Here is a 135,297-nt window from a genome sequence, read left to right on the forward strand (position 1 = left end):
TAATGATAAATATTTAGTTAAAGTAGAATTCCAGCTAAAGCTTTTTTGGTGTGGGTTGGACAGTGCATGGGGCAGTAAGACCCTTTATTAGGTTTGTTTTGCTCTTCCTTTCTCCATTACAGAGATTCTCTGCATTTCCTGTTAGCATAACAGGAAGTGGGTGAATCTCTCCAATGGTAACATAGACACTGCACGTGTTCCCATTCATAGTGAAGCTCAGTACATACAGTATACCATAAAAACAGGGAACACCAAGAGCCCCAATAGTGCAACCACTGTAAAGGGAGGTGGGGAGATTGTCCTGACCCCACTCAGGATTAAGAAGTCGCTCTCTGTAGACAGGAAGAAAAGGTAGCAACCCTCCACCAAGGGTGGACTCAAAATTGTATACAATGAACAGAGGCGCCAAAAGTATAAGATTAGATTAAATGAGCTTAAAAACCAACTTAAATGGCAAAATTGAAGGAGGAAGTGGTGGTCTTACCTCCCTCAAGCAGACACGACAACGACTGCGATTCAGACAGTCAAACACATTTATTAGGAACTCCAAAAAGAAATGCAAACGCATTTCGCAGGTTCAACCCCGCTTCATCAGGCAATATAGGGAGGAGTATCAAACAATCTGCACAAGGATTCAAATTAAGCGCCTCTTTGAATCCTTGTGCAGGTTGTTTGATACTCCTCCCTATATTGCCTGATGAAGCGGGGTTGAACCTGCGAAACGCGTTTGCATTTCTTTTTGGAGTTCCTAATAAATGTGTTTGACTGTCTGAATCACAGTCGTTGTCGTGTCTGCTTGAGGGAGGTAAGACCACCACTTCTTCCTTCAATTTTGCCATTTAAGTTGGTTTTTAAGCTCATTTAATCTAATCTTATACTTTTGGCGCCTCTGTTCATTGTATACAGTATACCATGATTCATGTGCAAGTAAAGGGAACAGAATTCCTGATGGCATCCTTAGGGCAGCACGGTGGCGTAGTGGTTAGCTCTCTCGCCTTGCAGCGCTGGGTCCCTGGTTCGAATCCCAGCCAGGGCACTATCTGCAAAGAGTTTGTATGTTCTCTCCGTGTCTGCACGGGTTTCCTCCGGGCACTCCGGTTTCCTCCCACAATCCAAAAACATACGGATAAGTTAATTGGCTTCCCCTAAAATTGGCCCTAGACTACAGTACTTACACTACATAATATAGACATATGGCAATAGTAGGGATTAGATTGTGAGCTCCTTTGAGGGACAGTTAGTGACAAGATATATATATACACTGTACAGCGCTACGTAATATGTTGGCGCTATATAAATACTAAATAATAATAATAATAATAATAATGGCATTACAGTGAAAAAAATACAATACTTGTCATTCTGGGCAGTGTGCTACCAGCCTGTGTTTGTGTGTCCCGTGTACCGACCAGGGGCTTGCTAGAAAATAGTGGAGGTGTGTTTGTCACATTTTAGTGCGGTGGCACTGAGATGCTTTGTGAGGTGTTTTTTTTGCTGCCAGATAACCGCACCATTGGGTTGATTCACTATACTGGAGTTAAAAAACAACGTGCGCCCGTTATGCATGCTACACGCAGTCGTGCTGCATAGCATGCCTTCCTTGGTTATGCACACTGTTACATATCAACGCACGCTCCTTTAAATGTCGGGTGCTGCTGTGAAGTATCACGACCGCGATACTTTACTAGTGCGGCCGCTACTATGTTAATTAACATAGAAGCAGCCATGATACTTCACAGCAGGACCCGGCTTGTATAGGAGCGCCCGTTGCTATGTAAGCAGTGCATAGAGTGCATAGCGGGCGCACACAGTTTTTTTATCTCACGCTGCTGCATTTGTGAGATTACAAATGCAGCCATTCAGCTGTATTAAATTGCAGCTGGAAGGTACTTGGGGGCAAACAGATGGGAGGCTGAATATCCCAGATCAGGGGTCTTTTGTGGGTTTAGGAAGTAAGGCAGAGCTGTTGGAATTACCTGGGTTTTGCTGCACTACTGTGAACGTGCACCGCATGACCCGCTCAAAATTGGGAAATTTCGAATTCTATCGTATTTAGCTACAAACTGGAAAAACACAAATGACAAGGAAGAATCGAACGTGAAAAACGAGATTGTAAACGTGATCACAGAGTGACAGAAAAGTAATCCCGCATTGATATCGCAGGGACAAGTGTGTGCCCTGTCTAACTCTCACATTCATATTGGAAGCTGAGATAGGTGAATCTATACCAGCAGCAACAATGATGAGAATGAATTGAAGAGCCTGGCTCAGTCTCTTCCCAAATCTTATGGCCCATTCTCACGGGCAACTTTTTTGGCCTGTCGCCAGCACACGTGAGCGTGTGCGCGACAGGCCGGCGACATCTCGTCGCCAGGTCCCTCCGCGTACACACGCGGAAGAGGGACCAGCGGTGCGACGGAAGCTGTCGCCGACGTTCCTCCTCCCCCCACCTTTATGAAGGTTGCTGTCGCTAGTCTGCGTGCTCACGCAGACTAGCGACAGTTGCGGTGGAGTTGCGGCGGCAACTGTCGCCAGGCGATTGAGCGGTTCAATCGCCTGGCGACATCAGCGATGAGCGACAGTTCGGGTGCGCGCCTGTGCAACGCCTCATACTCACGAGCGACCTACAATTGTAGCCCGTGAGTATAGGCCATTAGGAATGCTTGAAACATTCCCAAAATCCCAGTGTTCACATCATTCAGTATGGCTACTGGCATATGGCCCACTGTAGTATCCAAATGAAAGAACCCTTGTGTGAATTGGTGGAATGTGAGTAATACATTGACTGAAATGGTTCAATAATAGTGACCAGTTAGAATTCTAGACATTGTTTCACAGTTGCACCAGGTTTGCTTTAATGCTCCTTGCAATGATTTTGATAAATCTGCCCCTAAGCTACCCAGTCCCCCCTGCCCCTCAAAAATTAGAAAACTCCTAGACTCACCTACTCTGTGGCTGCTGATTGGAGGATGAGAGCAGGATGGGATAGCCCAACAAGTATGATGTTTGGTTTTGTCAGAACCATATTCAAACTGTTAAAATTTACCTTTGACCTTAATCTGAACAGCGACATGAGCTGAATAGCAACACAAATGCAATGGTACATTACAGTTGTCCGAACAGCTGATAAATACCACTTTGGGGGACGATCTGTGGCCTTTTTAATGTGTGAAGCATCCAGCATGTTGGATGCTTAACAACCCTAAGCATGCCCAATCACAATGTGATTTTCACTTCCCCTGACCATGGAATGCTGCTCCATTGTGCGCTAATCATCGTCACCCCCCCCCTCCCCCCTCAGCAACAGAACGCATTGCTATCCTGAATTTGTCACCTGAGGGATCATTTCCCTTTCTCGATGGGCGACAATAATCACAAGTGTGTTACTCCTCAGCTTCTACAGATCCCAGGAACTCTCTGACCAGAAGAGTGCAATGTTTGGAACAGACAAGAGCATATCTGTGTAATATAGCACAGATGGAAAACACTAAAATTGTGCCCCACCCAGTCCGACCCCCATGCCCCATAACAGCTTCTCTTCTTGCATATATTTTTTATCAACTGTGTTTTTATGTGGGATTTTGTAGAAGTTACTTGTGTTGTCTTTAGATACCAGAATTAAGCAGTTGGGTTACTCGAATACCAGAATTTATTATGTCCCGGAGATGCATAACATGAGTAGCCATGATCCTCTAGCTATTAGAATTAAGTACCTTAATATTAAAGAAATAAATGGTCACATGCTTCCAAATAAAAAAAATCAAGTAGTCAAATGTCCCCCAATAGTCACAAACATCCAGGTAAAATAATTAAGTAGTCACACACTGCCAGATTAAATGATAAAGTAGCCACTTGCCTCAAGATAAAAATGTAGAACCTCCCAGTATAGGTAATGAGAGGTGTCCTTCAGTATAACTTATAAGTAGCCCTCTCAGTATAGGGGGTGTCCCCCATTATATGTTTTCCCAGTATAGGTGGTGAGAGGTGTCCCCTCATTATAGGTAGTGGTAGGTAGTGTCCTCCAAAAGTAGTCCACCCCCCGTATAATTAGCCCCTCAGTATATGTAGTGAGAGATATCCTCTGTTATAAGTAGCCCCCCCCCCCCCCCCAGTATAGGTGGTAAGAGGTGTTCCCCCAGTATAAATGATCCCCCAGTATAGGTAGTGAGGTATCTCCCAGTACGGTGATGCAGCATGAGGGATGAGGGAGCAGGCATGGCGCCCATGGTACTGTGGTACCCATGGCACGAGCTATGCCTGTACCCCGCTAGATACACCACTGTGAACAGCTGAAATACTGTGATGAACCATCAAGCTCCCAGGCCTCTGGTAAAAGGACTTGGGATTGAGGAATACATACACATGGGTGTGAAGGGAGGAAAGAATTTTAAGCTGTCTTATTTTATAAGTACGTTACCTGTATGATTTGTTACTATTCTGGATATCATCACTGGCAAGCAAAATATATTGTCAAAGATAAAACAAAACAGAACAAATACGAGCAGAGAGTGATTAAGATTTTACAGTGTTTGCGATATAATGATTAAAAAAACTTCTCTGCTTGGAAAGTAGGCTGCGTCATACACAATCATTAATGCAATCTGTAATCTTGTGAACTACAAAATATTTCTTATTCAGCCAGATTCATGCTCCATTAGCTACTAAAGTGAATCAAAAAGACAGACTGTACTTTTCCTAAAATTGCCTTCAAAGGAATTCATTAGATTGTACTTAACATGACCGTGAAAGCAACATAGAAAACAAAGGGAACTACTTCTTATTAGTGTATTCAGGCCATGACTATATAGTTGTCATCCATGGTTTGGCTAGTGTCACATGCTGACATAATCATAGTCTTATCCAATATAAAATCTGAAAGGCCAGATTCTCCTACAAGAAGAATCCCTTGTTTACCATCTGCAGACTTTACGGACCACAAACTTCTTGACAGAGGAGGAAATGAGAAGTTGGGAGTGTTGGCATCGAGTTAAAGCAAACCTGACTGTGCAAAGAAAAAATGTCAGCTTAACAGTAAGACTGTGTTTCCAGCAGCCTTACCTCTAACTGCGTACGTATTGTCGTGCCGCCGGTGAGGCGGGTGAAGGGTGAGCTGAATGACGACTCACCTTGCTGCCGCTCAAACCTCCGGCGGTGTTAAATACTATTCGCCCTGCAATTTGTAGCAGCATTGCGGAAGATGTCATTCGGGGACTGAACCCCGAAATACCCTTGTGTGGGGTGCGTAGCATAGCACTAGTGCTATGATGGTACCCAGCTTCGGTGGTCATCGCTGAGCGCCAGGCACCAAAATGACCTGCTTTGCTCTCACTTGTTTAAAGAGAAACCATGACCAAGGATTGAACTTCATCCCAATCAGTAGCTGATACCCTCTTTCCCATGGGAAATGTTTTCCTTTTCACAAATGGATCATCAGAGGATGCTGTTTAGCTGATATTGTGTTGAAATCCCTCCCCAGCATGATGTCAGGACCATGGTGCTGACATCACAATGTAGAGGCCTTGTTGCATTGTGGGAAATAACAGCTGTTTCCAACTGCTAAAAAAACAAGCAGGATCTCCTTTCACTTACGTCACCTGCCAGCAGTAAAAATGTAACCATGTCATAAATTGTCAGAATCTAAATCAGGGAGAGGAAAGATTTTACAATTGGCAACCATTGACTAAATCATTTATATATAATTATTGTAAAAATTAAGCACTTTTGTTCAGTACATTATTTTCACTATAGTTCCTCTTTAAGGTCCTAAAATGATGTTTTCCTCTTGAGCCCACAAGCAAGTGGTTTTCCACGCAAAAACCATATCAGCTTTTAGATATGCATATTCACGTTTTTTCACACTGCACTGCATTTTTGGAAGTTCAACATGCTGCATCCTTGGGGAAATGTTGCACTTTAATCAGAGGCGTAGCTGGAGATTATGCTGAATTTTGATGGGGCCATGAGATGTAGGCACTCACTTTTGCGCAATGCCACTTGCCCCTACCCAATGGAATTTGAGTTGACTGGGCAATGTACATTCCTATGCCATGAACACTGCAAAGAGTCTATGGGCTATGAGATAAAGTCAGAGGGTGGAGAAACAAGTAAACTTATTACTGAACACATCAATTACAACTTGGGCCCCCTCTGCTTTAGAGCCCCATAGCACTTGCTATGGCTGCTATGCTTATTGCTATGGCCCTGGTTTCAACGTTAACGATAGCAGAGAACCATGCAAATATATGCAAACATGCAAACCGATGCAGGTTCAAAACCGCATGCTTTCAGGCCAATGTACATTGTAGTGTGAAAAGGCCCTTACTATCCATTGCCTGTAACTCAGACTGCTAGAGCAAGATCCTCAGCTCTGTCCATGCCACTACCCGCTTCCAGTTTAAACTGTCAAAGGATGCTGTGACAAGCAGCCCCACTCACAAAGCCTGATGTTACAGCCTTATGGCCACACACCACACAAAGCTTTTGAATATCTTTTCAATTCAAGAATAGCAATGAATTTTTCAGACTGATTGTAATAATTCAAAAATCTTACCAATGTACCACACACATATGTTCAATTTTTCCCCAGTCATGAGTAAAATAAATGAAAGCTCAGAAAAAATTGATTGGAACTGTACATCAAGTAATTGACGATCCATCACACACCATACAATTCTTGATAAAGTTGGTCTAAAATTTCCAACATATCCAATCTTCAAAAAAAAAAAAAAAAAACAGGAAATCCAGATTTATCGATCGAAAACAAAGAAACGCTTTTGATTTTTTTGGGGGCAACCGATTGAAATTATCGAATTGGTGAAAAATTGGATTTTTTTTCTCTTTCTTTTTTCTGATTAGCTCACAATCTAGCCACAGTTTATGAAGGCCCAAAAATTGGATCTTTTAATTGTATAGTGTGTTGCCACCTTTACTCTCTTCAAAACCTTCACCTCAGTTTGGATTGGTGCAAGGAAGGTAAAAAAAACTCTATCAGGTTTTTATTGCTATTTAGACCTATACTGGTAAAAATTTCCCCATTTCCCTACATAAAGTAAATAAAGGCAGATTTTCACAGCAGGCACACAGATAGTATTATGGAAACTTTTTTCCCCTTTACTGTGGGGAAGGGCTAAAATATTTGTCAGGTTTTTATTTCTGTCAATGTGATGGAGAAATTTCTCTCACTTCCTGTTACTCTCACATATGTCACAAAAGACAAGGGGCTTGATTCACAAAAGCGTGCTAAAGCTAAAGCATAGAACGACGGTGCTATGTGCTTAGCACGCAATGTGACGCGCTTAAAGGTTTGCACGCGCACAGATTTATGTACGCTCTCTAACGCGGCAAAGTACGCGCGACAATCTTCATTAGAGCGCGCACGTAAAGATGTGAAAGGAACTGTCTCAAAAATGGGAAAAAAATAGCAATAACAAATTGACAGTGGTCTACAACATCCACCCCTCTATGTAACACTAAAAAATACTGTAATTTGGTAGTCTGGGGGTTTCAACTCCTTCAACTAGGCTTCTTCAGGTTAAAGAAGCATCATTTGCTACAAGGAGTAATATGTGGGCATTCTGCCTAGAAAGCTATCAGAATGCAGATTTATATTTGTGGTTGGAATTGGGTTTTGATCATTCCTGCATCGTAAATTGCATTGACAAAACAGTGTTGTGTTGGCTTAATGTACAGTATAAAACCTTGCTTGCCTTTTTTTATGAGCATAAAAATCATAATTTGTAGGGATACTTGTTCAAAAATGTATAAAACAGTCCAAATGCCAATGTTTTAGAGCACAGAGCTGAGATTGTGTTTTCATATTGCTCTGTAATTTGTGCATGAGGTTTTTAAGTACTTATAATTACACGCAAAAAGGAAATACAAACGCTTATAGTTCATTGCCAATGAAATATGCTTTTCTTTAAAGTGGATCTAAACTCAAAACTTCATCTCTGCTCTAACAGGTTAGCCACAGCATGATAACCTTTACAGGGGAAAAAATGTCATTACAATTTATGGAAATCCTAAAAAACCCTGAGGTTTTAACTTGGATTTACATTCCAGGGAGCACAGAAAGAGTTAAGCCTCAGTGTTTACCTAATAGCAGAGAGCCATGGATCTCCAGTCAGAGCTACTCTATGGTCTGTTACAGCTACTGATAAGACAGGTTGAGCTGACTATACAAACCAAGAAACACAGAGCAGTGGGAGGGTTTTCCGCAACTCTATGTGCAATAAGATTTTTTATTGTGTGCTGTGCAGGAGTCTGAGTCCACTTTAAATCTGACTCTAGTGAGCAATCCAAACATTTTTGGGGAATAAATATACCATACCACACCATACCATACCCTTCAATAACATACCACTCCTTACATACTATGCTATGCCATACTTTCCATTACCATACCATTCATTACATAACATGCTGTACCATACTCCCCAATACCATACCATATCCTCCAGTTTCATACCATGCCATACCTTTCAATACCATACTGTGCAATACCCTTCAGTAACATACCATTCCTTACCACATATTTTAATACCATACCATTCCTTACCACACCATGCCATGCTCTCTAATACCATACCATTCCTTACCATGTCCTCCAGTATCATATCATTCCTTATCATTCCATGCCATACCATATTATGTCATACCCTCCCATATCATACCATACCATTCCTTACCATGCCATACACTACCATACCATAGCATACCATTCCATTCCAACTCCTACCATGCTATTCCATTTCATACTAATTCCATACCACACCATACCATTTTATGTCATACAATACTACTGCATACCATGCCATATCAAACCCTATTATACCATTCCATGCCATGCCATACCCTACTCTACCATAAATGCCATGCCATACAACAGGACTTCTCAACTCAGTCCTCAAGTACCCCCATCAGTGCATGTGTTTCCAGAAAACCACAAACATTCAGAAATGGGGTAATTAGCATCTCAGCAGAGCTCATTAACTACCTCTGTGGAATTCTACAAAGCATGCACTGTTGGGGGTACTTGAGGACTGAGTTGATAAACTCTGCCATACAATCCATACAATACTCTGCCATGGCTTTCCATGCCATACCAAACAATACCATACCATGCCATGTCATACTGTACTATACTATACCCTTCCATGTAATACCATTCCATACCCTTTCTTACCAGATCATACCATTCCATACCATTCTGTACCATACTATGCTAAAATTATAACTGTTGCAATGTATAGTTTTCATGTATCTTCAGGCCCAGATTTACATCACAGGAGCCTATAGGCTCAGATGCCCTGGCACCCTACACTTCGCACTTTATGAACCTACAACCCCCACCGAACCGCACCGCAAATGTGCTGGCTGGCCCCGCTGTCACTTTTACCTAACTTCCCCTGCTCAGTGTAGGTAGCCACAGGTGTCCCTTAATACTGAGTGTACCTCTGGCTGCCTAATATTAAGTAGCTAGACTGAAGGGAGATCTTGTCAGTGGAATGCTGAAAGCTGGGTGAGTAATCTCTCATTTATGCTCCACTTGGGATTCTGCAAAGGGAGGGAGGTACTCAAAATTGAGCCGCCTTTTCATCATCAGGCGCCTGTAGGCACGTGTCTACAGTGCCTTATGGTAAATCCGGCCCTGTGTATCTTTAATCCATTTGAAAATCAAAGCTCCCTATCAAGCACAAATCTAAACATACCATGGTAAAGTAGTAAGTAAATACCATATTATATTTTGTGTTTCACCTTCAATTAGGCTTCTGGAGCTACATATTTTATTTCAAAAGTATGGCTGAATGCAGAGAAGTTAACAGTAGAGTGATTGGGATGGGCTCCTACGTCCTTTTCTCAGTGTCATCACACTCTTGGTACCGCATGTGAATAGAGTAGAGACCAAGCTGAGATGATTGGGGCTGCTGACCAAGTTCTATAAAAGTAATGTAACTGACATCAGGGCAGCTTCTAGACTAAATTGCACCCAGGGGGCGAAAGTGTAAAATTTGTGACATCCCCCCCACCCCATGGAGCCAGGTATAGGTGCAAGCAGGATAGGTTAGCCAGGTCTAGTTGCCCCAAGTATAGTTCGCCAGCTATAGGTCCCCCAGTATAGGTAGCCAGGCATAGTTTCCTCCAGTATAGGTTAGTTAGGTAGGTGCCTCCATTATAGGGTAGCCCATATAGTTGCCACCAGTATAGGTTAGATAGGTAGGTGTCCAAGTATAGGTTAAATAGGTAGGTGCCCCCAGTAAAGGTTAAATAGGTAGGTGCCGGCCAGTAAAGGTTAGATAGGTAGATTCCCCCAGTATAGGTTAGATAGGTAGGTTCCCCCTGTATAAGTTAGATAGGTAGCTGCCCCCAGTGTAGGTTAGATAGGTAGGTGGCCCAAGTATAGGTTAGATAGGTAGGTGCCCATAGTATAGGTTAGATAGGGAGGTGCCCCTAGTATAGGTTAGATATGTAGGTGCCCCGAGTGTAGGTTAGATAGGTAGCGGCGGGGGGAGCGGGCATAGCGGCAGGGGGAACAGACATAGCTTAGTTACTACCAGGTTCTAGACTTTTTGCTGCCTGATGCAAACTTGTGAAGATGCTCCCCACCCCCTGATTTGGAATGATTGCACAGCGCCCGACAATTTACACAGCTTCATTTTATGTTCTCACATGACATGCTGCAGCTCAACACAATAACACACTGGCTTGCTGTGAGTCTATGACAAACAAACTGATCGCCGTCAGCCAGTCCATTCCTCCTCAGGAAGGTACACACAGTCAGGGCCGGATTTACCATAAGGCACAGTAGGCACATGCCTACAGGCGCCTGATGTTGAAAAGGCGGCTCACTCCCCTCTTCATATGCCTCCCTCCTGCCTTACTTATGAAAAGTCCTGAGCGGAGTATAAATGAGAGGTTACTCACCTGGCTCTCTGCATTCCACTGACCAGATCCCCCTTCAGTTAGGGGCACCTCTAGCTACCTAATACTTAGGGGCACCTCTAGCTATTTAATACTGAGCATAGCTCTGGCTACCTAATACTAAGAGGCACCTGTAGCTACCTATGATGGGCAAGGGAATTGAGGGAGAAGTGACAGCAGTTCTAGTGGGAAAAATTAACCCGGAGTCCCCCGACAGACATCCTCCTCCCCACAAGACCAAAAAGGGGCATAAGGGCCCTTTGTTTCAGCCCAATTCCTCCCTAGGGTCCCTGAGCCAACTGCTAGACGACCCCCCCCCCCCCCCCGATCACCCCCACACACACTTAACTGTGCTTCCAGAGGCCCATGCAATGTCTTTGGCAGAGTAGTTACTCACCAGTCCTCACACTCCTCGGTCAGTCCGTGGCTTTGTGCTCTCCGTCTTCTTCCATCTTCTTCCACCACTGGCTGCATCTTCTCTGTGACCCGTGGGATATTATTAGGTAATAACTTGCGCCAGGTCACGGAGGAGAGGCACCCCTGTGAGGATGAAGACAGGAGTGCATGGAGCTGTGGACTGACAGAGAAATGTGCCCGCCGGGACAGGTGATATGCTACTTTGCCGTAGAGGGGCCCTTGGGAGCAATATTAAGTTGTGGGTAGGTGACCCCGGGGAGGAGGCAGCCACCTCGGTGCCCTAGGACAATTGCCAAGGTTGCCCATTGGTAGTGCCGTCTCTGAGTTTCTGAGTGTACCAATTATTGTTCTTTAAATCCACGCATTTGTCCTATTTGTGGTAAAATAATGCCACAGCTTTGCACTGTGGAGTTAGCGAAGAAAAGCAAGGAAATATTTTGAATGTACATCCTCAGCCTGAAAAGTTTTGGTCCAGTTGTCGTGTGCAGTTATCAACACATGAATTGTCTAAATATCATGGATAGAATTATTAACGTGCAATGTATAAACACCTCCAGTTTAGTATGCTGCTTAGGTTGATAAAGATAATGAGTAGATAATGGATGGCAGCCTAACGTATGCGGAAGGATGGCATCACTTATTTGTGCAGACACACTTTATATGGTAGCACTCATGCTGTCATGGAGAACAAGATCTCCCTTTGTCAGATGTGATCTGAGGGTAGAATTGTTTCCTTCAAAACATTATTGTGCTGCCAGATGTGTCTGCACAAATAACTTATTTCTCAAACTGACTATCTATAAAGAAGCCTCTCTGTTCTATGAAGTCATGATGGCAAAGTCCAGTCTGTACCTATTGTGCAAACTGAAATAAATAACACAAAACTCAAATGATGACTAGGAAAAATGCAATATCCTGCAGAAAGCAGTTCAGAAAGAAATGACTGTATAGTTGTATTTCTTGTCAGAAGTCATGACTGCATGGAAAAGGTGGCATACAGTCTCGGCATGCCAGTAAGTAGATCAGATATAAGACGACTATAGAATAATTTTGAAAACATTGCTTTACTGGGCGTTTGTCTTTCGAAGTTTATTTTTCTGTGAATGGATACCAACAAAAATTATATGCGAGTCTATTTTAAAATTACAAATCTAGGGGGCAATCATAGTCCTTATTTAAAGAGGTACTGTAATGACTGTAGAACTTAACAAATTATTTAGGATATCCATTCTTACAATAATTATCCAGGTTTAAGCATCAGAAACACTTCTAATATCTATATATTGCTGTATATTGTTATATTGATGGTGAAGTAGATGCAAAGAACTTTGAGATGATGCAAATTTATGCAAATTATTATGCACATTTATGCAGCTTGAAAATCAACCAATCAAATCCTGCTGAGGTAAAATTCGATTGGTTCATTTTCAAGCTGCATAAATGTGCATACAAATTTGCATACATTTGCATCAACTCGAAGTTATTTGCATCTACTTGACCATCACTATATTGTTATATTAACTAACCCACCCATTAATGTTTAGCCTAGACTGTCATGCAGCCTTCTCCCCTAAACCACTCTAGAAACGAGCCATTTTCTGCAAAGGCACAGAGCTATGCACCGGAACCCAGCTGATACAGGGTTCCAGTGAATCTTATTAAACAGACAATGTGTTCAGAAATTCTTAACTTTTAGGGCTCTTGTACACTTAATGTGTTGCATTAAGTGTAAAAAGGCTTTTAAGCATCAGCGTACCTCTGTTATTTTTATGTACATCAGGGATGCATTTTAACTAAACGTAGGATATAGTGTAGCTGTAGAGTAGCTGTTATTTAGAAATCAAAACTAGTCCTATGTAAGAATACTTGTATAGGGTAATCGAGAAGGTAGTTGCAGGTTGGCACTGCAGTACAATCACAAGAGTAGTGAGCTGTGCACTGGTGGAATTTCAATATAGACTCCTCCTTTTCAACTCCACTAGCGTGCTCTAGCAGTCAGCAAGAGGCATAAGGTGGATAGAATAGATGTAAAGCTGGCACTGCTGTAAATGCTGATTTATTGGTACAAAATTCACAAAAAGAATGGTGGTACACATACCAATTGTGAGAGGAGGCACAGTGGTGATGGTGGGTGCTGGGTACAGGATGCCTGATGGCCGTTTCATGCACTGCTGCGCTTCTACAAAGGTTACCATAGAAGAGCAGCATTGCACGAAACGACCGTCAGGCATCCTGTACCCAGCACCCACCATCACCACTGTGCCTCCTCTCACCATTGGTATGTGTATCACCATTTTTTTTTGAATACTGCAATTTGCTCTTGTGAATTTTATACTTTTGTACTAATAAATCAGGATTCACAGCAGTGCCAGCTTTACATCTCTTCTGTCCACCTTGTACTTGTATAGGGTACAGACAGAAACAAAGAACATGGATCAGGCCCTAGGCAGTCTAACTGTAGGTACAGATAATAGTGATGTGCAGGTACTCTGCAGGAGAATGAGAGGATTATTGCTGTATTGCCAGGTCGTCATGCACCATCTGAAGCAGCTTTACAGGTGATAGGCAACACCTCTGCGATCAGTGTGCACAACATTCTCAGTGGATTCACAACAGCCCTCCAGGAAGTGAATTTGTAGAGTATAGTACTACGTATATAGTGCATATGTAGAGTATAGTAGTCACCAACCCCAAATTTAACAATGTATCAAATTAATTGAATTCATGAGCAAAGGAATTGCATAAAGGTGCATACAAAATTTGCATAAACCTCTGTCAACGCAGAATTATTTGCATGTCATTAAACATCCCTACTAGTGACACAATTACACATCAGGCTTTATTTGTACAGCAGAGATGTTATCTTACCTAATAAATTGGCAGGTGTCTGCATCCACCTGCACCCGTGTGTGCCGCCTGGATGTAGTGAGCATGTGCGGGACAATGCCTTGCATGGGAGTGTGGGTAGCCAGGCACACGGGGTACAGGATGCCTGACGGCCGTTTCACGCACTGCTGCGCAGTATGGTGGGAGGTTGTCTAGCGCCTATTAATGGAACAGGCTAAATTACTGGCTTATTATATATAGAAGATTCCTGTGTATGCATTAATGCAAGGTGGAGGGAATATGAGCAGTTGCAAATGGAATAAGTAGGAGGCTTCCACTTTAATTCCCTTATAAACAATGACAGTTGCCTGGCTTTCATGCTGAGCTTTTGGCTTTATTTTGAGTCACATACTTGTAACGAGCATACAGCAAGTGGACTCAGGCCACAGTCAAAGCATCTGCATGCTCCTTCTGGGTCAGTGATTTAAAGTATTAGCAGCAGAGCATGAGCACAAAAGTCAGGCAGCTGGCATTGTTTATCAGAAAATGAAGATGGTAGCCCCTGTATTCCTCGCTCTTCAGGTTACCTTTAAGTATAGTTTAAACACAGACTGCTGTATGTTTACTATTTTTAAACTAGGAAAAGGAGTGTGGCACTTCCCCTATGGAGCTTGATTGTGCTGGTGTGGGAGAAAGTTGACTGTGTTACAATCTGGCAACGCACCCAGCAACCTTGCAGCCTCTTGTCTGCTAACTGGCGTGTGCTCCGCTATATAAGTATGACTGAAGAAAGTCCACATCGATATTGGTACAGAAAGAGAAGAAGTGGGCACCTTTCGTCAGAAACTCAGATACATTTATTATTCCAAGTTGTGCAGCAGTGGAAATAAACAGAGGTTACATTGCATCATCCACTAGCGTTCCACTAGCGTGACCAAGCGTCCGTGTTGACGCGAAACGGCCGTCGCTAGGCCCACCGTTATCCCCACTCCCACCTCCTGCACCAGCAACCGGCACCACAGTTAACGAGGTACCCCTCTCTATGTGATGATGCAATGTAACCTCTGTTTATTTCCACTGCTGCACAACTTGGAATAATAAATGTATCTGAGTTTCTGACGGAAGGTGCCCGCTTCTTCTCTTTCTGTACCAATATGTATGTTAACCATTGACTTGTTCAAATACAAAGGAAATAATATATACTGTGGGCATCTATACCTGGATACCTACCTACCTATACTGAGTCTGGAGCATTTTTTGTGAGGGGGTGTGTGTACCGCAGCTATTACACACGGTGCAAATTGTCGCGCTGTGTGTCCATTCCAAATCGGGAGGGTCCTACCAGTCGCACTGATTGTTTTTATTCATATTTCTGAAAGGTTCTAGACTTCATTTTAACCCTCCTGGCGGTTTGTCAAAATCCGCCAGGGGGCAGCAAATACGTTTTTTAAAAAATAATTTTTTTTTCTTTCATGTAGCGAGACGAGGTCTTGCTACATGATAGCCGCTGCTCAGCGGCATTCCCCCAGCCCCTCCGATCGCCGCCGGCGATCGGAGATCAGGAGATCCCGTTCAAAGTACGGGATCTCCTGGAGGGCTTCCCCCGTCGCCATGGCGACGGGGCGGGATGACGTAACCGACGTCATCGACGTCGTGACGTCAAAGGGGACTTCGATCCACCCCACAGCGCTGCCTGGCACTGATTGGCCAGGCAGCGCACGGGGTCTGGGGGGGGGCAGCTGCGGCGACGCGTATAGCGGTGGATCGGCGGGTAGCGGCGGCGATCGGGCACTGCACGCAGCTAGCAAAGTGCTAGCTGCGTGCAGCAAAAAAAAATTATGCAAATCGGCCCAGCGGGGCCTGAGCGGTGCCTCCCGGCGGCATAGCCCGTGCTCAGCACGGGCTTACCGCCAGGGAGGTTAATGTGTATTCAGGATAATGCATTCTTTCCATCCATTTCATGGTTATTATTAGTCATTATACATATGTGGTATGTCACGGAGATCTGCGCATTTGGAGTGAAGTGTTACGACTTCAAAAAGGCTGGGAACCACTATCCTAGTACATACATGTCAAATTTTAGCCCATGGGCAACATCTGGCATGCAGAGCCATCACATTTGGCCCGCAAGTGGTTCCCCACTTTTGCATTATGTTTGGCCCTTACCAGATCACCAGGGAAGTCATAAGAGGGAGAGAGGGGAAAGCACTAGATACCAGGGAACTGTTTAGGGGTTGGAGGGAAACCAGTAGACACAAGGGAACTGAATAGGGCAGGGAGGAGGGCTACTAGACCTCAGGGATTTGAGCACAAATTTACATCTTTTCCCCCACTATCCATGGCGGCCTCAGTAATTAATGCTGCTGGGAGCAGGGTTAGCCATTTATCGGCTTTCCCCTACGCTGAAATCTCCCAGCAGCTATGTAATAGGTACGCTCCGAGGAGACATATGACATGATGACGTAGACATGTGGATGTACAGTTCCAAGCACACAAATAACTATGCTGTGTTCCTTTTTCTTTTATCTGCCTAAAAGAGTTAAAAATCAGGTATGCACAGATAATTTCTGTCCAGGTGGGGACCAGGTCGGACCATAGCGTGACCCTCACTGATAAGGAATTACAGCCTTAAAACACTTTCCTAGCAGAAAATGGATGAGAGCAGGTAATAGATAAAAATGGTCAATGGTTTATAGATTTTAGCTCTGGCATACTTCAATGAATGTGTCATGGAGCAGAGACACTGAAACAGTAAAACTTAAAAAGTAGATTTAAATATAAAATAAAACTGTGGGATGTAAAAAAAAATGTATTTTTAAGGGAAGGAGGATATATACAATTATTTATCTCATCAGTTTATCACCTCAGATGTCCTCTGCCTAATACGGTACTGGTCTTCTTTCAGTCCTGTCCCAAAAAGCAGGTCCCATAAAAAAACGAGAACACAACTCATAATTACAGCATAAAAAGTTATTTATTTAAAGCACAATTATTTATTGCTTGTTTTTTTTTCAAAATATTTATATAATCTTTACTGTGGGGTATGACAACTGCAAATGGTGAAAACATTATTCATTTTCTTTTTTTATTTGATAAGGCCGGCACAGATGAATGACCCACTAAAATCCCCCGCAACACATCAGGCATCTGTAATGTAGCATTAAATGTAAAGTCTACACAATCCATCTCTAGATATTTGTGTAGGTTCATTTGTTCTCGAGAATAAAATGCATCTAGGCTGAAATTAATGAGGCAGCACTTTACAGGTTTAAAAAAAGTCTGCTATGTGATAGGCAGAAAAAATAATATATACTTTGAATAATTATTTTTACCTCTTAAATGATTAGATATAAACAGTGAATCAAGAAAAAAAAATCTATAAAAAAAAATAAGAATATGTCGATTGATGTTGGGTAATTTTATCGATCAAAGATCTGTCATGTGCCGTACTTATGTTGTGGCATTGTGGTGTTTCTCCATAGACTGTAAGAAAAGTGGATTTTAATGTCACAATTTTAGCTACCAGTAAATCTGTAAAATATTTTCAAAAAATGTAAAGTACCTTGGTAAAAATGTAATGTAAGGGACTAAAACGTGTACAAAAACTCTCTTCTAAAAGTGGCAAAGTACCATATATTTTATGAAGGTCATCAGGTGCGTAACTACAATTCAAGCAAAACTTTGATGGGGTCTCCAATGTTCACTCCCTTTCCCTTGCCTACCCCTAGTGACCCTCACAGCCTGGAGGCCCATTCTGGAAGGGACATACAACAAATGAGGCCATCAGGATCTTCACACCCATAACAAGTGTAGCCACAAAAACACCTGCTTTGAAGGATGGGCCCCTATAAAGGTTAGTAGTTTGGGCCATCCACAGCTCTGGGCCCCCATGCGGTTGTAGAGGCTTCTTCACTATAGTTACACCCCTGAAGGTCATACAGTACTTTGCAAACCCTTTAAAAATACACTGATGCCTTCTAAAGGCCCCAATAGTTTCCGTGATCTATTGTTGCACTGAAGGGTAAGCTTGAAATGATGGTTTTAACTTTGCAAACATGTACTCTCTAATTTAGAACAATTTTAGTTATGTCGTTTTCTCTGTGCTTCTTGTAAGATTATTGTACAAATAAATTATGCGATATGAAAATGTAACAAAACCTACGCTAGTCTTCATTGTAGTGAAGAATGAACTATGATAGCTAAACTGGATCATGGACAAGTATCAACCTAGCATAAACTGTAACCAATACAAACTCACGTCACTAAAAAAAGAACTGGAAATTTCATGGCACATTGAAAGCTGCCCTTTATAATAAGACAGAGGTAGACAGGTAAACTTGGAGAGCTGATGTTCTGATCACCGTGCAGTCCTGGGCTATTTTTTGTATGATTCTTCAAAGTTTGTGTAACATTTTAAAATGTTTAAATTCAGCTGAAGCAAAAAAAAAAGTTTTAATGTGATTTTTGTTTTACTTTGTTTTTGTGATTTTAAATAAAGTAATGTTGTAAACCCATCTGACTTCAGATAGGCTTGATATTGAAAGCGGGTAATTCTATAAAAGCTACTAATTAATATTCATTTTCTTTACAGATTGAGGTGCCAAAAAGCTCATTATTCTTTGTTTCCAGCTTTTTAATAACTGAAATAGGACTGCAGGGTTCCACGGCGGCGAACATCACAGGTCCAGCAATGGAAGCCACCTCCTAAGGAATTCGCATGGCGAATACTCACTTTAACAGTGGAGATGCCTGTTGGTATTGAAAAAAAGATTAATAATCAATGGAGCATATCAGTAACATCTTACTCAAGTAATATGTGCTGCCTGGATAGGTGACTTTTCAAATGTAATCATTATACACTGTAGCATTGCATATGGGCTACAAAAGTGCCTTGCTATTCAGCCCCATACACATGATGGACTAGATGGAACTCAGGTGACGAGGCTGACAACACACCTCTGGCAAGAATCCAGCACGTGTACGTCGGCCCCCATCACCTCTCGGACGCTCGCTCAGTGATCCACCTGGAGGGGTCGCTATGGATGAGAGCATTGTTCTCCCCACTCAACCATCACCCACATTATGCTCTGATGACCTACCCCCCTTCCCCCCACATAACAACAGAACATGTCGCTAGTGTGTGTACAGCAGCCTTTGATGCCTCAGCCAGCGATCAGCCTGGCAGATCACTTCAGCCGAAAGCATTGTTCTCTGCACTTACCCCACCGGTGATGTCCCACCCATGCGGCCCCATCTGCCTTACTCCCACCTCCGCATAGCAACAGAATATATTGCTAGCCTGCAAGATAGTAAGCCGCTGTAATGCACTGGCCCTGCAATGTTACCCAAGGGATTGGATCTGGATACCCGCAGGGTGACATGCCTCATATGTGTGTACAAGGTTTAAGATCCTCATCAAAGCCCAATTTCAGGAAACAGTTTGCTTTTAGTATATGTTAATGTGACCTGAAGCAGCCCTACTTATAGAATAACTACTGCCAAAACTTATTTTGTTCTGTGTTAGACTGGAAACTGGAGAACCTGGGGAAATTCACTTGCTGGCCAAGCAGCAGTAATCAGGTGTTTCTGGTCACAGTGAAGACTTGCTGCAGGATTCTACTGGGAGTGATAACACAGGGTTACTGCTTACTTGGCCAGCAGGTGGATTTCCTCAGTTTTTCCACCTCCCAATCCAACACTGGGAGATACTGGGAGACACTGATAAGAAGAGTATGTATTGTAAAGTTGCTTGTTTGCACGGGCACTGGTAGTAATAATCGGTAATGCTCTATTACTGATATTATACTATGAGGCATGCCTATACAATATCTAACTCAGCTATGTAAAAGCTGAACACTGGCTCTCAGCTATACAATAGTTGAGTACCAGTGCCCAATATAACCATTTACCCGATAAACTGTAGCCAAAACTTGGCTATGATGGAATGCCAGCTCTCAGCTGCCCTCCTACTAATATGCCTAATACTAACCAGTAACCTAACCTCCCCTACTCAATCCCCTCACCCTAACTCATCCTAACTCTACAAACACTTACCCTTATACCGATATGCCTAACACTAGCCCTCCTACCAATATGCATAACACTAACCCTCCTACTGATATACCTAACATTAACCTAACCTACACTATAGCCGAGTTTCGGCTGCACTGTAGCTGAAAATATATTATGTAAATGTATCTCTCAGCTATTGTATAACTGAGCTCCAGCAACCAGTTTAACTACTTGACTATAATGCCCCCCCCCCCCCCACCACCACCATTCATGGTTTTATGGAATGTCTCTGGATGTCCCGATCTGCTCCTACATGCCAGAAAACGAGTATTACATGAATTTGGCTTGCCTCAAAATTGGACCTTAAATGTAGTAGGGGGACATTATACTAAGCCCCTATCAGACATGTTAAAAGATTTACTCAGTGTTCTTCATAATGCATTATAGAAAGTGATTGTGCCATATAATTCTGTACGATAGGTATATTTGACATACTATAAGGCTTACTTACCCAACTTCTCAAACATCTTGTGAATGGAAGTCTCGTTGGCATCCACCATCACACGTTTCTCATCCAGCATTAAGACATTCATAGAGAGCCATTTTGAGGACATCCAAAGAGGATGATCTAATGAAAATATAATTATATATGTGTAGCAGACAAGAGGCACAAAACACAACTTCTAGCAGTGGAGATGAGGATATTGAGGAAAACTGAGGGAGGACAAGAAGTCCCAGGATAAGGAATCAGGGACTAGGTGAAAACTTATAAAGCTGTTTCTCAGAGGCATTGAAAAACAACAGTTGAACTGAGACCCAAACGATGCCCAAGAAAAAAGTAAGTTAGAGTAAATCAAAGACTAAATAAAAAATAAATGGGAATGGATATAGGAAGAGTCAGGATCCAGGGCTGGTTTCGAAGGAAGAAGCATGGGTTTGCTGGTGTTATAACACGTTCATGAATGTGCTAGGTACCAGTTTAACCCCCTATAAATCCTTGTGTTAGTTTCCATAAGCCCATTAGTCTCTGGGACTATGACAGGCATCTGTACAGAATGATGAATAGTGTTGATGTTCAAATTCGGCACCATGTGGTTCAGAACCCAAACGCATGCATTCAGCACCATTTCAGCACAGAACAGGCGGACAGAGTGCGTTTCATTTAACCCTGATACTTCCTCCTTGCAAGATTCCAAGGTAAATGAAACACACCCGTCTTGCTGTTCCTTGCTGAAATGGTACTGAATGGATCTGAGTTCTGGACCACGTGGTGCTGAATTTGAACACCAACACTAATGATGATGATGACACTGCTGGTAGGACTAATAGGGAAATAATGTGCTGATGATAGCAATGGCGGTAGGACAAAGGTCTCCTCCTCTTATAGTCTCTCAGGTAAGAAACGGGAGTGGGGTGGGTTGGTTTATACTCAAATTAGTTAATATTTCAGTATACATATATATGGCATTTCTACGGTATTTAAAGCAGATATCTAATTTAATAAGCTCAATGTTAGTCACAACCTCATTATTCACTTTCAAATACATCATTGCATTGTGAAATGTATGTATGTAATTTATGCCTACCATCTGGGATGAGTGGAGTGGGGGGTGTGGCCACAGTCCAGCCAGCCTTCTTGAACAGGTCAATCTAGTGACAAAAGATAGGAAAGTATATTTCAATACATGAAACCTTTACAACTACAAAAAAGTTTTTTTTTTCAAATAATAGACAATTTAAAACACCTCCTACCTGATGACATGGGCGATCTGGGTTAGAAAGGACGAGACCTGGTCCAATAATATTGAAGGTGGCATCAATATGCATAGGATTTGGGTCCTTAAATGAGATGACATGTACTTTGTACTCTGGTGCCAGATGTCTCCTCATCCATTCAATTCCAAGATAATTTGTCACCTGGAGATACAAAATCACCACGTCAGTGCATAATCAGGTAATATTTACAACAGAAAAATAATTACAAAATATACATTTTATTATTAAATAAACCATATTTTAGTCCCTGTATTTCAGCAGTTGCCGTTATTAAAGTATAATTTACAAAAGCAAAGTTGTTGTTTTTTTTTTTTTTTACATTTTTAGTTGCAGCAATAGGGGGTGCAGTGGTGGTGACCGCACCAGGGCCCCTGGACCAGTAATGTCCTATATTACACTAAAAGGGGCTGATTTATAAAGACAGCTGTAGCTAAAGTTTAACAGCTGCTCAAGACAATTCAAGCGCTGATACCCGAGTGATTGTTCTGAGCAACCACTCCACATTTGCTCCAGTGTTTTGTTCATCTATAAGGCCAACATTCAGAAGAATTATACCTGGCTTCTTTGTGCAAAGATATCTCTGCCCGCTCTCATGAAGTCAGCAGCATCAAAACAAGGCTCATGTTCTGTAGTAACAAATTTTCCCTGAGCGGCCAGCTTGTGTCGGTCTTCTACAGTACGGATGGGGTATTCCTAAAAGGCAAATATTAGAAAGTTGAGTCGTCTTAAACATCTACTGGATTTCCATTGCTGTTTGTGATGTCTTACAGAGGAATAACATATGCCACATATTAGTGCCATCATGTCAGAGTTATATGGATTCATTAGATGTTAGCCAAGAAGCATTTGGACTCTAAATTAAACAACCATTACTGTTACAAAAACAGCATAAGTGTTCTACAACTAGATAAGAGGTATGCACAGATCAGTGGCATAGGAACCATAAAAAAGACTGCTATTAGGCCTGGTGTCTTTAATCACCATTTCTAGGGCCCATATTTCTTCACCTTCTCAACCTCATCATTTTGACCCTGCCATTACTGGTCTAACCTCTCAGGAGCTGAGGCGAGAACACTGTGGATGTTAAAAGAGACCAAAGGCAAACAAAAATACTTTAGCAGGTAAGGGGGTACAGAAGCTGAGGGGAGAGCATGGGAACATGGTGGAAGGGAAAGGGGACCAGAAAGTGAGGGGAGAATACAGTAGAAGGGAAAGACATCCAGGAGCTGAAGGAATAATTCTGCAGAAGGGAAGAGCGGCCAGAAAAAGAGAAGTGAGTACTGCATGAGTTAAGGGGACCAGGAGCTAAGGTGAGGACACTGTAGGAGGTCGGTGACAACTCCACATCATCTAGAAGTGGTCCTGGCTGATGGGTCTCTCTTGGCCTGTTTGATTGTGGGGTTGGATAATAATAATAATGAGGCCTGGATGTATGTGGTTTAGTATTCAAAGTGGGAGTAGGGGCGTGTACAACATGAGTGATACCTGGTGGAGAAGAGGATTTATAATGTGAGAGGGTGAAGAGGGCTAGGGGGCTATCATGGGATGTATATTATTATTAGGTTATTTTATTCAAAAGGGGGGGTATACATCAAGTGTGGGGGGGATTCAAAGTGTTGCTATCACTAGTCATGTAGTCAATATAACTTAAAGAAGAACTGTAATGTAAACAAAATGTGTTTCTATATTTCCCAATAGCAGGAAGGATTTTGTCAAAGCTTATGAAGCTTATGTATTTTTCAGATAGGGGGGCCCTTAGGGGGAGAAGCCTGAGGGGGGGAGGGCTGGCATTGGGGCCCTCCCGAGTAATTTTTAGGGGAAGGAGGGGGTGCAGCGCAGGAAGGGGGAGAAACAGGCACAAACAGCAGTGGGGAGGGCGGACCCGACTCCCCCCCCCCCCCTCACCTCAGGCTACCATCAGCGCTCTCCCCTGTAGCAATGACAGCTGGGGGGGGGGGGCATCCAAAGTTTTGCAGGGGGGCCCAGTGATTCCTAGTTACACCCCTGATGGCAGCTGAACTGGAAGAATAGCCATGCAGGTATTTTGTTTAATTCTACCACATGTGAATTGCTAAACTATAGGTACACAATAAGCAATTTAACATGTTATATTTAGGAAGTTACAGACGTTCTCCTTTAAGTAGTCCATGTATAATGCTTGTGGTATGCAGCCCAGAAGCTACATAACATCTTAAAGAGGAACTCCAGTGAAAATAATGTAATAAAAAAGTGCTTCATTTTTACAATAATTATGTATAAATGATTTAGTCAGTGTTTGCTCATTGTAAAATCTTTCCTGTCCCAGATTCACATTCTGACATGTATTACATGGTGACATTGTTACTCTGGGCAGGTTATGTAGCTGTTTCTAGCTGTTCTGGCTGTTACAGACAGCTGTAAACAGCCATTTCCTGTCTGTGAACATTGTTACATTGTGGCAGTTTGCCCAGAGTACCGCGGTCCCAGAGCTTCTTGTGGGAGGGGTTTCACCACAATATCAGTCATACAGCGCCCCCTGATGGTCTGTTTGTGAAATGCAATAGATTTGTCATGTAAAAGGGGGTATCAGCTACTGATTGGGATAAAGTTAAATTCTTGGTCGGAGTTTCTCTTTAAGATCATATTGTTTTATTGTGTACATACTTTGTAAATATGGGCTTATAGCAAGGAACAAACACAAAACAATTATGTTACAAATATTGTATAGCAATTAGTAAGTTTAAAAAAAAAAGTGTCGTTCTCCAAACACAACAAAAGATGTTTATTTTAACTGTGTTCAAATAACTAGGTTTTAAAGTAAATACATACTAAAGTTTTAAAGTAAAAACATACATTAAAAAATCAAGCAAAATAAATTTTTAAAAAAGTGTTTCTGTTCTCTGGAATGGTAATAATTACAGAAACTAGATGTAAATTATAACAGTTAGTTGAGGTTATACATTCTGTGCTAACTTTAGAACTAAATTGCACCACAGTGCCCTCTTGTGGACAAAAGTTGAGGACACATCTTTTTAGCTTTAGTATATCTAATGCCATTCTACGGTTGAGGATAGTGTAATGTTCATTGATATAAATGTTTTTATATAGACAAGGAAGAAGTCTGTCTGAAATCTGCTATGCATTGACTTCACAATGTTAAATGTTTTCCTTTTAGCTGCACATTAGCTCCAAGTTTCTTATACTTATATTTTCTAAAAGGTAAGTACAGCAAGTTGGGTTGCTGTGTAAATTGTAAATAAACACAGAAAGCAATGATTAGCAAATGGTGTAATCTATGTATTTAACATAGCAAAAATTGAAACCAATAATAAATAGTATTGTTTAAACCTGAAAGCTAATTTGCAGGGGTCCTCCTGTAAGGCAAAGTTATACTGTAATTACCTGTGAATCTGAGATTTTGTCTCCCAAAGTTGTCCCTGAATCGGCCGGCTTCTGGCATGTAGCCTCTCCCCCCACGAAAACCCCGCCCCCCACCATTTTGTTTTCTCTATCTCGACAGAGAAAACCGAATGGCGTTTTTTTCAGGGCTATGCGCTGGAAGCCAGCTGATTCGGGGGGTTTGGGGATGACTTTCTATAATTTTTTACCAGAAGGGGATCCATGTAATGTATAATTGTAGCTGTATAGTCTCTTTAAGAGGAAGCATGGGGCTACACTTGTAATAAGGGGAGCCATGGGGGGCACATTTCTTATAAAGGGGTAGCATGGGGGCATTTGCTATGGTGTCTTTGTACTATTTTCAATTAAATATGTGGTTTCAATGATTTGCAGATCATCACATTTTACACAGCATCCAACTTTTTTTTTCTTTTAAACAAGGTTGTGCAGCACTTACTGTAATGTAAATTTTTTTTTTTTATATTTAGTATCTTGCTATTGGTCAGTTATATAAAAATATTGAGGGTAAACTATAAAACATGTCCTGCTCCATGCCCAATACCCAATCAGTTTCTTAAAAAAGATGTCTGTTTCATAATTATATAGCTTACTTTTGGTAAGACAAAATAACAAGCTGGAACTTACGGACTCAGTGAAAGTAACTATGAGTGCCTTGATAAAGATGACAGTTTTGTGAAGTGATAACATTTTATGTATTATGTTTGTATACAGATATTATCATTAGAGTTGGGCCGAACCTCCGATTTTAGGTTCGCGAACCGGGTTCGCGAACTTTCGCGGAAGGTTCGGTTCGCGTTAAAGTTCGCGAACCGCAATAGACTTCAATGGGGATGCGAACTTTGAAAAAAAAAAAAATTATGCTGGCCACAAAAGTGATGGAAAAGATGTTTCAAGGGGTCTAACACCTGGAGGGGGGCATGGCGGAGTGGGATACACGCCAAAAGTCACCGGGAAAAATCTGGATTTGACGCAAAGCAGCGTTTTAAGGGCAGAAATCACATTGAATGCTAAATGACAGGCCTAAAGTGCTTTAAAACATCTTGCATGTGTATACATCAATCAGGGAGTGTAATTAAGGTACTGCTTCACACTGACACACCAAACTCCACTGAACAGAACAGGTATGCAGTGGCGGGTTCACTGAACAGAACAGGTATGCAGTGGCGGGTCCACTGAACAGGTATACAGTGGCGGGTCCACTGAACAGAACAGGTATGCAGTGGCGGGTTCACTAAACAGGTATACAGTGGCGGGTCCACTGAACAGAACAGGTATGCAGTGGCGGGTTCACTAAACAGGTATACAGTGGCGGGTCCACTGAACAGAACAGGTATGCAGTGGCGGGTTCACTGAACAGAACAGGTATGCAGTGGCGGGTCCACTGAACAGGTATACAGTGGCGGGTCCACTGAACAGAACAGGTATGCAGTGGCGGGTTCACTAAACAGGTATACAGTGGCGGGTCCACTGAACAGAACAGGTATGCAGTGGTGGGTTCACAGAACAGGTATGCAGTGGCAGGATCAATGAACAGGTATGCAGTGGCAGGATCACTGAACAGGTATGCAGTGGCAGGATCAATGAACAGGTATGCAGTGGCAGGATCAATGAACAGGTATGCAGTGGCAGGATCAATGAACAGGTATGCAGTGGCAGGATCAATGAACAGGTATGCAGTGGCAGGATCACTGAACAGGTATGCAGTGGCAGGATCAATGAACAGGTATGCAGTGGCAGGATCAATGAACAGGTATGCAGTGGCAGGATCAATGAACAGGTATGCAGTGGCAGGATCACTGAACAGGTATGCAGTGGCAGGATCAATGAACAGGTATGCAGTGGCAGGATCAATGAACAGGTATGCAGTGGCAGGATCAATGAACAGGTATGCAGTGGCAGGATCAATGAACAGGTATGCAGTGGCAGGATCAATGAACAGGTATGCAGTGGCAGGATCAATGAACAGGTATGCAGTGGCAGGATCACTGAACAGGTATGCAGTGGCAGGATCAATGAACAGGTATGCAGTGGCAGGATCAATGAACAGGTATGCAGTGGCAGGATCAATGAACAGGTATGCAGTGGCAGGATCAATGAACAGGTATGCAGCCAGGGACAAGCTAAGGCTAACTAATCTTTCCCTATGAGAGACTGCAGTAGCTCGCCCTACTCTAACTAATGCAGGCACACGAGTGGCCACGGCCGCCGCTGCCTGCCTATATAAGGGGGGGTGGGGCTCCAGGGGCTAGTGTAGCCTAATTGGCTACACTGGGCCTGCTGACTGTGATGTAGAGGGTCAAAGTTGACCCTCAGTGCATTATGGGGCGAACCGCAATGGGGCGAACTTTTCCGCAATAAAGTTCGCGTGCGGTACCCGCACGCGAACCACCTAGGTTCGCGCGAACCAGGTTCGCCGGCGAACCGTTCGGCCCAACTCTAATTATCATGACTCATGCAGCATAGACACCAACACCAGACAACACATAAAGTATATCAGCACACACAAAACACACCTTCCATAATGCTGCAGAGTGGAGCCAGGGCCCTGCAAGAAGCCTCGGCCTATGCTCTTCAGCACCCTCTGGTGGATGGAGACTACAGAGAACTGCACCCTGCCAGCATCTCCACTCCTTTAACCATTTTGTCCTGCCACCAACGATACATGAGAGATATGGCAATGGGGGAGTAAAAGCACATTAGCCCTTTTCTAAATCTATAATTTCAGCAAATGATAAAATAATAAAGTATCCTTCATGTCTATCTGCAGTCTAATTGTCACCCACAGAGCACTGTCTTATTGAATGACTTGTATGTGTAGTACAGCTAAGAAATAGAACATTAGTAGCACAGATATGAGTCGCATATTGTTTCCATACATACAATACAGGAAGAGTTAAGAAACTTCACTTGTTGTCTCTCTGAGCTCTCTGGCTAAATTTAGTCAGAGACCAATGCTATTTTCTGAAGCACTTATATAGTGGCGTAGGAATCACCATAGCATCCATAGCAGCTGCTATGGGGCCCGTAGCCACAAGGAGGCCCACTGATTTGTGTAATGACTTTTGTGTATGTGTGCACTATTCATGGGCCCACGGGCCTGGCCATGATCGCCACTACCTCCCCATACATTGCAGAGAGGCATGTAAGAAGACAAAAAATAAACAACGGGAGCCCCCAATAGTGTATTATTGATGATTATGGGTGACAATGTCGTAAGAAAATAGAGATATACTCACAAACACGGGTTGCCGAGATACAGGCAATATTTTGCCTGAGGAAGCGGGCTTGAGACCCGCGAAACGCGTTGCAATTGTTTTTACCTGGAGTACAGATTAAATGTTTTTGCATACTAAAACACAGCTGTTGTGTGTGGAATTTGGGGAGGTAAGTCCACCCTTACCCCCTTGTTTTTATTGTTTTAAACGGTTCTCTTTTTATTCTGTTGGCGCCTCTGTAATTACTGTACATTGCAGAGAGGCAGGCAGGTGAAATGGAACTATTTTTCTCTACGCATTGATATAGCCAAACACCGGGCCTGGCCCGGAACAGAGAAGAGGAGAGCAGTGCTGGTTTAGTTTGTTTGTTGGACGTTTCAAATGACTTATCTAACTTGTGTATAAGGCTTAGTAATGTTTTCTAAGGAGAAGGAACACACGTGGTTGCCCTAATACCGCTTGGGGAGGCTGGGGGGCATGCGGTTACGCTATCACGGGGCTGTGACTCTGATGATACTTTGGGGGGCCCAACCGAAATTTTGCAATGGGGCCAAGTGATTTCTAGCTATGGCCTGCACTTATACATCAAAGAAACAATGAAAGACAACTTCAGATAAGATTTTACTGCAGGGAAGTTCAAAGGGTCATTAGTTCTGCTCTGTTTTATAGTTCAAAGGGCAACTGAAGTGAGAGAGCTGTGGAGGCTGCCATATTTATTTACTTTTAAGCAATACCAGTTGCCTGTCAGCCCTGCTGATCCTCTGCCGCTAATACTTTTAGCCATAGCCCCTGAACAAGCATGCAGCAGATCATGTGTTTCTGACATTATAGTCAGATCTGACAAGATTTGCTGCATGCTTGTTTCTGGTGCGATTCAGACACTATTGTTGACAAATAGATCAGCAGGACAGCTAGGCAACTGGTATTGTTTAAAAGGAGACAAATATGGCACCAACCATATCACTCTCACTTCAGTTCCCCTTTAAAACGCAGAGTTTAGTTTGTAAACTGCAAATATCAGGTATTGATGCAATGTTATATAAAAAAGCTATATAACTGAAAACAAAAATATGAGACTCTTTTTTTGCTACTAATGTTCTATTAATTATCCCTACTACACATACAATTCATTATATCATAAGGTGTTTTTTTTTCGCTTCAGTGTCACTTTAATGTCTTCTGTAAACCTGGAGAAGATAATTCTGTAATGTGTGGATATGAAACACTACGGCACCCTCTGGCATTTATATCCCAACAGTATTATTGTGAAGTGTATAGTAGGCTCTGGATTTCACAACCCCCTTAATATGACCAGAACATCTCATTCATTTTTAGGCAGTTCAAACTTTTATATATCCTACCTAATAAAACCTTAGTGTCTCTGGGTCCCATGTCCGTGTGTGTGTCCCTGCGTTTGCGCTACTGCGCATGTGCCGCAGGGACAGCCGTTGTTGGGACAGGAGCAGGACAGCCAGGGGGCTGGCCGGGCGTGTGTGCATGCGCGCTGACAGGTGGTGATGGTGGTGACAGACCTAGAGCCCGTTATTAAACGGGCTAAGGTCACTAGTATATTATAATGGTCTTACAATCAAATAATAATTATGCATTTTTTAAGATGTGCTAAAGAAATGTGAACAGTTTTAACTGTTATAATGTACATTATCAGTCATGGAAAACAGAATTCTGCCTTCTTTAACCACTTTACCCCCCGCGGTACGAATTTCTCCGTCCCTTTTTTCCCCCGTAAAAAACCAAGGGACGAAGAAATCCGTACCTTCCGTGCTACCGCCGCTGTCCGCGCTCCCGCCACTCGTGCACGCCACCGCCCGCTCGCCCGGAGATCAACGAACGGGAAAATCCATTCCTGTTCGATGATCTAAGCCCCCGCAATGATCTGCTGCTTCTTTGAGAAACAGCGCGATCATTGTGATTTTCCCAGCCTCGTAGTGCTTCCTGTAAGCGTCCTTCCGTAAACAAACTCACTGTGGCCATCTTGTGGCCAAATACTAAAACTACACCCTAAAGCATATACAAATACATTAGTTTTACACAATAAATTAACTCATTACCTCCCACACTCCCCAATTGTAATTTTTTTTCGTAATTAAAAAAAAAATACAATAAAAAAAACATAAATAGTTACCTTAGGGACTGAACTTTTTAAATATTTATGTCAAGAGGGTATAACACTGTTACTTTATAAACTACGGGCTTGTAATTAGGGATGGATGCAAAACTAAAAAAAATGCACCTTTATTTCCAAATAAAATATTGGTGCCAAACATTGTGATAGGGACATAATTTAAACGGTTTTCTAACAAATGGGCAAATACATTTCATGGGTTTTAATTACAGTAGCATGCATTATTTAAAAACTATAAAGGCCGAAAACTGAAAAATAATATTTTTTTTGCCACATTTTTTCCTATTTTCCCATTAAAACACATTTAAAATAAAATAATTCTTGGCATAATGTCCCACCTAAAGAAAGCCTAATTGGTGGCGAAAAAAACAAGATATAGTTCATTTCATTGTGATAAGTAATAATAAAGTTATAGACGAATGAATGGAAGGAGCGCTGAAAGGTGAAAATTGCTCTGGTGTTCAAGGGGTAAAACCAGGGGTCGAGTCCTGCGTGAATGCGGGGGGGCGGCATCCACTCACTTTTTTTAGACAGTGGACGCCGCCCCCCCTAGCACCCTGGAGGGGAGCAGCGCAGCAGAGAGGAGCATTGTGCGCAGCGTGGGGAAGGGCGGACGTTTCCCCCCTTCCCTCACCTTGGGGCTCCTCTCCCTGGCTCTCCCCTCCATAAAGATTGCGGCGGCGGTGGCTGGCGGCGGTGACTGGCAGCGGCATCAGTGGGCGGGACTTACCTCCTCCAGTGTTCCGGGTTGACGCTGTGCGTGCCGCTGCTCTGGTCTTCACTAGACCAGACTAGCTGCACGAACAGCGTCCACTTGCCGGAACACTGGAGGAGGTAAGTCCCGCCCACTGATGCCGCTGCCAGTCACCGCCGCCAGCCACCGCCGCCGCAATCTTTATGGAGGGGAGAGCCAGGGAGAGGAGCCCCAAGGTGAGGGAAGGAGGGGGAAACGTCCGCCCTTCCCCACGCTGCGCACAATGCTCCTCTCCACTGCGCTGCTCCCCTCCAGCTGGGGGGACACCTGGCTAAATATACTGGGGACACCTATACACCTGGCTACATATACTGGGGCCACTATACACCTGGCTACATATACTGGGCACATATACACCTGGCTACATATACTGGGCACATATACACCTGGCTACATATACTGGGCACATATACCCCTGGCTACATATACTGGGTACATATACCCCTGGCTACATATACTGGGCACATATACCCCTGGCTACATATACTGGGCACATATACACCTGGCTACATATACTGGGCACATATACCCCTGGCTACATATACTGGGCACATATACCCCTGGCTACATATACTGGGCACATATACCCCTAACTACATATTCCAAACAAAAGCAAAAAACGTTCTTGCGCTCCTTTCTGGAGGCTGCAGACACACATACACAGTTGCGGATCTTCTTTGCTTTTAAGGATAATGTACTGTGCCGCTCCAGACAGTAGGGCAAAAGGAAGAATCTATGAAAGAAATGGAGCACACTATAGTGCATTACCTATGTTGTTTTTATTAATAAATTAAATGTTGTACTCACAAGAGTTCGATATTAAAACGCTTCTCAGCGGTAAAGCCAACACACCTGGCTACATATACTGGGCACATATACCCCTGACTACATACACTGGGCACAAATACCCCTGACTACATATACTGGGCCCATATACCCCTGACTACATACACTGGGCACATATACCCCTGACTAAATACACTGGGCACATATACCCCTGACTACATACACTGGGCATATATACCCCTGGCTACATATACTGGGCACATATACCCCTGGCTACATATACTGGGCACATATACCCCTGGCTACATATACTGGGCACATATACACCTGGCTACATATAATGGGCACATATACACCTGGCTACATATACCGGGGCCACTATACACCTGGCTACATATACTGGGCACATATACACCTGGCTACATATACTGGGGACACCTATACACCTGGCTACATATACTGGGCACATATACACCTGGCTACATATACTGGGCACATATACACCTGGCTACATATACTGGGGACACCTATACACCTGGCTACATATACTGGGGACATATATACCTGGCTACATATACTGCGGACACCTATACACCTGGCTATACTGGGGACACCTATACACCTGGCTACATATACTGGGGACACCTATACACCTGGCTATACTGGGGGCACCTATAAACCTGGCTACATATACTGGGGACACCTATACACCTGGCTATACTGGGGGCACCTATACACCTGGCTATACTGGGGGCACCTATACACTTGGCTAAACCGGGGACACCTGAACACCTGGCTACATATACTGGGCACATATACCCCTGACTACATACACTGGGCACATATACCCCTGACTACATATACTGGGTACATATACCCCTGACTACATACACTGGGCACATATACCCCTGACTAAATACACTGGGCACATAAACCCCTGACTACATACACTGGGCACATATACCCCTGGCTACATATACTGGGCACATATACCCCTGGCTACATATACTGGGCACATATACCCCTGGCTACATATACTGGGCACATATACACCTGGCTACATATACTGGGCACATATACACCTGGCTACATATACCGGGGCCTCTATACACCTGGCTACATATACTGGGCACATATACACCTGGCTACATATACTGGGGACACCTATACACCTGGCTACATATACTGGGCACATATACACCTGGCTACATATACTGGGCACATATACACCTGGCTACATATACTGGGGACACCTATACACCTGGCTACATATATTGGGGACATATACACCTGGCTACATATACTGCGGACACTTATACACCTGGCTATACTGGGGACACCTATACACCTGGCTACATATACTGGGGACACCTATACTCCTGGCTATACTGGGGGCACCTATAAACCTGGCTACATATACTGGGGACACCTATACACCTGGCTATACTGGGGTCACCTATACACCTGGCTATACTGGGGACACCTGAACACCTGGTTACAAATACTGGGGACACCTGGCTATACTGGGGACACCTATAGACCTGGCTACCTATTCTGGGGACATCTATACACTTGGCCACCTATTCTGGGAATATCTATACACCTGACCACCTATTCTAAGGACATCTATACACCTGGCTACCTATTCTGGTGACATCTCTACATCTGGCCACCTATTCTGGGGACAACGATACACATGGCTACTTATACTGGGGACACCTATAGACCTGGCTAGCTATACCTATTTTGGAAGAACTGCTGTCAGATCTGTATTTGGGGAACCGCTGATACCAGATTACGTGTATGTTGGGGAACCGCTGCCAGATTGTGTATGTTGGGGGACCCCCACTGCCAGATTACATGTATTTTGGGTGTTACGTGTATTTTGGTGATCCGCTGCCAGGTTTTGCGTATTTTGGGGAACTGCTTCCAGATTATGTGTATGTTGGGGGAACTGCTGCTGCCAGATTGTCTATTTTGGGGGAACCACTGCCATATTATCTGTACTTTGGAGGAACCTCTGCCAGATTATGTGTATTTTTGGTGAAATGCTGTCAGATTACATCTACTTTTTGGGGATACACTACGACAGAGCTCAAACTTCCCCTGGCAGACCTTTTACACCATTGCTAAGGCCATGTATACTTGGCCCCACCCATGACCACGCCCATGCTATGCTTAACCACGCCCATTTTTGGGCGCTTTTAGGGTGAGTCCACTCACTTCGTTTCCAGGACTAGACCCCTGGGTAAAACCCCTCAGTGGTGAAGTGGTTAAACAGAAGGTATTTGCGATTATTCAGGTTGGAGTGAGCTCTGAGGTGTCCCACAGTGCATCACTGCTGAATATGCAAATCATCCCTTTGTTGTCCCCGATAGCTCAAAGCACCTCCAGAACTGTTGGAATGCAATGATGAGTCAGCTTGTTAATATTACAGAGCCAAACTAATCCAACATGCATACACACTGTTTTGGACTTGTTGATCCTCATCAGTGCATGGCATGGATTAATATAGCTCTATGGTGTAGGACTTCAAACACCCAGAGTTACAGATTGCCCGGCAAGCTCAGGGTGAACCAGAACTCCTAGGGGTGTGTAAGTAATCCCATGCACTGATGAGGATCAACCAGTCTGAAACAGTCTGTACGCATGTTGGATTAGTTTGGCTATGTAATATTAACCAGCTCACACATTAATGCATTCCAGCGGTTCTGGAGGTGTGTTTAGCTTTCAGGGACAACAAAGGGATGATTTGCATATTCAGCAGTTGTGTATTGTGGGAGACATCATATGCCCACTCCAAACTGAATAATCACAATTACCGTCTGTTCTAAGAAGGCAAAATTCTGTTTTACATGGCATTTTTTTTTTTAGTAAGGAGTCTTTTTGGTCCTTTTCAGACCCTTACACATTCCTCTGATTTACCATGAGCTTGCTGAGCTATCTGTAACATTATCAGTTAACCCTCTGCATACTACTGTTCACTTCAGCACACCTTGCTAATGTAGTGTTAAATCTAAAAATTGTAGATAAAACCAAGGGAAACACCATGGTCTCACCAGTAGTAGCCTTGTTGAGTGCCAGTTATGTGTAGACCTAGATTTTAAATAGTATATAATCTTACAAAGTACAGCTACAATTCTGCTAAGTACCGTATTTTTCGGACTATAAGACGCACTTTTTCTCCCCCAAAAATAGGGAGAAAAAGTCCCTGCGTCTTATAGTCCAAAGGCAGGGAGTCCCCGACTTAATGATCGCCCGCCGATATGAACCGTGGACTTGCTGCGATGTCGGGGGCTCCCTGCACTCCCTGGGGGCTTCCTGAACTTTCCCTGCATAAATGTAATTAGCGGCAGTGGCAGCCGCTGTCACTCACCTCATCGCTGGAGCCCGCGGTGATGAGCTTCTGGCCCCCTCCAGTCCTCGGTGTTGTCCTCTGAGTGTCCGGCGTCCTGATTGATTGCCCCCTCTGTGAAGAAAACAAGCAGCGGCAGATGCAGACATCACTCACCTCACCGCTGGAGCCCGCGGTGATGAGCTTCTTGTCTCCTCCCGTCGGCGGTGTTGTCTTCCGTGTGTCCAGTGATGGATTCCCCCTCTGAAGATTACAATCAGCGGCAGCCCCGGACAGCACATACCTCATCCTTTGAGCCCGCGCGGTCAGCCGCTCTATCACACGCCTTCACTCAAGTGCCGGTCGCGTCTGTAATGACGCATACAGACGCGACCAGGAAGTACCGGCACTTGAGTGAAGGCGTGTGATAGAGCGGCTGACCGCGCGGGCTCAAAGGATGAGGTATGTGCTGTCCGGGGCTGCCGCTGATTGTAATCTTCAGAGGGGGAATCCATCACTGGACACACGGAAGACAACACTGCCGACGGGAGGAGACAAGAAGCTCATCACCGCGGGCTCCAGCGGTGAGGTGAGTGATGTCTGCATCTGCCGCTGCTTGTTTTCTTCACAGAGGGGGCAATCAATCAGGACGCCGGACACTCAGAGGACAACACCGAGGACTGGAGGGGGCCAGAAGCTCATCACCGCGGGCTCCAGCGATGAGGTGAGTGACAGCGGCTGCCACTGCCGCTAATTACATTTATGCAGTAGGACATAAGGCAGAGGGGGACACCAGGAAGGGGTGGGGGGTAATCGAAAGGATACAGGGGGGAAATATGGAGGACATAAAGAGAGACATGTGGAGGACACAAAGAGGGGGCATATATAGAATACACACAGTATATATTATATATAGATAGATATGCCATAAAGTGGAACATATGGAGAACACAAAGAGGGGGCATATTGATGCTATAAAGGGGGACATATGGAGAACACAAAGGGGGACATAAAGGGGACATTAGAAGGACACCAAGGGGACAGGAGGAGGGCACCAAAGGAAGAACATCTACAAGACGCCCTTGAACTATAGACGCAGCAGGTTTAGTTTTTTTCTTTTTTTCCTGGTTTTTGCCCTCTAAACCTGGGTGCGTCTTATAGTCCGGAGCGTCTTATAGTCCGAAAAATACGGTAATCTAAATATATTCCCTACATTTTACACTCCCGAGTACTGTGAGCACCAACCGAGGCAATTATTGGTGATGCGTACTGTATATGTAAATACTTCTCTGTATAGTGCTTTGTATTTCTGTGAATTGCTTCTTAACTGTCTCAAGGTTCATTACATTTTTATATCTGTTTTATACTACAAGATTTAGGAAAGGATAAAGGAACACAAAACATCAGGGTAAAATGTACCTGGTCATAGAGCTCATCAGCCATTGTTGGTTTGGGTGCAGTGGTCCATTTTGCCCCACGGCGGAAATAATCCTTAATTAAGGGGCGGTAGGCCCTATATTCAAAGAAGCGGGATCTCCAAGCCATGGGGGCTTCAATGATCTCATTACCAACAACCAGCAGGATGTCTCTTGGCATAGCAGCATACAAACCTGCACAATAACAAACAGAAACTGTGACTCCTGAAACGTAACACAGCATTCATTCTATGCAAGCAGAGGGAGCTTAAAAATAAATGTTAGTCCTTAAATAGATGACCTCTAATTAATCATGTGAGGTACATTTTGTGTATATATATATATATACATATATATATATATATATATATATATATATATATATATATATATATATGTGTGTGTGTGTATATATATATATATATATATATACACATATATATGTGTGTGTATATATATATATATATATATATACACACATATATTTATCAGTAAAATTATATAGACTTCTACATACAGTTGTTTGGTTAAAATGGAACACTGAGTATTGGGGATACGTACAGCAAGGATACAGCTCACTCTAATGGAGCAGGGAACAGCACAGAGAGGTTGACAGTCATTTTGCACTGTTGAGCAGGTAACCTGTAGTCCTGAAGAAGCACTGCTTGACAGTGAGAAATGGCTGTTGACCTCTCTGTGGTGTTCCCTGCTCCACCATAGTAAGTTTTAGCTTAGTATCCTTTTTGCAACAAAAATTAAGAATTTTTGAATAAATTGCTGAATTTTACTATTGGAAAACCCCTGGAGGTTGCATTGCATTGTTTTTTGTGACTTGATGCCTGTTTAACCTTCCTGGCGGTAAGCCCGAGCTGAGCTCGGGCTATGCCGCGCAGGAAGATATCTCAGCCCCTGATGGAGCGATTTGCTCCATTTAAAATGCTGTACGCGCAGCTAGCACTTTGCTAGCCGCGCGTACAGCTTGATCGCCGCCGCTCTGCGGCGATCGCCCGTACGCAGCGGCGCAAGAGGGCCCCCCCCCCCGCCAGAGCCCTGCGCTGCCCGGACCAATGAGTTCCGGGCAGCGCTATGGGCTGGATCGGAGGTGTCTGACGTCAGGACGTCGGCTGACGTCCATGACGTCATTCCGATCGTCGCCATGGCGACAGGAGAAGCCAAACAGGGGAGCGCGTTATATACGCGTTCCCCTGTTTGCTATTGATGCCGGCGACGATCGCACTAGAGGGACACATGCGCCCTCTAGTGGTGTTTCATGTAGCTACCACTCTGGTAGCTTTACATGAAACACAAAAAAAAAAATTTAAAAAAAAAGGATTTTTGCCATTTTGGCAAAAAAAATTAACCGCCAGGAGGGTTAATAGACAGTCCACTCTTTACCTGCTTGCCAAGTTGCTCCATTCCGCACTACTCTGTCATCCCTCCTCTCCCTCCACAGCAACACAACTCATGGCAATGGCCTAGCAACTCATATTTACAGCCCTGAACTGTTGCCAAGGGATCGAGTCTTGACTGTAAACTCAAACTTGCTCTTTTTTGTAAGTATGGAATCTCTACTGGTTGGATAGTGTACTGGTAAAGGGCTCTGTCTCTCATACAGGAGACCAGGTTTTAAATCTCGTCTCTTCCTGTTCAGTAAGCCAGTACCTATTCAGTAAGGAGACATTGGGCAAGACTCCCTAATGCAGCCACTGCCTATACAGCGCATCCTAGTGGTTGCAGCTCTGGTGCTTTGAGTCTGCATAGAGAAAAGTGTGATATAAAAGTTGTCTGTATTGTCTACCGTACTCTGTTTGCTGTACAGACTGCTCATCTTACTACTGGAGTAATTATCTGCACAGTAAATGTAGAGTGTTTCTCATTATCTGACACACCTGACTTAATCAAGTCACTGGCAGCAAACCTTGGCACGCCTATCTGGCAGTTTCTATTAGGAACGGTAGGGACCAGCTGAAACGTACATGCACTAAGCACAAGCAAAATTACATTGTTTTTACATTTCAATCTATAGAACTTGAATGAGGGGGTTGGTTTTTTTCTGTGAAAAATTGAATTTCACTGCAGAGCTATAAATGAATGGCTCATAGTCTCTCCTGGTAACAGCAGTTATGAGACAAATGTGTTGCAGGGTATGTCCTGTCACCTGGCAGAGGAGTGGTTAATCTGTTCTATGGGTGTTACGTCAGGAAGCAGAAATTCCCTCAATGGTTAGTGCAAACCCACGCATATTGTGGAACTGGTGATTATGGTTGAAAGCCATTTGCTGTCATGACAACACACACTGGCATGAGAATCCCAGCAACAAAGCTTCTACTCATAAGCTCTGAGTGGATGCCTCAATGAATGCCCTTTTCATCTGCTTTGCTGTGCAAAGATAAGTACCCCTTACTGTTCTTTTGCCACCTCAACAAGATGTGACCAATGTTGCCTGGGGCTTGCCTATGCTAATTTTAATTGGCAGGCTTCAAAACAAAATAACAAGGGGTTGGTTTATATAATTTAACCTGATTAAACAAGAAAAAAAATGAAAGCTACTGCTACGAATGTTTTCCTCCAGAGTATTACAGCATGAGCGAGTTTATTCAGACTTATCAGCCTGCTGTGATTTTCCCAAGCTAAAGAAAACGATTAGTCACTGACCTCTTCTACGCTAGCGTCATATTACACGGGGCAAAGTCCATGCAGGTCATTCATTAAAAAGTGACAATTTAATCTACTGTGTATCCTGCAGAATATTCTGGGGCAACGGTTAACCCCAGGATTAACCATCCTTTATCTACAGCTAATACTGTTTCTCTTTCTAAATAGCTGTGTGAAGTGTGTTGATAGAAGTGCATTTATGCCTTTCTAGGAGAGGCAAAGGGGACACCAACTTCATACTAGCTGTTAGTTTTCTGTCAGAGATGGGAGGCCAGAACTGAAAAAGGAAATGATCTTCTTCAGTGCTGCACATAGCGTTCATCAATACAGCAGTGTGTGGTCCCATTACACATAGCAAACTAAAAGCTGGTTGGCTGGAGTCAAGAGTCATGTCAGCAAATCATGGAACAGGCTGCCCTGTAGCTTCTTCAGGAAAGGAGTTTGTGGGAGTCACTCTCTGCAATCCGTACAGCGGTGTGTGCAGTTTCCCAGGGCCAGGGCCAGCGCCTGAGAATCAGCATGCAACACAGACAGACAACCTTGCCAGAGGGCACCCAGATGACTCCATGCCAGTGCTATGAAATGATCAATGTACAAGGTCTGCTGACTGAAAATCACATTTCTGCTTCCAACCATGAGTGCCCTGCAGGTGAAGAAAACTTGCTAATAAAAATTGCAAGGCTATCTCTGTACTCTCCCCAGAATAGCCATTTTATTTAAAAGGCTGTGCCTGGTTCTCCAATGATTAAAGAGTCCAGAAAATCTTAAAATTTAAAACACATACAAATAAGAAGCACATTTCTGCTAGAGTAAAATGAGTCATAAATTATTTTTCTCCTGTGTTGCTGTCACTTACAGTAGGTAGTAGAAATCTGACATTACCGACAGGTTTTGGGCTAGCCCATCTTCTCATAGGGAGGTTCTCAGAGTTTTCTTTATTTTTAAAAGCACTTAGTGAATGGCAGTTGCTCCGTCCAACTGCCAAAATAGCGTGCGGCAAACAGGGAGGCTAGCCAGCATCATTGTATTAATAATTTTCAGGGAAAGTCTCTATAAAGAATAAAGGCCATGCTGAGAATCCCCTATAGAGAAATGGACTAGCCCAAAATCTGTCGGTAATGTCAGATTTCTACTACCTACTGTAAGTGACAGCAATGTAGGAGAAAAGTAATTTATGGCTCATTTTACTCTGGGAGAAATGTACTTATTATTTGTACAGTATGTGTTTTAAATTTTAAGATGTTCGCGATGGTTCCTCTTTAATCTTTAAAGAGACTCTGAAGCGAGAATAAATCTCGCTTCAGAGCACATAGTTAGCAGGGGCACGTGTGCCCCTGCTAAACCGCCGCATACGCGCGGCTAAACGGGGGTCCCTTCACCCCCAAACACCCCACTGCGACACTTGGTCGCAGGCTTGGTCGCTCCTGGAGGCAAGGCTAATGGCTGCAGCCCTGCCTCCATTCGCGTCTATCATCCGCGCATCGCCGCCTCTCCCCCGCCCCTCTCAGTGAAGGAAGACTGAGAGGGTCAGGGGAGAGGCGGAGATACGCGCTGACAGACGCGCATGGGGCAGGGCTGCGGCGGTTAGCCCTGCCCCAACCAGGAAGCGCTCCCCTGCATTACAGAGGGGATTTGGGGAGACAGGGACCCTCGTTAAGCCGCGGGATAGCGGCGGTTTAGCAGAGGCACAAGTGCCCCTGCTATATATGAGGTCTGAAGCGAGATTTATTCTCGCTTCAGACTCTCTTTAAGAGGCACTGTAGTGACATACAGTAGAATGCAGTAAATTATTCAGGATACCCATTTTTACAATAACTTTCTGTTTCAGCACCATATACACTTCCTATATCTCTATATTGCTGTATATTGTATGTAATCCCTCTCTCCCATTGATGATCATCCTAGCCTGTTTAGCTATGCGGAATTCTCTACCCAGAGCATTCTGGGAGATCAGGTATATTTTCTACTGGCTTTAGAACTCTCAGTTAACAACCATTTTTGTTTACTGCTGCACCTGTCTGGACTAAAGATGTTTCCACCTGTGGTAAATTTCAGAATGTAAATCGGGATGAGGAAAGATTTTATAATGGGCAAACACTGACTAAATAATTTATAAATGGATATTGTAAAAAAAAAAGGAAAAAAAAAACAATTTTAATCATTTCGTCATTTCCACAAAAGTTCCTCTTGAACTACAATTATTTGCATCAACCCTTGTTACATCTCTACAGGCAAGCCAACATGATGGACACATTAATGAAAGGAAATGAAAATATCTAAATTTTGTTGTTTTGTTACTCCAGACTTGAAGAGCCCGTAAAGGGCTATATGTGCAAAGATGTCTGAAGGCTCATACACACGTACTAACAATCTGTCCAACTACCGTATCTTCCAAACGTGTCTGTTGGAAGTTAAGTTTGGTGTGTATACGGTTGGCAAACATCCAGATGACCAACTGGTCAGGTTGTTTGCCAGATCCAACCGGTGGATCAACCTGAAAAACTATCATGCAGGTTGGAACGTTTGTACAAGTCTTTCCAACAACGTTGATGTTTTTGAATGCGGACACGTTGTGCAGTTTGTTGTTTAGCTTGCACGCTTAAAGGGACTCCGAGCAGTGCAGAAACTATGGAAAGATAGATATCATTTTAAAGCTCTCTTTCTCCTCTTTCCAATGATATATAAACCGCTGCCCTACGCCTTTTAGTTTTCGCTATTATGTATATCATACACACCTTGTTTAACAGACATTCATCTGCAGATCAGATCCACCAGGATGGATTTTCAGATCTGCAGATGATTGTCTGATCTGCAGATGAATGTCAGTTAAATAAGGTATGTATGATGATCTGCAGATCTCATAGACTGTGAATGCAATTTGCAGGAACGGATCTTTGGCAGGAACAAATTTTTTGCAGGTACTGATCTTTTGTGTCTGTACAGCATCTTTGTGTGCAGCATCTTGCAAAGATTTTTTTTCTGATGGGGAGTTCAGCTCCATAGAAAAGACTGGGAAGGTATGGCTCTCATACTACATGAAGGGTGGTAATATTGGCCTGTGATCTATTATTTTCCAAAGACTATAGTCTGATGTGTGTATAAGCCTTTAGTGTTTAGGTAAGCTGGTTGCTTAGTTGTTTGGCGTGTGTGTATGTACTTGTTAGGTAAACAACTTGTGTGGTTGGTGATGTTGTGCGGTTGGTTGTGCATTGAGTTGGATGTGTGTATGAACCTTTACCAAGAAAAGATCCCACAGACGAGTGCAAGCTATTGATAGGCCCAGGGATTGTCAAGCAGGAAGCTTTGTATATCTCCAGGCAAATCACAACCATCCTGTACTAGGATCAGCTGTGACCTGGCTGATGGAGGGGAGCCATACAAACACAGTTAGGTAATCTTTCACAGCTCAGTAAAAAAGGATCAGCTTGGTCTTAAACGGATTATCCAGTAGGCTGGAAAATATGTGCTTGATATAGTGATGTAGCTGCCAGGGTCGGATTTGTACTTTTTACCGCCCTAGGCCCACTGTCACCAGCCGCCCCCCCCCCCCCCTCCAAACATATCAATACACAAATGCAAAACACAACAACCCCCCTCTTATATCCCACCATTTAGCACTGGGTCCCTCTCTGATCGAATAGGTTACTTTATTGTGCAAGCGTGGCTGAGGACAAGTATGTCCACACTGGGAATGTGTAAGCGAGTTTGGTGCATGTCCAGTAGAACTAAGGCACGTAGCTGTTTTCCTCCATGCATTTCATTTTACTGGGCATGTGCGGACCTTATTTGCACATGCCCAGTACAGATACGGTCACGCTTGTGTACTGAAGATACCTATTCGTCCAGAGAGGGATACAGCACTAGAATAGTGGGGTATAGGGAGATATGGCTCTAGAGAATGTCCAGAGGCTCCCCACTACTAAGGGGAGTTTACAGGGAAGATGTCTGCCAGGGTAGGGTAAGAATAAATGGTCTAGCCAGGGTCAGTGTCTCCATAGGGGCAAACTGCAAACAGCCCCCAGCATGCCCCCTCTATAGAGACACTTTAGCTTTCAGCATGTCCCCTCCTCTATAGAGGTACCACAACTCCCAGCATGCCCCTACCCCTCCATAAAGGCATTACAGTTCTCATCATATGCCTCCCCTCCACATAGGCACCACAGCTCCCAGCATGCAACTCCCCTTCCAGAGGCACCACAGTTCCTAGCATGCCTCTCCGTCTCCCTATAGTATTGGGTTGTCCCCCGGGCCCCAGAGCTGGCTGACAGGCCTCCTCCAATATGAAAAGTGGTCCGCCGGGGGAGATTAGGGGGTTACGCCAGTCAGCCCTAGGGGACAACCCAATACTACATGGAGGAGGAGCATGCTTGGAACTGCAGTACCTCTATTGGGGAGGAAGCACAGTGGTGCCTCTATGGAGTGGAGGGTAAAGCATGATGGGAGCAGTGGTACCTCTGGAGAGGAGAAGCATGCTGGGAGCAAGGGTACTTCTGGGGGGGGGGGGGGGGGGCATGCCGGGAGTAGTGGTGCCTTTATGGAGTGGGGGAAGCATGCTGGAAGCAGTGGTGCCTCTGGAGTGGGGGAGGCATGCTGGGAGCAGTGGTGCCTCTGGAGTGGGGGGGGGCATGCTGGGAGCAGTGGTGCCTCTGGAGTGGGGGAGGCATGCTGGGGGCAGTGGTGCCTCTATGGAGTAAGGGGAGCATGCTGGGAGCTGTGGAGTGGGGGGGGGAGCATGCTGGGAGCAGTGGTGCCTCTATGGAGTGGGGGGGGGGGGGAAGCATGCTGGGAGGTGTGGTGCCTTTGTGGAGTGTGGGGGGCTTTCTGGGAGCAGTAATGCCTCTATGGAGTGGGGGCATACTGGAATCACTGGTGCCTCTATGGAGTGGGGGGCATGCTGGGAGCAGTGGTGCCTCTATGGAGTGGGGGGCATGCTGGGAGCAGTGGTGCCTCTATGGAGTGGGGGGCATGCTGGGAGCAGTGGTGCCTCTATGGAATGGGGGGCATGCTGGGAGCAGTGGGGCCTCTATGGAGTGGGGGGCATGCTGGGAGCAGTGGTGCCTCTATGGAATGGGGGGCATGCTGGGAGCAGTGGGGCCTCTGTGGAGTGGGAAAGGGGGGCATGCTGGAAGCAGTGGGGCCTCTGTGGAGTGGGAAAGGGGGGCATGCTGGGAGCAGTGGGGCCTCTGGAGTGGGGGGGACATGCTGGGAGCTGTGGTGCCTCTATGGAGTGGGGTGGGCATGATGGGAGCACTGGTGCCTCTGTGGGGGGGGGGGGCATGCTGGGAGCAGTGGTGCTTCTTTAGAGGGGTATGGGACAAGCATGCAGCCAGTCACAGCAGCTACTTACAAACAGGAACTCACAAGCTGGCAGCTGCTGCAGTCACAGGATGCAGAAGTATTCCCAGCCAGAAATCCGATCCTCCAGCTTCCTGCACTGAGGTGCCTCTTCTCTGTGTACGGGAAAGCTGCACCCAGAGCCATGCTTCTCTGCCTCGGCTCTTCCCACCATGTGAGCTGCACTCACAACTTCCGAGCAGCTGAGCACGGTCTTCCTCCCCACTGCTTTCCTGTCGGGACTCGGAAGGGAGAGGTGAGAAGGGACAAACAGCTGCTGTGTGGCCCTGCTGATTTGTGCACGGAGATCTCTCTGCCTGAGCTCTGGGGGTTTCCGACTTGCTATCTGTGTAGCCCCAGCGGCGTGAGAGACCTCCGTGCAGGGGGCGCAGCTGTTGTCCCTCCATGCGGTCTGGCCACTGTAATGCCGCTGCCACTCTTGTCCCCAGACTCCTCTCTGTAGCCGCCCGCTGGCTGCAAACACTCATGACAGGCAGCAGTGTGCAAAGCGGGCGGCTGAGGATGGAACTACGGACGGTCTTTTGCAACGTGGGGATAGGAAATGGCACAGGCGGCTCCCCACCCGCCCCAAACATTCTGGCGCCCTAGGAACCTGCCTTGGGGGCCTTTCCCTAAATCCGGCCCTGGTAGCTGCAGAGCCATAAGTCCCCGCACAAATTTTACACTGGGTCTCTCAGCGCAGCGTGGGTGACACTTACAGGATAGTGAGTCCCAAAACCTGCTTTGCAAGGACAGTCACAGTCTGTGAGACAGGTGAGCTAGCCACTAAGCACAATTATAGCTGATTATAACTGCTATAACATCAATGGAGAGCTAATTCAGCAGCTGAAGGAGGGCACTAGTTGGGCGCCCTGGGTGCCTGGTGTGTACACAATCTCTGCATCTCCTGTTGCTATATCACTTGCTTTTTAACAAGGATTAAAACTTCTCTGCATGCTGGACTTAATGGGAACCATGCACACCTTTTTTCCTAATAGCTAATAGTTTCTAATAGCTATAGTAGCTGCCATGTTCCCCATCCCCTTCTAGCTGCCTATTATTTATACAGGAGAAGGTGTGAAGATAGCATCTGTGACTTCTCTAAACTCTTTCAAGCAAGGTGTCCTATGCCTCCACACAGCCAGCTGATGAAAGCTTTTGTTTGCTCTCTTCTTATGTGTTCAATAAAATAATTACATCACTCAAAAGTAGGGTACAAAGCCTCTGCTAAACTATTAAATGTAAACAGATGTAAAATTGAAGGTTTTTTTTTGTAATGAGCCACATTATTGGCATGTATTTTAATGTGCTATTGAGATGCTCTGGGTGCTAAAATGGTGCTCAGTTCACTTAAGGTTATATACAGACACTAGATTCCTGTTTCACATGATGATTGTTTAGGATTGTCTTGGCAAAAAAACAGTACAGGTTATCTCCCGAAATTGTTTAGCAATAGGCCATGCTTGATCACTAAACAACCAACATGATGGATCACTCTTGTTCTGTTTCATGATAGTCTTCCATGTACCATACCCTCTCCCCTCTCTGTAGTACTGGTGGTTGGAGCCCCATGTCTATAAAACAATGTTCCTGTCACTTCAGGGGCCTCTGATGCGGATCAGTGAATAATGGCGCACAGCGCCTATGCATAAAAATGGCGCTGCGTTACAAAGGTACGCTTATCTATCGCTATTATTTATCGTTAGTACTGCATAATAATGGCGCACAGGGAAAAAAGAAGAAAAATGGCATACAGTAACGTTATTTATCAATAGCACCGTTCATATGCCAAACAGCAGACGTTATTGCGCACAGTAACGTTATTTATCAATAGCGCCCTACATAAGCCAAACTGCAGACGCTATTTAACTGCAAAACGGTGAATGGATTTAATGTAACACTGTCAAGGTTAGGGTTAGGCACCACCAGGGGAAATTTAGGGTTAGGCACAACCAGGGAGGTCTTAGGGTTAGGCAACACCAGGGGGGGGGGGTGCTTAGGGTTAGGCACCACCAGGGGGGTGCTTAGGGTTAGGCACCACCAGGGGGGTCTTTGAGTTAGGCACCACCAGGGGGGTCTTAGGGTTAGGCACCGCCAGGGGGTCTTAGGGTCTAGGGTTAGGCACCACCAGGAGGGTCTTAGGGTTAGGCACCACCAGGGGGTCTTAGGGTCTAGGGTTAGGCACCACCAGGGGGGTCTTAGGGTTAGGCACCACCAGGGGGTCTTAGGGTCTAGGGTTAGGCACCACCCGGGGGGTCTTAGGGCTAGGCACCACCAGGGGGGAGGTTAGGGTTAGGCACCACCAGGTGGGTAGTTAGGGTTAGGCACCACCAGGGGGGTGGTTAGGGTTAGGCACCACCAGGGGGGGTCTAGGGGTTAGGGATAGGTACAGAGAGGGTTCTGTGTGTTAACACTAATTTTCAATAAAATAAACAGAGCTAAATAACGATAAGGCTTTAACATTAAATAGTGATAAGCGACAAACAGATTAGCGGCAACACCGTGCGCCATTATTCACAGGCGCCATTTTCAGATGGATCCCTCTGATGTGTTACTCATATTTAGAAATGATATGCCTCACATGCTACTTATCTCCAAGTACCGTATCTTGGTATTGGCAGCTGCTGTTCCCCTTGTGTAGGGCAGAACATTCTTTATTTTTGATAAGGGAAGTGTCAGGTTTACTTTAACCAGTTTCCTACCGCGTCACGCCGATGGGCGTGGCCGCGGCGGCAGCCCCGGGACTGCCTAACGCCAATTGGCGTAAAGTCCTGGGACTGTAATTTGCATGAGATCGTGCGCACTCTGCGCGCGCATCTCATGCTCGGAGGGCGGAGCTCCGCCCCCTCTTCAGTCTCCGAGCGGCTATTGCCGCTCGGGAGACTGTTAGACGGCGTGATCGCCATCTATTTACACTGTGCAGCGCTGCGAGCAGCAGCAGCGCTGCACTGGGGACAGCCGTGTGACACGGCTGTCCCCCTAGGGGACAAGAGAGCGATCGGCTCTCATAGGCAGAAGCCTATGACAGCCGATCGCCGTAATTGGCTGGCTGTGGGGAGGGAGGGAGAGAAGGGTTTTAAAGACACAGTTTAAAAAAAAAAAAAAAAAAAAGCAGGAACAATAATATTTATTATTAAAAAAATAAACATAGGGGGAGCGATCAGACCCCACCAACAGAGAGCTCTGTTGGTGGGGAGAAAAGGGGGGGGGATCACTTCTGTGCTGTGTTGTGCGGCCCTGCAGCTTAAAGCTGCAGTGGCCAATTTTACCAAAAATGGCCTGGTCACTAGGGGGGTTTAGCCCTGCAGTCCTCAAGAGGTTAAATAACAAAGTACATAAGTTGTTTTTGACTTACCTGAAGATTGGAAGTCGGGAGTTGTGTACTGAACTGACCAATCTATTATTTCAGGCCTTTGTACAATAACACCTTCATGTCGTAAAATATTGCACATTTCCTCAATTTCCTGTACAGCTTTCTTCACATGTTCCTGGGGAAAACCCTGCCCTCCATGCTTCTGGTAGAAAGGCCAGTACTTTTCATACGTGTTTGCCTAATATGGGAAAGAAGAAAACCTGCATTATATGGCAGAGAATAACACTTGCCTCAGTTTCTCATGGAAGCTACTATTTTAAGGCTGGCAATGTGATCTGTCACATTAGAACACTGTAACCTGTCTATCAGGAGACATCTGTCACTACCATCTCCACCCCCCTGACTTCTCTCTCATAGCGTATCGTAGAGAAGCAGTGCTTGCTGTATGCTGTACAGTCATTTCTGCTTCTCTTTTACCTTACTTTCTGACAAAAATATCTAAATAGTTGCAGCTCTGGATGTCATGGACAGCTGTCTCCTGATGCTCCCTAATGACTTTCCCAGACCAGCCCTGCCACTATTATGTTTCTCTGATGACGACTTCACTTTAACCCTTGCTCTCATGTGGCTGGTATCCAAAAGGCTTCCGAAAAACAGTGTTTACTATAGAGCAGACCATTAATATATAAACCTGTGGTACATGGTCATACTGTTGCTGCGAATTAAACCATTTGCACCTTTTTTGTATGGAGAGGAATTGCAAAATGTATTGCACTGGTCTGCACTCAATGCTTGGAACTGTCATCATTTTACAGGCGTATGGAAAGACTGGCTGATAAGAATATAATATACCCCTTTGTGCAGGAATTTGGGAAGCCATTTTAATTGGTGGAGCAATCGCGGTATTACAGTAGCAAGAGAAACTGTGTACGAAGCCATGTGGCTCAATATACTTCTAGTACACAAGGCACTGGGAACCCAGCACATAGCATGGCTTAAGGAGTTTCAGATGTATGTTGAGCATGTTTTTATCTAATCCATACCGATAAAAGTGCTGCCTTCTGGTTCTGTGACTGTGGCTCAGTGAATGAAAGTTGAGGGTCACTGCTCTGATACCAGTTAGGCACTACATAAGTCCACAAATTGCTGCCACCACACTGGTGTGTAACTGGGGGGAGCAACCCCTGCGACTGGGGGGCCCAGTCAGGTGTGGGGGGGGGGGGAGGGGGCAACTACTAACTGTTAGGATTCCTCCTGTGGCGTGTTCTGTCCATTGCAGGTGGAGCCGTAAATGGACAGTTCCAGCTTGTCAGTCTGCATTCGGTTGTGCATTTGCAGTGAGTCACATTGTCATTTTAGCCATGGATTTCCTGCATGCATGTTGTTGCATAGGACTGCATGCATTGGTACAGATAGGGATCGATTCACAAAGCGGTGCTAACCCAGTTAGAGACTTTAGGCGTGATAACCATTGCACCACGCTGGTGAAAAGCCAGTATAGACGTGATAAGTTTAGATAAGTTTAGATTGTGCGCAAAGTCCCATACGCAAAGCAGCGCCATTAAACTCTATGCGAAGTGCACCAGACTTTGCTAGCGCAAAACTTTTGATCAGCTGTGCACTGCGGTGCTGCTAACCCAGTTGGTGCTATAGTTATCACGCCTAAACTTATCACGCCTAAACTTATAACACCTAAACTTATCACGCCTAAACCTATCACACCTAAACTTATCACGCCTAAACTGAGTTTAGGCGTGATAAAGGGCTTTTCATCAGCGTGCTAACTGTTAGCACCACTTTGTGTATCAAGCCCTAAGTCTTTCAGCTAGCAAATGGTAACCAAGCCAGCTCAGGATGGAGTGATTACCATTCAGCTGTGTGGAGATTTGCATACTTGCATCCATTGGCTGATGCCAGCATAAAAGCTTGCCTCTCCTGGTAGACCCCTTGATATTGTAAAATATATTCCTTGTCTTAGTTCAGTTATCCTGTGGAGTTACGATTATATATTTCCCACGGGGACATACAGTATATACGTACTCCTTCTAGTATAGAGATTTTGTATTGCCTAGCCTTGTTCGCTGTATTGCTCCAGACCCTAGTCAGTGTTCCTTGCTTATGTTATATATTGGTTCATCGCCGATATATACATGTGTTAGTCAGTCGTTTGTAGTTTCATTGATAGCTGTAAATGGTAATACGCTAGGAAATCATATATATTGTATATTTGTCTGTGTATTTACCTTTGCCTGCTTTTTGACTCTGCTATTCTCTGACGATTCTGTCCTATCCTTGCGAGGTAACCATTGCTGCGGTTGCTATTGGTTACCTCACTCCAGTCTGCCTTGTATCTGTCTGAATGTTTGCTGTTGCAAGAGCAGCGCAACATCGCACTGCGCTGTCATTGCGTCTTGTCAGAAGCCCAGAGCTGCAGTTGCTCTGGGCAGCCTGTGTAGCCTCTTTCCATTATCCATCTCTTAGCCTTGCTGTGCTGGATGGTCAGAAAGTATGAACCCCCAGCATGACACTAACCTTCCTTTTCTCTGATACTCCAGATCAGGTGTTTCTGTGGCTACATGTCTAATGGGTGTGAAGATCCTGATGGCCACACTTGTTTTATGAGCCTTGTAAGGATGGGTCACTAGGGGCAGGCAAAGGAAGGGTTGTGAAGGGCCCCATCAAAGTGTTCCTCGGGGGCCCCATGATTTTTAATTACGCCCATGCTGCCACAAGATTCTAGTCACACATTTTATTTTTGTAACCGATTTCCATTACAGCCCTACTTCAGCCTCCCATTTTAATGCATATGATTAGTATTTCACTGGTGGTTGTTCCCATTTGCTCCTGAGTCCTGACCATTTGCCAATTCCCTTCTGCCCAACAATGTCTCTAGCTTTCTTACAGCCGCAGTCCATAGAAGGCCACACAGAGAAGCATGCAGGCTTACCTCTCCCCAGTTTTGACTCCTGCTGTATATGCTGCCATCTCCTTTCACACTGACCCAGCAATCAGGGCTGTGTGCTTTCCCCACTGCTCTACTCAGTTTACACCAATGACTGCATCTCCACAGATCCATCTCTGCTAAGGTTCTGAAGTTTGCAGATGACACAACAGTAGTTGGTCTCATACAAAACGGGGACGAGCCTGCATGTCACTATTGTCAAGAAAGCGCAACAGAGGATGTACCATCTACGGCAGCTGAGAAAGTTTGGCCTACCTCAAAATCTAATGGTGCAGTTCTACACTGCATTCATCGAATCCACCATGACATCATCTATGACTGTATGGTTCGGCTCCTGCTCAGCATTAGAAAAGAGGAGGCTGCAGCGCATCATCCGAACAGCGGAAAGCATAATTGGCTGTAGCTTTTCTTCCCTGCAGGACTTTTATGCTAGCAGGTGCAGAGAGAGAGCAACAAAAATTGCCTCTGACCCCTCTCACCCTGCTCACTCCATCTTCCAGCTCTTGCCTTCAGTAGTAAGATTCCGGTCAATTGCTACCAAAACCTCCAGACACAGGAACAGCTTTTTTCCTCAAGCGGTAGCCATACTTAATGCTGAACCACGTTAGAGCTGCTAGGACTTGAAAGTAATCAGCACAGAACTGAAAAATTCTCACATTGCTTACTGCCACTATACTTTCATCATGTCCTTGACTTGTAATATACACACTGTCTGTCCTTGTATTGTTTTTGTTTGTGTTTGTTGAGCAACTGCCAAGACAAATTCCTTGTAGGTGCAAACCTACTTGGCGAAAATAAATTGATTCTGATTCGGATGTGACTGTCTGTCTATTGCTTGTATGATCACTTTGGTCAATGTGATGGAAGAGTGTAGCACATTCAGCAAGATTAGGGAAGGGTGTAGCACTAACAGAGCACAGTATAATTAGGAACGTGTATAATGATAGAATAATGGAGGACACAATAATGACAGAGCCACTGATTAGGGGAACTGTAAAATTTCTTTTCTTGTCAATACCCAACCCCCCTCCCCAACACACACACACACACACACACACACACACACACACACACCACACACACACACACACACACACACACACCACACACCACACACACCACACACACACACACACACACACACACACACACCACACACACCACACACACACACACACACACACACACACCACACACACACACACACACACACACACCACACACACGCACACACACACACACACACACCACACACCACACACACCACACACACACACACACACACACACCACACACACCACACACACACACACACACACACACACACACCACACACACACACCACACACACACACACACACACCACACACACCACACACACACACACACACACACACACACCACACACACACACACACACACACACACACACACACACACACACACACACACACACACACACACCACACACACACACACACACCACACACACACACACACACACACACCACACACACACACCACACACACCACACACACACACACACACACACACCACACACACACACACACACACACCACACACACACACACACACACACACACACACACACACACCACACACACACACCACACACACCACACACACACACACACACACACCACACACACACACACACACACCACACACACACACACACCACACACACACACACACACACACACACACACACACACACACCACACACACACACACCACACACACACACACACACACACACACACACACACACACACACACACACACACACAGAAAAACTATGGTCCTCCCTCCTAGAGCCCCGCACTTAGCATTGCCAGTATGCCCCTGATCGGAGCCCTGGTAATACAGTTTAAAGGGAACCTAAACTGAGAAGGATATGGATTTTTCCTTTTTAAACAATACCAGTTGCCTGACTCTCCTGCTGATCCCGTGTCTCTAATACTTTTAGCCACAGCCCCTGAACAAGCATGCAGATCAGGTGCTCTGACTGAAGTCAGACTAGATTAGCTGCATGCTTGTTTCAGGTCTGTGATTCAGCTACTACTGCAGCTAAAAAGATCAGCAGGACTGCCAGGCAACTGGTATTGTTTAAAAAGAAAAATCCATATCCATCTCAGTTTAGGTTCCCTTTAATAAAGTACAAAATCTAAAAGAGTGAAAGAGGAAAGCAGCAGGGATGCTGAAGTAATGCTTTGTCCATATAAGCTCATGGGATTTGCTTCACCCTCTGTAGCTATGCTGTATTAGAAGAGAAGGAAGCTCAGTAATCTATTTTTTGAAGCACGTCACATTGTGTCCCATTCAGAAACCACTGTGTGTTTTGCAAGGAAGGGTCCCCTGGGAAACCTGGCTTGTACAGTTCTCTGCTCCCATCTCTCCATGATTGGATCTGCAGCCAAACAAATGTACCAGCTGTCCCCCTGTCACATGCTTCTAATGTAATGCTTGTCACATTCCTCCCATGTACACTTGTGTGCAGCAGAATTGGACACTGTCTGTGTCACAGCCAACAGCATTATATAATAGTACGTCTGATGGATGTCAGGAGTATTACAGTCCAAAAAGAATTACAGCACAATAACAGCCAGATATATGACAATGACAGCCAGATAGATGTGATATTAAATATCTCACAGTATGTATGATACAAAATACACCATTGTATGATTGGATAACTTTCTCAACATAAAATAACACAGTTTGAATGTATTGTGACTGAATATACAGTGAATATGGGTAGATCAGTAGACCTATGTCCCTGACTTCTTTGACATTGCTAATTTTCTATGTGGTAAATGAGACTTCAATACAAGAGTAGAATGGTTTACAGAGCAAATACAAGCTCTCTCTTTACAGGTTGGTGAGTTTGTGACAACTGTTGGGGACATTCTGATATTATGAAGATTTTTCTTTTGTAACATTCAACTAGCCCTCCCCATTCTCCAAATTGTTAAGAAAAGTATGTTTTAACTATTTTAAAAAAAAATTCCTGTATACTAAAAAAAACACTTTATGATTGCCATTACAAAACAATAGACTGTTGTACTGTTAGCCATCAGTAAAAGCAAGAAGTTTTGAATCAGGATGATACCATTTATTGGCTAACTTAAAAGAAAAAGAGTAAAGATATCCATACATCTACTGATTTGCGGCCGATCGACCATCTGATTCGATAATTATTAATGAATCGGATGTAAATCGGTGCCACCAAAAGCATGCCCAATCGACAACTCAACCTATTTCAGACCGAAGTTGGTTGAATGTATCGTTTAGACATGCTGCAAAATGTTGAGCCAACATGTTCAATCAGATGCGCGGTGGTACCGACATGTGATAATGATCGCATGAGGAAGTACATTTACACTAGGGAGGACAGCAGGCGGGGCAGTGAGGTGACTTCACAAGGCCGATTGCCGAAAGATTTCATGCGATAAGCCGTCGAGAATCGGCCGGCGGGTAAAGGCGGCCAACAGATCTATCTCCGAACAGATTTAATCAGAGAGAGCTGTCAATTGGTCGATCAGCCGCCAAAATCACTAGATGAATTGACGCCTTATGCTTTCGGCTAATCAATCTTCTTCAAACTCAATTCCTGTATGCTAAAAAGATGGTAGAACAGACAGCTTATATACGTAGCAATAGGGTATTGTACCACAGCTTATATACATTAGACCGGAACAGTAATGTGGGTGCCTGGGGCTAATAGACTATTTGGGCACCCTAAAGACACTAATGTAAAATATCAGCTATTGGGCACCAAAAGAATAAATTATGGAGCTGGATAAATTGCGGGCACCAGACCTGTCCAACCAAAATGTTTCATTTTCACAATTAGTGTTTTGATAAATACCATTTTCAAATTTGTTTTGAGAATTACAATATTGTAAATGATCCTTTTGAACTTCATTATCTTACAGATTTATCGCTTTTTGTATCAACGTTAGTTTCCAAGAAGAAATGTGGGCGTCCGTTAAATAGCATCTGCAAGAACCGTCCCAACAACATTTTTTGTTTTGAGATTTATAATATTTTAAATTATCGTTTTGAACTTTAATATCTTAGAAATGTATCACTTTTTGTTTTAACGTTATATCGAGAGGAAAAAGGGAGTTTTAGAGTTAGGCGTCAGGAAGGGGGTTTTAGTGTTAGGGGTGAAGATGGGGGGGAAGGGGGTTTAGTGTTAGGCACCACCGGGGAAGGGGGGGTCTAAGGGTTAGGCAACACCAGGGGGATCTAAGGGTTAGGCACCACCAGGGAGGTTTTAGGGATAGGCACCACCAGGGGGTCTTAGAGTTAGGCACCACTATGGGGATCTTAGGGTTAGGCACCACCAGGGGGAGTCTTAGGGTTAGGCCCCACCAGGGGGGTCTTAGAGTTAGGCACCACCAGGGGGAGTCTTAGAGTTAGGCACCACCAGGGAGGTCTTAGGGTTAGACACCACCAGGGGGGTTCTTAGGGTTAGTTATTTTAACATATTTATTATTCTATGTTAGATAAAGAGGAAGAAATGAAAAACATTATTGATGTAGACCTTATCTTCAAATTTGGGCTACACCCCTTGCCTTTTTTTTCCAGGCGCCCTTATTTGATGTACAGTATGCACATTAGACATCCCTTCCTACTCGTAGTAACACTTATGACCACAAGGTGGTACAAATGTCTATGTTTTTAAACTAAAGGGCAGATGGCTGTGAAGCTAGCAGCCCCTACAATCAGTACAAATAAAAATTCCATCATGTTTGGTTAGTGCTACATTTGTGCCCATTTGTGCTGCAAAAATTAAGATTTGTGCTGCTTTCATTTTGAAGATAATAGCACTTATTTGGGTGGATAGTGCTGTGCATGTGCTCAATTGTGCTGCAAAAATCATCTTTTTATCTTTTATAGTTTTAGAAATATTCACATTTTTATAAAGGTCAAAAGTTCACTCAGCCCCCCTACAACATTGCAGTGAGCCTGAGTGAACTTTTGGCCTTTATAAAAACGTGAATATCTCAAAAACTATAAAAGATCGAAAGATGATTTTTGTAGCACATGCACAGCACTACCCACCCATACAAGTTTCATGTCTATAGGTGATTGTATGGGGGCTGGGTGATGGTATTGTTTTCAAAATAATACGTGCCATTACTTCCAAAATGAAAGCAGTACAAATCTTAATTTTTGCTGCACAAATGGGCACAAATGTAGCACTAACCAAACTTGATGGAATTTTATTTATGATGATTGTAGGGGGGTCAGCTTCATGGAGCTAGGGCGGCTATATAAAGCCATGGAGTCTGCTTTGCATAGATTTAAAAATAAATACGGTATATATTTATTTACTTATTGTCGAGTAGCTGTAAAGATATTGAATGTAAATATTTCATATATACTATTTTTGGCCAGCAGTTGAAACTCTAGACTGGGTTAATCAAGTTGAGGCTGACTGGTTACCATGCCTAAGAGTGGTAGGTATGTGTGACTGCTATGCCGACTCACAGTGCACAGTTCTTCTAGACACACAGTGATTTGAATTCCTATATTCAGTTTAGTAATAATGAACAGGAAGATATGGATATTAAAGAGAACCAGAGACGAAGCACCCTCATGTATTTTATTACATTTATCAGTGGGAACATGACAGTAAACACCTACCATGCTTTTAGTTTTATTGTTCTCTGCCTAATCTGTCTGTTATCAGCTGTGATAAGAATCCCTGACTGAGCATTCAGTCTAGGTTTGACCTGGAATCATTACAGCTGAGTCAGTCTTCTGTGGAGTCTTTTCAAGCCCAAGCCTGCCCCCTCCTGGCTCAGCTTTCCTGCTTTGGGGGGGGGGGGCTTTGCCTTGAGTTTACTTTAAATATCCTTTTTTTACTATAAAGTTAGGTGCCAACCCTTACTGCATTGTGGACTATTGGAGTGCTAGGTAGTGGGTTGTGGGTCTTGGCACACACATTGTTACTCTCTAATCTTGTGAGTGGTCCTTCTTTCCTGTGTCACTGTGAATAAAGCATGACATGGCAGACGGAGTACTACAAATAGAGGCAGCACATGTAACATGGGGATTTCTGTACATGGAAGAGTGAAAAAGCTGTACAAGGAAGTAGAGGAATGCTGTACATGGAAGAGGAGGACTTCTGTGTATGGAAGGGGGGCTGCTGTACATGGAAGAGTAGGACTGCTGTACATGGAAGAGGGGGGTTGTTGTACATGTAAGAAAGTAGATGCAGATGGAAGAGGACAATTGCTGTACATGGAAAAGTAGGACTGTTGTACATGGAAGTGTAGGATTGCTGTACATGGAAGAGTAGGACTGCTGTACATGGAAGAGGGGGGCCGTTGTACATGGAAGAGGGGGATTGCTGTATATGGAAGAGGGGGATTGCTGTTCGTGGAAGAGGGAGATTGCTGTATATGGAAGAGGGGGATTGCTGCACATGGAACAGGGGGATTGCTGTACATGGGAGAGGGGGGGGGCTGCTGTACATGGAAGAATGGGGCTACTGTACATGGAAGAGGGGGACTGCTGTACATGGAAGAGGAGGATTGCTGTACATGGAAGAGGGGTATTGCTGTACATGGAAGAGGAGGATTGCTGTACATGGAAGAGGGGGATTGCTGCACATGGAAGAGGGGGATTGCTGTACATGGAAGAGGGGGATTGCTGTATATGGAAGAGGAGGATTGCTGTACATGGAAGAGGGGGGCTGCTTTACATGGAGGAGGGGGGCTGCTGTACATGGAAGAGGGGGACTGCTGTACATGGAAGAGGAGGATTGCTGTACATGGAGGAGGGGGGCTGCTGTACATGGAAGAGGGGGACTGCTGTACATGGAAGAGGAGGATTACTGTACATGGAGGAGGGGGGCTGCTGTACATGGAAGAGGGGGGCTGCTTTACATGGAGGAGGGGGGCTGCTGTACATGGAAGAGGGGGACTGCTGTACATGGAAGAGGGGGGCTGCTTTACATGGAGGAGGGGGGCTGCTGTACATGGAAGAGGGGGACTGCTGTACATGGAAGAGGGGGGCTGCTGTACATGGAAGAGGAGGATTACTGTACATGGAGGAGGGGGGCTGCTGTACATGGAAGAGGGGGGCTGCTGTACGTGGAAGCGGTGGGCTGCTAGCTAAGAACTCCTGGGTAGCTTCCGCAACTGGTACCAGCACACAGTCACATTGTTGGCAATGTATCTTTATTCTGGGAAATGTGTTAAGTGGGTTAATGAATGTGAGACTATAGCTGCTGCAGTATAGTGTGTTTGTTTACCACAACCTTGCATGTATGACCCCCCACAGACATAACACTCTTGCAAATAGCTTACCTTGACTTCCACAGTAAATGGCGGAACATTAGCATTCTCTGGTCTCCCCACAATGACTTCCTCCAGTGGGTCCCACTCATTGTAAGAACAGACAGGACTGTCTTGGTGTACGGTTTCGTCAGCAGTGCAGGTTTTCTGGGCGGCTGCAGCTGCCTGGGTGCTCTGGAATGTTCGCTGCACCCATCCGACGAGACCCTTACTCAGCTGAAATTGGAAGAGATTCTCAGTGAAACAATCTGTACAAACTGCACAGCAGTATATTATTATTATTGATATATATATATAGATATATATATATATATATATACACACATACATATACAGTGGGTTGCAAAAGTATTCAGCCCCCTTGAAGTTTTCCACATTTTGTCATATTACTGCCACAAACATGAATCAATTTTATTGGAATTCCACATGAAAGATGAACACAAAGTGGAATACACATGAGAAGTGGATCGAAAATCATACATCATTCCAAACATTTTTTACAAATAAATAACTGCAAAGTGGTGTGTGCATAATTATTTGGCCCCCTTTGATCTGAGTGCAGTCAGTTGCCTATAGACATTGCCTGATGAGAGCTAATGACTAAATAGAGTGCACCTGTGTGTAATCTAATGTCAGTACAAATACAGCTGCTCTGTGAGGGCCTCAGAGGTTGTCTAAGAGAATATTGGGAGCAACAAAGAACACACAAGACAGGTCAGGGATCAAGTTATTGAGACATTTAAAGCAGGCTTAAGGTGCCCATACACTCGTCAGATTTGCAGCAGATAGATAAGAAATGCATCTGATGATTTATCTGATGCGTTTTTAGAACATTTTTTACCAGGATAGAATTCCAATAGATTTCAGTTTGAAATCTATTGAAATTCGATCTGATGGCATTTTTTTGCCATCAGATTTCCATTAAGGCCAATGCAAAATGATAAGCAATCTCATCAGATCGACCTAATTTTTCCACCCTGCCAGTTTGATGTAAATCCATCGAAATCGGCCATCGATCGGTCGATTGGCCAACCGATTTGCAAACGATCAATCGATCGATCGATCGATCGGGATCGATCGGTCGGCCAGAAAATCGGCTGAGTGTATGGGCCCCTTTAGGCTACAAAAAAGATTTCCAAAGCCTTGAACATCCCACGGAGCACCGTTCAAGCGATCATTCAGAAATGGAAGAAGTATGGCACAACTGTAAACCTACCAAGACAAGGCCATCCACCTAAACTCACAGGTCGAACAAGGAGAGCGCTGAAATGCAGTCAAGAGGCCCATGGTGACTCTGGACGAGCTGCAGAGATCTACAGCTCAGGTGGGAGACTCTGTCCATAGGACAACTATTAGTCATGCACTGTACAAAGTTGGCCTTTATGGAAGAGTGGTTAGAGGAAAGGCATTGTTAACAGAAAGCATAAGAAGTCCCGTTTGCAGTTTGCCACAAGCCATGTGGGGGACACAGCAACCATGTGGAAGAAAGTGCTCTGGTCAGATGAGACCAAAATGGAACTTTTTGGCCAAAATGCAAAATGCTATGTGTGGCGGAAAACTAACACTGCACATCACTCTGAACACACCATCCCCACTGTCAAATATGGTGGTGGCAGCATCATGCTCGAGGGGTGCATCTCTTCAGCAGGGACAGGGAAGCTGGTCAGAGTTGATGGGAAGATGGATGGAGCCAAATACAGGGCAAACTTGGAAGAAAACCTCTTGGAGACTGCAAAAGACTTGAGACTGGGGCGGAGGTTCACCTTCCAGCAGGACATTGGCTTCAATTCATCAAGCATTACCGCATTCGGTAATGCTGAAAACAGCTGACTTAACGAAGCACTTTAGAAAATGTTAATTCATCAAAGCTGTTACCGAATGAGAAGCTGAAATGACACAGCAATGAGATAAATTACCGACATGTGCTCAACAAATGTTAATTCATCAAGGTTCCCACATTCGCTAACACATTCGGTGTTTATCTCAAGCTCTCCCCTGTCTTTACAGGCTTCGAAAGCCTTCTGTGTGAATGTTTTCATGATTAGCAGGAGCAGGCAGCCAATAGAAACAGCCCCTGTTCTCCTGCAAGTGCTGCTGATAGGTCACACAGGCTTCTCCACACAAGCTTTCAGACCCCCCAAGCAGTGAGCAGAGAGAACGGGTCAAAATATATCCCCAGATTCCCTTCGGTGGTGTAACCCTTTCAGGCCCTGTTTGATAATGCAAAGATGCTGGTGGTGAAATCACCAAGCATGGCATTTGTAATGTCTCCAGGAAGTTCATCTACGTTGTGGCAAATAAATAAAATGTTAAGAAAGACTGATCGACAGATTCAGAGCAGCAGAGGCAGTATAAATAACAGTAACTATAACACCTTTACATCTAAAGGGATGTCTGGATGCCTTCTATTGTTATCAGCTTGTAACAACACAAGGACATTCCAAGCTGCTCTGCACCACTCTGCTGTTATCGAACAGCCTTTGATGAATTGAAGCCTAGTAGTTCGGTAACTTAACGAACCTCTACCACACATGGGAAAATATTGATGAATTAGCACAGTGAAGTGTAAAATACCGAATGCGGTATTTTAAGGACTGGGGTTTTGTTATCGAACACCCTTTGATGAATTGAAGCCAATGACCCTAAACATAAAGCCAGGGCAACAATGGAATGGTTTAAAACAAAACATATCTATGTGTTAGAATGGCCCAGTCAAAGTCCAGATCTAAATCCAATCGAGAATCTGTGGCAAGATCTGAAAACTGCTGTTCACAAACGCTGTCCATCTAATCTGACTGAGCTGGAGCTGTTTTGCAAAGAAGAATGGGCAAGGATTTCAGTCTCTAGATGTGCAAAGCTGGTAGAGACATACCCTAAAAGACTGACAGCTGTAATTGCAGCAAAAGGTGGTTCTACAAAGTATTGACTGAGGGGGCCGAATAATTATGCACACCGCACTTTGCAGTTATTTATTTGTAAAAGATGTTTGGAATGATGTATGATTTTCGATCCGCTTCTCACATGTACACCACTTTGTATTGGTCTTTCACGTGGAATTCCAATAAAATTTATGCATGTTTGTGGCAGTAATGTGACAAAATGTGGAAAACTTCAAGGGGGCCGAATACTTTTGCAACCCACTGTATATATATATATATATATATATATATATATATATATATATATATATATATATATATATATATATATATTCCTTTTACTTTATCGCATTCAGAAATATTGCCCGACGCAGTGCTGAAGTTAATACTAATTTGTAATGTTACCGTGTATCCACCTAGCGGTGTCTGCTGGTGCTGCACGTTTGTCCACTTGCTTACAGTAGCAGGAACTCGAGCTGTTGCAGAAGACCCCATGGTGACATACCATGCTGGAGCTGATTAATGTCAGCCGAGGTCTTCCATGCCACGCTGCACGTACACATGTGACTTGTTTTATCGTGCACTCCAGAGAGTTGCACTGTGACCTATTCTCTGCACTTGGAGAACTAGTGGTCAAAGTAAGCATGTAGCAGCTGCTGTAAACACGATTACAGCTCCTATCTTATCAGGAACCCCAGGGCCGAGCATGTGGTCTTCTTATGGACACAGTATTTCCTAAGGATGGCCTGACAGGGCAGCCAGCACGTTGCTCATAGCAGTTGCTTTAACCCATGTATTGCCAGGACAGCTTTTCCTATGGGATGGGGAGGAAAACTTTCAATTCTTTGAGGTGCCAGAGCAAAACTTATCCAGTACTCCCATCACTGATAAAGTACTGTACAGAATACAGAAAGGCAATCATCTACTATCATGTAACTTTCTTAGCCAATAAATTGTTAAATCCTCCAGATTCAAATCTTACTGCCAGAATAAATAAATATTTATATCTACATCTGATTATTTGGTCAGGACAGACTTATTTAGCCAGCTAATTATAAAAGAATGTTGTACTAGCATCATGTGCTTCTGCTGTATGTGAATGAAATGTTTTATGTAGCAGATGTTTGTGAGTATCTTGGACAGATTTGAGCCAACAGAACGCTTGAGAAGAGTAGACCAATTCTTTTTTTTTTTTTGTGCTATCATTAATAAAGTGTGATTGTTTGCGGTGGACTTTATCAGCAAAATAAATGTGACAATGGGGCAGATTCACATAACAACGGTAACATAAAATAAACTCTGCTGCTTAATGCTGGGTACCCACGATACAATTTCTTGTCCGAATGACGGGTAATCTGACAGGAAGTTGTATCGTGTGTACATGTCCAAACTGCTCCCGGTCAATAACGGGATCAACTTTCCCGTGATAACTTTGGAAAATCGATCTTGTTGAACAGGAGCAGATCGGACATGGCGGAAATAGTCCTCCAATTCCCGTCGATCAGATGGGAAATAGCATTTTACCCAGGAAAAGCCAGTTAGCTGTCATACACAGACTACTGATTAAAAGGTTGCCACCTCTACATTTGTGATACTTGATGCAGTACAAAGCTATGCATCCATTGCTTGCAACCTGCTCACACACTTTGCCTTTGTTCCTCACTCCCACCTACCCCTGACCGACAAAATAGATGCTTTCCCAATCTATATTTCAATTGAAATTGTTTTTCATGTATTAAACGTCTTCTGTATTAAAAACATCACACAGTGTATGGGTATGCTCCCTTCCAAACTAATTTCTAGAAGCCATCCCCTTAATAGTCTCTGCCCACAATGGGGCAATTTTATCAACCCAGTACAAGGGTAGGGCAGTCAGTAAACTGTGAAGCTGGCCACTAACGATACAATCTTTTTCATCCAATCTTACCATTTCTATGTAATATAAGGTAACTGCCTAAATTATCAAATCAATATATTCACTCAGTTTACCCTTAAGGTAGCCATACACTGGTCGATTTGCCATCAGATTCGACCAACTGACAGATCCCTATCTGATCGAATCTGATCAGAGAGGGATCGTATGGCTACCTTTACTGCAAACAGATTGTGAACCGATTTCAGCCTGAAACCGTTCACAATCTGTTGTGGTGGTGGTGGTGGTGCTGCCGCCGCTCCCCCCGCCCGCATGCCCGCATACATTACCTGCTCCGCCGGCGCGACTCCAGTCCCCAGGTCACCGCTGCTCCGTCTCCGCTCTGGTCTCCGGCCCCGGCATGCTTTACTTCTTCCTGCCCGGCAGGAAGTTTAAACAGTAGAGCGCCCTCTACTGTTTAAACTTCCTGCCGGGCCGGAGGAACTGAAGCATGCCGGAGACCAGCGCGGACACGGAGCAGCGGTGACCGGGCGTAGACGTGCCGGCGGAGCAGGTAATGTATGCGGCTCTATTGCGTCAGTCGTCGGGCACTCGAACGCCGCTAGCGACGCGCTCCCTACCCGCGGGCGATCGACGCTAATTTTCCGCACGGAGCGATCGACGGGATCGGACGAAAAGGATCGAAATTCGGCGTGTAGCGCGAACGATTGGCAGCAGATTCGATCCCAGTGATCTAATCTGCTGTCGAAACGGCGGCGAATCGGGCCAGTGTATGGCCACCTTTATACTACATAGATTTGGTAAAATTGGATGAAAAAGATTAATTAGTTAGTGGCCACCTTAAGATAGCCATGAGTTTCTGTCAAGAAGCAGATCTTTGCCAATTACTGAATAGCCTAGGTTAACTGAAGATTTCACAGGATAGTAGAGTGCAAATGTTTTGTGGAAGATAATTCGAGGATAGAAACTCCTGAGAAGTCCTACATGTGAAGACGTGATTCTGTTAAATAGGAAGAGGTTGTGTGAAGAATGGAGACTACGATTGCGATGGCACAGACTGTAGACAGCTTTGTAAAGTAGGATATTCGATTTGAATTGTCTGGGATGATGATCTAAGTAGTAGCCAGTGTTGCCAACTCATCCCTTTAATTACTGACACATCTAAGTTATACAGGTTCTGGGGCTATTTGCACATAATCAGTGCCTTAACTGCATCTACCTAGCCACAAAACCTGTATAATTCATATGTGTCAGTAATTAAAGGGATGAGTTGGCAACACTGGTAGTAGCATTCAGCATAGACTTGGAGGGGTTTTGCTTTATTGTTGGTAGATAACGTAGGACTTTGTGATAGTAAAAGCAAGTGCCATGTGTCAGAGATGCGTTGTATATTTTTTAGATTGCAGAAAGTAATTAATGAATGAATGTGTGAGAGTGCTCGATTAAAAGCTACAATCCACAAATGAAAAACATCAAGTCTATAGGCCCCTTTGCTTGTCTAGGTCATCAGCACTCTTTCTTACAAGTTACATTTGGTATGATAAAACCTTTCCTAATGTCTAGGAATAAAATATGAGCATGGCAGACTCTGCCAGGAAGACTTCTAATTTTACCAGACCATCTCAGTGGTTGGTGAGAGTTGGTCAGTACTGCAGACGTTTAAAGAGGAACTCCAGTGAAAATAATGTAATAAAAAAAGTGTTTGATTTTTACAATAATTATGTATAAATGATTTAGTCAGTGTTTGCCCATTGTGAAATCTTTCCTCTCCCTGATTTACATTCTGATCTTTATCACATGGTGATAATTTTACTGTTGGCAGGTGATGTAGCTGCTGCATAGCTTTTTTGGCAGTTGGAAACAGCTGTAAACAGCTATTTCCCACAATGCAACAAGGTTCACAGACAGGAAACTGCCAGGACCACGGTCCTCAGAGTTTCTTGTGGGAGAGGCTTCACCACAATATCAGCCATACAGCGCCCCCTGATGGTCTGTTTGTGAAAAGGAATAGATTTCTCATGTAAAAGGGTGTATCAGCTACTGATTGGGATGCAGTTCAATTCTTGGTCTGAGTTTCTCTTTAAGTGAAATAACTGTATTTTTATGCAATGGTCTTTGTTCAGAACAATCTGACACCTGCACCTTCCGACTCATGCCTCATGTCTGGCTAGGCTAATGGAACCATTAATAGGTGCAAGCAGGAGATTTGGAAGAGGAATCCCATTAGTTCTAGTGAACGTCTCCACTGAGGCATTCACAAGAAATCTACTGAAATTGCTGGTTTCTGGCCCTCTGCGTTCTTCTCAGAGCACTTCAGGGTTCTGTGTTGTGTGCTTCTAGTTACCATACATTCCAAGTATAATATGCATGCCCACACCTACCTACATCCTAACCACCATATAACATAGTGTGGAGGTCTTTAAATATTTAAGAGTACTTCTAAATTTTAAAGTATACCATAAGTAACGTGAAAATGCTGTGATGTACATCTGGGCTAGCTTTAAAATGTGCAAGGAGAAACATGCAATCTTACCTTAGCAGCAACAATATCTTCAAGCACTGCTCTATCCAGCTGTCAGCCGCAGGCTTTGGTGCTGTGTGACCTTGCACAGAACACAGCTGCAGACTCTGGACACTGACCCATCCATTCTAATACTGATTGCATGGGCCAGCAGCCAGGAGTGATGCTTGTGCCTGTATTCCTGCGCTGGAGCCAGTGGCTGACAGGGTGTGCGCTGTGCTGCAGAAAGACATTGAGGGACCAGCCATAATTCTGCTGTGAAAGAAGTAGGAATACGTTTCTCTGCCCTCAGTTTTAAAGTTGGTCTGGAATTTTACGTTCTACCTCTTTCTAATTCTATTGGCAGGATATGGTGGTAGAATATGGATTTTCGTTACTTCCTGTTCCTGGGTTGTCTGTACAGTAACCAGGTTACGTTATGGTTTTGGGTGGGTAGACCCTCCTCTCTACAGCATAGTGCTCAGGGCCCTTCTGCCAGGCCTGTGTATAGTTACATAAGATCTAGGCTCAGGAATAAAGCCTGTTCCACACCATCAATTTTAAGTGGCTAATTTTACCACTTCCATGTAGTATGATTGCCCACAGATTTTAAATACTATGAACAGATTGTGTAGGTAAACGCTCATACTACATGGAGGTGGAAAAATTGACCAGTAATCAGACAATGAAAATTGGATTGGCCAATCAAAATTGAATCTACTTATAGTATTCAATATCTGTTGACCCTCATAGTACATGGAAATGGTAAAATGGTCAGTGATTGGACAATCATAATTGAAAGTGTGTACCAGGCTTGTGTTGTGTTCATGAGGGGTCACAGCTCTGGTGACAACTAGGGTGACCAGCATCAGTAATTAATGCATGTGACGCATACAAGTAAAATCTCCGCCAGGAGACTTGGCACAGGATACAGCCGATATTCGGCTTACCCTGCTCCTGCTCAAGTCCCGGCGGTGTTAATTACTATTCCTCACCAGGTCCACATGGATGGTGGGGATTGATGTAATTCAGCTTCCAGCTATTGCTGGTGGCCGAATTACAGTGTTTTAAAAGTATGTTTTAAAAGTAACTTCAGCTCTGTCACCGTCTTCCAATTATGGTCTATGATAGCGTCGGCTGCACCCAAATCTCCGGCGCTCTAATCGACGTGTTCACATGTGACAACACCTTGCAGTGTCAGCTTATATGCAAAGACATTTTTTAAATCACTACAGTTGTGTCATTTTAAATTACATATTCTATATTTATAAAAAGGTGGCTGAAAAGTAAACCAGCATGTACTATATATGTATCCCTGAATATACAATAGCTCTCAATGCCTTTGCTTTGCACTGCAATATAATGACTGTGGACAATGGCATCCACTGGCTTCCAAGGCCTGCAAGTCTCCATTGCCTCCTCAGATACCACTAGCAGTTACATACAGATGCTGAATGTGCCTTGCCATGTCAAACTTCAATGCAGATAATTCCATCTTGCTTGCAAATTTCCTGCAGATATGTGTGTGCTTGAAATGTTGAATTGTGCACTACCTGTTGAATTAGTTTGGTCCATATCCAAGCTACATGAGATTTGCGAGCTGAAAGTATTTGCATCCATTGACCATCTTGCTTGTGTGTACAGGCATGAGATCTATGAATGACCATTTGAATGATCATATATGAATGACCAAGAATCAATTTACAATGCAAAATTGAAGCCTAAAGGACACAATTTCCCAACTCCCACAAAAATCTAAATTACAGCAAATCAGAGACATTCAGAAAAGAAACTGTACTGCAACTGCATTATAATACTGTATAAATCACAGACAAGTAGGTAGCTATTCCTAGATCAGGTATACTTTTGTAGGAGGCCACACATGTAGAATGCAGACTATTCAGGGATTTATATAAGAGAAAAGGCAATGGAACCCCCTCTAAAAATCCTGTAGTTTTCCCCATTATTGGTTCTGTTAGCCTAGCCATAGACATGAGCAATCAATCAGGAAATTCAACTAACACATCATTGTGCAATCTACATAAGGACCATCAGAGACTTTGAGGCTCATTTCACACTTGATAGTGTGAAATGAGCCTCAAAGTCTCTGATGGTCCTTATGTAGATTGCACAATGATGTGTTAGTTGAATTTCCTTTGTTCACACTACAAATCGCTAAATGCAAACGCTGAGCGTTTTTCTGCCGTTTTCCTCAATAGTATTTTGAGCGTTTTTTAACTGTATGGGATAGCGGTTTTCTGCATTTTCCAGTGTTTTGCGTTTAGCGATTTTACTGCACGTGTGTCGCTCTCCCATACAGGAAATGGCCACTACACAGGAAACAGAGGTGTTTTATGGGTAAACTGCAGTGTTTTATGGGTAATTGCAATATTTACTGAGTAAAAGCGCAGGAAAAACGCTGATTATTGTGAACAGCCCAGCGCTTCTTGGCGATTTTGAAGCACTCCTATCTTTAACATTGAAGCGGTAATCACTCAAAATCGCTCAGATATGGTGCAGGTTACGCGTTTGCTTTTCAGCTAATCGCTGAAAAATGCAAAACGCTTAAATCAGTACAGCCACATATACTTAACAATGACCAAGCGCTTTTCAAAATGCTAGCGATTTCCAACAATGCTGAAATCGCCTGAAAAGCGTTCTAGTGTGAATGGGCCCTCAATGGTACTTTGCAATACGATTATTCTTCAATCGTACTGCGATGTTCCAGAAAAGTCGCATCACATGTTAACGGTGCTGTGTGACCATACAGCGAGGCAACAGAATAAGGCTCTTATTCATTTCACTTTTACTCCTAAGTTTTCTCTTAGGAGATAATTTCACATCTTCTGTTTAAAAACTTTAAAATAACCTTTTAGCACTTTGCAATTGAAAAAGTACAAAAAAAAGTAGCGGGAAAAGTAAAGTCAAAATTATGCTGAGTATTTTCTTGCTTGCTGGTGGCTTAAAATACATTTTATTGATAAGGTGTGAAAATATCACCCAGGAGCAAACGTAGCAGAAAAAGTGAACTGAATAGGGTAAAAGGGTGAGTATAGCCTTAGGCTAAGCCCACATTATGTGCATTGTGTAATGCCCATGCTACAACACACACTCTACGCATTAAAATGCACACATTATTTTCATAGCATGAAACATTGCTTTGTAATGTGTGTGGTACTACTCACGTTATGCAGAAATGCACTGTAACTAAAGTGCTCTGTTACAAAACAAGATGTGAAATGCCCACTCAATTGTATTGCTGGTGGAGTCTGCCGTGCTTTTGACCTGCTCTACACATGAATACAGTCTGGCTTTACCATGAAGTAGGCTTTATCATGAAGAGAACCTGCAGCAATGCCTGATTCTAGAGCCCACACAGTAACTTTTGATCCTCAGTTCCCATACTCACTTGCAACAGGGATCTGATAAATGAACTCACTGAACAGAGTTGATGTAGCTGACATGGAAAGAACAGCACAAATCTGATAAGCGAGACATTCAGTAACTGGCAGCCTTGGCAGTGTGTTACCATGAAAGATAATACCAGCGGTTCAGCAAGGCTAAATTCTTCTCAAGGATGCTGACTGTACAGTGAGAAGCTATACCAATAATGCATTTATCACATGGCAGCCTGGCTGTAGCTAAATATATCCACACAGCTGCATGTGAATGTGTTACTTGATCTGCCATAATATTATATAAACCATGATAACCAGTGACTGCGAGCCAGGATTATGCAGACTTGGCATTTAAAGCATGGAATATAGGAATACAGACCATTGATCCTATGTAGTGGACAGCCTCAGCTCCTCTGCTTCCTCCTCTCACACATCTTACACGCAGCATGGTGCCTGGGCTACCTATGGGAAGGAATGTTCACACTGAATGAATGAGAGAGCTCAAAGCCCTGGGTTATTCCAACTCAAGACAAGTGGTGTGGGGCAGCAGAGCTGTAAAAGCGCTTTATATGAACTCCACAAGCCTCTCCATTGGCTGCTGCTGATAACAGGTGGTGACACTACTGGAGCTAAAGGTCACAAATTCCCAGATTAGAAAGTATCTCTTCCAAGAAACATAACACCTTTTCCCCTTTTTTAGCTGCAGGAAGACAGTGTGGATCAATGTGTAAAATGCATAAAACACAGAACATCTGTCAGAGCCCTAGCCAGTGGATGTGACCAGCAGCTGTAATGGGAACAGCTGGTGACTGGAATAACGTTCCCACACATTCGCAGCTACAGAGTTTCTCGGTTGTCTCTTGTGCCTTTATGGAGTGGACTGAGTTGGACTTTCTCAAAAAGGGCTAATTTATGAATGAGGCTCTTTTCACAGGGCCACATTTATAGAAGTGACAGTCAGCTGAAATGATTACCGCTTTTATACAGGATCACCACTTTCCGCAAAAGTTATGTAACATACTTTAGTGATTAGTGTTTTGCACACTGTGAGGTGCGGTTCCCACTTGAACTGAAAATTACCCACTCAGTACATTTTGGCCTCATTCACACCTAAAAAATAAAATGCAAACGCAAGCGTTTTGCATTTTTGTGCGCTGTTTTTTTTTTATCCCGGCGCTCCACTGTGTGCTGTGTTTTTTGAAAAAGCACTTTTCTAAGCGCTTTGCCAGAGCGGTTTTGAGATTCACACCCTGACGCAAGTCAGGACGTGAACTCTTTGACCCGGAAAAGAATAAATACAATATGTTTATTTTAACAACACAAACGCAATCGCCATATAAAGCGGGTTCGTGAGTAGTAAGCGCTCTTCCTATACCTCCCATGATAGTAAAAACACACCAAAAATGGTAAAGGCACCGCTTTTCTGAATGCATAGCACACAAACCGTTCTGATATGAACTCTTTCATATAGATTCATTGAACAAACGTTTTGTGGGCAATTTTAAAAATCGCTTGCGCTTGAAAAAAGGTTGAAAAAGGCGGAAAAAAGGCATAAAAAGGGTCTGCTTCTACTTGCATTTTGAAGCAGGTCTGTTTGCATTGGTGCAGTAGAAAGAATGCAAAGTCCTGACCTGCCGCATCTTTATCAGATGATGGATGCGTTTCCTATAAAAACCAATGGTAGAAACACATCTGCTCTGGACGTGTTGTGATGAGAAAACAAAGAGGTGTGAAAACTGAACTGTAACTCTTCACTCTGACCCCAACGACCTTTTGATCTGTTGCAACTGGGAACCGAGCTTATCGCATTGCGATTCAAAGTCTATGAACAGTTCACACATCACCAGTTGTGGTGCAGCTGATTCCGGTATTGCAATGCAGAACATGCAGAGCTAGAATCACACACACTGACGCACACAATATTAATCAGCAAAGGTGCTTATTGGTCAGTTGCTTCCTTGCCTGCGTTACATCAAATGCCACTGCCAGTGTTGCTTTTACATGAAAAAAAGGCGCCTGGAAAAATGGGCGCCAGAGATATCAGCCAGTAGAATAACAGTGAAAAATCTTGCCGCTATCCGCGCTGCCTTCGCCGAAAAATACTGGTGCCACAGAAGTTTTGGTGCCCCCAGGGCCAGGTATCGGAGAAGGCCGCAAAGGCCCAGACCTTGGGCGGCTGCAGCCCAAGGGGGCGGCTGGACATGGAATAGGGGTTGCTGCATATGGAGGAGGAGGAGGAGGATGCAAACAGGGAACAACACATGGAAGAGGGGTTCTGCTGCCCAAAAGAGCTGTACATGAAGGAGAGGAGCTGCTGTTCATGAACATTGCATATGGCTGCACATGGAATGGGGAACACTGCTGCACATGGAAGGGGATCAACAAGAAAGCTGGCCTAGGGGCCCTAAAAGTAAAAGTCAACCAAATTTCCTGTTTAACAAAAAGTGTCTTGGATTGAAACTCTTTGTAAATAGGGCCCTTGCTGATCACTATTGTTTTTCCCTGATAATTCGACACTGCTTCTTTTCACTATAGAAAACAATACATACTTCTTGATAATAATCACCATAATTTAGATGAGACCTGCTTTAATATTTCCCAGGAAGGTTTAGGTGATATAGCGTAACCTTCATTTGACTGGACTGAAGTGGCCTCAGTTTGCCTGAATTGCTTATTTGTTGCACACCAAAAGGACTCTTGACTGGAGTACAGTTTATGATATAGGATTGGGCCAATTTAGTAAGAGCACTGTTAACAACTAGCCATCAATATCAGATGACTGTCAGGCATTCCAAACACTGGACTCTGGCCTAAGTGCCTGATTGTTCTCTTAACATCCACACTTGACCCCTGAGAGTGCAAACCTTTAATGGTGGGACATGCCTTGTACTGGTCTCATCTCAGGATAGTCATAAAACAGCTGCACACCGTATAGAAGGGTAGACTAAAAAGCATATTTTCTTCTATGTTGCTGTCACTTACAATAAATAGTAGAAATCTGAAGGAACCGACAGGTTTTTGACTAGTCCATATCCTCATGGGTGGTTCTCAGTATTTCATTTATTATTTACAAAAGCACTCCCTGGAAAGCATTTGTATAAAGATGCAGACCCCCCCCCCCCCCCGCCCCCTCCCACACACACCCACACACACACACACACACACACACCAATTTGCACTCTGGCAGTTGGACTGAGCAACTGCTGTTCAGATAGTGATTTTGAAAATAAAGAAAATCCTGAGACTCCCCCACGAGAAGATGGGCTAGTCCAAAACCTGCCAATTTGATCAGATTTCTACTACCGCCTGTGAGTGACAGCATCAGAAAAGTAATTTATAGCAGATTTTACTCTTGGAGAAATGTACTATGTAGTTATTTGTTTTTCATGTTTTTATTTTAAATTTTACAATTTTCCGTGATAGTGGTCCTTTACGAAATAAATGTACAGCAGCTCTTTACTGAGATGACTGGCAAAGTTTTCTTCCCAACATCCAATGCCCATGAGGAGGTGGGAGTATTATAAAGAGGGGGCTTATTATGCCACCGAATCTGGTCACCGCCTTTAATACAGGAAAAAGGGGACATTTCTGACACCTAAACCTATTTCAACAAAGGGTTCAAAGTTAAAAGAACAAAAAAGAAAATACCAAATGAAAAAAAATATACAGTTCATTTTGATGAAATAAATCATACACATTTCTGAATTATTTTATTAAATGCAATCCAAACAGCCTCCCTCACTTAGATAAGCAGGTAAAAGGGCTTATTTGCTAGACCTCTCACATCTTTGCTGTATGTGTAAATTTGTAGGGTTTTAATATTTTTCCCCTGTCTGTCCCCATCTTGATCAGCTGCTCATATGTTGCTAGAAGTCTGTGTACATCTTGCTTGACGAGTCTTGCGATATTGCTTGTTGCTGGCACTGCTGCTGTATCAGGATGCATTTGAATTTCTATCTGCCACTGACATAACCCTGCGGCATAATCCCATCAATCTGTAAATATAGTCAGGGCCAGCCAGATTACATCATCTGGCCACTGGAGCTTGAAGAGGATGAACGATGCTGGCAGTGACTCCTCAATCACCATAGAAGACTTTCAGCAACACAGAGTGCCGCAGTTGTACACACCGCCACTATTGTGTGAATGTGAAATAGCAGATGAACGAGCGTTCCACAATCAATTACAGAAGATATTAAACAATGTGATGTGAACTACAGCAGGAAACTGCAAACGAAATTCCAATCAATCGATACACGATGCAGGATGGAGGCAAAGTGCTGTAGACTCTGCCGGGACATATCATTTATAAATAGTTTGCAGCTCTGTACACACTGCCGACCATGAATGATTCCCTGCTGAAGTAATTCATCATGTCAGTCATTCAAAATATTCAGTAGTGATGCATCATGGGAAACCACAGTTGCTCACTTAAAGCTGAATCATTAAAAAACCTTCTGTTTTAAGAATGCACACTCGAATTACACTCAACTGTCAGGCGCACAATTATCTAATTACCAGGTACCGGCTGCAGAGCCGTATTGCTGCAGATTCCCAATGCAGCAGCAACTATAAAAGGTAGCTGAGTGGATGCTATGTTGCCCAGTGGCATAGTGCAGGCCTAAGTGATGCAACAAAGGCAGGGCCGGGCAGAGGCGTGAGAGGCTCCGGCCTCAGGGAGCAGTGTAGGAGGAGGCGCACAGCTCACTCGGCTATCATTCCTAATTGTGTATGAAGCAGAAAGAAATAAGAGAAGGAGATACATGGAAGTGACTGCAAGCCAGATAACTAGAGATTAAGGTGTTGGGGGCCCTGGCTGGGCTGCCTCTTAGTCTAATAGCAATCAGTGTGTTAAGGCTGGGGTGGGAGGGATGGAGGGGCGCACTTTGGTGTCTCAGCCTTGGGTGCTGGAGGACCTTGTCCCGGCTCTGATCACAGGTAAGCTCCGATAGCTTGTTACAGATGGTGCTGAAAGCTAAACTCACTGACAAATTAGCTTATCTCCAAATACGAGCGTGCAATTGATACTTATTAACATAATGCTCCCTTGGATCCCTGCAAGCTTACTGATGACAGGTAGCTTGAACTATGCACACAGCAACGCCAACCTGGAACCCGTAATTTATAATGTTGCTTTTTTTTTTCTTTCTTTAATAAAGTGCTTATATATTGCGTGCACAAACTGAAATGAGGAGAGTAGGAACCAGCTAAATCCAGCTTACAATCTAAGAGTAATGAAGCAAGGAAAATGTAGCAGGTGTTGCTTTTGATATGCTGGCTAAAGATTTACTTTGTTCCACATTCTTTCTATTTAAGGCGGCTGGCTAAGGAACTTTTCTCCATAAAACCCCCAGATATGTATAAAAATGTTTTTGTGGGGGTTCAGGCAGTGATGTTATCCCTGGTACACACCATGCAATTTTCCATCAGATAGAAAGGCCAAACTGATTATTATGATCGATAGTTTTTCTGATCGATTTTTTATAGAAATGATCAGAGAACGTTCACAAAATCAGATGGGACCTGTCAAAAATAAATAATTTGATCCGTCTATCTGATGGTAAATTGCATGGTGTGTACTGGGGAAGGGGTTGTCCATTGCTTCTTTGCAGCAGCTAGGCCTCCAGCATTGCCTTATGGGAAGATGAATGGAGCATGTGTCTACCACCCTTTCCCCTTTTCTTGATTGGAGAGGACATGGCTGTTAACAATCCTCAAGTTCTGGTCAGTTGAGGTGGTTGTGTCTGTGGGGGAGCGGCTGAGAAGCAGTATTGCCAAAAGTGGCAATGAGGTTGTCAGTGTGGACAGTCCCAATCTGCCACACAACCTCTTTGTAGTGTCAAGCTATGGACGGAAGTATGGGACAGGGGACAGGCATATATGCAAACCTGTCTGGTGTGGAGCAGGGCTCTCCACATGTAGTGATGTTGAGTAAGTATGGGGGAAGGTGGGAATGACTCCAGCCCCAAAGTTAAGGACCATCCTAGTTGAGTATGAGGGAGCTTTGAATGGTGGAGGGGCCTTCTTTGTGATGGTTGGGGGATGGGGTGGATAGCAAGAAAACTTCCTAGTGTTGGGCTTTAACAGTTCAACTCCTTAGAGGCAATTATCAGAAAGGCTTGGAATCTGTGGAATTTTCTTTTAGCATTCACAGCACACATTTCATGTGGATCCCTGATTATGTCCTATTTACAGTAAAAACATTACATTTGTGAGCTCTTTCAAATATGGAGAATCCACACATTGAGAACTAAGGTAGACAAACAAGTAGATTAAGTTTGTTCTGTAACTGACTTATCTTGAGGCTTCCAAAAGGCAGAAAATGTAGTTGCAGGGCAGCCAGTTCAGTTATAGAGTATCAGAGGCACAAGAAACCATGCTTTGAAATTAAAAAAACAAAAAACAAAGTTCTGTGAGAGCTTCCCTAGCAGCCTGTGGAACTGTTGACACCTAGTTAATGGCCATGCTTGTAAGCAGCTGCTGTCCGCTGAGCTGAGGGCACATGTTTTATATTTGGAACAAAGGCAAAAGCTGTGCTGTATGTTTACATTAATCTCAAGTATCCCCACTGGCTGCTGAAAGGGTTTAAAGATGTGTTATGTAGGAAATATCTTTATAGAGGATGTTATCCTAATTTATTGCTAGCCAGAGCTCTGGGAACACAGGAAAGGGAGAGGACTTGTTCTCCGAAATACTTTCATCAAGAATACCCCGGCCAGCATACCGCGCTTACGGGCAGCTAAACTTTCCTAGTAATTTAGACACGTACAGTGCTCAACAAACATAAACCGAAGAAAGCAGCGCATTTCCCTCTGCATTCTAAAGCTGGTTTACCACATACCTCATGAAAGAAAGAGGCTTTTCACTTGTATGTGGAATATAGGGAATATCACACCCATATTTGTGCCATGTTATGATGATGACGATACCATTACCTTAGAGCTTGGTAAAGATATTGCAATTTTCCATCAATAGGTTAGAATTTTTAGAATTTGACAGGTGATCCCAAGTCCAGTTTTATGGGGAACCAAGCAGCTCCTCTGTATGCTAATAGGATGTGGGAGGAATTCTGAGTGCCAGGGAGAACCAATGTAAACATGGGCAGAACATACAAGCTCCATGCAGACTCAAGGGAAGCTTGCACAATTATTCTGGATAAAGTTTGTACAAAAGAAAAATGGATAAATTGAAGTTACAGGTGTATGTAATGCCTGGTACACACCATGCAATTACCCATCAGATAGATGCGTCGATAGATCATTTCCGACAGATCCGATCGGATTTCTGAAAGTTTTTCTAATCAATTTTCTGATCACTTCTATGCAAATCGATCATAAAAAACGATCAGAAATCAGATCGGACCTGTTGGAAATTATCTATTCGACCCATCTATCTGGCGGTAAATTGCATGGTGTGTACCAGGCATAACAACTGAAGTTACAGGTATATGGAAGCTGACATATTTATTTCCTTTTAAAATGGACCTGAACTCAGACCTCCTCTCTGCTCTAAAAGATATGCAACAGCATAATAACCTTTAAACAAAAAACATGTCTTTGTTACAGCTGATACAAATCCTAAAATAAATCTGCACAATTTCTACTTCCTGATTCATGGAAGCAGACAGACAGTATTGTTTACAGCCTGTACTTTCCAATGAGCTTATCTGCCATAGGCAGTCATGTGACACGGGGGAGATCAAATTACAACTTGAGATTAGACACAAATGAGGGGGAATTAGACAGGCTAAACTCTCTAAATACATACAGGGTGCATTTCTCTATGTTTTCCTTGTCCTGTGCAAGAGTTCAGGCCCACTTTAAAGTGCAACTGTCGGGCATAAAATCAATTCTTTATTTTTATTTGGTAAACAAGTAATAAGGATGCTAATCAGGCAATCCAAAACTTACAAATCACTATTACTTTTCTTGTTGATAAATGATCATTCCCCAGTTTACATGACTCTTATTTGGTACACAGAAAATTTGGTACACAAAAGAGAAGTTGCAGGGCATGCTGTGTTGTCTACTTTTTGCTTATCTACTTCCCCTCTGACTTAACTAATGCAGCCTGATTGGCTAAAGCCTCTTTCCCTCCTGTTTTCCCCTCCCACACCTCTGTTCCTCTCTGATTGGCCAAAATTGCTCAGGCTGAAACAATGCACTTTCTATAGTGAAGGGCGGATATTACATCACGACTGGCTTCAAAATAGCCACAGTAAATATGGAAACTGTCTAGAATAGGATTCTCTACTCTTCCTTTATAAAATTCACAGGAATCATAACGTGGACAGTGCAATACATATGTTATGTAAGCAGAGCAAGTATTTATCTACTTATAGATTTGTTTTCTTTCCCTGAGATAGTATGGCTGACAGCTCCTCTTTAAGGTAAACCAGTTGCCTGGCTGTCCTGCTGAACCTCTGCTTCAAATACTTATAGTCAGAGACCCCGAACAAGGATGCAGCAGATCAGGTGTTTCAGACTTTATCAGATGTGAGAAGATGAGCTGCATGCTTGTTTCTGGTTTTATTCAGGCACTAATGTTGCAAAATAGATCAGCAGGGCTGCCAGGCAACTGTTATTGTTTAAAAGGAAATAAATATGGCAGCCTCCATATCCTTCTCAGTTCAATTGTCCTTTGTCAGTTGTCCTTTAACCACTTCAGGACTCAGCCTTTACCCCCCCCCCCCCCCCCCTTAAGGACCAGCGCTGATTTTTAAGATCTGTGCTGGGTGGTCTCTACAGCCCCCAGCACAGATCAAATAGCAGGCAGAGCGACCACATCGCCCCCCTTTTTTCCCCACTAGGGGGATGATGTGCTGGGGGGGGTCTGATCGCTCCTGCATGCGTGTGGGTGGCGGGGGGGGGGCATCTCAAGCCCCCTCCACGGCAGGATTCCCCCTTTCCCGCTGATTGGCCGGGGATCGCTGATCTAGTACAACGCTGCTACTGTTAGCAGCGTTGTACAAATGTAAACAAAGCGGATTATTTCCACTTGTGTTTACATTTAGCCTGCGAGCCGCGATCGGCAGCCCGCAGGCTATTCACGGAGCCCCCCGCTGTGAATTGACAGGAAGCAGCCGCTCGCGCGAGCGGCTGTTTCCTGATTAATTAGCCTGCAGCCGGCGACGTAGATGTGCGTCGCTGGTCCTGCAGCTGCCACTTTGCCGACGCGCGTTATGAGTGGGCGGTCGGCAAGTGGTTAAGAGTATGGTTACTTCCCAGTAAATGACTAGAAAGCCTTGTAGGTTAGTAGTTGAACTGTCTACCCTTCTTTGAATTTGCACTATATCTCAAGCTCCATTTAACATGTATCTGAATATAGACACTTATTTAGTACATTAGGTGATATAAATAATTTTATTTAGACACACAGACACAAAACATTTATATCACACTTTTCTCCTGGCGGTCTAAAAGCACCAGAACTGCAGCCACTAGAGCGTGCGCTCTATAGGTAGTAGCAGGTTAGGGGGTCTTGTCCAAGGTCTCCTTACTGAATAGCAAAAATACAAAAAGGTCCGCACACTCCAGTGTGGTTAAATCCACATTTATTCAACACATCCTGACAATATGCCATTCCAGCACCAACGATTCCTTTCGGGGCCACAGAGGGTCCCCTTTGTCAAGGCAACAGAGCAGAATGGTACTGAATAGGTGCTGGCTTTCTGAAAAGGAAGAGTCAAGACTCAAACCCAGGCCTCCTGTGTCAAAAGCAGAGCCCTTAACCAGTACACTATCCAGCCACTATGTATTGATAATGAAGTCACAAGGTCAGCAAAAAATCCTTAAAAGTAAACTGAATTTACTTATGCCATTATTTTTTTAAGTCATGTATTTATACAGCAACCAAATATCACATTGCTGTATCTCTTGTGAGAGGTTATATGTATTAGATAGAACTGCATAGTAGACCTGTTGACTCTTCTCTTTACCACTGTTTAAAACAGTCCAAAGGGTAGAAAAAGAGTAAAGAATAAGTAAAAGATTGAGGGACGAAAACAGAACAAAAAAAGAGCTAGGCCCTATGGGAGTCTGTGTCAATATGAAAATCAGATAAATAACCAACAGTGCAAACAGAAGTAACCATGCATACTTCAGCTGATTGAAAGATGGCAATGATTAGAAAGCTTTTTCCTGTGTCAAAAGCTGCAAGCAATAAAAGTCATATTGGGCAGCAGGGATAAACCTACAAATCATTGAACACCCAGCAAAACTTTGGCTTAGCCCCACTCCAAAGAAGAATCTTAACTACTATGAAGAGAGACAAAATAGACAGTGTGTGTACTGGTTTACACAACAACCACTTCTAGAAATCTTAGACCATAAGTAGGTAACATATAATAAAGCAGAAATTCCCCTCAAATAATATAATTGAGCAGCATGTCCCCAAAGTAACAGACATACAGTAGGTGGCATGCCATTAATTAAATTAGGCAGTATGACCGCAATTAGTTTGTATGTGCTCCCTGTGTCTGTGTGGGTTTCCTCCGGGCACTCCGGTTTCCTCCCATATCCCAGAAACATACAGATAAGTCAATTGGCTTCCCCCTAAACATTGGCCCTAGACTACAATACATACACTACACAATACATACATATAGACATATGACTATGGTAGGGACCAGATTGTGAGCTCCTCTGAGGGACAGTTACGTGACAAGTCTATATATACTCTACTCTGTACAGCGCTGCAGAAGATGTCAGCGCTATATAAATACTAAATAATAATAATAACACAGGAAGCTTGTCCCCCAAATAACAAGTTTAGCTTGCTTATTAAATAACAATTCTAAGCTGCATGCAAGCCCTACACCAAAAACAATTTTTCTAGCCTGTCTGTATAATAACGCATTTGGATAACATGCACCTTACAGTATAAGACATTTAAGTGATTGGCCTCGATTCATCAACACTTAGCAAATTTGTTAACAACAGTTTGGTAAAATACCGAATTTGTTAACTGCATTTCAGGATTCATCAAAGTTATCTACAGCTGTTAGCGAACATTCGGTAACGATTCGGTAACGATTCGCTAAAACGGAATAAAGTGCAATTCATGAAAAAGAAAGTGGGCGTGGTTTAGCGTTACATTTAGGATTAGTTATCTCCTTCACTGCTCTGTCGTTATTCCTGTCAGATCATTGCTGACAGAGAAGATGGAGCCATTTGAAGTGGTTATGTATCAGCTGAGAGTGATTCAAAGGTGCAGAAGGGCAAGAATAGGGTTTGGAACCATATAAATTTGTAAGAGAATAGATTTATTTGCTATAACACGACATCTGCATTTCTCTTGAATCATCTTGTAAGAGAACACAGGCAGTGTCAGGGTTAACTAATTTGCTAGCTGCACTATATTTTTTCAGAAAAGGCTCCTATCAAGCCGCAGCTGGCGAAATTGTGGGATTGTCCCAAGCCACTTTCAGAATCCTGGTCCAGGTGTAAAGCCCTATTCAGAATGTTGCTACGTAGTGCTCAAAGGACTGCCTTTTACCCACAATTCCATGGGAATCTTATGGCCTTGTGTTAAAGTACCACTGTAAAATGGAAATATCGACACGTTACCGAATGGTTACCGAATTGTTATCGAATTCACACCGAATGAGGAAAAACCTTGATGAATACAACTAGAAATCGCTAAACTTCGAATTCGGTAATTTAACAAACTGGAAAAAGTTATCTCAAAGAGAATGATGAATCGAGGCCCATGTCTCTCACCAGGGGTGTAAATTCCTGCACAGGTAAACTGAGAACCAGCTATTCAATTGGCTAGTGCACACTTGATTGTGTTTTCCCGTGCAAATAAAAACAGCAGTGAAGCACTGCAGGCATTTTTTTTCTATCGATTACTTTAGCTTCTGCGGGAAAACGTGCATGTTTTCACACATACAGCCGCACATGATTCACTAAACCGTGATAACTCAAATATCACACCTTATCAAAGATATCACACCTTATTAAAAGATATCACACCTTATGAAAATAAATCATACCTTGTCAGATATATCACACCTTATCAAATATATCACACCTTTGATAAGATTTGATATCTTTTCATAGGGTGTGATCTTTGATAAGCTGTGATATTTGAGTTATTACGGTTTAGTGAATCAAGCCCATGGTGTGCAGAAAATGCACACAGAAAACTGACAGATGAGTGTGCTCCCAGCCTCAGCTTATTACACTCAAACTGTCCATCTCTGATGGAGCAGAACTGGCTCTGCAGACTCCTCTTGCATCACTACAGTACACAACACTTGGGGAGAGGTAGAGAGATTGAGGGCTGGGTGCTGTACACAAGAGCCTGCTGTACACTGAATAGGGACTGCCTATAAATCTTTGTCTGCAAAACTTTGTATGATTCCTCATCAGTTGCTGAGCAGAAGCAGTCATCAGAGCAACTGTGCAGAGAGCAGAAAGCTTTATCTCTCCACACCCGTAGTTGTTAACAGAAGTTTCTGGCCTCCCCTGCTGCTGCATTCCTTGCAGGTTCGATTGTTACGCCCCTGCCTCTGACCACCTCTGAATTATTTTTTTTAGCATGCACACCCCCCACAAATAGTTTAACCAGCATGTCTCTTACACCTCCCTCTCAAATAAATTGATCATAATTCCCTCCCTTCTGTTGCTGTCATGACCCCTAAAAAGTTTAAGCATCATGCCTCCCCTCACCAAAAAAGAAAAAATCAGCAAAAGACATCTTTTCATTCTTCCATCCCATCTTTTTATCCAGTTAGGATAATAAATACTGGTGTCAGCTGGGACCTGTACTGAACACTATACCCACCAATGATCTGGCATTCTAGAGACTGTCTTCTATGCAGGTCTGAGAATGTATCAGTGCATACATGTAATAAGTGCATACATGTAATAAGACAAGATAGAAGTCCAATGGTAGGGTAACAAAGAGCATGTTTACTTAAATGAAAAGTAGAAGCACAGAACTGAAACTCCTAAACAAACCATGTGTAGCCACCTTTTTCCCCAAAGATGGCACAGTCAACCACTACTCCCATCCCCCTCATAACATGTGAACTCACCTTTCACTAAGTAATGTGCAATTATCCCAACTCCCAACATGTGCATCCACCTTCCCTCAAAAACCTTTCCCGCCACCGAGGCCTCCTCCACCCCCTCTCCACCCCCAAAAAAACCCACACACATATGTGACCACCTCCCCTGTTGATAGAAGGTGTGAGCACCAGTTTCCCCTGACATCTGACTCCTGATCCCATCCCATTCCCATGTAGAGAAGCACAGCAGAGGATCAGTAGTTTCTATCTTGCCTCCTCCAGTGCTGTCCGATCCATTCTTCTCTGCTGCCGCTGTGCACTATCACACTGCCTCCACTGTGTTCCCAAGTCTTCATGTTCTCCACATGACATCAGTTAACATGCAGAAGACCCGAAGGGAAACAGAGTGTGAGCAGGTGGCTGCAGCACAGGTCAATGGAATAGACCCAGTGCTGGAGGAGATAACAGTCCCACCAGTCCCTACATGGATGGGGAGGAGGAGTCAGTGAGTTGGCTACTGGGGGAATGACAAGGGGGCCAAAGGGTGGGAGGGATGTAAGACATCAGGGCCATTCATTGGGTGCTTTGGAGATGTTTTTGTAAAAGGCTTCATCAAATTCTTGCGTAGCAAGAGTAGGACTTTTTCTGGATACAGATGCCTTGGGGACCTTCTAGAGTACAGGGCGCAATGTTGCAATCTCTGTGAAATTCTATTTTAGGCAGTCTACAGTGCACATTGCAGTATATTCCAGCTTTTGAATTGTCTTGTAACTTTCCATTGTCCTCCTTGGCCGATGCACCCATTGAACCTCTCTCTTATTTATTGAGGGTGCATGGGAATATGGGCAAGGGGGGTGGTGGTTACTATTTTTTGTTCCTGAGGCAAAAGTCCACAAAACACTGCCCAAAAGCCTGATTGACTGCCAATACAAATAGGCCTTCCACCATAACCAAGGGACTTTGGTGGTGGTAGCATAATCTTTAGCCCACTGAGTATGACCTGAAGAAACCTGCATTGACAGAACTACTCAAAGCTCAGTAATTTACCTCATGTGATAACTCAAAATAGCAATTCTCCAGAAATATAGTCTGAAATACCGACAGGTCGAAATTTGTGCGAAATTTGTGCGATAAATGTGCGATAGTCGGTAGTTATTCTTTATTTTTTCTCAGAATCACAATTCACCAAGGAAAAAAGGGGTGTGACCATTCTTTATTTTAGATCTATTTATCACCTAAATGTACCTGGCGATATGTGTTTTTTTGCACAGCTGCTGCAGCTCACTCTAGAGCTAGTTTACTAGCAGCACACAGTAACAGCTTACACTGTACATATTTCAGGCACCAGAGAGCAGCCCATTTACAATATTAAGCATTTACAATATTAAGTGGATTAGTGAAACAAAGGAGACATTTGGATACATTTTTCATCGGGAGGGAGTGCGAAAATGTATCCAAATACCTCCTCCGTTTCACCCATCCACTTAATGGTGGCTGGATGGTGTAGTGGTTAAGGGCTCAGCCTATGACACAGGAGACCAGGGTTCGAATCTCGGCTCTGCCTGTTCAGTAAGCCAGCACCTATTCAGTAGAAGACCTTCGGCAAGTCTCTGCTACTGCCTATAGAGTGCGTCCCAGTGGCTGCAGCTCTGGCGCTTTGAGTCCGCCAGGAGAAAAGCGTGATATAAATGTAATTTGTCTTGTCTATTTGTCTTCTCTTATTTGTCTTAATATTGTAAATGCTTAATATGCAGAACGGAGGGAAGGATTTGTAATGGAAGGAGAGGGTCATAAAACAGGGAGGGAAACCCTCTGCGGTCACGTGCTGGTAATAACCTCCTCCTCCTACCCACAATCCTTTACTTCCAGCATCCAGAGCGGCAAAGTATCGCATGCAAATCATTAACACCGCGTAACTACCGACCGTTTTTTGCTCGGTTTTCGCATCTATATCGCTGCATTATCGCCTGCTACCGAACACTCCTCTATTAACTATCCTCGCACAGTGGTGAATTGAAAAAAAAAAGTTAAAATACTGCATGAGGTAAAATACCGACCTTTTATCACTTACTAACTCTCCTCTGGTGAATTGAGGCCAATGTCTTCCAGATACTAATTCTTTACAGCCCTTATTCAATTCACTTTTTCTCCTGACTTTTCTCCTAAGAGATACTTTTTCATCTTCTATTTAAAATATATTTTTTGAACTTTTCAAATGAAAAAGTGACAAAAAGTATGTGAAACACACTATCAATATTATTTTGTGTATTTTCTTGCTTGTTGGTGGTTTAGAGGGTAGTTTATTGACAAGGTGTAAAAATATTAATTTGGCAAAAAAGTTAAAGTGAATTGCAAATGGGCCTACTAGCACTTTACACCAGTAGATATTACACAGGATTTCAGCAGCATTCTACTCTAATATCAGTCTAACTGTTGCAGTTGCTAGCATTGTACTGCATAATACAGTACAAAGCTATGTAATCCTCATTTATGTACTGCTCCATCTCATGAGTCCCCCGCACTCCCATCAGCATTGACCAGACAAAGAATCAGCATGTTCAAAGTATATTAGATCAATATACAGTATGTGAATGCCAGATTTGTGATAGATTTTCTTAAGATTTGATAATTATATTGAATCTAACATCTAATCTACTAAGAACATTGTATAGTGTGGTTGAATTCCGCATAGAGATCCTACATTACTTGAGTCTGCAATTTAGGTATGACCTGATGGGGGCTGTCTGTGAGAAAATACAGATGCCATATGGTTAACAGTTTTTACCACATGTAGAGAAATGTCCCTCATTGGGACATTGAAGCAGAACACATATGTACTGGAAGTAAAACAGAAGTTTGCCTTCTCAAAACAGAAGGTATTTGTGATAGTTCATGTTGGAGTGAGCATATGATGTCTCCCACGATTGCTGAATATGCAAATCATCTCTTTGTTGTCCCTGTAAGCTAGCCACACCTCCAGAACTGCTGGAATGCAATGATGTGTCAGCTTTTTAATAATAAAGACCAGGGCCGGCGCTACCATTAAGGCAAAGGAGGCAGCTGCCCCAGGGCCCCAGAGCTTGTAGGGGCCCCCAGTGGCTACAAGAGGAAAACATTTTTTTTCAAAGCGGCCTTATAGTTTTTGAGAAAATTCATTTTAAAGTTTCAAAGGAAAAAAAAATACACATTTAAAAACCTGCTGACTTTAATGGTTAATAGCAAATCCACCTTAAATGCTAGAAACCCTAAATTATTAGGAATAAGAGGAAAAAACTATTTTTCAAAAATACCTTATAGTTTTTGAGAAAATCGATTTTAACCACTTGAGGACCTAGGGCTTTCTACCCCTTAAGGACCGGCCACTTTTTTTCCATTCAGACCACTGCAGCTTTCACGGTTTATTGCTCGCTCATACAACCTACCACCTAAATGAATTTTGGCTCCTTTTCTTGTCACTAATAAAGCTTTCTTTTGGTGCTATTTGATTGCTCCTGCGATTTTTACTTTTTATTATATTCATCAAAAAAGACATGAATTTTGTCAAAAAAAATGATTTTTTTAACTTTCTGTGCTGACATTTTTCAAATAAAGTAAAATTTCTGTATACATGCAGCGCGAAAAATGTGGACAAACATGTTTTGGATAAAAAAAAACCATTCAGCGTATATTTATTGGTTTGGGTAAAAGTTATAGCGTTTACAAACTATGGTGCAAAAAGTGAATTTTCCCATTTTCAAGCATCTATGACTTTTCTGACCCCCTGTCATGTTTCATGAGGGGCTAGAATTATAGGATAGTATAAATACCCCCCAAATGACCCCATTTTGGAAAGAAGACATCCTGTAAGGAACCTGGTTCTGTTCTTTTCTGGCCTGCTGGTGGTGGTGGTTTGGACTGCCTGGACTTTTGCACCTTGCCACCAGCAGGGGGGTTTATGGACTTACAGCAGTCATGGACTTCTGCTCACCACCAGCAGAGGGCTCTGTGGATTGTGAGCAGCCCTGATGGACAGCAGGCAGCTTGTCTCCTTCCTGGAGTATTTAAGGTCTGCCTCTTCCGCCTGCTGGTGGCCAGAACATTGATCTCCTAGGTCTGAGCTCCTGGACATTCTGATTCCTGATTCCCTGCTCCAGATTCTGTGGATGGCTTCCTGTTTATGAACCTGTATTCTGTCTTGATCTTGTCTTCTGCTTTATCCCTGACTCCGTGTTCTCTGATTACCTGTTGCTGACTTTGCTCTACTGCTGACTCTGAGATTCTGTCTGATCCCTGGTGTATGACGATTGTGTGTATATATATATATATACTGTACATATATATATTCTGTAGTTAGATAGATAGTCAGGTGTACATTTATCACTACTTCTGAATTATCATGTATATTGCATGACATCGCATTTATGTTGGGTTATTACTACTATTGCTTCTCTGAGTAATTGTATGTATTGCATGTTGCGCATGTGTTTGCACGATATTGCCTTTTAAGTTGGTTTATGAGTATTTCTTAATAAACATCATTTTGCACCTCATTCTCTGTTTCCAGTGTCTGTATGCTGTGAACTGTGGTCAAACCTTGCCCTTGATCTCATACTCGTTACAGAATGTTCTGGCCATACATTTACTGACCACTGCAGTAATACAGTATACTGAAAATCTGTCAGAATGAGCCCGCAAGAATATTTTGCATTATTAGCAGGGGAGGCGTGGGATGAATGCTATGAGATTTTTGCAGAATTTTCCAGAGAGAAATTGTTACAGTTAATTAGTCAAGTGTATAGTCATGTTGAAAATGGATTTTTTGATGCGCCTGATGTTGAATGGATAGTCAAACTGTTGTATGATCTTGTATTCTCTGGTTCAAGAGACTCCTACCTGCCTCCATTTAATAACCGAAAAGTAGCAGTCTTGGTTAATTTGTTTGAGAGTGATCAAGCAGGATTCCTGGATTACTATTCAAACAAAGATAGGGATTTTCTCTGCAAATTCCACAGCCTCAGCTTACTCTCTTGAAAACCCAATTTATCCGGATTTTACTTCTGAGCAAATCGATGCTTTTTACAGATATCTGAAAGAAGACAAAAAGGCATTTTTTGAATTCTATTGCACGCAATCGATGGAATTTGTATTAGAATGTAAAAATGACGTTGAAAAAGTAATGCATAAAAAGGCCTGCAAGCATAAACCAGCTGCCGCCCTAATTGCTGCCTATTCTGAGATCTTGCCCTTATGTAAACCTTCTGTTAACCCTTTGAAAGTTCCTCTTCCAGTTCAGAACTCACAATCCACAATAACTAAACAGTCCCAATGTCAGTCCTCCAGTAAGGAACAATTTAACCTTACTTTTGAACCTGAACTGATTGATTTGTTAGCTGATTTTTTGGAGAGAAATAGGGAAGGTTTTTGGGAACATTATTGTGAAAAAAGTGAAAATTTTGTGTCCGCCTGTATACGTGCTGCTGAGTCTATGATGCTGTATGAACCTTGTAAGCGTGAATCTGCTTCTGTGTTGGTTGCTGTCTGGCATGATATTCTTTCTTCTTATTTCCACTCTACTCCGTCTGCTCATCCTCCATATATCTCCAACCAGGTCCAGAGCTCAGAACCTGTAAACAATAAAAAATCTTTAGAAAATAAGTCATCCAAAAAGAAAAAATTATTTCCTACTAATTCCACTCAGCATGTGCAGACTCCAGCCGATTCCGGTCGTGTGCAGACTCCAGCCGATTCCGGTCGTGTGCAGACTCCAGCCGATTCCGGTCGTGTGCAGACTCCAGCCGATTCCGGTCGTGTGCAGACTCCAGCCGATTCCGGTCGTGTGCAGACTCCAGCCGATTACGGTCGTGTGCAGACTCCATTCAGCTCCATACCGACTTCACCCATGTCCATGCAGACTCCAGGTGATTTGTGTCTTCAGCAATCTCCAGTCTGTCCCTCGCAGTCCCTCGCCTTTCTTTGTGGACTCTTTCATGGACTAGGTCTGCTGACAGTGGGTCAGCCTGCCAGGCCTGCAGAGCTCCAGAATGTTTATCCTGCAGTATCCAGTCCTGCAATCCAGCCCGCAGAGTGTTGCATCCAGCCCGCAGAGTGTTGCATCCAGCCCGCAGAGTGTTGCATCCAGCCCGCAGAGTGTTGCATCCAGCCCGCAGAGTGTTGCATCCAGCCCGCAGAGTGTTGCATCCAGCCCGCAGAGTGTTGCATCCAGCCCGCAGAGTGTTGCATCCAGCCCGCAGAGTGTTGCATCCAGCCCGCGGAGCTTTGCTCCCTGCCTGCAGAACTTTGCTCCTTGCCTGCAGAACTTTGCTCCCAGTCCGCACAGGCTCAGTTCACACAATTTCAGTGCCAGTCCGCACAGACTGTATTGGGATCTCAGCCAACGGTCCAGCCAAGCGCTCAGCCAACGGTCCAGCCAAGCGCTCGGCCAACGGTCCAGCCAAGCGCTCGGCCGACGGTCCAGCCAAGCGCTCGGCCGACGGTCCAGCCAAGCGCTCGGCCGACGGTCCAGCCAAGCGCTCGGCCGACGGTCCAGCCAAGCGCTCGGCCGACGGTCCAGCCAAGCGCTCGGCCGACGGTCCAGCCAAGCGCTCGGCCGACGGTCCAGCCAAGCGCTCGGCCGACGGTCCAGCCAAGCGCTCAGCCGACGGTCCAGCCAAGCGCTCAGCCAACGGTCCAGCCAAGCGCTCAGCCAACGGTCCAGCCAAGCGCTCAGCCAACGGTCCAGCCAAGCGCTCAGCCAACGGTCCAGCCTAGCGCTCAGCCAAGTGCTCAACCAAAGGTCCAGATCCATGAGGTTACACAGTGTGCTGTCCTGTCGGAAACTACTGAGCCTGCTGTCCTGTCTGAAGCATCCCAACCTGTTAACTTGCCTAAAGTTATCCCATATTCTGTTTTGCCTGAGGTTATGCAAGCTGCTGCCCAGCCTTCACAGACTTTTGTTGCTACTGTTCTTGCTTCTCCTGGTAGTGTCTGGTCTGCTGGACTACTTGAGGGCACCCAGTTTACCATCCAGCCTGTTGCTGCCCTGTCCGAGACAATCCAGCCTGTTGCTGCCCTGCCCGAGACTATTCAGTCTGTTGCTAATCTGCCTGCAGCACTACCTGAAGCTTTCCAGTTAACTGCTCAAATGTCACAGGACTCTGCTGCTGCTTCCAAGTCTGGTGACTCTGCCGCTGCTTCCAAGTCTGGTGACTCTGCCGCTGCTTCCAAGTCTGGTGACTCTGCCGCTGCTTCCAAGTCTGGTGACTCTGCCGCTGCTTCCAAGTCTGGTGACTCTGCCGCTGCTTCCAAGTCTGGTGACTCTGCCGCTGCTTCCAAGTCTGGTGACTCTGCCGCTGCTTCCAAGTCTGGTGACTCTGCCGCTGCTTCCAAGTCTGGTGACTCTGCCGCTGCTTCCAAGTCTGGTGACGCTGCCGCTTCTGAGGGTATCCAGTCTGCTGCCGCTTCTGAGGGTATCCAGTCTGCTGCCGCTTCTGAGGGTATCCAGTCTGCTGCCGCTTCTGAGGGTATCCAGTCTGCTGCCGCTTCTGAGGGTATCCAGTCTGCTGCTGCTGCTTCTGAGGGTATCCAGTCTGCTGCTTCTGAGGGTATCCAGTGTGCTGCTGCCGCTCCTGAGGGCATTCTGCCTGCTGCCGCTCCTGAGGGCATTCTGCCTGCTGCTGCTCCTGAGGACATCCTGCCTGTTGTTGTTCCTGATGGCATCCTGCCTGTTGTTGTTCCTGATGGCATCCTGCCTGTTGTTCCTGTGGGCATCCTGCCTGCTCAGACTGATGGTGCCAAGTCTCCGGCTCAGCCTGATGGTGCCAAGTCTTCTGCACAGCCTGTTCGTGTTCAGCCTCTTGCTCTGTCTGATGTTATCCAGCTGGATGCCTGCCAGTTTTCTGTCCAGTCTAATGCCTGCCAGTTTCCTGAAGTACAAGTTTCCAAGTGGTCCATTGTTCCAAGAACGCTGTACATCTTTTGGTTGAAATTCTTTCCCTCCCTGCCCACCCTGTTTTGGCATCCTGGGTCCACTCTGCCAAGGCATTACTTGTATAATGTGTCCTGGGACCCTGGTGGAGTTTTTTCTAAATACGTGTTGTAGCGTCCTGAGGCCGCTCCTCAAGGGGGGGGGGGTAATGTAAGGAACCTGGTTCTGTTCTTTTCTGGCCTGCTGGTGGTGGTGGTTTGGACTGCCTGGACTTTTGCACCTTGCCACCTCAGGGGGGTTTATGGACTTACAGCAGTCATGGACTTCTGCTCACCACCAGCAGAGGGCTCTGTGGATTGTGAGCAGCCCTGATGGACAGCAGGCAGCTTGTCTCCTTCCTGGAGTATTTAAGGTCTCCCTCTTCCGCCTGCTGGTGGCCAGAACATTGATCTCCTAGGTCTGAGCTCCTGGACATTCTGATTCCTGATTCCCTGCTCCAGATTCTGTGAATGGCTTCCTGTTTATGAACCTGTATTCTGTCTTGATCTTGTCTTCTGCTTTATCCCTGACTCCGTGTTCTCTGATTACCTGTTGCTGACTTTGCTCTACTGCTGACTCTGAGATTCTGTCTGATCCCTGGTGTATGACGATTGTGTGTGTGTATATATATATATATATATATATATATATATATATATATATATATATATATATATATATATATATATATATATATATATATATATATATATATATATATATATATATATATACTGTACATATATATATTCTGTAGTTAGATAGATAGTCAGGTGTACATTTATCACTACTTCTGAATTATCATGTATATTGCATGACATCGCATTTATGTTGGGTTATTACTACTATTGCTTCTGAGTAATTGTATGTATTGCATGTTGCGCATGTGTTTGCACGATATTGCCTTTTAAGTTGGTTTATGAGTATTTCTTAATAAACATCATTTTGCACCTCATTCTCTGTTTCCAGTGTCTGTATGCTGTGAACTGTGGTCAAACCTTGCCCTTGATCTCATACTCGTTACACATCCAAAAGTATTCACTGAGAGGCATAATGAGTTCATAGAAGATATTATTTTTTGTCACAAGTAAGCGGAAAATGACACTTTGTGACAAAAAAAAAAAAAGTTTCCATTTCTTCTAACTTGCGACAAAAAAAATGAAATCTGCCACGGACTCACCATGCCCCTCTCTGAATACCTTGAAGGGTCTACTTTCCAAAATGGGTCATTTGTGGGGTGTGTTTACTGTCCTGACATTTTGGGGGTGCTAAATTGTAAGCACCCCTGTAAAGCCTAAAGGTGCTCATTGGACTTTGGACCCCTTAGCGCAGTTAGGCTGCAAAAAAGTGCCACACATGTGGTATTGCCATACTCAGAAGTAGTATAATGTGTTTTGGGGTGTATTTTTACACATACCCATGCTGGGTGGGAGAAATATCTCTGTAAATGACAATTTTTTAATTTTTTTTACACACAATTGTCCATTTACAGAGATATTTCTCCCACTCAGCATGGGTATGTGTAAAAATACACCCCAAAACACATTGTACTACTTCTCCTGAGTACGGCGATACCACATGTGTGGCACTTTTTTGCACCCTAACTGCACTAAAGGGCCCAAAGTCCAATGAGTACCTTTAGGATTTCACAGGTCATTTTGAGAAATTTCGTTTCAAGACTACTCCTCACGGTTTAGGGCCCCTAAAATGCCAGGGCAGTATAGGAAACCCACAAATGACCCCATTTTAGAAAGAAGACACCCCAAGGTATTCCGTTAGTAGTATAGCGAGTTCATAGAAGATTTTATTTTTTGTCACAAGTTAGCGGAAAATGACACTTTGTGAAAAAACACAATTAAAATCAATTTCCGCTAACTTGTGACAAAAAATAAAATCTTCTATGAACTCGCTATACTACTAACGGAATACCTTGGGGTGTCTTCTTTCTAAAATGGGGTCATTTGTGGGGTTCCTATACTGCCCTGGCATTTTAGGGGCCCTAAACCGTAAGGAGTAGTCTTGAAACAAAATTTCTCAAAATGACCTGTGAAATCCTAAAGGTACTCATTGGACTTTGGACCCTTTAGCGCAGTTAGGGTGCAAAAAAGTGCCACACATGTGGTATCGCCGTACTCGGGAGAAGTAGTACAATGTGTTTTGGGGTGTATTTTTACACATACCCATGCTGGGTGGGAGAAGAAATACCTCTGTAAATGGACAATTGTGTGTAAAAAAAAATCAAAAGATTGTCATTTACAGAGGTATTTCTCCCACCCAGCATGGGTATGTGTAAAAATACACCCCAAAACACATTATACTACTTCTCCCGAGTAAGGCGATACCACATGTGTGGCACTTTTTTGCACCCTAACTGCACTAAGGGGCCCAAAGCCCAATGAGTACCTTTAGGATTTCACAGGTAATTTTTGTTTCAAGACTACTCCTCACGGTTTAGGGCCCCTAAAATGCCAGGGCAGTATAGGAACCCCACTAATGACCCCATTTTAGAAAGAAGACACCCCAAGGTATTCCGTTAGGAGTATGGTGAGTTTATAGAAGTTTTTTTATTTTTTTGTCACAAGTTAGCGGAAATTGATTTTAATTGTTTTTTTTCACAAAGTGTCATTTTCCGCTAACTTGTGACAAAAAATAAAATCTTCTATGAACTCCCCATACTCCGTACGGAATACCTTTGGGTGTCTTCTTTCTAGAATGGGGTCATGTGGGGTTCCTATACCGCCCTTGCACTTTAGGGGCCCTAAACCGTGAGGAGTAGTCTTGAAACCAAATGTCGCAAAATGACCTGTGAAATCCTAAAGGTACTCATTGGACTTTGGGCCCCTTAGCGTACTTAGGGTGTAAAAAAGTGCCACACATGTGGTACCGCCGTACTCAGGAGAAGTAATATAATGCGTTTTGGGGTGTATTTTTACACATACCCATGCTAAGTGGGAGAAATATCTCTGTAAATGACAATTGTTTGATTTTTTTTTTACACACAATTGTCCAATTACAGAGAGATTTCTCCCACCCAGCATGGGTATGTGTAAAAATACACCCCAAAACACATTGTACTACTTTTCCTGAGTACGGTGGTACCACGCGTGACACTTTTTTGCAGCCTAGGTGCGCTAAGGGGCCCAACGTCCTATTCACAGGTCATTTTGAGGCATTTGTTTTCTAGACTACTCCTCGCGGTTTAGGGCCCTTAAAATGCCAGGGCAGTATAGGAACCCCACAAGTGACCCCATTTTAGAAAGAAGACACCCCAAGGTATTCCGTTTGGTGTATGGCGAGTTCATAGAATTTATTTTTTGTCACAAGTTAGTGAAAAATGACACTTTGTGAAAAAAACCCAATAAAAATCAATTTCCGCTAACTTTTGACAAAAAATAAAATCTTCTATGAACTCGTCATACACCTAACAGAATACCTTGGGGTGTCTTTTTTTCTAAAATGGGGTCACTTGTGGGGTTCCTATACCGCCCTGGCATTTTACGGGCCCAAAACCGTGAGTAGTCTGGAAACCAAATGTCTCAAAATGACTGTTCAGGGGTATAAGCATCTGCAAATTTTGATGACAGGTGGTCTATGAGGGGGCGAATTTTGTGGAACCGGTCATAAGCAGGGTGGCCTTTTAGATGACAGGTTGTATTGGGCCTGATCTGATGGATAGGAGTGCTAGGGGGGTGACAGGAGGTGATTAATGGGTGTCTCAGGGGGTGGTTAGAGGGGAAAATAGATGCAATCAATGCACTGGGGAGGTGATCGGAAGGGGGTCTGAGGGGGATCTGAGGGTTTGGCCGAGTGATCAGGAGCCCACACGGGGCAAATTAGGGCCTGATCTGATGGGTAGGTGTGCTAGGGGGTGACAGGAGGTGATTGATGGGTGTCTCAAGGTGTGATTAGAGGGGGGAATAGATGCAAGCAATGCACTGGCGAGGTGATCAGGGCTGGGGTCTGAGGGCATTCTGAGGGTGTGGGCGGGTGATTGAGTGCCCTAGGGGCAGATAGGGGTCTAATCTGATAGGTAGCAGTGACAGGGGGTGATTGATGGGTAATTAGTGGGTGTTTAGGGTAGAGAACAGATGTAAACACTGCACTTGGGAGGTGATCGGACGTTGGATCTGCGGGCGATCTGTTGGTGTGGGTGGGTGATCAGATTGCCCGCAAGGGGCAGGTTAGGGGCTGATTGATGGGTGGCAGTGACAGCGGGTGATTGATGGGTGGCAGTGACAGGGGGTGATTGATGGGTGGCAGTGACAGGGGGTGATTGATGGGTGATTGATAGGTGATTGACAGGTAATCAGTGGGTTATTACAGGGGAGAACAGATGTAAATATTGCACTGGCGAATTGATAAAGGGGGGTCTGAGGGCAATCTGAGCATGTAGGCGGGTGATTGGGTGCCCGCAAGGGGCAGATTAGGGTCTGATCTGATGGGTAACAGTGACAGGTGGTGATAGGGGGTGATTGATGGGTGATTGATGGGTAATTAGTGGGTGTTTAGAGGAGAGAATAGATGGAAACACTGCGCTTGGGTGGTGATCTGATGTCGGATCTGCGGGCGATCTATTGGTGTGGGTGGGTGATCAGTTTGCCCGCAAGGGGCAGGTTAGGGGCTGATTGATGGGTGGCAGTGACAGGGGGTGATTGATGGGTGGCAGTGACAGGGGGTGATTGATGGGTGATTGATAGGTGATTGACAGGTGATCAGTGGGTTATTACAGGGAAGGACAGATGTAAATAATGCCCTGGCGAATTGATAAGGGGGGGTCTGAGGGCAATCTGAGCGTGTAGGCGGGTGATTGGGTGCCCGCAAAGGGGCAGATTAGGGTCTGATCTGATGGGTAACAGTGACAGGTGGTGATAGGGGGTGATTGATGGGTAATTAGTGGGTGTTTAGAGGAGAGAATAGATGTAAACGCTGCGCTTGGGTGGTGATCTGATGTCGGATCTGCGGGCGATCTATTGGTGTGGGTGGGTGATCAGATTGCCTGCAAGGGGCAGGTTAGGGGCTGATTGATGGGTGGCAGTGACAGGGGGTGATTGATGGGTGATAGGTGATTGGCAGGTGATTGACAGGTGATCAGTGGGTTATTACAGGGAAGAACAGATGAAATTAATGCACTGGTGAATTGATAAGGGGGGGTCAGAGGGCAATCTGAGCGTGTGGGCGGGTGATTGGGTGCCCGCAAGGGGCAGATTAGGGTCTGATCTGATAGGTAAAAGTGACAGGTGGTGACAGGGGGTGATTGATGGGTGATTGATGGGTAATTAGTGGGTGTTTAGAGGAGAGGATAGATGTAAACAATGGATTTGGGAGGTGATCTGATGTCGGATCTGCGGGCGATCTATTGGTGTGGGGGGGTGATCAGATTGCCCGCAAGCGGCAGGTTAGGGGCTGAATGATGGGTGGCAGTGACAGGGGGTGATTGATGGGTGATTGACAGGTGATTGACAGGTGATCAGGGGGGATAGATGCATACAGTACATGGGGGGGGGGGTCTGGGGAGAATCTGAGGGGTGGGGGGTGATCAGGAGGGAGCAGAGGGCAGGGGGGGGGATAAAAAAAAAATAGCGTTGAAAGATAGTGACAGGGAGTGATTGATGGGTGATTAGGGGGGTGATTGGGTGCAAACAGGGGTCTGGGGGGTGGGCAGGGGGGAGTCTGATGGGTGCTGTGGGCGATCTGGGGCAGGGGGGGGGGGGGGAAATCAGTGTGCTTGGTGCAGACTAGGGTGGCTGCAGCCTGCCCTGGTGGTCCCTCGGACACTGGGACCACCAGGGCAGGAGGCAGCCTGTATAATACACTTTGTAAACATTACAAAGTGTATTATACACTTTGTATGCGGCGATCGTCTGGTTAACATCCCGCCGGCGCTTCCGTATGGCCGGCGGGATGTTGCGGCGGGTGAGCGGCGCCAGGCGGAGGCGAAGGATCGCGTCACGGATGACGCGATCGCTCTGCCCATGCCCCTACAAGGACCGCTGCCATTTGTCTATACGGCGGTCCTTGCGGGGTGCACTTCCCGGCCACCAATTGTATATACGGCGGTCGGGAAGTGGTTAAAGTTTCTAAGGAAAAAAGTATACTTTTAAATGCGGTAAATGTCACTTTTAGTAGCAAACCTAACGGTAGTGTAATTTAACATGCATCAAAAGAAAGCAATAAATTTCCTGACGGGGTTTCCAGGGGGTCTATACGCAGCCGCAGCGCTTTGGCCAGGGATCGCTATACAGCCGCAATATGGCTGTATGAAGATCCCTGGCATTTGTTCCTATTTTCCCAATTTTTTTTTTTATGTTTAGAGTGTGGGAATTTTTTTTTGAAAAAAAATTATGTGGGGTCCCCCCTCCTGATACTTTTTAACCCCTTGTCCCCCATGCAGGCTGGGATAGCCAGAATGTGGAGCTCCGACCGATTGGGACTTCACACCCTGACTATACCAACTGCAAAAAAGGTCCCCTAATGCCGATTTTTGTTCCGGGGTATATGTTGGGGGGGGGGGGGGGGGGGCAGGTTTATTTTGCCCTGGGGCCCCATTGTTGCTTAAACCGGCCCTGATAAAGACCCACAATAATGTAACATACAGACTGTTTCGGATTGGTTGACCCTCATCAGTACATGGCATGATTTAATATGGCTCGATGGAGTAGGACTTGAAACACCCAGAGTTACAGATTTCCCAGCAAGCTCACGGTGAAAAAGAATTCCTAGGAGTGTGTAAGGAGCTGAAAGAGATCAAAAAACCTCCTTACTAAAGTACTATTCTCTCTTCTGTACACAGAGGTCCCCCGAGAGTCCACAGGGTTATAAAACGTAATTCTTATATGCTCAAAAAAGTAGTAGCAGTAGAGTATTGAGCCATGTTAGCCATCAGTAAAAGCAAGAAGCTTTGAATCAGGATAATACCATTTATTGACTAACTTAAAGAGGAACTCCAGTGAAAATAATGTAATAGATAAGTGCTTTATTTTTACAATAATTATGTACAAATAATTTAGTCAGTGTTTTCCCATTGTAAAATCTTTCCTCTCCCTGATCTACATTCTTACATTTACCACATGATGACATTTTTACTGCTGACAGGTGATGTCAGTGGAAGGAGTTGCTGCTTGCTTTTTTGGCAGTTGGACCCAGCTGTAAACAGCTGTTATTTTTCACAATGCAATGAGGTTCACAGACAGGAAACTGTCAGGACCATGGTCTTGACATCACGCTGTGGGTGGGGTTTCACCACAATATCAGCCATACAGAGCCCCCTGATGATCCATTTGTGAAAAGGAATACATTTCTCATGGGAAAGGGAGTATCAGCTATTGATTGGGATGAAGTTCAATTATTGGTCACGGTTTCTCTTTAAAGCTTGAGCACAGAGCATATCACAGCATTCATCTCACTAACGGTCCCTTTTAGGAAGCAGATGACAGTGGCATCAGTGGCTGGACAGTGTAATGGTGAAGGGCTCTGCCTCTGACACAGGCGACCTTGGGTTCAAATCTCGGCTCTGCCTGCTCAGTAAACCAGCACCTATTCAGTAGGAGACCTTGGGCAAGACTCCCTAACACTGCTGCTGCCTATAGAGCGCTTCCCAGTGGCTGCAGCTCTGGCGCTTTGAGTCCGCCAGGAGAAAAGTGCAATATAAATGTTCTGTGTCTGTACAAGTTATCCACTCACTGTCTAGTTGCAGCTGGCTAGAGGACAGTTGATTTTCAACTGGACCAACTGCAGAGACCAGCGTCTCATCTCTCATGACAGAGATCACTGATGCTTGAAGGGGACACATAGCATGCAAACGATAAGCACAGGCAGATACCCTGTCAAGTTGGTATGTGCGTATCCTGCCTTTAGCCCCCAGGACACAGTAACATTCAGTCTATGGGAATACTACCCCCCTGGTGGCATAAGGCCCAGGGTACAGCCTCAGTTATCCATGAATCTGTGCTTAAATAGAGTTTCTAGTATGATATGCAGCATCTTCTTCTGAATTATAGTACTCCTCATTTCCCTACAGAAAGCAGATGGATACCTTTACCATTCAATGACACACGCCATCTATCATAAAGAGAAGTTACAGCGGGTAGTGCATGATCTGGATGAAGATGAGCAGTAATTAGACTGCTACCTATGTGATTGACCTAGGAGGGTTAGATGACTACTGCAGATAAATGTGGGCTACACATGATTGCATCAAAGGAAGGGATGGGCATTTTCAGACACTCAGTGTCCCCCCCAGAGGTTCATCACAACATTGTAGTCAATACAAGCAGAGGTCAAAGTCCAGGATATCAACACAGTATTCAGGGCTCGTTTCCACTATCGCAAATCCGCATGCGTCCAACGCATGCAGATTCGCACATGTAATGCAAGTGGATGGGCCTGTTTCCACTGTAGCGTTGTTGAGGTGCGTTTTTTCAGCGGTGAAAAAACGCACAAAAGAGACGCAGAATTCGCCTGCGAGTGGAATGCATGCGAATCGCATGCAATGTATTTAATAGGGAAATCGCATGCGATTTCCCCATGCGTTTTTTGCCGCGAATTCGCATAGGTACCAATGTAAATTCACACAGGCAGTGACATGCTTAAAATCGCATATACCCTCACGTATGCGAATTCGCATGCGAATTCACGGCAAAAACCGCATGGGGAATCGCATCCGCATGCGATTTCATCAGCGGTGGAATCCAGGCGATTCTGCACCGCAATAGGGGAAACGAGCCCTCAGAATGCGCTCCCAGCAACTAGCCAAAGCTATGCTTATCACGGTAAATGACTGGGAGCACTCTGCAGGTTTAAATATCACTATCAACAGTGGCCGGCCACACTCCGAACAACCAATCACACGCAGCAGTCCCTGCCTAGGTGTCAGCTGACACTGTTCTGTCAGCTGACCAGAGTTAGCTGACTATTGTTTATCTTTGTGGAGGGCGTACTGGAAACACGCCCTCCGCCTGTCATCGTGTGCGGGCTGTGAGATATCGGTCCTCAGTGGGGAACAAGCGCCGAGATCCAGAAGCGGCTGCTTCTGCCCGGGTCTCGGCTTAATTCCTTATATGCACATGCTGCTAGAGATGGCCCGAACGGTTCCCGGCGAACTTTGGTGGTTCGTGTTCGCGGAGGACCGCAAAGTTTTCCGGAAGTTCGATTTGCCCCCATAGTGCATCATTAGGGTCAATTTTGACCCTCTACATCACAGTCAGCAGGCGCATTGTAGCCAATCAGGCTACACTCCCTCTTGGAGCCCCACCCCCCCTTATAAAAGACTGGCAGCGTCAGGCTTTTCACTCACTCGTGTGCCTGCAGTAATTAGAGAAGGGAGAGCTGCTGTGCAGAGACCTATAGGGAAAGCTTAGTTAGGCTCTTGTAGGCTTCTTAGCTTGCTCCTTGCTGATTCTTATTGCTAAAAAAGCACCCCTCAGTAGCTCTTTTGAGAGCTAATCTTGTTCTTGTGATCTTTTTTTTTTTTTTTTTGTGTCCCACTGGATAATTGAACCACCAAAAACTATGACTTAATTTCTCCTAGCTTTTTCAGTCTGCTGCAGTATTTTACACTTCCTCCACTAGTAACAGTCTCTCTTGCCTTGTGCAGTTCAGGACCCATTTCCACTCGTGCGGAATACTTAGAGTTTCTCGGCATCTGCATATTCAATTAATAGACTTGCCGTTCATGGTGTCATCAGAAATTTTTGAGCCACATACTGGGCAAACCTACTGGGTCCACCTCACTCCCCTCTGCCCCCACATGGCAAATATCCTTGAAGTCCTGAACACACACTAACGTTCATGCTTCTGTTTTTCACTCTCCCCTATGGCTGGGAGCATTCTGCGTATGTTCAGTTCATTAAAAGTGTATCTGCACTTATGCAGAATGCTCCCAGCTTTGGGAGTATGATGGAGAATGCATGTGCAGTGCCCTGCGACCCAGCTGGATTGTGCAGACTTCACAGAAGGTTTATTTTATTCACTAACTAAGGTAACGCCTGGATGAGCTTCCCGTCACCTCTCACCACATTAATTGGCAGCCTGAAGGACAGACATAGACTGCAGCTGGGGCCTGTATGTGGCACTGTGTGTGTGTGTGGAACTGTGTGCCGGGCTCCAGATTCACTCGGGTCCCATACAGTAGTGCCCCCTGTGATGCCCTGAAGGCCGCCCTGTATGCTGTCCAAATTGCATGCTGGAGTGATTCGAATGGTATGCTGCCGTTTACGGCAGCATGCATCCAAATCCCTATAGCCATGCATGGTACAGCTATAGTAGTTCGGCTGTAACTTCGCAAAACAGTACGAGTGCTGCGTCCAATTCGGTAACAGATGCGGCACCTAAGTGGAAATAGGCCCTAATTATTCATTTAATAAGGTTGGAGTTTCTAGCAATTCACATAGCAACCATACTCCTAACAGAGTGCTTTTGCTAGCATGGAGAAGAAAAGCAGTTTGACAGAATCAGAATCAGAATCACTTTATTTCGCCAAGTACAGCAAGAGCTGTAATCGGAATTGCTTGTGGTACACATGGCATAGGAATAATTAGTATAATACAGACAGACGCACAACTCGTACACTTGAAATGCAGTAGTCAGTTCGTATCGGCCATTTCACTGCTATTGAAAACACAGGTAAATAATAATAATAATGATAATAATAAAGATGCAGGTAGTGGCCTCGAGTCAATTTTGATGAGCCCAGGCAGGCAGCGGCGGGGACCAGCTGACCAACCCAGCTAGAGTACGCTGGTATGCGGGCCAGATAGGGGGAGATTGGAGTTCAGAAGCCGAACAGCTTGGGGGAAGAAGGTGTTCTTCCGCCTGGTGGTTTTGGAAGGTATAGCCCTATAGCGACGGCCCAACGGGAGGAGCTTAAAGTAGTGGCTGCCAGGGTGAGCGGGGTCACGGGAGATCATGGTGGCCCTCTTCATCATCCTATTTGAGTGGAGGAGATCGAGGGGTGGAAGAGAAGATCCGATGATCTTCTCCGCGTCCGTTATGACTCTCTGCAGTTTGTGTTTGTAGCTGGCCGTTGCACCAGCATACCAGACAATGATTGAGGAGCAGAGGATGGATTCTATGGTGGAAGTATAGAAACTGGTCAGCAGCTCCCTGGCCATGCCACATCTCCTTAGTTGGTGCAGGAAGAACAGCCTCTGCTGAGATTTCTTCTGGATTTTGGTGGTATTCTGCTCCCACTTCAGATTGTTTGTTAGAGTCGTGTCGAGGAACCGCACAGATGTCACCCTAGAAACTTCGGTTCCCCCAATGAGGACAGGTGGGAGGGGGGGATGGTTTCTCCTGAAATCAGCGACTAGCTCGACAGTCTTTGCTGCGTTGAGGACTAGGTTGTTGTCCTTGCACCAGTTACATATTCTCTCTACTTCGCTGCGGTACTCCGACTCCCCGTTACTACCAAAAGGGCATAGATAGTGGTGTCGTCTGCAAAATTGATGACTTTCACAGAGTCAGCGGATGAGATGCAGTTATTGGTATAGAGGAAGAACAGTAGAGGTGACAGAACACATCCTTGTGGGGCCCCTGTGTTGGTGGTTCGAACACTGGAGAGGTGGTCGCCGAGCTTCACCTGCTGCATTCTGTTTGTCAGGACGTCTTTGATCCATGCCCGAAGAGTAGGATCAACTCCGAGCTGCGTCAGATTGGTGATCAGGATGTCTGGGCAGATCGTGTTGAACGCTGAGCTAAAGTCTAGGAACAGGATCCTAGCATAGGAGGCAGGGCTGTCTAGATGCTCGGTAATGTATGCCACGCTGGCATTGATGGCGTCCTCCACAGATCTGGACAGTACTGCCTATTTGGAATTTTTCAGCTGCTGACAGATGCAAATGGAAAGATCATTTTAATTATAGTTGAATGTGCAGCACCAATCTATTAAAAAAGTTATGTTTTTTTTATTAGATTATAGTAAAAATTGAGCCAAATGTGTCCACTTTCATTGTGTTAGGGAGCAAGCAGTGCCTGTCATAACAGCAGTAGAAACAAGGAAAATCATAGCAATTAAAACACAGTTTCAGACTCACCTCCACCCTGTTGAAACTAAAAAATGCTTCAATAAATGATATAAATATCCAGTACTCCACTTTATATTACCCACATACATCATAAAAGAGTCCCCCACAGTATTAAACATGAGCATATTCGCCAAATCATTTGTAAGGCAAAGAGTCTAACACTTCTTAGAAGCTGGCAGAATTCCCAGTGTCACAGATTAATACCTGGACAGTATAAGGCTGATTTGCATTGGCAGGCATTCAGGATATTGTATACAGTACTAGCTTCATGACTGGCACAAAATCAATGTGCCAAAGCAGTGTTCAAGTTCTGCTGTTGACCACAGAGCATTGTCCCTAAGAGTCTCTGAAATATGACTAGCTTAGCTTGTTCTTATCTGAGTCCTGCTGAATGCAAATACTATTCCATGATGAAGGTAACATAAAATACATATTACATCATTTCCTATCATTTCAGTGCTGATGAATGTGTTACAACTTCTGTACAGCATTCCCACTCAGCTCACTTAAACTGAGCATTACCTGTTAAATGTTCATAACTGATTAAACATACAATCAACAAAAACTAATGCAAAATCTCATTTAACTTCCATTAGAATATTGATGGGGTAATTTTACTGTTTATTGATTCCTCGCAGGCAGAAGCAACAGTGGTCACATAGCTTTGTATTGCACTGAGTAGTACATAGCAAGCAATGCTGGTGTTTCAGCTGACATCTGAATAAAAATGAAGGGTGCAAATCAATAGGGATGATGAATGAGATGCAAATATTCCCAAGTTCAAACAAATGTATGTACATTTCTATGCAAAATATATGCGTCTTGAAAATGGACCAATCAATTCAAACCTGGGTAGGACTTGATTGGTCCATTTTCAAGCTGCATATATTGACATAAATCTGCATGAACTCGAAAATATTTGCATCTCATTGATCACTTCTACAAATCAGTACATAAGATCTTTTAGGCTAGGTTACAGTATGGACTAATGGAATTATACAAAAATAGGAGAAGGGACTAAACTGTTATGGCTGATTGTATATTTGTTTTACACGATATCATGATTTTTAGAATGTGTCCGTACATTTGTTATAGGCACTTTTTGTTTTGAATTGAACTAAAGTACCTGTGAAACACGTTGTCTTTACATTGCTTGTTTGAATAAAAATACTTTTCCAGTAATGCTGGTTTTGTTCTTCAGGAGAGGTATAGGTCCACATTGCTTCTCTCACTAGTTTTTGAAAAGTTTTGTTTATACCAGGCATCTCCACCCTTCACTATTGTGGCATTACAAAATGGCCGTTATGCTGCACCACAATGCACCACTGTGAAGTGGCACGAGCCAATGAGTGCTGGACAAATGCATTGTTCTTGCATTTACCCTGCCTGCTGGAAACTGCCTAGCTTACTATTAATCGCTGCAGTGAATGGAGGCCCGACCCTACACACAGTTGCAGAAAACGGATTTCCGCATTTTCCCACAGTGAACGTTTGGATGCTGGAAGCCGCTCTGTCTTGCGCCATATCTCGTCCCTCCTCCTCACTCCATAGTAAAATATATGTGGCTAGCCTCTAAGTTAGCAACACATTTGTACAGCCTTGCTTCGAACTGTACCCCTAGAGATTGAGTCCTGTTTCCTGCCAGGCAACAGTTCATGTGTGTGTGTGTACAGGGATTTAACAAGTGCTGTGCTATTTCCGAACTACATCAACGGTTAGCAATATAAGTTCTGTAAAACTTGACCAAAACAGTGGCCTTCTTTTATAGGGTGCAGGTGGAGATAAATGAGTCACATAACATTCCTTGGTTCTGTGTTTGTTTTTGTTGTATGTTAGTTTACATGATAAGATATGTTTCTGTTATTCACAATACTTCTGCGGCTATGATTTGCAATACGGTATATGCCCGATCCAAGAAATTTGAGTGCGAGCTATCCAGGGCCTGATTTACCATAAGGCACTGTAGGCAAGTGCCTACAGGCGCCTGATAGTGGAAAGCTGGCTTACGCCCCTTCCTTAGTGCCTCCCTCTTCCAGAGTGTAAATGAGAGGTTACTCACTAGGCTCTCTGCAGACCACTGACAAGATCTCCCTCCCTTCGGTCGAGGGCACCTCTAGCTACTTAACATTGAGGATACTTCTGGCTACCTTATACTAAGGGGCACATGGAGCTACCTATGACGGACAGGGGAAGTAAGGGAGAAGTGACAGTTGGGACAGCTAGCACACTTGGGGTGCAGTTTGATGGGGGTTTGTAGGTTCATGGAGGATGAAGTCTAAGGTGCCAGGACATCTGTGCCTATAGGCTCCCGTGAGGTTAATCGGGGCCTGGCGCTATCAGTGGAAGCTTGAATGCTCCAAAGGTGCACATTCAGAAATCGACTTTAAAGGGAAATTTGGACGCCCAAAAATTACCAGGTTTTCCTGATTTTTCAGCAGATTGGTGCGCAAGGGGTGGTTAAGATTAGACATGGGGATGGTGGTTACAGTTAGCTGTGGAGGGGGGGATTAAGGGGTGCCAGGGGTGGGGTGATTAAAGTTAGCCTTGGGTATAGGTGGTTAAGGTTAGCCGTGGGGTCAGGTGGTTAAGGTTAGCTGTGGGGTTAAGTGGTTAAGATTAGGTATCAGTAGAGGAAGGTTTCAGTGTGAGAATAGGGTGATTTATAGGTTGTGAAGCTGAAAAAATTTGTTTCGACTTCACTTAAGGCCCTTTGTTCCTAGGCGCCCTTTCTGCATAGATGTATATATGTCTCCTTATCTCAAGGTGCAAGTCATAAGGAATTCAACAACTGAATAGATGGGGATCTCTCCAGGATTTGGTGTGAGTGCCTAAAACTGTCAAATACTTGAGGAGGTCTGAGGGTGAATTCCCTGACATGACCAACAATTCAAGAAAGTTCAAAAACTCCTGAACTTGATGTCTTTGGAAGGGAAAATATTTAAAAAGGTATAACTGCATTTCATTTTTATTCCATGACCATTCTAATTGCACCTAGTGAAATTACAGTGTCATTTAAAGGGAATCTCAAGTGAAATTAAACTTATGATGCAATGATTTGTATGTGTAGTACAGCTAAGAAATAGAACATTACATTAGCAGCAGAAATACGAGTCTAATATTGTTTGCAGCACAGTAAGAGTTAAGACACTCCAGTTGTTATCTGCGCAAAAGAGCTTCACTGATCTCTCCAACTTTCAAAGTCGCAGAGTGCTCTGTCTTCTGAAGCTTATTACCTCAAGTGTCTGTCAGTGTATTTTGTTTTTTTTCTGCAGAAGAAAGTTCAAAAGGTCATTAGCCTGCTCTGTGAAATCATTTAGAATGCTGAGTGTATTGTGTAAATTGCACATATTAGAAAATGATGCAATGTTATATAAAAAAAAAACAACAACTATATAACTGAAAATAAAAATATGAGACTATTTACTGTGCTACTAATATTCTGTTAATTATCCGTACTACACAAACAATTCATTATATCATAATTATTTTTTTTTGCTTCAGCGGCACTTGAAGTCTACAGGCAGATTTACAAGCACCAGTGCTACCAGTAAGTCTAAACGTGCCCGAGTTACAGAGAATAAACTGATGTGCACTAAGGGGACTGCAGGAACAGATCTCTGATAACTGGACAATGACCTGATGGTCACGTGTGCGCTTTACCGAAGGTTACAATTTCACAAATGCTCTGTCATTTTCTGCAACCTTTTGCTGGCATGTAACTCTGTCCATTTACCATGCAATATTTTTGAGCTAGCTAGAAAGGACAATAACTGCGGGGTGTCTGAATTCAATTCTGTCAAATGTACCAATGTAGTTTGTATCTGGTCTTATTCAAAACTAGATTAAATAATATCAAAGAATGAATGAAATATTTTGCTGAACATTGTATGGTGCATTCATCATCTTAAAGCACATATAAAGGGATTGAAATGTAGATAAACATTTATACAGTAGAGATATAAGGGTGATGATAATAATAAGATAGAGGCATGCCACATCTTCCATCATAAAATATTATTTTTATTTATTTATTTATTTATTGTATAAAGCGCCAACATATTAAGCAGCACCACACAATGGGTTAACATAAAAGGTAGGACATACAAGCAACTCATCACAAAACAAGATCAGGCATATGTCTTTGATAACAGTAGTTCAATGTCTTTGTTCAAAATAGAATCTATTCTAGTCTGCAAGAAGGATGTCAGAGAGTGAGATTACATAATCAAGCTGGAAACATTAGAGGGAGGACGCGCCAGAGCCTTACAATGTAAAGGGTGGGGGTGTAGAAAAATAAGTGCGTCTCTTGAGTTGGTGCCCAGCAGAATAGGCAAGAATAGGAGAGTAGGTGAACATGAATAGGTGAGTGTTGAGGGCTTGCTCAAATCTATTAAAGGAAGAGTGAATCTGATAGCTGGTGGGAGCAAGTTCTAGAGAGTGGAGGCAGCCCTAGTGAACTCCTGCATGAGAGTGCAGATAGTGCAGTCTGTGCATGAGAGTGAGATATGCACTGTGCGAACGGGCGCAGGTTGTTGGAGGATCAGAGGGCGGGCCGGTATGTGCCTGTGGATAAGATCGTAGATGTAGGTCAGGCAGGTCATATGCACTGATTTGTAGGCAAAATTCAGAATTTTGAAGTTGATCCTGAAATGAATGGGGAGCCAGTGGAGGGCTTTACAGTGGGGAGTTGTAGAAGCACTGCGATGAGAGGAGTTGATCAGTCTGGGTGCTGTATTTATTACCGATTAGAGGGGGGCAATAAGGTTTGAGGAGAGGCCTGATAAAAGGTAATTGCAATAGTCCAGTCGGGAGAGGACAAGGGCATGGATAAGAAGTTTGGTGGTGTCAGCGGACAGGTAGGTGCGAATCCTGGAGATGTTGCGGAGGTGGAAGTTGCAGGATTGAGTAATACTTTGCATGTAGGGTGCAAAGGAGAGAGCCGAGTCCAGGATGACACCTAGGGAGCGGGCTTGGAGGTTAGGATAGATGGTAGTCTTGTTGATCATGATATGCATATCTGGAAGGGGTGCAGCTGTGTGGGAAGAGAATATCAAAAGCTCAGTCTTGTCCATATTGAGCTTCAGGAACCTGGTGGCCATCCAAGAGGAAATGGATGCAAGGCAGGTGGAGACCTTGTCCATGGTGAAGGAGGAGAGATTCAGGGTGTGGAGGTATATCTGGGTGTCATCGGCATACAGGTGTTAGTTGAAGCCCATGGAGGAGATGAGAACAGTAAAGGTCTCAGGATGGAGCCTTGGGGAACACCAACTGAGAGGAGTGAGGAGTAGTGAAAGGAGTGAGGAGCTATTGAAGGATGTTGTAAAGGAGCAGTTGGAGAGGTAGAAGGAGATCCAGGCTAAGTCTAGGCATAGGTCCTAGACTATTGGCTGAAAGTGTGAAAAGCTGCAGAGAAATCCAGGAGTAACAGGATGGAGTATTTACCTTCAGCTTTGGTGGTGGCAAGGTCATTGACCACGTTTCTGTAGAGTGGGCCAGATGAAATCTGGATTGCAGGGGATCGAGAAGGGAGTTGGAACTTAGGAAGTGGCTCAAGCATTGGTGGGCCAAGGATTTTCAAGGCAGGGTCGAGTGAAGGTTTCTTCAGCAGGGGAAGAACATTGGCCTGCTTGAATATGGAGGGGAAGGTGCCGATTGAGAAGGAGAGGATGAAGAGGTAGGAGAGGACAGGGGCTAGATCAGGAAAGTGTGGGTGAAGAGAGTCAAATGGGAACAGATCTAGGGGGCAGGAAGTAGCAGGAGAAGATGCCAGCAGCTGGTTGAAGAGCAGGGGGCGATGGCGAAGTTGTTAGATAGGTCAGTGGTTGAGAGGGTGGAGGTTGGGGGGAGCGGTGGGGTTGAGTAGGGCATTGAAGGGGGCAAAAAGACAACCTGGGTTGGAAGCTTGGGCAGCGATTAGACTGTTTGTTATCAGCGAGAGCAGTATGGTACGCCTGCAATTCTGCAATTTGGTCTTGTACTCCAGAAAGTTGAATATTTAACCAGATGAAGCCTGCAAAAAGTGTTATATTTTTTTCTCCACCAAAAGATTGGTTATCCCCATTCACAATGTCCTAAGGCACATATCAAGGGGCATTGAGGGAGGAAGGGTATATGTCAACCATAGTCACTTCCATTTATTACAGAAAATAATGACAGAAAGTGTGAGTGGCAGTATGGCTACAACTTCTACCACAAATTAGTGTGAAAGTTCAAGCCACCACATAGCTGTGGCAGTTTCCTTCAGAAGTCTCTGGTGCACAGGCGCAGAATGCTTTATCTAGGAACACATAGCTGGAGGAACATGGAAACATAATTTTGTATTTGGGGACACAAATGCTACTTAATCCTTGTATGTGGGTAACCCAGCGGCTTAATGCTGGTATCTGTGACCACACAGCTGTCTAATAACTGTAGTGCAGCCCACAGATAAAAGCCACACTGCCCCTATGCCAGCATAATGCATTGTGGCCTTCTGTTACTTGCTGGACTGAGATTTCCTAATGTGCCTGAGATCCTCTCATTTGATAAACTTAGAGGTGGGGGAAAGGGGGAGTTGCAGATCCATTGCTATGCCTGGGGCCCTGTACCTGGCTCTGATAAGTGCAAATATTGTCTGGCATAGCTCTTCCAGCAGTTCTCCGTTTTGCAGTCTGACCTTGGTTAATACTGTGCAAACAAGCAGACTGTATTTCGCATATGTTCCATTTTAAATCGCTGACTTGGCAAGTCAACTTGCATGTCCTTGTTTTATGACTGCTCTTTTGCTGGGTCTGTCAACAAGAACTGAAAAAGTCAAATTCAACAGATAAGACAGAATCTGGTGTACCTCCATGTTATGCAAAAGCTTGTCAGACATTCCATATACTTGCTGTATTATTCTTATCTCACTGCACTTAGCACTGTGAATGAAGTGAAGGTCCTCAGGTCCCACCACTGTACCTGCGAAACTTGCGGCACTGGATGGGCATAGGCAGCCTCGGAGTTCTGCATTGCATTGGCTCAGTGTGTGAAAATCAGCCTACAGGTACTCGAATGTTCGTCAGGACTGGATGGCTGCCTATGCCCATAGAGATCCCAGTCCCTAGCAGCAACACTAGGGTCTGAAAAACAACAGTGTAGATGGTGTGAGTTCAGTAACTTAACCCTCCTGGCGGTTTGCTAAAAAATCGCCAGGGGGCAGCAAATCTTTTTTTTTAAATTTTTTTTTTTTTTTTTCATGTAGCGAGACAAAGTCTCGCTACATGATAGCCGCTGCTCAGCGGCATCCCCCCAGCCCCTTCGATCGGCGATCAGGAGATCCCGTTCAAAGAACGGGATCTCCTGGAGGGCTTCCCCCGTCGCCATGGCGACGGGGCGGGATGACGTCATCGACGTCGTGACGTCAAAGGGGATTCCTATCCACCCCATAGAGCTGCCTGGCACTAATTGGCCAGGCAGCGCACGGGGTCTGGGGGGGGGGGGGGGGGGGCTGCGGCGCGACGGATAGCGGCGGATCGGCGGGTAGCGGCGGCGATCGGGCACTGCACGCAGCTAGCAAAGTGCTAGCTGCGTGCAGCAAAAAAAAAATTATGCAAATCGGCCCAGCGGGGCCTGAGCGGTGCCTTCCGGCGGCATAGCCCGAGCTCAGCTCGGGCTTACCGCCAGGAAGGTTAAAGTATTTATTGTTAAGTAAGAGCATTAAAGGGACCCTGAGCAGATGCCGTGGGTATGCATATAAGCAGATCCACATCTATTTGGAATAGAGAGAGACTCACTGGCCCCTTATCTAAACGCTCCTGCTCTCAGACTGGCCGCTATCAATTACATTGGATTGGCGACTCTGACATAAAGTTGCGATGTGACCCGGAATAGAAAGCCTGCGGGTCCTCTCTGCAAATGCGCAGGCTTCCTGGCTTCTTCCCCCACCCTCTGCCGTGCGTCATTTTGCGGTTCACGTGCAGAGGGGAGGAAGAAGCCAGGAAGCCTGCACATGCACAGAGAGGACCCGCAGGCTTCCTATTCCGGGGTCACAGCGCAACTTTATGTCAGAGTCGCTGAGCCAATGTAATTGATATATGCATACCCACAGCGTCTGCTCAGGATCCTTTTAAAGGGAATGTCTGAGGACGTTAAAAAAAGAGCTACTTACCTGGGGCTTCTTGCAGCCCCTGCCAGCTGTTCTGTGCCCTCGCCGCAGCTCCGGTCCCAGTCAGTGGCCCAGGGGTTCCCTCCGGTGTAGATGCTGACCTCACCAGGTTGGCATCTACTGCGCCTGCGCCTGCGCGAGAACAGTAGTTATGCGCCTGTGCAGTACAGTCTGGATGCGCCAGCACGACTGTGAGAGCAGCTCACGTAGGTGCAGTAGTTGCCAACCTGGCGAGGTCAGCATCTGCACTGGAGGGGACCCCTGGGCCACCGACTGGGACCGGAGCTGCGGCGAGGGCACAGGACGACTGGCAGGGGCTGCTGGAAGACCCAGGTAAATAGCTCTTTTTTTATCTTTTTATTTTTTTTTTAACATGCTTGGATATTACCTTTAGAGCAGAGTTCCCCAACCCTGTCCTCAAGGCCCACCAACAGTACATGTTTTGCAGGAAAACCACAAACATGCACAGGTAAGGTAATTAGTGCCTCAGCCAGGGGTGTAACAATAGACCCTGCAAGGGATGCCTCCGCAGGGGGGCCCAAAGCCACAGGGGGCCCTGTGGGGGGAAAAGTTTGAGAGACTGCCAACTAAGGGCATGGAGAGAAAATGTATTCTGCTCTCGTACCATTGTTATATTGACTGCATGTGTCCACCACACAGATAAGGAATCATACACACTTTGGAACGTGTACACTGTCCCTGCTCCCTAGGTTTCATACAAAACATCTGTCTCACACTGCAGCAAAGTTCGGATGACCTCATGTACAATTTTACAAACAAAGGAGTAACAGGTTAAAAAAAAAGTTGTAGACTGGCGCTTATTTAGCAATCCCTCAGAAGAGATTACTAGATTCTTTTTTTTTTTAACTTTACATTTTTTAATTACATTTTTAACAATTACAAACAGTATAACTGAGAGTATTTGTATACTTAGGTACAATTATTATACATAAACAATAATTTTGACAATACAAATACAAAATTCTGAAGGAAGTCCTTGCTTAATGAACGATTAATGTACCTAAATTCTTGCAGAGTTACTAAATATTATTTGATAAGGATAAATCATAGTAAGAGTAACATTAACATTAACATTGCTTAATGCTGTAACATTAACATGTTCCCACCTTCCCCTCTGACTTCAAACAGGCCACTGTACTTCCCCTACTTAAAAAGCCCTCACTAGACCCCTCACTTCCATCCAGCTACCGCCCTATCTCCCTACTCCCTTTTGCATCTAAACTCCTGGAGCGTCTAGTCCACCAACGCATGACCCATTACCTTGACTCCAACTCCGTTTGACCCTCTACAATCAGGATTTCGGCCAGCCCACTCCACCGAGACTGCCCTCACCAAGGTCGTCAATGACCTCACGCTTGCCAAGGCCGAAGGAAAATACACTATCCTTCTCCTCCTAGACCTCTCATCAGCATTCGACACTGTCGATCACTCCCTGCTACTCCAGTCCCTGCAATCTGTGGGTATCCAAGACCTTGCCCTAGCATGGTTCTCCTCCTACCTCTCAAATCACTCCTTTAAGACCTCCTTCAATGGTTCCTCCTCAACCTCCATCCCACTTTCAGTTGGGGTCCCCCAAGGCTCTGTTCTTGGTCCCCTGCTGTTCTCCATTTACACCGCCTCCATCGGAAAACTCATCTCCTCTCTGGGTTTTAAACTATCACCTATATGCAGATGACACCGAGATTTACCTCCATACCACTGACTTCTCCACCACCACCATGGAGAAGGTATCCTCTGGCCTCTCGGCTATTTCATTCTGGATGTCTGCCAGGTTCCTAAAATTAAACCTGGATAAGACTGAACTCCTAATCTTCCCACCCCATGCTGCCTCACCCCCCACTGACCTTTATGTCACTGTCAATGGCACATTCATTCATCCAACCACACAAGCCCGCTGCCTGGGTGTCACCCTGGACTCGGCCCTCTCCTTCACCTCCCACATCCAAACCGTAGCTAGGGCCTGCTATTTCCACCTACGCAACATCTCCAAGATCCGGCCTTTCCTGACCCCAGACACTGCCAAACTCCTTGTCCATGCCCTCATCATCTCCCGCCTGGACTACTGCAACTCCCTCCTGTCAGGCCTCCCTCAAAACCGCATAGCCCCCCTACAATCCATCATGAATGCAGCAGCCAGACTCATCTACTCCTCCCACCGCTCTGTCTCCACGACTCCCCTACGCAAATCCCTTCATTGGCTTCCAATTCACTTCAGAATTAGCTTCAAGGTCCTATGTTTGGCCTACAAATCCATACACAAGTCCTGCCCAAGCTACATCTCTGACCTGGTCAGCAGATATACACCTGGCCGCCCACTTTGCTCCTCCAACAACCTCCTCTTAACCACCCCACGCCTCTCGCACTCCCATGCACGACTGCAGGACTTCACTAGAGCTGCCCCCATCCTGTGGAACTCTCTCCCACTGCCCATCAGGCTCGCTCCCACCTTCAACACCTTCAAAAAAGCACTCAAAACTCACTTCTTCAAGGAGGCCTACATCAACTCAACACTGCCCTAATCCTTTCTGCCAATAACGTCTTGATGCACCCCCTCCTTTTGTGTCACCAACCCCTCCGTCTAGATTGTAAGCCTTTGGCAGGGCCCTCTCCCCTTGTGTATCATACTTGACTGTGTGCACTTTACCCAGAATTTGGAACTTGTTACCACTACCACTCCAGGGTATGATCTGGCATTGTACTACTGTCTGCATTGCGTTGTGTATCTTTTTGCTGTTACCTGTATTGTTGTATCTATTGTCTATTACCTGTATTGTTCTGTCACCTGTGTTATCATTGTCTGTAACCTTATTTATTGTACAGCGCTGCGTAATATGTTGGCGCTATATAAATCTAATAAATAGTAATAATAATAACACTAGTATGTATAATAGAACAAACAGGTTTGTTGTCATGGAACACGTGTGAGAACTAAAATTCCCTAAAGACTCTGGGAATTTTGTAATTTTGTTCTTATTATTTGCTGGTTGAAATTACTCATATATCAGTATGTTTATATATAATAGGCAGTAGGGATAAGGAACATCGGAGATGTAGAAGATAAATATGAATGAAGAGAAGAAAAGAAACAAGAGAGGGAGGAAAGAGAAGAGAGAAAAATCTGATATCCATATCATTGGTTATGTTTTACACAGAACTGATGCTTCTAGTAACGTATATTTAGCCTGTTCTGATAATTAAGTAACTTTTTGGGTGGGGTTGTCCTTAATAGTTAGGGGTGTTATTTGTATTATTTGCGGAATGCGAATATAAACTTAGTACCTGTTGTATTATTTTTGCTCCTCAGTATTCTTTCCAATTCTAGATTGTATTCAGTTAGTTGTACTATCTGGTTACATGTGGGAACTTATGTATTTTTCCAATAAAAACATATTAAATGTCTAGTGGATGCTAGGAGATTACTAGATTCTTATCACACACAGGCTAATAACCTTATGGTGTCTGATTACAGACACAGTGGAGTGAGTAAGATTGATGTCTGACTGTCGCTGCTTGATTGAGAGCTTGTTGTCTCATACTCAAGATCCTATAATAACAGTATCAATCAGTGACATTCTGAATGTTTTGCCAAATTTACAGTAAATACTATATCTTATGTTTAGCATGTCATTGTTGTTCCTCCATATAGCATGTGCTCTCATGTAGTAAAATAACACAGCTGTATGTGTAGGTATGTACTGGGAGCAGAGCTGCGACGAGGGACTTGTTGGCTGCAAGGGGCTGGAGGAAGCCCCATGTAAGTAGTTTTGGGGGTAGCATAGATTGCCTGACGTTTCCTTGTAAAGTGTTTTTATCTGCATGGGGAAAACACATTGGTCCTCAGTTTTCCTGTGCAGAAAGCGATGGAAGGTGGGGATGGGGGGGCCCCATCCAAAGTTTTGCAGGGGGGCCCAGTGATGTCTAGTTACGCCCCTGGCCTCAGCAGAGGACATTTTTCCTTTTATTTTTAACTGCTTGTGGAAATGGATAAGGAGCACATTATTACCCCATACCAATCTTACCTGGGCGGGGGCACGCATCTGGCCAGTTTTGTGTTCCAAAGGCATTTTTCATTGAAGGCAATGGCAATTTCCTAAAATGTATACGGCACTCTGTATGCATTACAGTGCACCACAGTAAAAATGTCCTTTACGTAGTTTAAAGCTAATGGGAATCATTAAAAAAAATAAAAATAAACTTGCTACTTACCTAAGGAAAGGGAAAGCTCTGGGTCCTATAGAGCCTTCCTGCTCCCTTAACTGCTGGCTCCCCTATTTGAGTCCTCCGCCACGGGAGGCTTCGGAAGTCTTCTGGAGCCCGAGTTCTCCTGAAGACGGACGGCTCTGTACTGCGCACACGCGAGTGCTCGAGAGATGTGGTTGCATGTGCGTAGTTTGGAGTTCTCCTGGGCTCCCGAAGACTTCCGAAGTCCCCCGCAGCGGGAGATTAGAGCAGTATTTGACCAAATTGGGAGCCAGCGCTGGAACGGGGACCGAGAGGAGCAAGAAGGCTCTATTGGACCTAGAGCCTTCCCTCTCCCTAGGTAAGTCTCTCGTTATTTTTGTTTGTTTTTTTTTGGGGGGGGGGGGGCGTTCCCATTCACTTTAAAAAACATTTTTCCTATAAAACTTTAAAATAAATTTTCTCAAAAACTATACAGTCTTTTTGAAAATATTTTTTACCATGTTATTACTAATCTCTCTAATTTAATGAAGATTGCAAGTATGGGGCCTTAGCAGTTAATCACGAAAGTCATGGCTGTTGATAGGAATGAAAAATGCATTCGGAATACAAACCTCGATGATTTCAGAATTCAGCAGTTCTGATCATCCCTACAAAAGAAGCATGAAAATGATCACTGAATGAATAAAATCTAGCCACATCCATCTATATGATGTTTTGCTTGTCCCTCTTGTTTGCTGTGACATAGCAGAGATTACAACCTTTCAAGTTTTATGACAGAGTTCGCAAGAGATTTTCAAGTGTCTACTCAGCATTGTCTCAAATTCCAACATACGTGGAATAACATCATATTCGTACACAAGGTGGGGATTCTAATCTTTTCATGAATAGTTGAAACCTTAATTGGCAATTATTAACTGCACAGAGAATTGGTCTTCTTTTGTCTTCATTATTTGCAGTGAAGCATTGCTTTGATATACCCCTCTTTAAAGCAAATACCTGTGACCCAACATCAGTTCGGAGTGTTAACTTTGTTCCCATCCATATAGACTATTATCATGACACTGCCAGTCCCATGTAAATATAGAGAAATCATCTTTTTTAGAATTTTATAGCACAAGAGTATTTTGAGTTATTGGGCAGGGTGCCTAAGCATGTAATTAACAATATACTCTAATGCTGGGAATACACGATGCGTTTTTGCGTTTGTTTTTGCCGTCGTTTTCGCTTTCGATAGATTCTACTCTCGATTCACTGCTCGATTCCCCTCTCGATTCCTTATCTTATTACATTATCAATTACATTCACTTGAATGAGGAGAATCGAAACGAAAGTAGAATCGACCAGATCCGACAGGTTGGAATTTATCTATCGAACCCATCTATCTAAAGTAAAAACTTAACGTGTATTCCCAGCATTAGTTAGCTGCAAACATGTTGCCAGTCACTAATACAAGAAACCTCTTTAGGTCAAATGAGGTGAATGAAAACATTCCCAAACCCTTTTCAAAATCAAAAAATCTAATCAAAATCAAAGATAGCTTTATTGGCATGTCCAAGATTCATACAGGTATTGCCAAAGCAAGGGGAAAAAGGGGGACATGAAAGGGGGTGGGGTAGGGGGACAATGGCCAAGCAGTCTGTGGAAATTTTTTGTTTTACAGTTCCGTTATGCTCCTCTCAGTCTGTGGCATGCTGTGACGTAGTGTGCAGCGATTGTCACTGTGGATTCCTCTTCTCCCAGTAAAATATGTTTTTCTCTCATCTTCTAATGTAAGAAAATCTGGGAATAGTTTCAACAATTTCTTAAAGTAAGTGTCCCTGGTTGCAGTATATTTGGGGCAGTGCAGCAGGAAGTGGCTTTCATCCTCAAGGGTCCTCTGCTCACAGTGTTGGCATAGTCTCTCCTCCCTGGGTTTGTACGTCTGTCTGTGTCTCCCAGACTCTATTTCGAGGTTGTGAGCACTCAATCTGTAAACACTCAGGATTTTCTTGGGAGTTTTGGAGCTTTTCCAGGTATGGGGCCATTTTATATTCTCTTTGTAGAGACTGGTATATGGCTAGCTTTTGTGACTTTTATTTCACTCCTCCATTTTTCCACATAGTCCTCTTTGCTCTTGGCTGTGGTGTGTTTTATCTGGACTCTTGTTATGACCTGTGGATCGAGGGTTGGAGGAAGTATAGAGCTGACCACTACTTTCAGTGCACATGGCTTTTCTTGGTCTTCATTGTGCAGCATGGCTTTGTAGTATAGTGAGTCAGGGCTGCTGCTCTGTAGGTGGGCCCAGAAGGACAACACTTTCTTCTGTATCTCAAGCAGTAATGGGAATCTACCTAGCTCAGCTCGGCAGGCATTATTTGAGGTACTCCAATGGACATGGAGAAGGTGTTTGCAGAACTCCAGGTGGAATATTTCTGTTGGGCTGGATTCCCATTTTGATTGGTCTGGGTAGGTGGTGGGGCCCCATACTTCACTTCCATACAGTAGGATTGGGGTGATGACACTGTCAAATACTTTCAGCCAGACCTTTATTGGGGGTTTGAGGTGGTACAGTTCTTTCCTGATGGCATAGAACGTTCGGCATGCTTTGGCTTTTAGGGCCTCCATGGCTGACTTAAGGCTTCCTGATTGGTTGATTTCCAGACCAAGGTAGGTATATTTATCAGTTCTGCTGATTTCACAGTCATTGAGTATAAAGGATGGGCCCTGGGCTGACCTGTTATTCCTCTGGAACACCATGGTTTTGGTTTTCTTTAGATTAATGGGGAGAGCCCAAGTTGTGCTAAATTTCTCCAGGATTTTCAGGCTGTCTTGTAGACCTTCTTCAGTTGGCAACAGCAATAGGAGGTCATCTGCATACAGTAAGAACTTCACTGTTGTGTCATGTAGTGCGAGTTCTGGTGCTGGTGAGGCCTCTAGGGCAGAGGCCAATTTATTGATATATATGTTAAAAAAAAAAAGCAAAAAAGAAGTATCAGCAGCACCGCTATAGTGAAAAAGATAGCTCTTTTATTTGTGCAATAAAATCACATAACAAAATTGAGCTGAAGGCAACTACAGCCCGCTGTTTCGAAGCGACATGCTTCTTCTTCAAGTTGCAAGCTCATAATTAATAATAATAATGATTATGAGCTTGCAACTTGAAGAAGAAGCATGTCGCTTCGAAACAGTGGGCTGTAGTTGCCTTCAGCTCAATTTTGTTATGTGATTTTATTGCACAAATAAAAGAGCTATCTTTTTCACTTTAGCGATGCTGCTGATACTTCTTTTTTGCTATTTTCGAACTTGATGAGCAACGAGTTCTAATCAGCTATAGCACGCTGGTCTCCAATTAGAGTGCTGGGTCAAACTACTTTTTGATATATATGTTGAAAAGCCCTGTCTTGCCCCTAGGCTCTGGGGGAAGAAAGGTGTTCTTTTCCCATTCACTTTCACACTGCACTCGTTCCCAGTGTATGAGCTCTTGATGACATCGTATGTTTTCCCTCCTATTCCGCTCTCTAGGAGTCTCAGGAACAAACCTGGGTGCCACACTGAGTCAAAAGCCTTTTTAAAGTCCACAAAGCAGGCAAATATCTTAACTGTATATAAATGTATACAGGGGCGTAGGAATAGGCCCTGCAGCCCCTGCGCCCGCGGGGGGGCCCGGCCCCCCCCCTGGGGCCCGCTCGGGGCCGTTTTGTGGGTGCTGGAGGGGTGGCAGCATGAGGGGAAAGCCTTGCCCACAGTCGGCGGGGAGAGGGGTAGTTCCCCCCTCTCCCTCACCTCGGGGCTCTCCCCTCCAGCTCGTAAGTGTCTGTGAGGCTGTGGTGGGCAGCGAGCGGCGGGCAGATACATACCTGCTTCCATGCGTTCCATCGGAGACTTCTCCCTCTAGCGGCTGACGTCACTTCCGGAAGTGACGTCAGCCGCTAGAGGGAGAAGTCTCCGATGGAACGCACGGAAGCAGGTATGTATCTGCCCGCCGCTCGCTGCCCACCACAGCCCCACAGATACTTACGAGCTGGAGGGGAGCGCAGAGGGGAGAGCCCCGAGGTGAGGGAGAGGGGGGAACTACCCCTCTCCCCGCCGACTGTGGGCAAGGCTTTCCCCTCATGCTGCCACCCCTCCAGCACCCACAAAACGGCCGCGAGCGGGCCCCGGGGGGGGGGGGGGCCGCTCAGAAAATCTGCAGGGGGGCCCGGTGGGGCCTAGTTACGCCCCTGAATGTATATAAAAAAAACACTTACTCCAAGGGAAGGCAGAGTCAAGCTAATTGACCCTCATCATTTAGAGCTTAATTGTTTTAGCTGTTTAAGCTGTTTGGCTGAAATGCTTTTAAAATGACGCAGCACAGGTGAAAAACAGCATTACATTTTGGGAAAAATGTTTGTGGAAGACCATCTCCCTGGTTTGGGGGTGGTTGTTCCAGTGTACAATAAAATTACCTCTCACCCCTTTTGTAGTTCGGCATTCTTCTCTGTTCAACATATCCACCTCACAGATTCCAATAGAGTGACCCTTCTTCTTGATCTTGACCTGCAGAGTTATGCTGGGAATACACGGTACAAACCATTAGATGGATCCATTGATAATTTCCGACATGTCCGATCACCCGCTGGATCGATTCCGTGCTCAATACCACAGGCGGGACAATGGAAAAAGATAAGGAAAACGAGCAGAAGATAAGGGAATCGCCCGCGGGGACAAGCGGGAATAGATCCGAGCATAATCGAGCCGCGGAAACGTACCGTGTATTCCCGGCATTAGACCTCCTATGCAGATACTTGCTTATTTGGTCTCCCCAGTGAACAAATCTTTACACCACCACCCCAGTACATAGACTGCATATGTCAAGTTCCTTTGTATTTGGAGTTGTGTGAGCACTCCAAAGTGATGTCCAAAGAGAGAAATAGCTCTGCTACTTCCACTGCAGGATCCTGGGCCAGAAGGAAGAGAAGATAGTTCAGCTATCTCTACATTGGTATCCACTGTCAGGCATTAGACACAACTCAGGAGCAGGGAGGGAACATAAAACTGAAGGAAGGTTCAAACTATAGAAACACCAATGTGACCCCTTCTCTCCCTGAAATACCTTTTGCCTTCTGACCTTAGTTTTCCAGCAATGAAACACAGCCACGGTGTATCTCATCTCTTGTCCCCAATATCATTTTGCCTGCTTGCTGACAGCCTGCTCCCCTGTGTGTGCCACAGTTTGAATTAAGCATCTCCACCTCCCAGCCACGAGAACATGCAGTGTAAATGGAAGCTTTGTGTTGTTTCTCTGGCTTTCCGTACAGCTTAGGAAGCTAGAAGATATCTGGCTTCTATACACACTGCATGTCTGCTGCTGAGAATTATAGCTGAGAGGGTATTCGTTCTCGCTACTGGGAGGTTCAAACTCGGGCACATACAAGGGAGCAGGCTGTCGGCAAGTAGGCAAAATTATTTTGAGGGACAGTTACTGTGAAGACAGTATCGGGTCTTGCCCCAGTGTGGAGGAGGAGGAGGTCCGGAGAAAGGGGCACACATGATGCCAGTAAAATAAGGGGGGGTGCTTAAGCACCCAGACCCCCCCCCCACCCCCATTACCTATGTTCACGTGCCTGATTTGTACATGTATTTATCTAAGGCAGGGGTGGCTTTAGGCATGTGCCACCTGTGCATGTGCACAGGGCCACCATTCCCGGTGGGGCCACCACATGCGCTCCCCGAGGGACAACCTGGTCACTATGGCTGTACACATCACTCCCAGTACCAGTTCCTTTTGTCACTGCAGCGCAGCAGGTCACAGTGACACCAAGTCCATGTGCTATGCCAGCATCTGAAGGGGTCGCTAGTAAAAGCACGGTTTGCAGCCTAGGTCCTCCCCATCAGCCCTGCCCCTGGCAGCGTGGAGAAAGGATGTCACATGCGCACAAGGCAGCTATGCAGTGTCCACAACAGACGTGGCCATTTACCATGCATAAGATACCATTTTGACGTTGGCAGACGAAGGGGCAACCAATTCTTTCTCTGCCTAGGGGCACCACAAGCCTAGAGCCGCCCTTGACTAAAGCATGTTTTTTATGCAGGGTAGCTTTTTTCATATAAAGAAAAGAGAAGAACTGGGTGTTTTGTTTATTTTCATCTATGTTGATTCATTTACTGTATATTCTGGCATATACGACTACGTTTTAACCCTTGAAAATCTTCTGAAAAGTTGGGGGTTGTCTTATACGCCGGGTGTCATTGATGCCGGGTGATCCTGTTAACACCTCTCAGATCTCGCTGCTGAGGAATGTAGTGAAGCGGCGCAGGCGCACATGTGCGAGATCTGAGAGGCAAAGAAGGAGGTTAATAGGATACGGGCGGGCCAGACTGATGAAAGAGGCGTGTTTTATGGGCACATCGCGATCTATTCTTCCATACCTCTCTGATAAACAGGTAGAGCTGACCAATCTGCTTAGGGAGAGGGAGACTTTACCAATCCAACTGTCAGTCCCTTGTGTAGTGTTATATAGTGTTATATACTGGGTACCACATACAGTACAGCACCAGTATCTGTTCATACATAGCACCAGTATATGATTTTTTTATTTGGTGCGCGTTGGAATCGGGGTAGTCTAATATGCTAAGTCGTCTTATATGCCAGAATATACGGTATATACCTCTAGTTTACAGCGCACAGAAATGCAAGCATGTATATGCTACGGTATCTGTTCAAGTATTTTGTGTGAAGAGATCATGCCTACTCACCTGATCTTAGTGGCATTGTTATTGCTTAGTGGATATACAGTATGTACTAGATGAGAGCTTCCCTGAACTATAACTACACATGTGAAGAAGTTTATTGGCACGCCTTCGTGAGAAAAGAAGAATCTATCTCTGAAATTTCTAATAATTGGCAAACTTAAAGGGGTGCGAAGGCAAAAAATTGTAAAATTTAAAATATGTGCAAACATAAACAAATAAGTATGTTTTTTCCAGAGTAAAATGAGCCATAAATTACTTTTCTCCTATGTTGCTGTCACTTACAGTAGGTAGTAGAAATCTGACAGAAGTGACAGGTTTTGGACTAGTTCATCTCTTCATGGGGATTCTCAGCAAGGCTTTTATTATTTATAAAGATATTCCCTAAAAAGGATTTAAACAATGATGCTGGCCAGCTTCCCTGCCCACTACACAGTTTTTTGGCAGTTGGACAGAGAAACTGCCATTCACTGAGGGCTGGGGCACACCGAGCGGCTTTTTGAGCGTTTCTGCAGTCGCTTGCGGCTGCGGATACGTTAGGGTAATGCATTTGAATGGTGGTGTGCACACCAGAGCGGGAGGAGTTTTGCAGAAACGCATACTCCCGGGGTGAGGCATTTTTTGGATTGCGGATATGTTTCTGCCTCAATGTTAAGTATAGGAAAAACGCAAACCGCTCTGAAAAACGGCAGATCAGAGCGGATTGCCAGGCGGTTTTGTTACAGAAGCTGTTCAGTAACAGCTTTACTGTAACAATATCTGAAATCTACTACACTGAAATCCGCAGAAGCAATCCACAAAATGCTAGCAAAACGCCTCATAAAAATTTTAAAAAGCATTTAAAAATCTGCTAGCATTTTGCGGATCTGCTAGCGGATTTTGGTGTGCACCGGGCCTGAGTGCTTTTGAAAATAAATAAATCCCTGAGAATCCCCTATGAAGAGATGAACTAGTCCAAAAACTGTCGGTTCTGTCAGATTTCTACGGCCTTCTAAAGGGACAGCAACATAGGAGAAAAGTAATTTATGGCTCATTTTACTCTGGAAAAAAATTACTTCTTATTTGTATATGTTTGCACATATTTTAAATTTTACAATTTTTTGCCATAGTGCCCCTTTAATTGACACCTTTCATTGTTTATTATGTAGTCAACAAAGGTCAGACTTTCCTTTTGAGTTTTGATTCAACATAATACATCAAATAATCACACAAATGAAAATGGTTACGCCCAGGGGTCGAGTGGGGCATGGACGCGGGTGGACGACGTCCACTTGCTTTTTTCAGAGAGTGGATGCCGTCCACCCTGGCATGTGTGGAGGGAGAGAGTGCAGAGGAGAAGGAGCGATCATGGGCACAGCGGGGAAGGGGGGACGTCTCCCGCCCTCACCTTGGGGCCCTTCCCTCCCCCTTCCTCCCTCCCCCCACCCCCCCCCCCCCCAAATTTGCGGGAGGCTGGCAGCAGTGTGACTTACCTCACTCTCGTTCCAAGCGCTGGGTAAGTAGTGATGTCCGGTTCATTTGAGCCGGTTCTTTCCTGTGAGTTGAGTGATCCAACTCATCACACTGAACTGAATCAGTTCAGTGGATGAGACGTGATGAGCCGGATCACTCAACTCACAGGAAAGAACAGGCTCAAATGAACCGGACATCGCTACTTACCCAGCAAAGGAGGAAGGAGGTAAATCCTGCTGCTGCCAGCCACCTGCAAACTTTAGTTCTGGAGGGGGAGAGGGAAGAAGGCGGAGCCCTGAGGGGGGGGAGACGTTCCCTGCTGTGCCCACCAATCCCTCCTCTCTGCGCTGCCTCCCCTCCTCGTGGGGACATCTGGCTACCTATTCTGGGGGCACCTATAGACCTGGCTATACTAGGGGCACCTATAGACCTGGCTACATATACTGGGGACACCAATACACCTAGCTACATATACTGAGGACATCTATACACCTGGCCACCTTTTTTTGGGGACATCTATACACCTGGCTACCTATTCTGGGGTCATATACCCCTGCCTACATATACTGGGGACTCATATACCCCTGACTACATATACTGGGGACATATACCTCTTCCTACATATACTGGGCACTTATACCCCTGACTACATATACTGGGCACTTATACCCCTGACTACATATACTGGGGACATATACCTCTGCCTGTATATACTGGGCACATATACCCCTGACTACATATACTGGGGACATATACCCTTGACTACATATACTGGCACATATACCCCTGACTACATATACTGGGTACATATACCCCTGACTGCATATACTGGGGACTACTATACTCCTGACTACATATACTGGGCACCTATACCCCTGGCTACATATACTGGGGACTACTAAACCCCTGACTACATATACTGGGCACATATACCCCTGGCTACATATACTAGGCAACTATACCTCTGGCTATATATACTGGGGACTACTATACTTATGGCTACTTATAGTGGGGACTACTATACTCATGGCTACTTATACTGGGGACACCTATAGACCTGGCTACCTATGCTGCTGTCAGATTATCTGCATTTTTGTGGAACCGCTGTTATGTATTTTGGGGAACAGCTGCCAGATTATGTGTATGTTAGGGGAACGGCTGCTGCCAGATTTCGTGTATTTTGGGGAACTGCTGCCAGATTGTGTGTATTTGGGGGACCACTGCTGCCAGATTATATGTATTTTGGGTGTTACGTGTATTTTGGTGATCCACTGCCAGGTTTTGCGTATTTTGGGGAACTGCTTCCAAATTATGTGTATGTTGGGGGAACTGCTGCTGCGACATTGACTATTTTGGAGGAACCACTGCCATATTATCTGTATTTTGGAGGAACTTCTACCAGATTATGTGTCTTTTTGGTGAAATGCTGTCAGATTACATCTATTTTGGGGGGATACACTACGGCGTAGCTCAAACTTCCCTGGCAGACCTTTTAAATCACTGCTAAGGACATGTATATTTGGCCCCACCCATGACCACACCCACGTTATGCTTGACCACATTTTTGGGCGGTTTTAAGGGTGAGTCTACTCACCTCTTTTTCCAGGACTAGACCCCTGGTTACGCCTGTGTTTTGTGTCCCCAGTTTCTTGCTGCTAAAGTGCCAACAAGATAAGGTAAGATTTCGGTAAGATGGCTGCAAAATATGGCAGCTATAACTAGCAGTGCGCGCGCGCGCGCGCGCACACACACACACACACACACACACACACACACACACACACACACACACACACACACACACACACACACACACACACACACACACACACACACACACACACACACACACACACACACACACACACACACACACACACACACACACACACACTTATTTTTTAATAGATACTACATGACTACTTCAGGGGGAAGGATCACCAAGATTAGCTGCATCACCTGTCTTCTGCCCATTCAGCCCCACTTAATACTATACAGATCCAAGTTTGCCAGGAAAAACCCAGAGGATGGCAAATATGTCTTTGCATATTTAACCACCCTCTACATTCCATGGATGATAATAACAACAATCACTATAGTGCCATCTACTGTCCATTTAGTTCCTGCAGTATGTCTTTGTAGGTAGAGATTTCACAAACATACTTGCAATGATTTTTGGAAGATTGTGAGTGGGAACACCATCTGCTTCAAGGTTGGGTGCTTGGTGTTGTGGCTTAGGCCCGGTTCACATTAGCGTTCCCTGTCCGGATTCGCCGGGCCGGATCTGGACCGTATACTGTACAAACGGAACATAGGTTCCGCATAGCAATGCAAAGGCTATGCGGACGTTCACACGCGTCCGTTCTGTACAGTACGGAGCCGGACCGGATCCGGACTCCGGACACTTTTCCAACATGCGCTATTTTTCGGTCCGGATCATCCGGCCCATGCACCCAGACCGGAGCCTGACTGCACCATCCGGAAATAGAACGCAATGGGAAACGGAAGCACAGAACACACTGGCTACAAACACCTGACGTTCTACCCCACTTCCTATGCGTATTCTAGCGGCTATTTTGGATGGGGACACATGGGAAGCATTTTGGAGTGGAGCAGCAGTGACTTTAACGTGCTGGAGCTGTTTAGCAGTATGTCGGAGGTGGAGGTGAGGCCTAAACAGCGGAGGACCTGATTCCACAGGTGCACCTTCTGCTGACCTCCCAGACCCCAACATTTTTATTTATTTGTACTCTCTTTTGCCAAACGGATCGGGATCGCAGCCTGATGTACACCTGATGCAACCTGACCGGATCCGGATCGGATCCGGATCAGAACCGTACGGTTCCAATCTGGATCCGATCCGGATCCGGTCAGGTCATCCGGTCCGTTTGGCAGAGAAACGCAAGTGTGAACGGGGCCACACGGTAACCACACGCCCTGATAAAGGGGGACGCTGCGAGGCCCCCAAAACAATTGTCGGCTACCTTGTGGATATAATGGCTCAATAAAATAGCGTGAATTCTTTACGAAGACAGAGTGCTGGTGTACTTGATAATTGATACATGCAATGATGTCCTCAGATGGACTTTCCTGTGTGCCAATATGGTTTGATTATGGCATTAGCAGGGCCGCACCTGGGCGGGTGCATTGCACCCAGGCACCTCTCTCTGACAGGCGCCGCCCGGCCGCCGCTCACCCCCTCTGGCCGCGCTCTCCCCCCCCTTTAGCCGCCGCTCCCTCCCTCCATCCCTCTAACCGTATCAGACCTCGATCAGGCGGTGACTAATAGTGCGGGCGCTAGGCTCTAGCACACCGCACTGATATGCGGAAGAGACATCACTTCCACATATAGAGCGGGTGCGTCTGGCGCCCACTGTTACTGGTCGGGTCGCCCGCTGATTGAGGTCTGACTAACTGCAAGGTGAGGGGGGAGCGGCGGCTAGAGGGGGGGGGGGCCCTGTCACTCACTGCCTAAACGGAGCTCCCTGTCACTCACTGCCTAAACGGGGCTCCCTGTCACTCCCTAGCTAAACGGGGCTCCCTGTCACTCACTAGCTAAACGGGGCTCCCTGTCACTCACTAGCTAAATGGGGCTCCCTGTCACTCACTGCCTAAACGGGGCTCCCTGTCACTCACTGCCTAAACGGGGCTCCCTGTCACTCCCTAGCTAAATGGGGCTCCCTGTCACTCACTGCCTAAACGGGGCTCCCTGTCACTCACTGCCTAAACGGGGCTCCCTGTCACTCCCTAGCTAAACGGGGCTCCCTGTCACTCACTAGCTAAACGGGGCTCCCTGTCACTCACTGGCTAAACGGGGGTCCCTGTGACTCACTAGCTAAACGGGGGTCCCTGTCACTCACTAGCTAAACGGGGATCCCTGTCACTCACTAGCTAAACGGGGCTCCCTGTCACTCACTGGCTAAACGGGGGTCCCTGTGACTCACTAGCTAAACGGGGGTCCCTGTCACTCACTAGCTAAACGGAGATCCCTGTCACTCACTAGCTAAACGGGGCTCCCTGTCACTCACTAGCTAAACGGGGCTCCCTGTCACTCACTAGCTAAACGGGGCTCCCTGTCACTCACTGGCTAAACGGGGTCCCTGTGACTCACTAGCTAAACGGGGGTCCCTGTCACTCACTAGCTAAACGGGGCTCCCTGTCACTCTACCTAACTGGGGGTCCCTGTCACTCACTAGCTAAATGGGGCTCCCTGTCACTCACTACCTAAACGGGGGTCCTGTCACTCACTATCTAATGGGGTCCCTGTCACTCTACCTAACTGGGGGTCCCTGTCTCTCACTACCTAAACGGGGGTCCCTGTCTCTCACTGCCTAAACGTGGGTCCCTGTCAGTATACTGCTTGGCTTGCCCAAAGTACAGATGCACCCCCCACAGTCAAATGAATGAGCTGCCTTTTATGGAAAGTATAACACAGTAGTATGTGGCTGTGTGAGTGTGACAGGCTGACAGAGACAGTGTTTGACATTGCCGCATACTACTGTTATCCTTTCCATGAAACTGTTAATTCAATGATAAAAAGAGTGGCACTCGTTTAGCAGGGATAGGGGTGCCCAAGCCTCAATGGATCCTCGCACCCTCAGATCCAAACTGGATACAAAAAAGGAGATGGAGGCTGGCACATCCAAAAAGAGAAAAAAGCTCTTTTATTGAAATGTCATATAAAAATCTGTGGCCATACAGCGACAGCCCGCTGTTGAAACAGCTTCAATAAAAGAGCTTTTTCCTATTTTTGGATGTGCCAGCCTCCATCTCCTTTTTTGTATCCTTTCCATGAAAGGCAGCTCATTCATTTGACTGTCTGTGGCCCATTTGACTGACTGTTTGTGAGGATATCTGCTGACAATCTGGTTGCATTGTGTGGGGGACATCCACTGGAACATCAGTTCATATGAGTAGGGATGGATCAGCACCACCTCACAATGTTGGTATATGCTTTTTGTTTACATTTTTTGTTATAAAGAAAGTTTTCTTTGTTTTGAACATGGTAATGTCTGTCTATTCAGTTTATTTAACTTTAGAATGGAAAATGGATTGAGTCATTGCTATGCATGTAAGAGGGGTAGGAATGGGGTATCACATTCATGCGTAAAGAGGTGGAAGGTGTGGGTGTGATTAGGCAGGACATGGGTGTGGTTATGTGGTTGGGCGCGGTTAATTTAACCACTCCCATAGGCGCCAGAGAAAATCTTGCACCCAGGTGCTAGGCACCCCAGGCTCACCCCTGGGCATTAGCGTGTTACAGTCCTTTCACAATGCATCCATTGCAGTGTAATGCAATGGGCAAAACAATTGCATCACAATGGCACATTCACAGGTGCTTATCAGTGGTGTGGTTTAGCAAATACTGTTAGAATGTAGCGCAGCATGCTGTGCATTTACAGGACAATGGCCTCAATTCACTAAGATTATCTCCTGTCTTTAATAACTCTTCTAGAGTTGTTACCATGGTGATAAGGCATGTAGTATTCAGGAAACATTTTACCTCAGGCAAACCTAAAGTTAACTCTTCTGTCTTTAAGTTAACTCTCCAATCCTTAAAATAACTCCAGAGTTAAAGACAGACTGTTAATTAACTGCATGTGAAAATAACTAGAGGAGGTAACTTAACTACAGAGGAGGTAACTTAACTACAGAGGGGGTAAATTAACTACAGAGGAGGTAACTTAAGGAATGAAGAGATAAGATAACTCTCTCACTGTGTGGAGGTAAGTTTTCTCTTGCCTTATTATCTCCAGCATGATCTTAGTGAATTGAGGCCATTGGCCTCAATTCACTAAGCTTATCTCCTGTCTTTAATAAGTCTTCTAGAGTTGTTACCATGGTGATAAGGCATGTAGTATTCAGGAAACATTTTACCTCAGGCAAACCTAAAGTTAACTCTTCTGTCTTTAAGTTAACTCTTCAATCCTTAAAATAACTCCAGAGTTAAAGACAGGCTGTTTATTAACTGCATGTGAAAATAACTACAGAGGAGGTAAATTAACTACAGAGGAGGTAAAATAACTACAGAGGAGGTAACTTAACTACAGAGGAGGTAACTTAAGGAATGAAGAGATAAGATAACTCTCTCTTATGTGGAGGTAAGTTTTCTCTTGCCTTATTATCTCCAGCATGATCTTAGTGAATTGAGGCCAATGTGCGAGATTACAGTTGCAGTAAAGCATACTTCTGTGTACTGCCTGCTTCACTGTATGTGTTGAATCACACTTGTAATGTGCAATGTGACCTTTCAACAACTTTCTGGTTGTGCAACGGAAGATGAATAGTCTGAAAGTACACATACACTTAGCATCAGGAGCTTTGCTAGGATCCTAAGAGTACTGGGGCACTTTTGGGCACTCCATTCCCAAAAAATGGGTGTGGCCACGCACCAGAATGTGGGTATGGTCATGGGTGGAGCCAGGAGCCAAATTTACATGAACAGTCTAAGTAGGCCTGCACACCAAAATGTTAGATGAAGCCCCCCTCCATTAATACAAGTAAAAAAAACAAAACAGCATATCACATTAATAGGCAGTGTCACTTAAACATAACTAGGCAGAGTTAACTGACTTCTGTGCTGGCTGGTCTGGCTTTCTGCTGGGCAGGCTGGTCTGCTACCAGGTTGTCTGCCAGTTCTCCCATGGCATTCCCTGACCGTCTAGTGGATCCCATCCCATGCTCCCACGGGCCTCCCATTCAGGCACCACAACTCCCAACATGCCACCATAGAAGAACCACAGCTCCATGCATGCCCCCATAAAGGTTCTACAGCAAGATGTCTGCAGAATCTGGAGACCAAGTGGCTGGAGGTGAGTACTGCTGCCCGCTGCCTGACTGCCTGGGGGACATCTGGGGCACCCCAGAATAGATTCGTGGCACTTGCCACTGATCTTTGAAGCCCCAGGTACTAAAAAAAGAAAGAGTTTTAAACAATAAACACTATATCAATGACTCTAAGCAGAAGATGCCTCAAGACTTCTGTATACTCTTTCTTCCTAATTCTATCCTGGCTTTGGATGAAGGGCACTGTGTCCTAGGCTTATGGTTCTTCCGAGCTTGCCTAAGGTAAAAAAGGAAAAAATTACCATCTTGCATAGAAGTCTGGATTAAAGGCTCATAAAAGCAAAAGAAAATGAAGAGCAAATAATTAAAGAAAAAAAATGAAGGACTAAAAATTTAAATAGGAAACAGCAAAAGTAATAATCTAAGAGCAATTTTTATTTATATGGTCAGGTGAAATTATCTAATCCATCTCCGTGACCAGTAATTGTTAAAACAGTGGCAAATATATCTTCTCCAGCGTCACCGTGGTGATCATTGTCTCAGCACAATATTTTTACAAGGCAGTTTTTGACTATTGGTTGGACATACTAAGAAATATTTTCTCCTGAGCTCCTCAATCCTTCCTCCCATGCTGGTACATATGTCTGTACAAGGAGGAAGTGCAAGCAACATAATTACTGTTTAAGCAGCGCTAATGTCAGAGTGAAGGCACATCATTTAGCTATTTCTGTGGAAGTAATGGCTGCATATGTTATTATCTGATCTATAGGGATTTCTATCTTGTGATGATTACAAGAATGAGCAGGATTTACACATGAAAATGGAGAGTTGTATTACAGCAAGCAGCATTTAAGAGTGTGCCAAGCGGTGCCACATATGAAACAAGCCGGGGTCCAGTTACACATAACATACATATCTGCATTTGGAGAGATGGCTTGTGGGTATATGGAATAGATGCTTTCTTCTGAGTAATGAAATCAGTGAAACAGTTGGGAATAGATGTAGATATGGTCATTCCTTCCTCCTTCCAGTCATAAACCAGAAACAGATCTATCCCCTGGTTGTAATTTCATATCACGTCTTGTGATCGCTATTTAAAGAGAAACCATCACACACGGCTTAATTCCATCTTGGATGCTGTGCAGACGTGACAGGTTGACGATCTCACCGATTGTCATAAAACAAGATTACAGCAAACTTTAGGGGCTTGATTCACAAAGCGGTGCAAACTGTTTAGCACGGCTGTGCTAAACAGTTAGCACGTGAAGTGCTTTTCGCGCAATTTGCCGTGATTCGCGCCTAGATGTAGACCCACACATCACATTGAATTCAAGACAGCATAAAACAAATGTTTGTATAAGATTTATTCAAGGCTGATTTCCTATGCACTGGTGCTTTATTATAAACTAGTAGACCTAGCCCATTTAAAAACGAGCTCTAGGTCTCTCTCTCACCACCACCACCGCCGCATCTCATTGCGCATGTGTGCCCACCCGCCAGTCCGGCACGTCCTCCTCCAGTCCCAACGGCTGTCCGTGTGGCACATGCGCAGTAGCGCAAACACACAGACCCAGGGACACAGAGACAGGTGTACGCAGGGACACTTGTCCATTATTATATAGGATTCTTGCTGATTGCTAGGGTTGAATCAGTAGATCTCAGAGCAGTTCATTTTGGTGCACTGGCTACATCTGCTTCTGGCACTGTTATGTATTCTTTAGGTGGTTATCTGCCAGAGTTCAGGAGGCAGGAAGGAGGAGGGAGCAGACAGGTAATTATGATCACTAAGTGTTGTTTTATACTGATAATCGCAAAACGCAACACAAGCAGGGTGTGATTTTACAGTGCAATTGTGTTTTGTGATTTTTGCTGAACCCTAGGAACCCAAAGAAAAATGCAGTATACAGGACTTCTGCAATCAGGCGAAATCGGATTGCACTAGTATCAGCAGTGGAGTATTGCACTGTGTTAAAAAAATAAGTTTTGAATCAGGATAACATTTATTGGCTAACTTAGAAGAAAAGGAGTAAGCTTTCGGCTATGAAGCCTCAGACTGATTCCTGTATACTGACAACATTTAGAATATACAGGTTATACACACTAGACATTAAAAGGAGACACATAGTTCTGCAACTACAGACTCGGTGTAACTGATCAAGTTACGTTTGAATGATTTATTGCAAACAAGTGGTCTTATCTTTTTGTTATAAATTAGCTAGAATCCCTGTGAGACTCTCCTGATGTTTTAGTTAAAGCATGCAACTACATTTGTTTAGGTCTGCAGAACATTGTATCTCCTTTTAATGTATCAGGTGTGTGTTCTAAATGGTAAGTTGTCAGGAATTATCTGTTTATCTGTTTTATTTTTTTATGTTGCTGGAAGTACCTATTACACCATAAGCCCTTCCACACTATTGACCAAAACTACTCCAAGACTGGAGGCGGGAATGAGCCCTGTTCTTTAATACTGGGACAAATGTGCTTTGCAAATGAGAGGAGAATTGCTATGCACCCTGAAATGTAAAAGAGGCACTGTAGTGACATATACTGTATTAGAATGCAGTAAATTATTCAGAATACTGTAATTTTCCTGGTTTCAGAGACACACTTCCTATATCACTATACTGCTGTACTGTATATTGAATGTAGCCCTGCCCTCCCATTGATGAGTAGCCTAGGCTGATCAGCTATTCAGAACCCCCCCCCCCCCCCCCAGATACACATACACCACCCCAGAGCATTCTGGGTGACAGGTATATTTTACACTGGCTTTCGAACTATCACTAAGCAAACATTCTGCAGAGATCACCTGACAGGATGAAAGATGTTGCAGCCTGAGGTACATTTCAAAATGTAAATTAGGGAGCAGAAAGATTTTACAGTGGGCAAACATTGACTAAATCATTTATTAAAGAGAACCTGTAACAAAAAAAAGTTCCTCTGGGGGTACTCACCTTGGAAGGGGGAAGCCTCATGGTCCCAATGAGACTTCCCCCTCCCCTGTAGCTGCAGGCAGTCCAGCGCTCGCTCCCCCGAAGTGTCCCGTAATCCTCCCTCGACAAGCCTGACTAGCGCTGATTTATTTACCTTTTCTGGCTCCAGCGGGGTGCTGTTGTGGCTCTCCGCATGGAGATAGGCGAAAATAGCCGATCTCTGTCGGGTCCGCTCTACTGCGCAGGCGCAGGAGACTTGCACCTGCGCAGTAGAGTGGCTTGACAGCAGCTATTTCCGAGCGGAGAGCCGATACTGCGCCTGCACTGTGTAAGGGATAGCGGACCCGCTGCCAGTATGCATGTGGCAGCAGGCTCCGCTTCCCAGGCTCTCACCGCTGGGTGCCGCCGAGCGGGGCAGTGCGGACAGCGGAGTCCGCATGCTCGGCGGACTCCGCCGCGCAGTTGCTTCCTGTGGGGTCCCCTTCGCCGGCCCTCACTCGCCGCATGACGCGCGCGCACGCGAGGAGGCAGGATCTTTATGCCTCTAGACGGGGAGTCAGCTGATCAGGCCGGTCAGCTGACTCCAGCTGCTCTGCGGATTGGCTGGGGCTCTGGGGCGGCGCTGGGCAGCTCTTTGGCTACATATAGGACTTGCTTGTCAGTAGCAAGTTGTCTGCTGTCGTGAATACATCCGTGTTAGCGCTCAGACCTTAGTTCAGTTTCCTAGGTGTTGATACCAAGGACGTCACACCTTAGATTAGGATTGTATTTGTATATTTACCTGTGTTTTGACTCTGGCTATCCCTGACTACTCTTTACTCTAAATCGCTCTTGTACTTCTGCCTATCTGATTCAAGTTGCTGACCCTGCCTGTTTACCGACTCTGAATCAGCCTTCCGTTTCTGTACTGCTGCCGCCTTCTGTGTTGCCGAACCTCCGCTTGTCTGACCTTTCTCCCTTCAGTGGAACGTCTCCCACTGTTCAGGGCCGGTTTAAGTAACAATGGGGCCCCAGGGCAAAATTAGCCTAGGGGCCCCCCCCAACAGACACCCCCCGACCAAAAAGCATCATTAGAGGCCCTTTGTTGCAGCCAAACTTCCCCCCTGGGCCCCTGAGCTGGCTGCTGACCCTCCCCCAATCACCTCCCAACTTAACAGACTTTGCAGAGTCCCTGGGGAGCAACAGTTAAGATGGGGAGGGACATCTTGGGGGCCCCTACAGGCTCTGGGGCCCTGGGGCAGCTGCCTATTTTTTCCTATGGTAGCTCCGGCCCTGCCACTGTTGGGTTATCTCTGAGGCTTGCCTCTCCGAGACGCCTGCCCCAGCAGACGATTACTGCCAGGGGCTGAGATTCCTCTATTTGCCAGATTTGAGGATCTCACACACGGGGTTCCCATTCAGAGATAACCACACCTCTGAGGAATTGCCGTGTGGTGGATATTTCCACGATATTGTGTATTATTGCTGTCGTTATTATTATTTACTGTGTTAGGTGTCCGGAGGTTAGTTTCACTTGTATTATTGGTGATTCTGCAGATCATCAATAATCAGGTGATATCTGTATTATTGGTGATACTGCAGATCACCAATAATCAGATTTTCTCTGTTTGCTGACACCGATCCTGACACACTGGAGTTGGAAAGGCAAATATTTACATCCCCGCTGTTCAGGGAGCTTTATCGCCATCGCTGTGGGACCGAGGAGGACAGGGGAAGCCTCAATAGGATCCGAAGGCTTCCCCCACCCGAGGTGAGTACCCCCCAGGGGAGCTTTTTTTCGTTGTGCTGCGTCCCGACCCCAAGTGCCTTAACACCCTGGGCCAGATCTAGCCATCACTCCCCCCCCCGCTTGGGCACCGCCATCAACTGCTGCACAGCACAGCACAGATCCCAGTCTGTTGCTCTTGGCCCAACGCACCAGCACTTATGGAGACCTAAGCAGCCCAGTGGGCAGTGATTTTTTGAGTCTGCACAGATTGACTTTGCCTGACAAACAGCTGATCCAGCCTTTTGCTGGTTGAGTCTTATTCTGCTATCACCATAACTATTGCTTCAACATATCAACAGTCCTTGGCTGTGGAACTATGCATTTGCAAACTTGTTTCAACTGCTTGCTATATGTCCTGTTGCTGTTTGCATGTGAAATCTCAACTTTTTGTTTGCAATTGAACTGGCCGGCTTCCTGGCTTCATCTAAACTGCCCAATGTGTGCTGTGTCAGACAATTTTGCTCCTCAAGTACATGTACTAACCTAAACTAACCACTCATAGACTTGCTCTAACCATTTGTTTCTATGATGCATTGCATTGAACTGCCTGCTGCATGATTATACATATGCACCTATTTCTTGGATTAAGCAATATCTCTGATCCTTTGATGTTTGGAGCTTATTTAGAAGGAACTGACAGTGAAATTACGCTATAGTGAAGCAGATGCATATGCTTCACTCTACTACTGAAAGCTTTTCATACCAATTCCTCTAGGTGGCCTTCCATCACAGTATACTTAGGCGGGCCTGCTAGGGCAGGTGTTGGGTAGGGGTGGCTGATGAGGGTCTAGGAGGGGTGGGGAGGTATATTTGGGGGGGGGGGGGGGCACATTTTTATGTGTATTTTAACATTGATCAGTGAGGGATTCATAATAAAGTTTTGTACATTTTTTTTCTAAACTGTTTCATACAATTTTTGTTCAGTCGGGTCATACTCACCTCTATATACATCTCACCGTGTTTGTTTAAAAATATTCTAGACTTCACACACACACCCCCTGGTCACCCATCCCTACCAGTCACGCCGCGGACCCTGGTGAAGGTTTGATGTAACTACATTGTTTTGTCACGTTATGGATCTGTATACATCTGCATT

The 135,297-nt window shown here is 44.6% G+C and overlaps 1 protein-coding gene across 1 annotated transcript; it reads right to left on the reverse strand.

Moving 5' to 3' along the window:
- Nucleotides 1-17,115: 17,115 nt before the first annotated feature.
- On the reverse strand, nt 17,116-69,772 carry GATM (glycine amidinotransferase). The gene is made up of 9 exons (XM_068272504.1): nt 69,629-69,772; nt 58,612-58,815; nt 48,342-48,537; nt 37,002-37,192; nt 22,507-22,644; nt 21,928-22,092; nt 21,762-21,825; nt 20,687-20,803; nt 17,116-18,912 (listed from the first exon to the last, which is right to left on the reverse strand). Exons 1-9 carry the CDS (start codon nt 69,695-69,697, stop codon nt 18,797-18,799), a joined length of 1,260 nt encoding a protein of 419 aa, XP_068128605.1. The 5' UTR covers nt 69,698-69,772; the 3' UTR covers nt 17,116-18,796.
- Nucleotides 69,773-135,297: the final 65,525 nt, after the last annotated feature.

The sequence above is a fragment of the Hyperolius riggenbachi genome, chromosome 3, assembly GCF_040937935.1.
Source record: "Hyperolius riggenbachi isolate aHypRig1 chromosome 3, aHypRig1.pri, whole genome shotgun sequence".
Lineage (NCBI taxonomy): Eukaryota > Metazoa > Chordata > Amphibia > Anura > Hyperoliidae > Hyperolius > Hyperolius riggenbachi.

Coding starts and splice junctions, on each gene's coding strand:
- GATM (XM_068272504.1), bottom strand. CDS start 69,697: ATGCTGCGTGTAAGATGTGTGAGAGGAGGAAGCAGAGGAGCTGAGGCT. Junction 58,816..69,628: donor TCCACTACATAGGATCAATG/GTCTGTATTCCT, acceptor TTCCAATTTCAG/CTGAGTAAGGGTCTCGTCGG. Junction 22,093..22,506: donor TCTTTGCACAAAGAAGCCAG/GTATAATTCTTC, acceptor TTGTATCTCCAG/GTGACAAATTATCTTGGAAT.